This window comes from Leopardus geoffroyi, chromosome C3 (assembly GCF_018350155.1).
Source record: "Leopardus geoffroyi isolate Oge1 chromosome C3, O.geoffroyi_Oge1_pat1.0, whole genome shotgun sequence".
Classification (NCBI taxonomy): Eukaryota; Metazoa; Chordata; class Mammalia; order Carnivora; family Felidae; genus Leopardus; species Leopardus geoffroyi.
In genome coordinates, this window is record NC_059338.1 from 143,671,679 (window position 1) to 143,815,857 (window position 144,179).

The 144,179-nt window shown below is 41.7% G+C and overlaps 3 protein-coding genes and 1 long non-coding RNA gene across 6 annotated transcripts in view; 3 read left to right on the plus strand and 1 right to left on the minus strand.

Moving 5' to 3' along the window:
• Positions 1-3,552: 3,552 nt before the first annotated feature.
• Positions 3,553-66,001, plus strand: NSMAF (neutral sphingomyelinase activation associated factor). The gene is made up of 31 exons (XM_045455166.1): positions 3,553-3,984; positions 22,161-22,250; positions 25,867-25,945; positions 26,043-26,110; positions 26,191-26,227; positions 30,036-30,086; positions 32,787-32,858; positions 33,176-33,223; positions 33,320-33,372; positions 41,814-41,943; positions 44,321-44,392; positions 44,741-44,849; positions 47,501-47,677; positions 49,316-49,395; positions 49,947-50,037; positions 50,133-50,196; positions 51,368-51,419; positions 51,537-51,657; positions 52,057-52,188; positions 52,954-52,996; positions 53,541-53,704; positions 55,195-55,303; positions 56,624-56,682; positions 59,169-59,236; positions 60,045-60,112; positions 60,535-60,658; positions 62,133-62,216; positions 63,379-63,529; positions 63,938-64,040; positions 64,185-64,294; positions 65,287-66,001. The coding sequence occupies exons 1-31, from the start codon at positions 3,926-3,928 to the stop codon at positions 65,379-65,381; spliced, it is 2,763 nt and encodes a 920-aa protein (XP_045311122.1). The 5' UTR covers positions 3,553-3,925; the 3' UTR covers positions 65,382-66,001.
• Positions 66,002-66,579: 578 nt separating this feature from the next.
• On the minus strand, positions 66,580-101,429 carry LOC123586218 (syndecan binding protein). 3 transcript variants are annotated; one of them, XM_045455168.1, is made up of 9 exons: positions 101,303-101,429; positions 87,109-87,174; positions 80,707-80,785; positions 79,159-79,267; positions 73,274-73,433; positions 70,738-70,913; positions 69,839-70,010; positions 69,031-69,122; positions 66,580-66,703 (listed from the first exon to the last, which is right to left on the minus strand). In XM_045455168.1, exons 2-9 carry the CDS (start codon positions 87,157-87,159, stop codon positions 66,595-66,597), a joined length of 948 nt encoding a protein of 315 aa, XP_045311124.1. In that variant the 5' UTR covers positions 87,160-87,174; positions 101,303-101,429; the 3' UTR covers positions 66,580-66,594. The 3 variants fall into 3 exon arrangements, with proteins under 3 accessions (XP_045311124.1, XP_045311123.1, XP_045311126.1); XM_045455167.1 differs by having other exon boundaries at positions 73,274-73,436; XM_045455170.1 differs by lacking the exon at positions 66,580-66,703 and adding an exon at positions 66,841-68,014 and having other exon boundaries at positions 73,274-73,436; positions 101,303-101,428.
• A 15,636-nt stretch (positions 101,430-117,065) lies between these two features.
• Positions 117,066-127,368, plus strand: LOC123586219. The gene is made up of 2 exons (XR_006706685.1): positions 117,066-117,193; positions 126,916-127,368. It is a non-coding gene; the product is annotated as an uncharacterized LOC123586219 (long non-coding RNA).
• A 9,681-nt stretch (positions 127,369-137,049) lies between these two features.
• The window catches only part of LOC123586221 (cytochrome P450 7A1), an 8,094-nt gene continuing 964 nt past the window's right edge, over positions 137,050-144,179 (plus strand). The window contains exons 1-5 of the mRNA XM_045455174.1: positions 137,050-137,304; positions 139,090-139,330; positions 140,226-140,803; positions 142,292-142,422; positions 143,774-143,949. Coding sequence (XP_045311130.1) covers positions 137,225-137,304; positions 139,090-139,330; positions 140,226-140,803; positions 142,292-142,422; positions 143,774-143,949 — 1,206 coding nt within the window. The 5' untranslated portion in view covers positions 137,050-137,224. The remainder of the gene's footprint in view (positions 137,305-139,089; positions 139,331-140,225; positions 140,804-142,291; positions 142,423-143,773; positions 143,950-144,179) is intronic.

Genomic DNA, 144,179 nt, shown 5'->3' on the forward strand with positions numbered 1-144,179 from the left:
TGGGCGAGTTTGACCACAGCAAACTGCCTCGGGGGTAAGTTTCCTCTTAAGAATGTGAGAGATACCACCAACTCCCCCTCAGGTTCCCCTCAGGAATTTGCCAAAAGACCATGAAATGTATGACCCACAAGGAACAGTATGGTCATAGACCACCCCTCATTCAATGGAAGCGAGCCAACCAAGACTCGCTTTTAGAGTTACCTAGCCAATAAGGGTAAACCCTGAGAAGGAACAAGGGGGGATATGGAGGCTGACTAGAACTTATGAAACAAGGACACTTGGGGCTCCTGGGTGGCTCAGTTGGTTAAATGTCTGACTTCGGCTCAGGTCATGCTCTCACGGGTTGGGAGTTCGAGCCCCGCGTAGGGCTCTGGGCTGATGGCTCAGAGCCTGGAGCCTGCTTCGGAATCTGTGTCTCCCTCTCTCTCCGCCCCTCCCCCACTCACACTCTGTCTCTCTCTCTCTCTCAAAAATAAATAAAAACGTTAAAAAAAAAAAAAGGACACTTGCCTGTAGTCCATGGGCATTCACTTTAGAATGCTCCCTCCCTGTAAAGGAAGCTTTCATACTATTCTTACTTTCTAAATTTATACTCTAATAAACTTTCCCCTGCTGCTTATTTTGTGTCCACCGCTTCACTCTTCGAAGCAGCGAGACCACAAATCCCAGGTATTGAGGTAAAACACCCTGCGACACCAAGAGTTCAGGGAAGTTGAAGGTAGAAAGGTGACCAAGGAACATGGTGACTTGACATTTCAGTCGAATGATGGAAACAGAAGTCCTGTTGGAACAGATCGAAGGGAGTCCAAGGAGAGAAAATGCAGGCAGCACATAGGGACAGATGTCTCCAGAAGTTCTGCTAAGAATGGGGAGCTAGAGGAAACAAAAGGACCGTGTTTTGAAAACTGTATTTCTCTTTGGGTGGGCATGATTCAAAAGGGAGGGAGAAATAGCCAAAGCAAGGGAGAGAAAGGGACTAGAGACAAAGCACAATTATGAAAGCGAAATTGCTGAGAAGGAAGAAGTTGGTCTTTCAAAGGAGCAAATATACCTCAAAACAGCAGTAAGGAAAGCGCAGGAGCAGATGCCAGAAGGATCTGGAGGTGGAAGGGGGCTGAGCAAATTGCCACCCCAGTTCTCTCAATTCTCCACCAACATACACTCTGTGACGGCAGAAGCATCCATCTTCTGAGCCGTTGTTCTAGAAAATCCTTTTGAGTGAGTTTCTTCCCCTCCTCTTGTCAAAGATAAAGCTGGGGAAGTGAAGAATTACAAAGGGTTAATCAGTGTAAAGGCAGTAACTGTATCTGCTACCTGGCAATTATCTTCCTAGACTGGGAGACAGAAGCCTGATCCTTCCTGATGATTACATTTCAAAGGAATGGCTTTCAAGTCCTTGAGAAAGGCATTCCTGAGTTGTAGGAGGTACATGTTTGTCCATCTCAGAGGTTCAGAGAGAGAATTCAGAATTGGAACTTCTTTTTAGTAAATGCTCTAAGAAACAGCAGTCAGGGGTTCATGTCAGGTGTTGGCTAGAACAAACATGAAATTCTATCGGCACCCTTCAGCTTTCTCAGACGGGGACGTTAGAGGAGGCTAGGGTCATCCCAGGTGTGAGGTCTTGAGCTGTTAGAAACAATGCTAGTGTTGGTTTAGGTCTTTTAACGTGGGTGAGAGTGTGGAGAAAATCATTTGTGCTGAGAGTCTGTAGTCTTTATGGGGCTCGGTTGAGGCCTAATTGACAAAGAAGTTCAAAGAGGCCTGGCTAAAGTTCAGTCAAGGAGAAATTGCTTGTCACTCTGCCTACCAGAATCACATTATCCTTTAATGTTTAATGCGTATTTATTTTTCTTTATTTATTTATTTACTTAGGAGAGAGAGAGAGAGAGAGAGAGAGCACAGGCTGAGGAGGGGCAGAGAGAGGCAGACACAGAATCTGAAGCAGGCTCTAGGTTCTGAGGTGTCAGCCCAGAGCCCGAGGCAGGGCTTGAACCCACAAATCAGGAGAGCATGACCTGAGCTTAAGTCGGCGCTTAACAGACGGAGCCATCCAGATGCCCCATCCTTTAACGTTTGAAAGAAGAAAACGTGCATGCTGTTTTCTTGCCTTTTTCCAGCCAAAAGTGGTACCTCATAATACCTGTAACTCTTAATATGTATTGTGTACTTCTCATATAGAAAGCTATCACGTTGTGCCTCTTTGCAGTTATATCATCCTGTTTCATCGTGGATCTACTCCTGTATTTGTCTTGGCCACCCGACTAAATCACAGTTTGCTAGAGGTATACTGGGGCTAACGCCTCTGACACGTTTGTACAGTTACAGGTTCTGTGTAGTACTTGGTCACACGGAAGGGACTCAGTGCAAGTTACAGGGTATCCGCACACCCTCACTCCTTCCCAAACGCTTGTAATGAGTGCCCCCTTTATGCATATCATTTTTCCAATGCTGCTGGGATCAAGTTCAGTAAGATCCAGCCCTGGCTTTTATTCCTGGTTCTCCATCTTTCCTTCAGAGATGTCCTGCCACATCCTAGTGAGCTGAAATACTCATTTACCCTGAAGCTTTTAAAAATCTAACTCTGCAGAACCAGATCTGTAAGATAATACATACGTGTTAGCATATATACAGTTTAGAAGTTTGTTATTCTAGAAATCCTTTACAGTCACAGAATCATGCTCAGGATATATGAAGGAGTCATAAACACAGTGAGATACTACTCACTCCCACTAGGATATAGCTATAATCAAGAAGTCAGATAATAACAAGTGCCAGCAAGAATGTGAAGAAATTGGAACCCTTATACCCTGCTGGTGGAAACGTAAAATGGTGCAGCCATTTTAGAAAACAGTTTGGCAGTTTCTCAAGTGTTTAAACGTAGAGTTCCACGACCCAGCAATTCCACTCCTAGGCATGTAGTCAGTAGAAATGAAAACATCCGTCCGTGCAAAAACTTGTACAAGAATGTTCTTAGAAGCATTATTCATAACTGCCAAATGATGAATGGATTAACAAAATGGGGTACGTCCGTACGCTAGGATCTATCTCTCCAGCGATAAAAAGAATAAAGTACAGATACATGAATGAATCTGAAAAACATTCATGCTAAATGAAAGAAGCCAGACATAAAAGGCTACATAACGTACGATTGCATTTATATGAACTGTTGGGGATAGGCAAGTTCATAGACACGGAAAAGTTGATCAGTGCTTGCTTATGCTGGGCTTCGAGGACGTGGGGGTGATAACCGAAGGGTATTGGGGGGGGGGGAGTTCTGCATATCTGCGACCGTGGTAAAAATCACCGAATGGTACACTCTAAATGGGTGAACTGCTTGCTGTGTGAGTTCTAGCTCAACAAAGCCGTTAGAAAAAGAGAGAAAGAGAAGTCATGCGACCAAGCATTTCAACTACCAAGAGATCGAGAGCCCCAAACGGTGTTATTTGGAGTCCCGGTGGCCAGCAACGTGGGGGCAGTCCACGGGCAAGCTTCCGTTTTCACGCGTGCAACATTCAAAACGGGGCTGTGCAGCGGGTGACAGAGCGGGGAACGTTCGGCGCGTAAGCACAGACCGCAGGCTGGCCCGGGTCCTTCCCCCGTACCCGGCGGCCAGGGTGTCGGGCGCCTCGGGTCAGCGCGCGCCCCTCCTCCGGCCTGAGTCACGGCGCCGCGGGAGTCCCCACGCGAACATGCTCCGCTGAGCGCGGCCCGGACGCCGCGGGCCCTGGGGCGCAGCGTCGGGCGGTGGGGCGCCCAGCGGCGCCGCCGCGCGCGAAGCCAGGCCCCCCAGCCGCACTCCCCTCCCGGCCGGGACCTCGCGGGCCGGCTCGCGGGGCCCGCCTCCCAGGCGCGTCCCGGACTCCTCGCGGACTGCAGCGGCGCCCGAGCCGTGCGTCCCCGCGCGCCGGCGCCCTGCCCTCCCTCCATGGCGTTTATCCGGAAGAAGCGGCGGGAGCAGCAGCTGCAGCTCTACTCCAAGGAGAGGTGAGCGCCGGCCCCGGCCTGCGGGCGGAGGCGGGGAGGGCCGGAGCCGGGGTCGGAGGCCGGGAGAGGGGGGCGGGGGGGGGGGCCCGCTCGAGGGGCGGGAGCCGGGTTTCCGGCCGGGCCCCGAGAGGTCGGACCCGGTGTGGGGACCCGGCACAAAGGCCGGGGCCCGGAGCATGCCGGGCGCTCGGGCGGGGGCCGCGGCCGGAGCCCGGGAGCCGGGTCGGGGCCGGGGTCGCGTCCCGGTCCGGTAGCGAGCCGGGCGCAGGTGGGGCCACACGGCTCACCCGGAAGAGGCCGCGAGGGTCCCGCTGCGGACTCCCTCGCGGGCCCCGGCCCGGGACGCGAGCCCTGGCGTTCTCTGGAGGGGTGCGGCTGGCGGTGCGCGGGCCGGCGGCCTCCCCCTGGCCCCCCCGGGTCACCGGCGCCGGGTCCGGGCACTGCGTGGGCGCCGCAGGGGCGTTCCGCCAGGGCTGCCCTCCGCGGTCGGCGACCACCCCGCCTGGGCCGGGACGGACCTGGATACCACGCTTTATTGCGCCTTTTTTTGTCGACTTGTTCAGACGGAAGGCCAAGGCAAGGGCCTGCCCGGCTCCCTGCCCTGCCGGGCCGCGAGGTGGGCCGCAAGAAAGGCCTTATTCTGCGAAAAGCCAAGGGCCACCCCACAAACGTGTTGTACCGAGCAATGGGTCTCATTGTATACAAGACAAGTGCATTGGAAGGCTTTGCATTCAGACGCGAGGTGAGGCACAGCAGTCATTATCCCCAGGTCCCAGTGGGGATTTGGGGTCCCGCGAGCTCAATCAAATGATCTCTGAGCGGCAGCACCCGTTTAGTTTCTGATTCTCCGCCTCCAAGGGAAGTCATTTCTAAAAAGGTCACTTCTGCCCTAAGTAAATTACTGGTGAGCGAAATAGCTTGCTGAATTTCGGGTCTGTGGTCTCAGGTGTCAAAAGGAACTGGGAACGAATTATTTTACGGTTGTCATTTTGATGGTGAGAATAAGTTATCTAGGAGTTCTGCTAGCCTGTCACGTTGTTGTGTGATCGGCGGTGGAAGGAAACAAGAATTTTCCTTTACCTTTGAAGGTCTTTCAGCTGGGCTAAATTCAGTTTGCATACGACAAATGAACAGGAGGAGAAAAGCAAAGTTTTATGACTTGTCCGCAGAGGCCCAATATTAAAATAGAGACCTAAAGAAATGACCAAGGCAGGCAGTTCTTTTACGTTTCAGACAAAGAGACAATACATTTGTGAGGAATTGACAGGATAAAGAAAACAGGTGTTTGGGAGCTTTAATTAGTAGGGAATTCAAGGCAGAATTTAGGCTGAGGTAGTAGATTGGGGGGGCGGGGGGAAATAAGGTTTGTTTCTACAGCTTTCTTGGCTTTAAAGGCCCTATCTGTGGTGATAAAGATGTCTTTTTGTTTCTTAGTAGGGAGGGTATTTCTCATTTGGAAGATTTCTGTTCCTGATTTCAGGCGGGAGGAGGGTCTGAGTGTCCCTGCATTGGCTATTTCTTAAGTAACTTTTATGGAAAATATGCCGCAGGGGCACGTTTTGGGACAGCCTGCCCTTGGCCTCTACAGTGGACACCAACAAAGCAGATTATACATGGAAATACAGGTGGAGACTTTAAGGTTTGCGTGATCTTACAACATCCACACCTGTTTTATAGATGTTGATTTGATCCGTTTTGTCCAAACATTCATATCCTTTTCTAATCTATAATGTTGGCCTGGCCAGGATATCCATAGGTTGAAATTTCATTCCCCACTGTAGAGAAGAAGATGAGATGTATCAAAAAAACATATCTCGGATATGGCTTTCAAGAATGTTTCTGGTTTTGTGATTAGCCTTTTATCCACAGAAACGCCTTTTTTTTTTTTTTTTTTTAATGTTTGTTTCTTTTTGAGAGAGGGAGAGAGAGAGACAGAGTGTGAGCAGGTGAGGGGCAGAGAGAGAGGGAGACAGAATCCGAAGCAGGCTGCGGGCTCTGAGCTGTCAGCACAGAACCCAATGTGGGGCTCGAACTCACAAACCATGAGATTATGACCTGAGCCAAATTCGGATGCTTAACCGATTGAGCCATGCAGGCATCCCCAGAAACGCTTGTTTTTTAAATAATGACTGGACCCTAAATAAAGTAACTCATACTTGTAGAGGCTCTTCTGACTTCATTTATAATGCTTGTTTCATTTGGAAGGAGCTTGAGTAGAGTTTCTTTGTTCTGTACCAACACCGTTAAGAATTGGGGGTATTCTGTATTAAATAGATGGATGTTCGAATTTGCATTGTAAGAACTTAGAAACACTTGAATTGCCATCATGTTCTCTGATCAAAGAGTTATTTGTAACAATTCTGTGGCCTCTTTCATAAGAGGAAAACCTGTTTTCTTTAGATTTGTCAGTTCATTCAATAGCTGTAATTTTTGCTTAATTTGCTTAGTTTATACAGCTCTACAATGTCGCACAAATCTTAAAGTCTGCACTTGCCGTATCAGGAATCTGAAGACGTTGGTGCCATATATCTTAGAGTTATTTGGATCTTACTTACTGACTGCCCACGTTTTTTAATACTCTGCTTTCCGACTTTGCAACCTTGGGCTGATGAGTGGACTTTAACCCTGAAGGTGTCCGTAGAGTACCAGTTGAATGAAAGGAATCTGTCTCACAAGCAGATGTAGGCTAGAACCACGCAGTCTCTATAAATCTTAGAATTCACTCTGAAAGACAAGGCGATTTATTTATTTATTTATTTATTTATTTATTTATTTATTTATTTTTTCAACGTTTATTTATTTTTGGGACAGAGAGAGACAGAGCATGAACGGGGAAGGGCAGAGAGAGAGGGAGACACAGAATCGGAAACAGGCTCCAGGCTCTGAGCCATCAGCCCAGAGCCCAGCGCGGGGCTCGAACTCACGGACCGCGAGATCGTGACCCGGCTGAAGTCGGACGCCCAACCGACTGCACCACCCAGGCGCCCCGACAAGGCGATTTATTTTAAAGCAACTTCATTTCCGGAGTGCCTGGGTGGCTCGGTCGGTTGAGCATCCGATTCTTAGTTTAGGCTCAGGTCATGATCTCAGGGTTCCTGAGATCCAGCCCTGTGTTGGGCTGTGTGCCAACGATGCAGAGCCTGCTTGGGATTCTTTCTCTCCCTCTCTATCTGCCCTACCCCTGCTCGCTCTCTCTCAAAATAAATAAATAAACTTTAAAAAGCAAACTTTATTTCTGCACAGATTTTTCCTAGCTCATCCCTTTGTGGCAATAAACACCAATTAGCACAGTGATTGATACAGGCCATTTGCTCAAGCATACCCAAGAGAACTGTTTCTTTCCTTGGGACTCCTTCGGAGGTGACCCTTAATAAAAGGCCTCGCCTCTCATGCTGCTTTAGAGATTTTAGATTTCTGCCACTACCCAGTAATAACCTCAGAAAAGGAGAAACCTGAAGTTAGCATTTATTTCTTTTAGTATTAAATTGATGCTACTGCATTTAGAGTAAGTGATATTTCTACAAAGATAGAAGCAGAGAGACCGGTTGGGAGATTCTTGGTGGCTGAGACCAAAGCGGAGGCAGAAGAAATGGAGAAAAGTGTATGGATTTTACACTTAGGAGATGTTCTTAGGAGGTGGAATTGACAGGTCTTGGTGTGGTAGATTTCATGTAGGAGGCAACGGAGAAAGAATCCCAGCTAGAGTTGTCAAATAACATACAGGATGCCCAGTTAAATGAATTTCAGGTGAATAATGAAAAATCTTTTAGTGCAAGTATGTCCCATGCAATATTTGCTACATACTTATATTAATTTTTTTGTAATGTGTCTGAAATTCAGATTTAACTAGGTATCCTGTATTTTTGTTTGCTCAGCCTGGCAGTCCTACACTCAGGTTTCTGGCTTGACCAGCTGTACAGTAGTACCATTTATTAGTCATGTTTGTAAAGAATGCTTTGGGAATTTTCGGTAGTGTATCAGAAAATGAAGAGATACTTGGTCATTAAAAGTACATTAGTATCCTGGTTAAGATTTAGATGCCAGGAACTATATTGATTTTACTGGTTTTTAAAAATGTGTTAAATAAACTGAGCCGGGGTGGCTCAGTTGGTTAAGTGTTTGACTATTCGTTTTAGTTCAGGTCATGATCTCGCAAGTTTGTGAGTTCGAGCCCCACATCAGACTCCGTAGTGACAGTGCGGAGCCTGCTTGGGATTCTCTCTCTCCTCTTCTTTCTCTGCCCGTCCCTGCTCACTGTCTCTGTCTCTCTCTCAAAAATAAATAAACTTAAAATAAATAAAATAAACATTAAAAATGTTAATTAAAAAATGTGCTGTTTAGGTCTTAATGAAGATCAGTGGAAAACATTTTTAAAAGGCAACTCGTGTCTTTCTTTGGAGTTGTTGGAAATAACGCATACAGTGGGTTAGCAGATAAGGATATTTTACAAACTGCTGCATTTAAGATTTTTATATTTTAAGATTTAGGAGTAGGCTAACTGTTAAATATTTTTATCTTCACATCTAGAGTGGTATGATGGAAGAATAGCTATTTTTTCTGGGGTGATACGGAAATTTAGATAACCTAAGGCATACTCTATTGGGGAGTCAAATTTTTCTCTAAGGTTGTACAGCAAATTACTTAGCTGTAGCTTACAAGCTGTCATTCTAGGATAAAACGTTAGTGATCGTGAATTCTATATTGGGCACACGTTTCATTAATACTTTTACAGACACTTCTTCGAATTCATCTTTGCCTCAAACATTCCATGGGTGTTTAATTCTCTTGGTTATGCTGATACCAAATTTCTTGGCTGATATTAAATATCTTCAAGTCTTATCAGTTGATCCTGTATTTATTATACTAATGATGCTGGTTGAGAGGGCCAAGTGACTTGCTGTACTCCTGTTTATTCTTTCATTTCTGAGACTGAGCATCCCATTCTTTCAGTATCTCAATTGGGATGTGCCCGGTGTTGAATTTGGAGACTTAACTGCAGAATCAGCAGTTAGAATGCTGAAGGGTTGAAGGAAATCTGCCTGTGACTCAGAAATAGGGTGTGTTTTTCTCACATAAAAGCAAACAAAAAAACAGTGGGAGAAAAAATAAATGCTGTAAATATTTTGAGTAATTTAGAATTTACATTGGCTTTACCCAAACTACATTACTAGCCCTTCACCTTATGCCCTCATTGCTATCTGACATTAATTTCCTCCAAAATGGCTACCATTTAAATTTTTTTTTTTTTTTCAACGTTTATTTATTTTTGGGACAGAGAGAGACAGAGCATGAACGGGGGAGGGGCAGAGAGAGAGGGAGACACAGAATCGGAAACAGGCTCCAGGCTCCGAGCCATCAGCCCAGAGCCTGACGCGGGGCTCGAACTCCCGGACCGCGAGATCGTGACCTGGCTGAAGTCGGATGCTTAACCGACTGCGCCACCCAGGCGCCCCTAAGAAGACACAAGAGAATGCTCATACATTTTGAGTGGATTTGCTCTATGATTTTCATTAAGGAAAAAAAAATTTTTTTAATGTTTATTTATTTTTGAGAGAGAGAGAGAGAGGCAGAGTGGGGGGGGGGGGGGAGACAGAGGATCCAAAGCTGGCTGTGCACTAACAGCAGTGAACCCGATGCAGGGCTTGAACTCATGAACCATGAGATCATTACCTTAGCCAAAGTTGGACGCTCAAACTCACCTAGCTTCCTAGGCGCCCCAAGAAAATCTTTTTTAATTTTGTTTTAATGTTTATTTAATTTTGAGAGAACAGAGTGTGAGCAGAGGAGGGGCAGAGAGAGAGGGAGACACAGAATCCAAAGTAGGCTCCAGGCTCCAAGCTGTCAGCACAGAGCCTGACGCGGGGCTCGAACTCACAGATCGTGAGATCATGACCTGAGCCGAAGTCGGACGCCCAACCCACTGAGCCACCCAGGTGCGCCCCCAAGAATTTTTTTTTCATGTGATATAAAATGGGTATGGCCATTTAATGAATTCATTGCTTGTTTTATTTTCCTATATACCATTGTGATTTCATCTTTTACCCATCAGACATGTAAAATTGTGATTTAACATTTATAACTCAAAAGATTTTGAAAATTATTTTGTTTTTTATTTTTAATTTGTGTTTAGTGAGTAAGGTCTGTATGATACTAATGCTTTGAAATTATTATGACTTAGATTATAGTTGTTCTTCACAAACTGATGTGAGGTTGAAAATAGATGTACATTAATATTGGTATAATATCTGTATATCTGTTATGTTAATCTTGTTAATTGTGTTTAGATCTTCTTTTTCCTTAATGAATTTTTTTTGATTGACTTACCAGTTACCGAGAGATGCTTCATGATGCAAACTTTGACTAATATTTCCATCAGTTTTTGCTTATATTTTCAGGGGTTGTTATTAAGTATGTAAGTTTAAAATTGGTATCTTACAAAATTGAATCTTTAGTCAGTATATGATGACTTCTTCTAGGAATTTTTTTTTTTTTTTTCTGTTTTGTTTGAGATTAATATAACTATCAGTTTTGTTTGGGTTATTTGCATTATATGGAATTTTTCTTTTTTTTTACTTTCAACTTTTCTGTGTCCTTAGGTTTTAGACGTGTTTTTTACAAATAGTTTTATAGTTGGAGTCTTTAATAATTCATTTTTTAATAATTTTTGTCTTGAAAGATTAATTTAGTCCATTTATATTTATTATCATACAGATATATTTGGATTTATTTTTATTTTTTTATTTTGTTCTTTAATTTTTTCTTATTTTTCCTTCATTTGGATTAAGACTCTGTTCTCTTTCATCTTTCCTGAAGAATATGGTAACTTATATATTCTGTTTCTGTTTTACTAGAGCTTACCTTGAAATTTTAACATTTATATTTAGCTTAAGATCTGAAGCTAATCATTCTCTTACCATCCCACCCCCCTCCCCGCCACCTTCCTAACAATATAAGGACCTTGGAATACTTCTGTCCCATCCAAATTATAGTCTCTTATTGTCTAGTATTTTCAGTCTGTATTTTAAGCCTATAAATTAGATTTTACAATTGTCTAGTTTATGTTTATATAGTTTTACATGCATGTTTACGATTGTCTTAGTTCAGCATTCCTTCTTGCCTATCATATCTTCCATGTAGAATTATTTTCTTTTTCCTGAAGAATATCCTTTAGAAGTTCCCCTAATGGTACTAAACTCTTCTTGTCTGTCTGAACATGTGCTTATGTTCTTGTTTTAGAAATCAGTTTTGCTAGATGTATACTTTTGGCCCTTGAACAAAAGGGGGTTTGGGACACCAACCCCCTGCGCAATCAAAAATCTATGACAAAATCTTTGACTCTCCCAAAACTTAACTATTAGATAGCCTACTGTTGACTGGAAGCCTCACCAATAACAAACAGTTGATTAACACGTATTTTGTGTATCATATGTATTATATACTGTATCCTTACAATAATGTAAACTAGAGAAGAAATGTCATCAAGAAAATTATAAGGAAGACAAAATACCTCTACAATACTGTGGTATATGTATTGAAAAAAATCCACATGTAAGTGGGTCAGCACAGTTCAAACCCATGTTGTTTGGGGGTCAACTGTAATTTTCTCAGCATTTTGAAGATTGCGCAAATGAAGGGAGATATCCAGGGAATATGCACCCGACTTGCTGAAGCATTTTTTGGTGGAGGGGATCTCAGCTCCCAAACTAAGAGAAAAGGTGTGCCTTGCCCCAAGGTACAGCTCTTAGCTACCTAGTAAGATCAGGCTTCAGACTCCAGGAGAAACCTGGCCCCCATGGAATGACCAGGAGCCAGGAAACAGTAGAGCTGTGTTGTGATGGAGACTTGACTCACCATCCAGCTCAGCGTTTGTGGCTATGCGTTGGCCTCGCCCCTTCTCTGACCTGACTGGGGCTGTTAAGCCTTGCACTTGAGCCCATATGATATGGCAGGATAGGGACAGGATTTGTTGTATTTGTGCCCATGGTTAAGAAACCACCAGCACTTTCCCTGGGGTCCAAGCCTTGCATTTGTCTGGACTGTTTGCCTTTGACACAGAAGCATAGTGGGTTTGTGTGGAGCTTTGCAGGAGGCTACTTTTTATTCTAGAGGAGACCAGCCTGCCACAAACCTCTATCATTTTTTTGAAAACAATTTTTTTTTTTAATTTTTTTTAACGTTTATTTATTTTTGAGACAGACAGAGACAGAGCATGAACAGGGGAGAGGCAGAGAGAGAGGGAGACACAGAATCTGAAACAGGCTCCAGGCTCTGAGCTGTCAGCACAGAGCCCGACGCGGGGCTCGAACTCATGGACTGTGAGATCATGACCTGAGCCGAAGTCAGACACTCAACCGACCAAGCCACCCAGGCGCCCCTGAAAACAATTTTTAATGTTTGTTTATTTTTGAGAGAGAGAGAGAAAGAGACGACTGTGAGTGAGGGAGGGGTAGAGAGGGGGGAGACACAGAATCTGAAGCAGGCTCCAGGCTCCAGGCTGTCAGCACAGAGCCCAACGCGGGGCTCGAACTCAGGAACTGTGAGATCATGACCTGAGCCGAAGTCGGTCGCTTAACCGACTGGGCCACCCAGGCACCCCACAACCCCCTATCATTTAAGTCTGATTGTTCTTTGTAACATTGATTGTTCTCTGTCTTTTCTCTGGCTGCTTTTAAGATCTCCTCTTTGTAGTGCTTTGCTGTTTGTCTGTGTAAAAATTTCTTTTTATTCACCTGTCCTGATTGGTATTTCAAAAGCTGAAACAGTTTTAGAAAATTTGGAGCCAGGTCTTCAGCTCTTAGGATATTACTTTTATTTCTCGTAAAGTCTCTTTAATATGTATTTTTCTGTGCTGCCTTGTGGACTCTTTAAATCTATCTTACAATTTACATTTTTTTCTCTAGTTGCCTAATTTGCTGTCTATATCATTAGTTTGTTCTAATTTCGATTATTTTTAAATTTCTAGTTTTGGGGGGGGGTCATTTATAACTGCCTGATCAGTTTTGATAAAAGTCCGTTTCTTTGTTATACTTTTGATGTCCTTCTGTTTTTTAAACTTCTCTATTGGAGTGCTTAGATATAGGAAATAAGCTATCTGTAGCTTATACAGGTTTGATTGAATAGTCTGTTGCTTGTTTTGAGCCTCATTCAGTAATTTTGTTCCTTATTTTATGATTTTTTGATTGTGTCTTCTTGTTCCTTGGAAGCTTCTTCTTGGGAGTTCTTGCAGACCTGGATTTAAGGTGGAGTTTTCTAGAAAGTATTTGCGTTCATTTCTGCCTGGGGTGCTGGGAGAGACCACACTGGTTTGTCTGGAGTTTTATTGGGCTAAATAAGTAGTGTGAATTCTATCCCCAGATGTGTATCAAGACAGGCTGGTAAGGTTTCACATTCTCAAGGAAGACTGACTTTGTCCCCAGCCCAGCCAGAGCCTGGGTCCTACCATCTCCCTCTGAGGAAGGGTGGGAGGTGGTTTTTGTTTCCATCCTTCAAGGGTATTAACTTTAGGGATTCTGGCTTTCTCTACCCCTGTCCCCCTTCCCACTGTCCCCTCAGGACGCAGGGCATATAAGTGCAGGCTCTCTAATACTCAGAGTTGGGCAAACACCCAGGGGAAAAGACTGCTCCAATGCCTGCTAACTTCTCTCTTCTGAAGCTTTTCCTCACTTTCCCATCACCTCAGCCAAGCATTTGAAAAGAGATTTCAGTAATTGATCCAGCAATTTTAGAGGCTCTGTACTGAGATTGTTTCTCTGGACGTGTAATCTGCCATAATGTCTGAAATGGGATTCCTGCTGATTTGTGTAAGCCTGGGTTTATTTAGTAAATCTATAAACCCGCTGGTTAAGAAGAGGCTTGAGGTAATCTAATTTGTCTCCCTCCCCTCAATTTTATAGTAAAGTGATTTGACTAAAAGTCTAATGGCCAAGTCACGGCTGAACTAGGGCTAGAAAAGATACTGTCCTATCCAAGCCCATCTCCTGTGCCACCACAGCGTCCTGCTTCTGTTTTAAAATGAGGTCTACTTATTTTTATGGTATCTCAGAAATGTAGAATGACTGAGGAACGATCGAAGCCTGGTGTACGTGGCTGTTGGTTAGCATCTGTTGTCCTCGGGGTAATCCACGGGCTGGTGGCATCAGCACTGCCTCAGAGCTCCTTGGGAAATGCGCAGTCTCAGGCTGTGCCCCAGATCTCTCGCATCTGAACCTGCACTTTAACGTGATCCCCGGATGATCGCACACACATTCACGTTGGAGAAGCACTGTTCTAGAGAACGGTAATTAAGTATTCCTCTTTTTCTTTTCTTTTCTTTTTTTTTTTCTTTTTGGTTTCTTTGAACTATGCTTCTCGACAGTTTAGGGAGTGCTCATGGAGCATCCTCCCTTGATGAGGAAATTGAAAGTCTTCGAGAGCGTAGGTGATAGTTTTGCCATTTGTTCTCGAAGATAGTTGAGACTTGAGAGCAGAAGTGACTGGCTTTACGGATGGTCAATGAAAGGGATTTCGATATCTGAACCATCTTGTCCAGGAAGTAACTGCATCTCACAAAGTCAGAGGAGAATGTAATTTCCTAGAGTCTGGCCAAGGACTAGAGTTTTAAACTTACTCCCAAGGGAAAGGATCACAAGGGCAGATGAAATGGTGATACTGGTTACACTGGAGGACAGCAGGTAGGAGATGAAATGCTACTCCAAGGAAGAAGGGGCAGTAATTTACATGAGAAGACGATGGGTTCAAGACCTAGAAATAACATTTAGTCACACAGATGTCTCTGTGCAATCGTGTGGACCATGAATGATAAAATGAGTTGAATTTTATTACAGAAGATGATTAATGGTGTGTCTTCGATGATGCTGAAGCTTGGCAGGACAGGACTCCAGATTGGAAACTAGTGCTGAAAAGCTGCAGAGCTATACAAAAGGAAAGACCTGTCAGGAAGTGAGGCAGGGCACCCAAATGTCAAGAAGTACAACTGCAGGGGAATCCATGACCAGAGGGGGAAACACCCAGGGAACTTACTGGAAAGAGGAGCAGAGATCATTGCATTCACTTGTTATAAGGCACCTGAGTGAGTGGAAAAAAATGGCGGATGTGTACCTCATGTAGATTGAAAACAGGAAATAGCACCCAGAAAATGACAAGAGACCTTACTTAGTCGATGCTTAGTGAGATAGTTATTGTTTCTTGAGTTTCCTTGTTGAAATGTTGATTTATCTTAAGACAGAGAGCTTGAAAACTGTGAAATTCTGAATATTAAAGAGAAATTACTTAATTAAGTAGCAGTGCTGGAAACCTTCAGGAAAAGCAGTCCATAGCAAGTTATTTGTTGTTGAAGCCCAGGGTCGGGATCAAGAAGGATTCTGTCATACATAGAATCTAGACTTTTAGAAGACAGATACTGAAAGTTTCAATGAAGAAAAAAAAGATAGGCATTTTTACTGGACTGTTCTGGAATGGATATTGATCCAGGAAGTTGTGAAACTGTCAAAAATAAAATTCAGAACATTCATGCCAAATGGTCTTTGGTAAAGAGTTACAGAAAATCAGACAAACAACTAAACGTAGGATGGTTGTACAGGTAGTGTTCCTCTGAGCTTACAATTTTTTTTAAAAAAATGTTTATTTTTGAGAGAGAGACACTGCACAAGCCAGGGCAGGGGAGAGAGAGAGGGAGAAACAGAATCCCAAGCAGGCTCCAGGCTCTGAGCTGTCAGCACAGGGCCTGATGCGGGGCTCGAACTGCAAGCTCATGACCTGAGGTGAAGTCAGATGCTTAATCGACTGAGCCACCCAGGCTCCTCTGAGCTTTTATATATATATATAGATCCATATCTATAGATCTATATATAATATATATATTATATATATATATATATAAAATAGTGTGTGTGTGTGTATGTATGTATATATATATATATGGTGTGAAGCAGGAAGGGCAACAACCAGGGACAGTTTAAGAGGATGTCACAGACCTACACAATTAGCAAAAAGAAAGTTAAAGCCCCAAATGGGAATGAGTGGTGGCTTTAAAAACTGCTATAGATTAAAAAAAATTTTTGTAAGTTTCCTGATGTTGAATTTAAATAAGCAGGCTGCTGCGTAGGGCTCAGGCCGCTACTGTAAAATTGATTTATAACAGAGAAAGTGGTTCTTATTTTATACTCTGTCATGACACGAACCTTCAGACTGAGAGTAACAGAATAAGCCTACGTAAGACGGGTGAAAACGTGTGCCCTCCCCTGCTGTAAGCTGCTGGGAGGGTTGGCGTTTGGGACCACAGGATCGTTTCCGTGATCTAGGAACTTTGGAAGGTGCAGAAAGAGCCTACGTGCATAAGCAGGCTTAGTGCGACTTCTAGATCAGATGGATTGTTTATAAACCACTAGAAGAGGAAGTCGTTGCCACCGGTCTCTAGCATGAATCCACTGTAAAGTCACATCTTGCACGTCTCTTTTGACAGCATTCTGACTGGTCGGTCAGGAACATCCAGTAGATTAGTTCATCCGAACTTCGTCAGAGAATAAGGTTTGCTCTTGTGATGTCTTTTAACAGAATCAAGAAGGGAGAAATTCATGTTAGTATGACAGGTGGGATAATATGTGTGTGAGTGACTGTATTCAGACCGTCAAATGTCTTATTGGGGAAACGTTTCTAATGGTGAGTCAAGGACTGTGTTCTCGCCTCGTTTGTTGAGCGTTTTTCTTAACATCCTCGTTTTCGGAGCCATTTTAGGAAGCTGACCCAAAATGCCCAGTTCAGTTAAACCAACTCTCTAACTGGTAGGGGCACTGGAATCTAGCTTAATCCAAGCATGGCGTCAGGGTATCCAGAGTAGACATGGCAGATACAGGACTCTCGTGCCCCTTCCTGTGCCCGTGCACACATCACTGAGGCCTCGGGACCTTTTCTCCCATTGAGCACGTAACATAATTCTCCTCAACACAGCGAAGCCTGTTGTACAGCTCCAACCGAGAGAACTAATCAACTAGAACAATCTTCTGGATCCATCATGCATACTGTTCATCAGTGGAGTGTTGGGTAGGGGCTGAGTGGGCATGAACACAAGGTTGCCGTCAGGGCTGCCTAGGGTGAGCTTATTTTATGCTATTGGTTAAGTGTTGAATGGTATCCTTTAAAATTTAGGTGACGTGAGGATGGGACAGCATCTTTTTCAAGAAAGTTAAGTTGCCGAGTGAGTGAATTTATCAGGAGAATCTGAAGAGCCCACCACACCTCTGTAAGACAGATTAAACTGAGGAATCCCAGGGGCAGGGCCAAGCGCCTTGTAAAGAAATCATTTAAAGTTATATAAGCGATTTCACAGAACCTTTTCCTCCAGGGGATGTGGTTTAAAAGTCATTGTTCAAAATACCGAGAAACCTTATTGGAACCATTTTTACATACAAAAATTTTAAAGCAGGCATAACTAAACACTTGAGTAGAGAGAAAAATAAACTCAGAAAAACTCCTTCATCCTTTAACTTTAAATAATTTGGTTCTGTCCCTTTACCATGTGTTTTACGTTTCTTACAAAGTATGAATATTGGTAAATTAAGCAGGATACAAGTTACTTAGCAAATGATGACTCCAGTTCTATAATGGTTGATACTATTTTTTTTAATTGTGGTAAAAAATACATAGCATAGTTTTACTGTCATAACCATTTTCAAGTGTATAGTACAGTAGTGTTAAGTGTGTTCACATTGTTGTGCAGCAGATCTCTAGAACTTTTCCGTCTTGCAAACCGGGAGCTCTGTACCCACTGAAAAGCAACTCCCTGAAAAAAGCTGTTCTACTTTTCCCTTTACCGCCAGCTCCTAGCAACGGCCATTCTGTTTTTTCTTGGTGAGAGTTTGTCTACTTCAGATACTTCGGAATTTTGTAGTATTTGCTTTTTTGTGACTGGCTTATTTCACTAGCATAATGGTTCATCCATGTTGTAGCATAAGACAGGACTTCCTTCTTTTTGAAAGCTGAATAATACTCCATTGTATGCATATATCCCATCTTCTTTATCCATTCATCATTGATGGACATTTAGGTTGTAAACAGCGCTGCAGTGAGCCTGGTTATGCTCACTTGATACCTTGAGGTCCCCTTTTCCATTCTTTTGGATAAATACCCGGAAGTGGGACTGTGGATTGCTTGGTAGTTCTTTTTTTAATTTTTGAGAGAACCTCTACACTGTTTTCCATGCAGCTGCCCCATTTTACATTCCTGCCAGCAGTGGGCAAGGGTCCCCATTTCTCCACATCCTTGCCAACGTTTGTTTTCTTCTTCTTCTTCTTCTTCTTCTTCTTCTTCTTCTTCTTCTTCTTCTTCTTCTTCTGAATGGTGTGCAAGGCTATCTCTCATTTGTGGTTTTGGTTTGCATTTTCCTGGTGATTACTGATATTGGGTATCTTTTCATACACTTTTCAGCCATTTGTATATCTTCTTTGGAGAAGTGTCTATTAAAGTCCTTTGCTCATTCTTAAATTGGGTTAAGTTTTGTTGTTGAGCTGTAGGAGTTCTTTATATATTCTGAGTAGTAACTCCTTACCAGATATATGGTTTGTAAATATTCTTTCCAGTTCTTTAGGTTGTCTTCTCATTCTGTTGATTATTTTCTTTGCTGCACAGGAGTTTTTAAGTTTCAGGTGGTCACATTCATTTATTTTTGCTTTTGTTGCCGGTGCTTTTGGTGTCCTGTCCAAGAAATCATTGCCAAATCAATGTCAAATGATCTTTAAAAGTGTTCCAAGGCCACCCAATAAGAAAAGGACAGGGGCGCCTGGGTGGCGCAGTCGGTTAAGCGTCCGACTTCAGCCAGGTCACGATCTCGCGGTCCATGAGTTCGAGCCCCGCGTCGGGCTCTGGGCTGATGGCTCAGAGCCTGGAGCCTGTTTCCGATTCTGTGTCTCCCTCTCTCTCTGCCCCTCCCCCGTTCATGCTCTGTCTCTCTCTGTCCCAAAAATAAATAAACGTTGAAAAAAAATTTAAAAAAAAAAAAAAAAAAAAAAAAAAGAAAAGGACAGTCTTTTCATGGGGCGCCTGGGTGGCTCAGTCAGTTGAGCATCCAACTTTAGCTCAGGTCATGATCTCGGAGTCTGGGAGTTCGAGCCCTGCGTCGGGCTCTGTGCTGACAGCTCAGAGCCTGGAGCCTGCTTTGGGTTCTGTGTCTCCCTCTCACTCTGCCCCTCCCTCGCTCACACTCTGTCTCTCTCTCAAAATAATAAATAAATATTAAAAAAGTTTTTAAAGAAAAGGACAATCTTTTCAACAAATGGTGCTGGGAAAACTGGATTTCCACATGCAAAGGAATGAAGTTGGGCCCTGACTTTAAAATCACATACAAAAATTAACTCAAAATGGATTGAAGGCCTAAAATGCAAGACCTGAAAATACAAAACTCCTAGGAGACTTGGAGGGAAGCTTCATGACACTGGATTTGGCAATGATTTCTGCAGATCACTTTGGGTAGTATGGATGTTTTTAACAATATTAAGGATAGGATTATATATGTATGTATGTTTATTTTTCTTTTTTAAAAAACTTAGTGTATAATATAATTATTCCACAAGCCTGTACATTACTCAGTGCTCATCACAGGTGTATTCTTAAATCCCTTTTCCTATTTCAGCCACTCCCCACCCCCTCCCCTCTGGCAGTCACCAGTTCTCTGTATTTAAGAGTCTATTTTTTTCTTTCTCTCTTTATCCTGTATTCATTTGTTGTGTTTCTTAAATACCACATATGAGTGAAATCATATGGTATTTGTCTTTCTTTGTTTTATTTTGTGTAATTTAATACCCTCTAGATTCATCCATGTTGTGGCAAAGGATAGGGTTATATTTTAATAATTATATGGAAGAGCCGATTGTCTATGAAGGTTCTTTGTGCTTCATAGCAATAAAATTGTGCCATTGTCTTACTAAAGATACTTATCTTATTTTACCTTTTCTCTTAAGAGGAGGAGTGGGGACCAAGAAGGGGAAGGAAGGATTATATAGCTCCAGCCCAAGCAAAGGTTTTTAGGTCATTAAGCCACAAGCTAAAGACAAGGGCCAAGGTAACTAGGAAGTATGTCTCTGATTTAAACCTTCGTGGAAATTATCTGAAGCATCAAAGGACCATTCTAGCAATCCTAACTCTTGTGATTGTATTCAACTTCAGAATAAGAATTAATAGTGAGCATTTTCCTTTGAGCTCTGGCATTTTAGCCAATGATTAATTCTTGTTCATGGACTTAAAGACATAGAATAGGCTAATAAAGAGTTACCTATGAGGATGGTAAAGCTGGTTCCTGCTGTCATTATTTTTAATTTATGAGTTATTTGTCTTTTGGTTCAGGTTTTCTTTGTAATGAGCAATGTCTTGTTGTCTGGATGTAATGGCTTTTTTGTAAGTATATTATAGGTTTTTGAGCTCCTGTTCTCTGTATTATGTCTAGAACTTCACATTGTGTTCTTCCGCTTGCTTTGCTCTAGTTCCTTCATGTTAGAGCCTGGTGATCTTGAGTTATCCGTTCGTATTTAAGCATGAAGCATGTAATTCTGTGTCACTCTGGGCAGGCCCTTTCTGGTGGGCTCCAGTAAAGGATGATATTGTAGAGACCCGGCTCCTTCAAGTACTCCTATCCATAGGTCTTTTCTCTAAAGCCAGTTGGTTTTTTTCTAAAAATAATCTGCCAAACTGTTGCTTGGAGTGGTTATGTGTTCCTACTTTTTCCTTAGTCACTCTCTTTTCACGCCGTACGTAGCCTTGCTCTCCACTGTGCTTGGTGTCTGCTTTGGAGCCTCTTACTCAGTTTTTGTCTAGAAAAACCTGTGCCAGAGCGAAGTAGGATAGGCATCAGGGGAGGAATCTGGGCTACTGACTCATTCAGACTTCGGGCCATGCCCCCCATGCTTCCTCTCTATCTTCTTGGTACCTGATTCCTGCAATTTCAGGACTTTTTGGAAGTCCTGTGACTTGAGTTGGTTTTCTACTGATTGGTATCTTCTACTGGAGGCATCTGCCGTTCTGGTTTCCGATCACTGCCGACTCCTCCCATCTGCTTTCCATTTCTTACATATTTGTTGCTCTTGTCTTTGTGACTCTTCAGTTTTCTTTGGTCTGAGGTCTTACAATTTAAAAAATATTTTCATTCACATTTTAGTGGAGTAGAGATAGCACACATGCTTGATCTGCTATGTGTATCAGAGATACCTTCCTCCAACCACCAGACCTCCAGTCCCACACTGCCCGTGAGAGCTTTTCCTGACCCAGAGAATGCCGCCAGTGTTGCCCGATGTCACCACAGAACAGACAAAACACTTATTTTCAGTTATTTGCCATGTGTTTATTTCTGTGGCCATACAACTGAATTCATACTTTTAAAGCACTTAAAACTTTTAAAAGATCTACATTTCAGTCCTCTTCTGTTCAGTTTACTTACTTACTCAACACCAAAGCATTGGACTGTATCTAAAGATCTGACTCTCAGAATCATATGATCTTGTGGAAGTCGTAAGATAAACCCAACTAACCAGAAGGTGGAACACTAGAATGGGAGGCGGGGTGCAGTCTGAAGGGGAGGTGGGGACGTCTGGTGGTCAGTCAGAGGAAACAAAGGATGAAAAAACTCCATAGATGGGAAAGCCCCAGGTTTTGTTCAGGCAAGAATAAGTTTTATTTCAAAAAATTGGGGGGTTCTCAGGCACCTGGGTGGCTCAGTCGGTTGGGGGTCCGACTTCGGCTCAGGTCATGATCTCATGGTTCGTGGGTTCAAGCCCCGCATCCAGCTCTGTGCTGACAGCTCAGAGCCTGGAGCCTGCTTCGGATTCTGTGTCTCCCTCTCTCTCTGCCCCTCCCCTGCTCTTGCTCTCTCTGTCTCTCTCTCTCTGTCAAAAGTAAATAAACATTTTTAAAAATTTTCATTATAAAATAAAATTTGGGGGTTCTCCTAAAGGAGTTAAAAAATCCACTTGTAAATCATTTTGTGTTATTTTTGGCTTGGCCAGGTAGGTCTGTCTGTCGCTTTCTCCCAGTGACTAGAGAAGGGTTTCTGGTATAGGATCTACACTTAATAAGTATTTGTTGATTTAACGAATGGAAAAACGCTTTGAGAACAGATGCTTTAAATATTCTGCTTTCTTAAAAAAAAAAATAAACATGAGGTTTTGTTTTGTTTGCTCTGGTTTTTCCAAATTTAGATTTTCCTTGCTCCTACTTAACTTGGAGGAATACTACTTTGAACAACATACAGCTTATCATATTCAGAACAAGGGTCGTTACAACGAAAGGTAAGGAAGATTTTTGGATGTTTACAGAGTCACAGACCTTTTCCTTGCCTGATATTTTAAAAATTAAATGTGTGATCTTGCAGATTCTCCCCCCTTTTGTACTGGGAACATAATGAGAAAGGAGGCCTTATAAGTTGCTGTCATACTTCAGATTTTTCTAAAGCTAAGAAGTAGTGTATATGAATTCCTCTAATATGGGTACTTAAATCAGCTGGATAGGACTCGGCTTCATTAGTCCATCTTTTTTCTTTTCATGTATCACTTTTGTACTTATACTCTCAATTATTTGGGTTATGGTGTTATAAGGTAATGATCATAAAACACCAGAGTGGCATAAAAATCAGTACTTTCAAAATGAATAATTTGATCTGAAGTAGAAGTGAAATCAGTTTTCTGTATATTGTAATAGTTACAGCTTATTGCTATAAAAACAGATTCAGTTTCTTTGGCCATACCTTTTGAAAGCTGTGTACAAAAATTTATAATGAAATCTTTTGTTTAAAATACCAACTTGGAATGCATAAAATCAGAGTTGTTGCAGCAAAGTTGTTTTTGCTTATGGTTTCCTTTGAGAGATGTCCCTTAACAAATACAGGCCACAACTTGAACATGCTTTGATACTAGTTAAACTCTTTAATTTTTATTGTTCTTCAGGTTTTATTTTGAAAGGACCATCAAAGCCGTGTGGTATTTGTTTGAATACAACCTAAAGTGAAAATTACTTAGCTTTTTGTTTGGGAGAAGTGGCTAAGTCTAAGTCTGGGGCAGGAAGGGTACAAGTTGACCCTGGAGAGTCTGTCCTATTGGGGAGGAAGGCAGGCATCAGAAACTACTGTGCATTGAATGTCTGTTTCTTTAGCATTCAAATTAGATGATTACTATTCCTTGAAAGTAGGACCTTGTTTTCTTACTTCTGGAATTTTGCTCATATTCTTTTCCTTAATTTCATACCTTTGTTTTTCCTCCCAATACTCCTCTGCCCTATATCATAACAATGTCTTGCTTAAAATTAAGTACGGTAAAACCTTGATTTGTGAGCATAATTCGTTCTGGAAACATACTTGTAGTCCAAAGCATTTGTACATTAAAGCAAATTTCCCCATAAGAAATAACAGAAACTGAGATGATTCATTCCACAACCCAAAAATATTCCTATAAAAATGATTACAATACTGTAATATTATATAAAATAATAAAGAAAATACAAAATCTAAAGAAAAATATATTAACCTGCACTTACCCTTGAAAACCTTTGTGACTGGTGTGAGGGAGACAAGAGAGAGGAGGGTTATTGTGTAGGACAACTTTCACTATCACTAACGGATGTTGACTACAGTACAGTATTAATAAATTCTTGCCATGTACTGTATTTAATGTAACCGGCAATAAGGCTGCAGAGGAGAGGGTCTCTATCTGCGGGCAGCCTGACCTAGAATGAAGCAAAGCGTTCCTAAGCTGACTCTCCTGGAAAAGCAAAGGACTATGCTGTGAAGTGACAAAAAATACCCTAGTGCCCGTTGCGGGCACCTTCCAACATTCTGAAAAATCACTGGTTTCTGCCGAACACCGTGGCCTGAGACCGAGCATCCGTGGGGAGACCATCACCCACGATCCTGTAGAGAGAGAGAAAGAGAGGCAGAGAGAGACAAGAACCATTGGGTCAGTGGTGATCATGTGATGTTCAGCGTCACGTACTATTCATATCGCAAGACGTTGCTCGTTTATCAAGTTAAAATTCATTAGAAATGTTTGCTCGTCTGGCAGAACGCTTGCAGAACAAGTTACAACCCAAGGTTTTACTGTACATTTGTTTCTTATTAAAACACACATGTAAGTGGGGCGCCTGGGTGGCTCAGTCGGTTAAGCGTCCGACTTCAGCTCAGGTCACGATCTCGCGGTCCGTGAGCCTGGGGCTCTGGGCTGACAGCTCAGAGCCTGGAGCCTGCTTCCGATTCTGTGTCTCCCTCTCTCTCTGCCCCTCCCCCATTCATGCTCTGTCTCTCTCCGTCTCAAAAATAAATAAAAAACGTTAAAAATAAAAAAAAATTAAAAAAAAAAAAACACACATGTAAGCTAGCAAACTGAAACCTGTTTTAATACGCTTTAAGTTACCATTAGAGTACATTGGTATAATCCACGGAAATGAATTCGGTGATATCTAGCAACATGGCATGTGCATTAACCTGTTGATCTAGCAAGGCTGCTTCTAGGAAACTGTCTCAGGGGTACCGTGGGAAATATATAAATGGACCCATGAACAGGGTTATTGACCATAACGCTACTTGTAATAGCAAAATACTGGAAAGAGTCCAGTGAGTGAAGAAGTTGTGCGTAGTGCTGTGGAGTTGTCTCCGGCATGCGTTCAGTGCAACAAGTGAGGGCAGAATACTGGGTACTGTATGCTATCTTTCACATTAGAATGGAAGGAAATAATTTTTTGGATATATTTTTTAAAAATTAAAAATTTTTTAAATTACACATTTTAAAAAGCATAAACTAAAAGGTAATGAAAATGATTACACAGAAGAAGGAGCGATGGGGGAATAATATAAAATGACAACTAGACTTCTCTGAGTGTCCCTTATTTTATATCCTTTGCTTTTGGAACTATAGAAATATTTTGCATATATTTAAATTTTTTTTAACATTCATTTTTTGAGAGACAGAGAGACAGAGCGTGGGGGGTGGGGGGCAGAGAGCGAGGGAGACACAGAATCCGAAGCAGGCTCCAGGCTCTGAGCTGTCCTCACAGAGCCTGATGTGGGGCTCGAACTCATGGACTGTGAGATCATGACCTGAGCTGAAGTCGGACACTCGAACCGACTGAGCCACCCAGGCGCCCCCTACACATATTTTAATATAGAATTGAATTTCAGAAGAAACAGCAAATCCTAAAAATGAAAAAGAAAATGAAGCAAATGAACTTAACTATATATAAGTTGAGGGGTAACTACAGTAATTTGTGTCTCTGGTGAGATGCAGCCTGAGTAGAAAAAGAATTGCAAAAAAGGTGGCAAATGTTTTAGTAGTAATATTGTTGTTACTACTTTTGGTATTATTATTTTGAAACTGTTCGTTATTCACACATGCACGTAGACTTATATGAAGCAAATGAGTAGTATGTTGATGCTGTGACAGAAACTGAGTATGAAAGAGATACAAATCCAATAGTAAAGGAGTTAGGTTAAAAGCCTGATCTTACTTTTGAATTGGAAACATTTATGTGGATTCATACACTTGTCTTTTAAAAGAAAGCATTTTCTAGCTCTCCCCTCAGAAAAGTAAGAATCAAGCAGTTTTTCTGCTTTCTCTGTACAACTTATACTTTTAGGGTAACCAGATCACAAATAAATACTGTCAAGTTGTTCTCTATTAATGAACTCTAGATAATAAACACAGAAAGAATGATAAAACTTTCAGTTCCTAATGAGTAATGGGATCAGGATGGCAAACTACGGCCCTGGGTTCAAAATCTGGCCTGCCACTTCTCTTAAATTGCATTGTTGTTCTTTTAGTTAATGGTTTGGCTATGTACTTTCTAGTTAAAATGTATTATAGTTCTTTGGTGACTTCTGTTATGTTCATGAGCAATAATCCTTTGTATTTTGATCCCTAGGAAGATCAGAGGCTCCTTAAAAATATGTTCAAAATCAGTTATTTTTGAACCAGATGCAATATCCCAGCCCATCATTAAGGTAAATGCATTTTAAATGTGAACAGAGACATTCCTACTCTTCGTGTATACCTTACCTTTGCTTATTTTTATAATATTTCTCCCTCAATTTTATCCAGATTCCTTTGAGAGATTGTATAAAAATAGGAAAACATGAAGAAAATGGATCCAGTAGACACTTTACAAAGTATGTCATTGTCAGTAACTATTTAATTTTACTTCTGCCAAAAAATTCTGTATATTTAATGGCTTTTATCTGCATTGTAGGGCAAAATCTGGGGCGATTTCACTCCTTTTCAGTCAGGTAAGAAGCACATAGTGAATATTTTTTTCTTAACCTGAGTAAAAACATGCACACACCATTTTGGGTTTTTTTAGCACAGTGAAATTATTGGTAGAAATCTCAAACAAAGACTGCTGGAATAGATCTTTAAATGCTTTCAATATTGAACCATTGAGAAATATTTTTAAAATTTTTTATTTATTTTTGAGAGAGAGAGAGAGAGAGCGAGCGCACAAGCGGGGGAGGGGCAGAGAGAGAGGGAGACACAGAATCCAGAGTAGGCTCCAGGCTCTGAGCTGTCAGCCCAGAGCCCGATGTGGGGCTCGAACCCATGAACCATGAGATCGTGACCTGAGCCGAAGTCGGACACGTAACTGGCTGAGCCACCAGGGGCCCCGAGAAACACATTTTTTTAAAGCTGTGATCACTAATGAGATCCTTAATGTTTATAAAGTTGTGTGATGCCCGCAGGCTTGTGGTTTCGTCCTGAGGATCATGATGGTGTCCGTGGGTTGAGATGAAACCACCGCAGCCCCCCCTCATCACCCCCTCCCCCCAGGCCTCCTGGCCACTTAGTCGGTGGGGGCCAGCAGCACAGCACTGAGTAGGATCTCGGCTTGGCTCATGGTGACAGCAGGCCACAGCTCAGGATGTGCTGGCTTGTACAGTGATGAGGCTTGGGGTCATGACCTCTTACTCATTCCAGATGCATTCCGTGTACAATGATGTACTCAGTACTGTGCTTACTGCCGGCAACACAGAGAAAATTAAAATACGGTTTTTCTCCCATCATATACTTAGTTCGTTCATAGATTTTTTTTTTTTTTTAACTTATAAATAAGAAAGGAGTCAAGGGCCTCTCCCACTTGCTTTTTGCTCTGGATTTTACCTTTTTTATCTTTAAAATGAGAGGGTTAGAGATCACGTTGCCTCAACTGTCTGCAGAGGCCTAGTTCCATGAAGTGGATTTTCTCAAAGGGAAGTCATTCCGCGGTCAAGTAAGCGTAGGAGGGAGATGATTGGAGCAGAGGCTCCTCCGGTGGGTTTTTTTCGGATCACCTACCCCTTCTGTTCATGGAACACTTTTTTTTTTTTTTTTTTTTAAGTTTATTCATTTATTTTGAGAGAGAGAGCAAGCAAGGGAGGGGCAGAGAGAGAGGGAGAGAGAGAATCCCAGGCAGGCTCTGTGCCCAGCACAGAGCCCGACATGGGGCTCAAACTCACAAACTGTGAGATCATAACCTGAGCCAAGATCAAGACTTAGACGCTTAGCCGACTGAGCCATCTAGGAGGCCCCATGGAACACTTTTTAATGTGTATTGAAAAGTGTTTTGTGAAAGCAGGGAGATAAACAGATGAGGTGATTTTCTAGGTCTACCTTCCATGATTCAGTTAGTTTCCAGAAAGAAAACATTTGAAACGAGCCTATCTTTGACTTCTGTTGTTTTACCTGGTATAAATGAAAACAGTTAAAGCCATCTATTACTTCGGAGGTGGGGTGGGGGGAACACCATAATTCTGGCCTGCACCTGTGCTCTCATTATTTCTGTAGTATCATCCTACATCATAGCTTCGTTCTAGAAAGTCCACTTCTTGAAAGGAAGAGGTACTTTCTCAATTGGAAGCGTGGTTTCCATTATACAAATGATCCATTTTAGGTATTTACAAACTTAGTAGCAGAGGTCTCGTGTCAGACTTACTCAAAATCAACTTAAGTATACAATTAAAAGCAGCTCAACTTTTGTGGCTTTTGATTACTTTAAGAGGTCACACTTGTTTCAGAAATATGTTATGGTTCTTTAGGCTTTAGAGAGTAGGTGTTTGTGTAAATAATAGTTTTTATTCATGCATTTATATATTCAGTATATATATTCACGGCTTTGAAGGCATAGGGAAGAATAAAGTATCCAAAGCCCCTCTCCCCATGGACTTTACTGTTTGATGGGGGCAACAGACAATAAGCAGACATCTTCTGTACGGAAGAAAATGCAAACAGGACGAAAGGATCGAGAATGATGAGGAAAGCAGGAACCGCTTTAGAGAGAATGGTCAGCGGTGCCTGGCCGCAAAGGCACATGGGAAGGCACACCACTCAGAAGGGCTGAGGGAATGAGCCAGGCAGCACCCCGAGTGGTGGGGGCCCGAGAGGCGAAGGTCCTGGCAGGTGGTAGGCTCAGTGGGGGTGAACGTGCCTGGGGCAAGGGACGAAGGGCAGCGGGGAAGGGAGGTGGAGCGGTGGTGGGCTCTGTGTCACGGAGGCCCTGTGGGGTAATGAACAGTCCACATACAGCACAAAAAAGAATAAATAACCCCTGACAGCTGAGTTGTGTGTGTTGGTAAATCTCTTGGAGGCTGGGTAGGGAATGTGCTGTAGGGGGCATGAGCGGAAGCAAGGAGAGCCTTGAGGGGTATCGAGAACCTGGAGGTTTTCGTCCAGGATGGTAGCAATGGAAGGGTGAGAGGTGGTCAGTGTCTGGATACATGCTGAAGAAAAACCTAACAGGTGTACTGATGGGTTCGTTGCAAGGTACAAAGGAGAACAGTCAGGAATGACCCCCAGCAAGGTGGATAGCAAGGCCCTTCATTGCTGTCAAGGAGCCCGGGGAAGAGCAGGCTCTGTTGAGAAGGTGGCCTCCGAGAGGGAAAGTCTGGCGGGCCTCGGGAGCATTGGTCTGGGTTTCAGGGAGAAGGCTGAGGCGACAGACATAAGCTGGGTGAAGCCCGGGGCCTGGATGAGGTTTCTAGGGGCCGGGTGTACACAGAGGGGCCTGAGGACTAGACCCAGCAAGTCTGCTGCGGGAGGTTGGGAAGAGAGAGGGTCTGAAGGAAGACAGAAGGGGCAGCGGGCGAGGCCAGGGAGGGCTGGGAGCCGGTGGCTGGAAGCCAGCTGGACAGCTGCTTCAGGAAGAGTCATCCTGAGCTCCGAGAAACAGAACCCAGGAAATGCTCAGAACAGACCCTTGAGTTTGGTGAGCTGGAGATCTGGTGCACCTTTTATGACCTCAGGAGTGGATTCACCCCTGTAATGTGTGGTGTGGCTAAAAACGCACCCAGGGCCCAAGAGAAAGTACCGTCAGCTCTTGCAGAGAGTTTTGCCACAAAAAGGAACAGAAACGGTAAAATGAGGATATAAGACCCAAGGGAGGGTTCTTGCCTCTTGTTTGTTTCAAATGTGAGAGAGTACAGCAAGCGTTATCGCCAGAGGAGCAGAGTTTCTGAACAGCTGGCTGGTGGAGGGAGGTCTACATTTTGTGGCCGAGTAGAGTGACCGCTTCTGAGGGCCCGGGCACGCCCACCATCATGGCAGGAGGGAAGGCAGGGAGACAGGTAGGGCTCCATGTTGACGGCCCTGGCGGGTGGCATTGCTTCTTGGACATGGTTACTAACACACAGTGTAGGCAGGTGACCAGTGCGTGTAAGACACCCTATGCCCAGATCACCTACAGAGAAGAGAAGTTTCTTTATGTTAATAAGCATGTCTCATACCACAGTGATTTTGTCTTACCCGTTTCTTAGAAAATTGGCACTTCAATTAGCTTCCTTCCTCTGTCTGCTTGGTTGCTGGGTACAGGTCATGACATTCATAAAACATCTTAGGGATCTTACTTACCCAGTAGTGGTTGCTACCTTGCTGCCTTGATGAATCCCTTTTTGAGATTTGTTATCCTAACACTACAACTTTAAAGCCATACTGAGAGCAATGCAGGTCTTTTGGAAATAGAGATTATGTTCACACTGATTTAAATTTGATGCATGATATCTTAATTTATAGTAACTTATTACTGAGAACTTTTAATTATCTCACATGTAATTGATTTGTCCTTCTCAGGTATATTTCATTAAAGAACACAATATTGTTGCGCCGTATAAAATAGAAAGGGTAAGTAAAGCTTTTCATTTATTCCCGGCACTTTATATAGTGATTTTAAGCAGTAAGATCTTGTGATTTTATTAACATTTTTAATTGAATAGAAGAATAATAAAGAGTATTTAAAGCTTGTTACCAGCAGTTATAACAGAATTACCCAAGGGAGCCATAGACTTTAGTCCAAGAGATTTCAATAAACTTTTTGACTTAAAAAAAATAAATGTGTCTAATAGAGGGGAGAAATAAAGCTTAAATTATTAGATTAGCAATTGAAATCAGAATGTGTGTCATTTATAAGGTTATTTGTTAACTGTATTTTTTAAAATGTTTAAGAAACATTTATAGGGTATAAAATGCCCTTGAGAGCTGAATAATAATTTATAAATTGTCTTAATTGAGAGAGATATGAGTATACTCGCATACATCTCTGGTTTTCCAGGCCTTGTCAAGGGAGCATAGGCATCACATTTAACTGTTCTGTACGTCGCTTCATTCTTTGGCTTCAGCTTAATATACAGTAAAGGGGTAACTCCTACCAAAAGAGGGTTTTTACGGGACCTGCATTCAGGCTGGTGCTCTGCACACAGACACCGCCGTGAATGAGGAAAAGCCACCCTCTCGGAGCAAACAGCCCCACAGGCTAAACCTCCGTCTGTCATAGGCCAGCCCGCAGTGTCTCAGCACTTGGGGAACTCGCAGACTACCTGCTGTGGCTTTGAGGTTTATGCACAAGAAACACTGGCATTTACCAGTCAGGAACTGTAGATATGAGATTTGATTGCCCTCCACTGGTGCTGTTGGCATTTGGGGAAGGATGGTTCTTAATGGTGTGGGGGCATCCCTCACACTGCAGGTATAGACACCCTACTCGCTGTTCCCCCTGGTGTTGAGTAGGACCTCAATGCACTGGGGTAGTAGGAACCACCCCCCGCACCATCCCCCCCCCCCCCACCAAGTTGAGACCCACTGCCTGGGGGACTCTCCCTCCCATCGCTCTCCTGATATCCACAAAGCTGTTCTTGGTCCATTGAGAAGTTATGTAAAAGGAGGAGATGAGGGAGGTTTCCAAAGCAGAGAAGCTCTGTTGCTTCAGCGTAAACTGGGTGTGATTTTCAGATTGAAAAAGAGGGATAGTGACATTGGTGGTGACCATGAGAGATGGCAGAATAGGAAGCCCTCGTTCCTCTCATGGAGACCCTGATTCAGTCAACAATACATGGACCACCAGTGCCTTTTGTGACAAACCTGGAAACCAGTTAAGAGGCCCTGCACCCCAGGTTAGCATGGAAACAGCCCCACTGAAGCCAATAGGGATGTTTGTAACATCCTTTCAATATAGTCCCGCCCCCAATACCGTACCGCGTGACGGGAGGGAACTCGCAGCTCCTCTCGGGAGAAGACAGGATCGTGTCCAACCGTGTGTCCGGGACCGTGTTCTGACTGTTGGGGTGGCTGCCCGAGGGACTGGCTTCAGTGTTGCCTGTGTTGGAGCGGTGACAGGACCCAGCATGCTCTAGATGCCTGGGGCCACCGACCACAAGGAAAAGCTGGGCATCAGGCTGCCGCTCCAGGGACCTGTGGTGCAGCAGACGGAGGACAGTGCAGCCCAGCAGACGCTCCCTCAGGGCTAAGAGGAGAGAATGTGACAAATCATATTAACCATCACAGGAGATATTCACCTGCCCTCTGAGCGCCTAAATGTTTGAAGCAAACATTGACAGAATTGAAGGGAGAAATTGATGGCAACACAATAAAAATAGAAGATCTCAATGCCCCACTTCCTTTTTTTTTTTTTTTAATGTCTCTTTATTTTGAGAAAGAGCACGCAGTCAGGGAGGGGCAGAGAGAGAGAGAGAGAGAGAGAGAGAGAGAGAATCCCAAGCAGGCTCTGTGCTGTCAGTGTAGAACCTGGCGCAGGGCTCCATCTCACAAACTGTGAGATCATGACCTGAGCCAAAATCAAGAGTTGGATGCTTAACCGGGTGCCCCTCGATGCCCCACTTTCAATAATGGGTAGAACATCCAGACAGAAGGTCAGTTAGGAAACAGAGGATCTGAACAACAGTATAGACCAGATGAACCTAGGAGACATACAGAGAACACTCCACCCAACAGCAGCAGAATACACATTCTTCTCAGGAGCACAAGGAACATTCCCTAGGACATAGCACATGTCAGGTCACAAAACGAATGTAAGAAGATTGAAGTCATACCAGGCATCTTTTCTGACCGTGGTGGACTAAAACTAGAAATACATAGCAGAAGGCAAGTTCACAGGCGTTACCAGCAACGACCAGTGTGTCAAAGAAGAAATGGGGCAATTAAAAAACACCTCGAGACAAAATCGAAAACGGAACATGCCTAAACTTACAGGGTGAGGCAAAAGCTGTACTGAGGGGGAAGTTTCTAGTGATACGTACCTACGGTAAGGGAAGGAAACATCTCAGATTTAAAAACCTAACTACACACCTCGAGAAATGAGAGAAAACAGCCAACTGAGTACAAAGTTGGCAGAAGGGAAGAAATAATAAATGTAGCAGTAATGTCTGGCAGAGTCTGCTCCTGCCCCCTCCCCCACCCCCCAGCTCTCATTCCAGGGGGAGGAGCCGGCAGACACGGGCACAGCCCAGCAGAGGCATTGCAAATGTTCCTAAAGTAGTATGGTTGGGCTTCTTCTCTTCCCTTGATTTGATTTGTTTCCCTTCTTCTTAGGGCACAATGGAGTATGTTTTTGAATTGGATGTTTCAGGGAAAGTGGAAGATGTCGTGGAAACGTTGCTTCAGGTAAGCCAGCACCTTCCTCGGGCATTCCCTGGGCAGAGAATTCAAAGCACACTTAGGCAGAAACTTAAAAAAAGAAAAAAAATCTTATTTATACATCTCTCTAAAACCATAATTTCTTTTCTAAATATGAAGCAGATTTACTTGAATATGTTGCATTTGAAAACTGTATGTTAGGAAGAAGTCACAGATGTATCAGAAGTGATCTTACCTGTTACCGAGGAACAGAATGATTGCTGGTTTTCGTTGCTTCTAAGGAAATATCTTTGTATCGTTTCGGAGAAAAAAAAAATAAATTCTTGTACATTTGTATATTGTAGCTTCACAGAGCGTCCTGCCTTGACAAACTTGGAGACCAAACTGCTATGGTAAGAGTTTCTGAAGATCGGTGTCTTTTTCGTGAATTAAATTGTATTGAGGTTTCACTCCTAAATCCTTATTTTTTAATGGTTCTGTTTTAATAGATAACCGCTATTTTGCAGTCGCGTTTGGCTAGGACATCATTTGACAAGAACAGGTAAGTTTTTAATGATTTTGTTCCCAGATTCTAAAAGCAGCAGATGTCTTTGATCTGTGTGCCTCCTTCGGCCTGTCCCAGACCGCCGATGTCACCGTCTGGGCCCCCAGACCTGCGTGTTGTTGGGAATGTCCCTGCCTCCGCTTCTCCATCCTGACTTGGGTCAGCCAGACAGGCCTGTGGACTGATGCTCACCAAGATCTTTCTAGGCCATCAACTTCCGTCTTTTCACCCTGCTGTTGCCGGAGTTCAGGCCCCCACTGCCTTCACTCAGAACACTGTAGCGGCTGTGAGCTTGTCCACCTGACTCCAGTCTTCCCTTTTCCTCTTCTCTCTTCCCTACGGAGCATGCCTTGAAAATGTGCTTTTTCTAAGGAACTTGATTATATCGCACGTCTGTTTAGAACTCTTCAGGATTTCCAGCTGCCTTCAGGATAAAGTCTGAACCTTACGTGGCTTAGGTTCTAGCCCTTGTGTGTGCAGTACGTGTGGTCGCTGGTGTCCTGTGGAATTCTGTGCTCCAGCTCTTTGCATCTATGCAGATCCTGAATCAAATGGTCTCTTCCCTCTGAGCCTTCCTGCATGTTCCCTGTACTGAGAGCATTCAGCCTCCTTCCTCTTTTGCATCTGGCTGACTCTTACTTATTCTTCTGATTTCAGCTTGGCTGAAGTCACTTGTTCCAGTTGTTCTGGAAAGTCTTATCCGACCCTTCAAGCTGTGATAGGTACCTTACTAAGGTGTCCTGTGGGGACAGGGAAACCGTATTCCTACTAGTCCAGTGATTTTTTTCATTGATTTTCTCAGCTTTTCTAAGTATACAACATATTTCCTGCAAATAATTATGCTTTTTGTACGGACCTGTGTTCTTACTGGTTTCTTGCCTTCTATTAAGTAGATCTGCATTTCCTCTCTAATACCACTGTATCAATCATTGTAACTGTATAATAACTCTTGATATTTACAGGTTCAGGGCCTCACACTTTATTTTCCTTTTCAGTTTATGTCTTCGCTATTCTTGGCCTTATCCTGCACTTCTATATACATTTAAAAACAGCTTGTCAAGTTCCATAAAAGAAAGCTCGCTGGGATTCTGATTGGGATTGCAATGAATCACTCATTTATTTAGGTCTTCTTTAACGTCTTCCTTATGATTTTCTCTGTAAAGGTCTTTCCCCACTTGTGTTAGATTTATTCCGGGGACTTCGTATTTCTGACAGTGTTGTAAATGCTGTCCTAAAAAGTCCTTTCCTGTTCATTGTTGATACATGGAATGCAGTGGATTTTTGTGTATTCAGTTTGTGGCTAAGCTTCATGATCAGTGCCATTAACTTTATATGTAAATTCTTTAATATGTACAGAATCTTGTCATAAATTATTACAGTCCCTGTTCACTGAATACCATTTTTATTTTAGGTTCTTATTTTAGATTCCTGCATTTGTAATGACTCCAGCTTAAGACAACATAGAAAGGGGGCGCCTGGGTGGCTCAGTCGGTTAAGCGTCCGACTTCAACTCAGGTCACGATCTCGCAGTCCGTGAGTTCGAGCCCCGCGTCAGGCTCTGGGCTGATGGCTCAGAGACTGGAGCCTGCTTCCGATTCTGTGTCTCCCTCTCTCTCTGCCCCTCCCCCGTTCATGCTTTGTCTCTCTCTGTCTCAAAAATAAAAATAAAACGTTAAAAAAAAAATTTTTTTTTTAAATAAAAAAAAAATTAAAAAAAAAGACAACGTAGAAAGTATTGGTTGAATAGACTCATTTATGGATTATCATATGCCAGGCTTTTGCTCCAGGCTTATGTTTATAAATGAGATTAGTTTGTAATATTCTGTTTTATTGCTATCTTTGTGAGATTTGTGACCTTACACTACATTTTAGAGTGTTGAAGCACTTGCCAGGAAAGCCATCTGGCCAATAATGTTTCTCTGTTTATGTTTGTTTGCTTCTCTTTCTGTTTCACCTACAAAGCATTAATTTTTCTTTCTGTTTTAATACTTGCAGGATATTTTAGGTAAATGGATTGCCAGGGGAAGAATAGCTTCCTTTTTAGGAAGGAAAAGGAATAAGAAGAATTAGCTTCTCTTGACCTACTTAGAATGCATAATTCTGAGTAGCGATTTTTTCAGTCCTGGGCTTCAGCATCGCATTAATTTTAAAAATGGCTCACTGTGGAGGTTTTAATTTAATCCAGCCTCCAAAATGTTAGGCTGAAGAATTTAGAGAAGAAACTTTTACTGTATAAAATGCGATATTCCCGTGTGGTATACTTCCTCTCAAAGAAAGGTAAACTTTGGCCATCATAGTTCCAAGGAAATACTTTCTTATTGAAGAAATAAAAGATAACTACATTTATTTTTCTCTACCGTTCATTCTGAAAAGTTTCAAATCCTCACAAGTCCGAAGAATAACATAATGAACAGAGATACCCTATGAGTCACCAAGGGTTAATTTGTTAACATTTTGTCAGATTTGCTTTAGTTCTTGCACGTTCTGTGTTTGTGTGTGTACAAGTATATGTGTGTGTATATATATGTGTGTGTGTATGTGTGTGTGTATGTCTGATATTTATATTTCCTTTATACTTACATATATGTGTATATACATTATAAGTCGTGTGTACTTGTACGTAAATGTGTTACACATAAAATATTCTTTTTCAGAATCACTAGAAATTACACTGCAAGACATGACACTTTACCCATAACTATCTCAACTTGTGTCTTTTACAAGGATCTTCTCTGGCACCCCTCCATTTTGTTACAGTACTCAAGTGGCAATCATTCTATAGCATCATGTAATTTATAGTGTCATATCAAGTTGCCCCCATATGTACCCCAAAAATCCCCTTGAAAGTCTTTTATTTTGGACTAATTTGGGGTATAAAGGAAAGGTGTAAAGATAGCACACAGAGTTCTACAACTCACCTGCTTTCTCCTGTTGTTATATGGTTAGTCTGTCGATGTGGCCATATTTGGTTGGACAGATTCCTAGATTTGTGATATCTTTTGTTGCTACTTAAATGTTTTCTTCCAATTATTTGTTACTGGTATGTAGAAATACAGTGTTTTGTTGTTGTTGTTGTTGTTGCCTGCTTTGATTTTTACATCCACCTTGTATCCTGTGACATTTCCAGGTTTACTCATTAGTCCTGGTGGGTTTCTGTAAATTGCGTAGTTTTCTGTATACATAATCGTTTCATCTGTGAATAATGACAGTTTCACAGAAATCCTCATGGCTTTTATTTCTGCGTTTTGCCTCATTGTGCTGTTTAATTAATGGATGTGATGGGAGCACATACTTGCCCTGTCCTTGATCTTACTGGAAAAGGGTCTGTTTCACCGCTGAAGAATGAGGCTAGCTCTAGGTTTTTTATAGATGCCCTTCATCAGAATGAGGAAGCTCCATTTTATTCCTGGTTTGCAGAGAGCATTTTCAATAATAGGTTTAGAGTTTTGTTAATTTTTTCTTCTGCACTTCTTGAAATGATCATTTTTTTTTCCACTTTATTCTGTTAATGTTGTGAATTACATTGATTGATTCTTTTTTTCAATGTTCAACCAACCTTATTCATGGGATAAATCCAACTTGATCATAATGTATTCTCCTTTTTTTATTACTTGATATTACTAGGTTTGCTTTGCTAGTATTTTGTAAAGGATTTTTGCCTCTATGTTCATGAGAGATGTTGCTCCATAAATCTTTAATGTATCTGTCGGGATTTGCTGTCAGGGTTCTGTTGGCCTCATCAGATGAGTTTAGCAATGTTCCGTCATCCAGTTTTCTGAAAGACTGCTTGTCAGGTTGTATTTCTTTAAGTTTTTAACAGAATTCATTGGTAAAGCCATATAGGCCTGAGGGCTCTTACTCATTTATTTGCTAGACATGAGACTGTGTATGTTGTCTGTTTCTTCCTGTGCCTGTTTTGGTTACGCTGTGTTTTTCAAAAAATTTGTCCACTTCATGGCACATTTATTGGTGTGAAATTGTTATTGTCCTTTTAATGTCAGTAAGATCTGTCGTGATGGTCGTCCCTCTTTCATTCCTTACATTGAAGCTGTGTGTTTTCTCTTTTCTTTCTTTGCCAGCTTTTCCAGGGCTTTGTCAATTTTATTAACCTTTCGAAGAACCAACTTTTGACTTTATTGATTTTTCTCTACTTTTCTATTTTATATAAAATGGATTTCCCCTCTTCTGATTTCTTTCCTTCAGCTTCCTTTGGGTTTAACTGTTCTTTTTCTAGCTTCTTACAAAAATCAGATCAGCAATTTTAGACCTTCTTTTTGTACTTACATGTAAATTGACCTCTAAGCACTGCTTCACCTGCAGCCCACACATTTTATGTTTTCACCGTCATTACTGCAAAAATATTTTGTAATTTCCTGTGCCATCTCTTCTGCGACCCATGGATTATTTAGAAGTGTGTTATTTAACTTCAGCCTATTTGGGGATTTTGTTATTATTGTTACTGACGTTTAGTTAAATACCATCTTGGTTCAGAGAATACGTTCCATATGACTCCAGTCTTTTGGTACTGTTGAGATTTGCTTTCAGCCCAGCATATGGGCTGTCTTGGTGAAAGTTACGTAGTCCCTGAAAGGAAGGTGTGCTGGGCAGTTGTTGAATATAGTGTTGAGTAAATGCCATTTGGTTCTACCTGGCTGATGGTTGTTTTGATCATCTGTGCTCTATCAAGTTTTTGTTGATTTGTTTTATCAGTTACCGCGAGAAGGGTGTTAAAATTGCCAGTAATGATTGTGGGATTATTCCCCTCCCATTTCTGTCAGTTCATGGCTGGTATATCAGGAAGCTATATTGTTAGGTTCATGTACATTTTGATGTGTAATGTCTTCTTTTTTCCAAATGTTTATTTTGACAGAGAAAGAATGTGATGAGTGGGAGAGGGTGAAAGGGGGTGGGGGGAAGGGAGAGAGGGAGGGAGGATCCCAAGCAGGCTCTGCACTATCAGCCCAGAGCCCGACACAGGGCTCAGTCTCACGAACCACGAGATCATGACCTGAGCCAAACTCAAGAGTCAGATGCTCAACCGACTGAGCCAGCCAGGCGCCCTAGATGTGTGATGTCTTCTTGATGCCCTGAACCCTTCATCATTATGAAGTATCCCTCTTTATCCATTTGTCTTGAAGTCTGCTTCGTCCTCTCCTAATCTGGCCATACCAGTTCCTCATATGGTATGATGGCATGGTATTTCCTTTTCTGTCCCTCCACTTGTAACCTGTCTGTGTCTTCATTCTGTTACCAAACAACACACACTTTATGTAGTTGAGTCTTGCTTTTCATGCAGTCTGACACCCTCCCTTTTTAATTGGGATGCTTAATTCATTTGTAATTATGTGTTATTAATATAGTTGCTTTTAAATCCACTATCTCAGTATTTGTTAGCATTCCATTTGTTCTTGGCTTTTCTGACTCTCCATTCTTGCCTTCTTTGGGGTAAATCTAATATTTCTAAGTAGTCCATTTTGTCTACTGTCTTGACTTTTTAAGCTGTGCCACTTTGTATCATTTTTAGTGGTTGCTCTAGAGATTACAGTAGGCACCTGGGACTATAGTGTGTCTTCAATAATATTACACTACTCTACAACAATGTAAGAGCTTTACAGCAGTGTATTTCCATATGGCCTCTCCTGCCCATAAGACCTGATCTTATGGTCTTATATTAAATTTCTACATCTAGCATGAAGCCCATAACCACGGTGTTCTTATTTTTGCTTCAAAAAAAAAAAAAAATCATTTGATTTTTAAAAGAATTTAGCTACGTACATGTGTGTATGTAAACTAAATATACAGAAAAATACATCTTGTTCCATATACTCAGATATTTAAACATGTACTCATTCTGCAACTCCAGTGTGTTTAATCTAGTCTCCTTTCTCCTCAGGTTGAAGAACTTTCTGTCACATTTCTTGTAGTGCAGGCCTGTTCAGTGATTTCTTTCGGAGTAGGTCTCTCTGAATATATCTTTATTTCCCCTTCATTTCTGAAGGGCATTTTTGTTGGATATGGAATTCTGGGTTGGTTTTCTTTTCACTATTTTAAAGATTTGTGTTCTTTTGTATGTTGGTGTCCCCTGTTTGCTGTGAAGTCACGTCATGTGTCGTCCTGTTGCCTGCATGTAAGGTGTAGTTTTCTCTGTGTTCATCCTGCCTGGGGACCTCAAGGTTTTGGGGTAACATGAGTCTAGAACCCGTGTCTCTTGTCGGTTCTTCCGCATTCTCTCCCTCAGTATTTCTTCTGCCCCATATTCAGTCTCTTCCCCTGGAACTGGAGTTATGCCTATGTCAGTGTGTTTTGTATATTCCCTCAGCTGTCAGATCCTCTGTTCTGTTCTTTTTTTTTGTATCATTTTGTTTCAGGCCACTTTTTATTCACCCATTTTCAGCCTGACCTGACTTCTTCCCTGCTATGTCCGGTCTGTTCAGCTTGTTTAATTAATTCTTCATTTCTCCTATCCAGATTTTTCATTCCTAGCGTTTCCTCTTGGTTCTTTCTCCTAGTTTTGATTCCTCCGGTGAAATTCCCTTTCTCTTCACATATGTTCTTCATCTTCTAGATATTTAGCGTGTTTATGATCTTGAAGTCTCCCTGTGGTGGATCCAACCTTGAGTCATCTTCCATTGAATCTTTTCTCTCAGGAGCATGGGTCATATTTTCTGGATTCTTTGTGTTTCTTGTAACTTGTTATCGTGTGCTGAGTGTTGGGTTTTAAAAAGAACCGTGGAGACTGAACTAAATACTATTTACCTCCAAAAGTAGTTGTGCGCCCCCTTCTTCTGTCCGGCCACCTGTGCTGAGGCTCTGACAGGGTGCTGACCATGTGACCCCTGATCGAGGCGGGTCAGGGCTTCATTGCAGCCCTCGTTCCATTCCCCATCTCTGCTGCAGGCGATTGAGACTTCCTTCCAGCAGGGCTTGGGATCCGAGCCCTCAGAGGATCCCTAGAGCCATCTTTATGCCGTGGAGCTGAACCACCTGCTTTCGGAGCCGGGGGCACCTCCCTCTGCTTTCCCCCCGGTTGGCAGCATCTTTGCACCTCCACTCTCAGTCCTGACTCTGCCTTCTGCTTCCCTGCAGACCTCTCTCCATCCCGCAGCCCTTCCCCTTCTAACACAGGTCATTCCTCTTCCCACCACCCAGCTGTTTCTCTCTTCTTTTAGGTTTCTTTGCATCTAAGCTTTCTGATGGCTTTGTAAAAGGCTTGTGTAGCCCTCCAGCTGGTTTTTGTGGTGAGGGTGAGAGCTCTGAGGTCCCCTTGACTTCTCAAGGAACCTCAAGTCTGTCCCGCGGGCTTTTGTCCCGTTGTTACTTGCAGGGGAGATTTTTTTTTAGTATTTATGTATTTTTGAGAGAGAGACAGAGAGCCCATGTGTGCACATGTGCAGGGGAGGGGCAGAGAGAGAGGGAGACGGGGGATCCGAAGCAGGCTCCCCGCCATCAGCACGGAGCCCTGCACGGGGCTCAAACCCACGAATCAGGAGATGATGACCTGAAGCTGAAGTCAGATGCTTAACCGTCTGAGCCACCAAGATGCCCCAGGGAAGATTTATTTTTATCCCAGTTACTTTTACAAAGGAATTGCTTTAAAATATCGATGACATGGTTGTTTCCCCTCTATTTTGTTTTAATTAGTAAAAAAAAAAAAAAAAAAAAAAGGAAAATGGGCTTTTTTGACTAAACGATTTAGGAGGAGGTAGTGGAAAAATCATGTGTGACTGGTTTTTCTGCAGTAAATCCACAAAAGAACTACCGTGGAACTGACATGCAAGTGATTGTAATTATATACTCATAGCCTCCTAAAGTAGAATGTGAAGTAAATGCCATTTATGCCAGGAGACTTATGGGACTATAAAAATAGGGCTTAGTGGCCCCCAAACAGCAAAATACGTTAATCTAAGAATAGTTTCAGGGCACCTGGGTGGTTTAGTCAGTTGAGCGCCCGACTGTTTTGGTTCTAGTTATGATCTCATGGTTGTGGGATCGAGCCCTGCATCAGGCTCTTTGCTGAGAGCACTGAGTCTGCTTGGGATTCTCTGTCCCTCTCTCACTGTCCCTCTGCCGTGCACACTCTCTCTCACAAAACAAATAAAAATAACGGTTTCAAGGCCAGTTTATGTTGGGAGGAAGAAGAGTTGAGGTATAAGGGATTATTTAGTATAATTTACTTGTCTGTTTTCTGTGATACATAAGTTCATCTGTTGTTTTTTTTTAAGTTTTCATTATGCCATTTAAAAGAATGTCAGGGTTTTGTGTAAAGAATGCCAGTTTTATTTAAGCGACCAATTTAGATTACCGTTGTTCTTGTATTAAATGTCGTGTTTAGACACCTCATGCATAGTCAGGCTATATAGCTCCCTCAGAGAAAGTTAAACCTAGAAATTCGATTGATTTCTGATTCTTCTTGCTTTTGCTGCAAACTGCATTGTCAGATTCCAGAGCGTTTCTGAAAAGCTGCACATGGAATGCCAGGCAGAAATGGTGACCCCGCTGGTGACGAACCCTGGACACGTGTGCATCACGGACACAAACCTGTATTTCCAGCCTCTCAACGGCCACCCGGTGAGGAAGGACACAGGGTCAGCGGGACAGCTGTGTTAGCACCAGACTACTCATCCTCCCTGTGAGCCTGACCTCGCGGTTACAGTGTCCCCCTGTCCGGGCGAGGATCAGAATCCGCCCCCTCCCCTCCAGCAGCTGCGTGTTTAGCAGGCCTCCCTGTGTCATCTCGAGGCCTGCTCATCCAGATCTGAGCTTTTCTGATGTCTTTTCCGTAATTTGGGGATCACTTGTTCTCAGTGCAGTGAAAAGAAACCCTGCCCCTCCCACTTTTAGTGAAGAGTCAGTGGAGGTTTGTTACAGCTTTCTACTCGGAAGCACTTCGAGAAACGGATGTTTTCTGTACATCTGTTTATGCGTTTGTATATGCGGTATATTTTGTTTTTCTTTAATTAGGAACAAACTCAGTGGGTCTCCATACGCAAAGGAGCGAATGAAGTGGCCCTCTGCCAGCTAGTGCGGGGTGTGTGTGCGGATGCTGGAATGGGGCAGCTGTAGTGCTTCTGCTCTGGAAACAGGCTCCTCTTTCACAATGGCTTTAGGCTTACTGGGCCAGAAAGTGAACTTGAACTCAGATTTTCACACTAAAAGTTTGTAAAGATTTGTAGCTTTCTCTGGATCTCACCCCTTTTTGGCCTGGTTCATTAGAAGAACAGAAATCCTAATACACCATGATAAGGCAGTCGGACCATTTGGTGCGACTTTCAGCTTAAAGAACGTGTTCCCTGTCGTAGGATGCTGCATCCTGGAAATTCTCCAGGCTGGTCACTCAGTCACTATGTCACTAAAACATCTAATACTTTTGTGTGAAAAGTGGTGCTATGACAATTTTGTCCACCAGGTGGCGGGGCACCCTCACCGAGCCCTGCAGTAGACCCTACGCATTGCTGATGGGCGTTCTCTCCTGGTGTAATACTTGGCTTGGCCGCTACTGTTACTGTGGCTTGGGTCCAAAACTTGTAGGAAAATATCTGAATATGTGCCATAGCTTGAGAATCCACAGTATGAGCATACATCCCCTCCCAAATCTCTGGGCTAGGATCCTTGACCAGTCTTCAGGCAGTTTCCACAGTTGCGCATCCTGGCCTCTGCAGGCTCCTCTTCCCTCTCATTCGGGAAAAGCACGGATGTGTCACCTTTTAGCCAATCTCCGTGGCTTTTTTTTTTTTTTAAGTTTATTTATTGATTTTGAGAGGGAGGGGGAGGGAGAGGGAGAGAGAGTGGGGGAGGGGCACAGAGACAAGGAGGGAGAGAATCCCAAGCAGGCTCTGCCCTGTCAGCATGGAGCCGGATGTGGGACTCAGTCCCATGACCTGTGAGACCATGACCTGAGCTGAAACCCAGAACGGAACCCAGGGTTGGAGGCTTAACTGACTGAGCCACCCAGGGACCCCTCAGTGCCTTTTCTAACCTTGCTCTCCCCTTATAGTGTTTTAAGCCTTTAGAGAAGCAAGAAAATATTCTTCCTCATAAAGAACAAAAGTTTTAGAGGACCTGCTTAATAGTGTAGTTGTTTATGAGCCTTAACACAATGTAGTTTTTACAGAAATAAAGATGATTACAGAAATAAAAAAAGATGTACTGTGTCAGTTGTAAGCAAACCATTGACCTATAAAAAGCAAAATTCCTGAGAAGTTACCTGTACCAGGACGTTAATATTCCTTGTCACTCAGCAGCAGCCTGGCAGTATCCTGAGCGATAGATTAGCACATTTATCATATTTTGGGTACTGAGTGAAGGTAACAGAACTTGTCCAAGGTCACAAAGTTCGTGAAAAAGGGCAGACCAGGGGCACCTGGGTGGCTCAGTTGGTTGGACATCGGACTTCGGCTCAGGTCACGATCTCACAGCTCGTGAGTTCGAGCCCCACATCCAGCTCTGTGCTGACAGCTCAGAGCCTGGAGCCTGCTTCGGATTCTGTGCCTCCCACTCTCTCTGTCTCTGCCCTGCTCGTGCTCTGTCTCTCCTTCAAAATTAAATCAACATTTTAAAAACAAATAAAAACAAAAAAAAAAAGGAAAAGAAAAAGGGCAGAGCAGCATGTAAAACCAGAAGTGGAGAGAGTGCGTCTGTGTGCCCGTGGGGGAGATGGGCAGAGAGAGAAGGTGAGAGAGCACCCCAAGCCGGCTCCACACTGTCGGCAACAGAGCCCGAAGTGGGGCTCCATCCCACGAACTGTGAGACAATGACCTGAGCTGAAACCAGGATGCTCAACTGACTGAGCCCCCCAGGCGCCCCATAAAATCTCCCTTTCCAGTTGTTCACATGTAACGCTTTGGAAAAGCAAGATTTGGCCCTTTTTTCACCTTTCTGATACTAAAGGACAGCTTCTAATTGTGTCAGAGTGTTGATGTCTGAAGCTGCCTTTCTACTTTTAAAGAAACCCGTGGTGCAGATAACACTCCAGGATGTCCGCCGCATTTACAAGAGGAGACATGGCCTCATGCCTTTGGTGAGTTCGTGTGGAGTGTCCCTTCTGGGTGGAGGACTGTCATGTCTTCAGGTTAGCCACTGGTTTCTCCACTTGTACACACCCAGGGCGTGATTGAAAAGTGCAGGTATATTGTCATAAGCACATCGACTCTGAGCCTTTCTTTCAGATGAGCTGTGTGCGTGCGCGCGCACACACACACACACGTCACTAAATCAAATTTATATGTGGAGATTATAAATAAATGAGACCTACAGATAAAAAACAGAAATGTTTCATTGAAAGGCTTTTGTACTTACGTAGCTTGTTTTGAGATTGCAGGGTAAATACAACGCTATTTACTTTACTGTTTTCTTTCTGAATTTATAGGGCTTGGAAGTGTTTTGCACCGAAGATGACCTCTGTTCTGACATCTACCTGAAGTTCTATGAACCTCAAGACAGAGATGACCTCTATTTTTATATTGCCACGTATCTAGGTTTGGTGCTCACCCTTCATTGTATCTATTCCTTCTATTCTGTTCATCTTCTAGTCGAACTCCTAAGTGCCTGGGGTAGGAAGTAAGAAGCTTGCTATTTGTAGAATCCCCTTTCCGGGTCTTCTTGGTTCTCCTCCTCAGGGACTGTGGCTGGCACAATGGCCTTCTGAAAACCAAGGGAGATACAAGTGAAACTTGGTAATAGCTCATGCCAATTGCGTATTTTAAAAACTCTTGATAAATACAATTAAATGTTTTTTACGTTTTAACAACTCCCACGTTGAATGAATTACAAAGAATCCATCTAATTGTTTCTATGTTCATTCATGTCTTATATTGGTTTATGAAAACCAAGACTCGGTTTCTTAATATGAGGCCGTGAGTTACCCAGTCATGTGTCTGTGAGCGTTAGCTGTGGTCTTAATCGCAGAGCTGAAGAACAGCACCAAAGGTGCACATGAGCCTTTTGTACTCAGTACAATACTATGGGACTTGATTTGCTTTTTTAATTTTATTTAAAAAAAAAATTTTTTTAACGTTTATTTATTATTGAGAGACAGACACAGAGCGTGCGTGGGAAGGGGTAGAGAGAGAGAGAAGGAGACACAGAATCTGAAGCAGGCTCCAGGCTCCGAGCTGTCCCCACAGAGCCTGATGTAGGACTCAAACCCACAAACCATGAAATCATGACCTGAGCCGAAGTCGGATGCTTAGCCGACTTGATTTGCTTTTAATTAATATTTCCTCAGTCTTCCATAAAAATGTGAATTTTCCTACCTTTGTTAGAAAGAACACCTATATTTTTCTTTTTAGGCATAAACGATATGAAGTTGTATATGGTTCAGTTGAGTTATTCTTGTTTACAGAGTTGTCTTAAACCATAAAAACTACAATGGGTTGATTTTCAAAAATAGATGTTGGGCTTTTATGAATGCCATCTTAATTTTGTTTGCTGCTTTTACTCCCTTGGAAATGGAATTTTCCCTCAAAGAAGAATCGTTTATTTTCAATAAGAAATATATTTTATTTTCTAGTAGGTTTAGAGTTCATTTTTTTTCTTCTCACATTAAGCTCTTACGTTTAATTTAATGCCTAAGTATAGCTCTGATATGAGTTGACTGTTATTTCTTGCCTCCTGATTAATTTTTTTTTTCATTTTATTTCTCTAACTGTATAACAAGATTACAACAAAAAACTCAACTTTCATGGTGAGTCCTCAAATCTCAAGTCAAGGAACTTGCCATGACCTAAAAACCTGTCTTCTGTAAATCTTCCTTATTCTCTCTGGTATTATTCCTCAGGTTGGTCAGACTTTCTCTGAGGTGTTCTGAGTGTGGGAAATGAGAAGAAGAAGCATTATGATTTTTTTAACGCCCTTCCTCTTAGCTGGTCGGAGAAGCAACGTGGTAAAAGTAAATAATAAATATTGAACCAGCAGATGAGTTAGATAAGTGGCTTGGTGCGGCCAGGAACAGGTCGACAGCAGAATTTTCTCAACAAGAGAGCAGTCAGTCACTTTATGCTCTCTGAGAGGAAAGCTATCCTTGGTGCCACATACTGATTCCTTGTTTCCTGAGGTGTTCTGGGCGGCGGAGGGGGTGGCCCTTCTGGCTCTTCTCATTTGAGAAGTTGGGTTTTCCTGCCAGAGACCTTTTTCTCCTTCAGCCTTGCTCCTCACCCGCATACATAACGCACAGGCATTAGCAAACCAGCTGTCGTACACCTCTTCCTAATCTAAAAGAAGACTGAAAGATTATTTTTGTTTTGATTGCATAAAAAAATGGAGGAAATAAGCTTTTACAAACGGCCATGGCTTCTTTAGGGCGTTAAAACTCAAGCACTTTGTATATGTGGCAGACTATGTATAATATAGTAAGTATTATGCATTACCATGTAATTTACATATTTGCTCCATACCTTCATATTTGTTTTCTTTCATATATCTAATACATAAGTAGGTTTTATACCATATATGTGGTATATTCCCTCCTGGATCTTGGAGATATTCACACTTAACACAACGGCTGTTTGGTGAAAACCAGCCATAGCCTCCTTTTCGTTTTCTTTCTTTTTTTTTAATTTTTTTTTTTAATGTTTTTTTTTTTTTTTTTTTTTTTAACGTTTATTTATTTTTGAGACAGAGAGAGACAGAGCATGAACGGGGGAGGGTCAGAGAGAGAGGGAGACACAGAATCCGAAACAGGCTCCAGGCTCTGAGCTGTCCGCACAGAGCCTGACGCAGGGCTCGAACTCACAGACTGCAAGATCGTGACCTGAGCCGAAGCCGGCCGCTTAACCGACTGAACCACCCAGGCGCCCCTATGTTCATTTATTTTTGAGAGACAGGGAGCGTGAGCGGGGGAGGGGCTTAGAGAGAGGGAGGCACAGAATCCGAAGCAGTCCCCAGGCTCCGAGCCGTCAGCACAGAGCCCGACGCGGGGCTCGAACCCGCGAACCGTGAGATCATGACCTGAGCCGAGGTCCCACGCCCAACCGACGGAGCCCCCCGGGCGCCCCTCGTTTTCTTAAAATGTATTTTTCAAAAACGCGTTGAAGGGCCTCCGTTGAAAGCACCTAGCTTTTACACGCTCAGTAGCACGGAGCCAGCGCTCGCCCAGCTCGGTGGTGACCGCGGGCCCCGTCCTCCTCAGAGCACCACGTCGCGGAGCGCACGGCCGAAAGCTACACCCTGCAGTGGCAGCGCGGGCACCTGTCCAACTACCAGTACCTCCTGCACCTCAACAACCTGGCCGACCGCAGCTGCAACGACCTCTCTCAGTACCCGGTGTTTCCGTGGATAATAAACGATTACTGCAGCGCAGAACTGGGTAATTGCCGCCGCGCTGAGTTTGTAGAGGGAAGAATGAATTCTCACTGAGAATCGTGTTGTGATATGTAAGCACGTTAGAACTCATCTTGATTTTTTGTTTTTTGTTTTTTGTTTTTTTTTAGTGAAGGTTGCTAATGTCCATTCTGAGACACTGGATAAGTGTTCCATAAATTATATATGGGTTTCATAGGTGTTTTCTCCACTATCTCAGTTTTTTTTAGTCCTCACAAAAGCCCCGCCCTCCCCCCACCCCCCCCCCACCCCCGCCATACTTCCGGAAAGACCTGCCCAGAAAGTAGACAGACGATTTGAAGCCAGTTACCAGCATTACCTCTGATTACCACGTTAGAAATACTTACGTTTTTCACTTTGAAAATTTGTTCCAGGTTGTCATAGACTTTTAAAATTCACGCTCAAAAATGAGATTGCCAAAAGTAATAATTATTCATTCCAGAACATGTAGATAATACTGAGATATTTAAAGAAGGAAATAAAAACCATCAATAATTACATAAATGAGTGGCAACCATTTTAACTTTGTGTATTTATCTCTCAAATTACTTCTAACAAAAATGTGATTCTATTATAATTTTATTTTCTAGTATTTCTAAATAACGTACTGTGGGCAGTAAATTCTTTCTGACAGTTGACTGATTGAACCCTCACACTTGAAGGAAATAACAGATTTTCTAAGAATGAGAATTTATTTCTCTGCTAATATTCAGTCCCCAATTCTCAAATTGTGCTATAATAGAAAAATAAGAAAAATAAGGTTGACTATAATTCAAACTTAAACCATAAATCTTGTAGAATACTAGCTTTTAAAATGTGTTTATTTTTGTTGTTTTCCTTGGAATATAGGTGTTTTGTTGTTTTTTTTTTAGTTTGTAGTTCTTTTTTTTTTTTAAAAATCAATATTCAGGGCATTTTCAATTAGAGATGCTACTTTTTTTTTTTTTTTTTTAATGTTTATTGAGAAAGAGAGTCACATTCGTTGGCGCACATGGGGGAGGGGGAGGGGGAGAGGCAGGGGAATCCTAAGCAGGCTCCAGGCTCCAGCTGTCAGCACAGAGTCCAATATGGGACTCAAACTCATGAACCAGGAGAGAATGACCTGAGCTGAAGTCGGACGCTTAACCGACTGAGCCACCCAGGCGCCTCTAGAGATGCTACTCTTGAGTGACTGTTGCTAACTTAAAGCTCAGGCTGCAACAGTTACAGCTGCATAAGTAACTATCAGAAACATTAGAATTCTAATGGGTCTGTCTCAAGTTTTTCAAAAACTATTTGTGGAAATAAATGTGTGCATGTGTATCTGTTGTGTGGGAAGTGAGGTTCTTAAGTATAAGCTTGTTTGCTTTATTTTAAATAATTCATTTTTTTTTTAATTTTTTTAACATTTATTTATTTTTGAGACAGAGAGAGACAGAGCATGAATGGGGGAGGGTCAGAGAGAGAGGGAGACACAGAATCTGAAACACGCTCCAGGCTCTGAGCTGTCAGCACAGAGCTTGATGCGGGGCTCGAACTCACAGACTGTGAGATCATGACCTGAGCTGAAGTCAGACGCTTAACCGACTGAGCCACCCAGGTGCCCCAAAATAATTCATTTTTAAAAATGTATTTATTTTTACAGATTTGTCCAATCCGGGAACATTCCGGGATCTCAGCAGGCCAGTAGGGGCTCTAAACAAGGAACGGCTGGAAAGACTTCTGGTATGTGGGTTCCGGGATACCCGGCTTCTAAACAACTCCACGAGCCATGGCCTCTGTGTCTATAGTAACGGAAACTCATTTCTCCAAGACTTAGATGAGGACTATGCCGAGTGACCAGAGGATCTACGTCATATTTCTTCTTACTATCCTCTCTGCCCGCTGCCTTCCCCCATGGGTTTTGCTGCTCACCCGCCATTTGCATCTTTGGCCTACAATTCAGGAAGTAGGAGTTTACTGATCACTAGTTGACTGATTTATTTTCATGAAGGTGCTCTGGTAAATTGCTCAAGAGATGCATAAAATCCATTCTATTCAATCCAGCCCAGCATTGTTCCCACTGAGCCAAGAAAAGCAAAATACTTATCACAGGAATACTGTGTGTGTGTGCAGTTTTATTTTCTATTCCTTTTTTTTTCCTTCCTTCTCTTCCTATTTAAGAGAGAAATTAGGGGATATAATGTATCCATGCCATGAGCTGAGGCTTTGACTACTTGGGTCAGTTGTTACTTTCGTGGCCAGCACTTAGCAGGATCTTCTTCCGTGTGTTGTAGAGCCGCTACCAGGAAATGCCAGAGCCAAAGTTCATGTACGGCAGTCACTACTCTTCTCCGGGCTACGTGCTGTTTTACCTTGTTAGGATCGGTAAGGTTCTTTACCCTCGCTCCCAAATGCGGTGCTATTTCACGTGGTGTCTTCGGTGACTCGGTGGTCTCACTTTACTCTGATCTCCCCTCTAGCACCAGAGTACATGCTGTGCCTGCAGAACGGAAGGTTTGATAATGCAGACAGAATGTTCAACAGGTTTGGCCTAATGCTTCCCTTACCGTGTTTTAAACCCTCTAGTTACAAACATGCAATGTGTTTGCTTCCAAAAACTGGATACCAAAATGTCAAGAGATGTAAAGAATCACTGATTGGTATATCTTTTCCATTCAGGCTTTTTCTAGTCGTGGGTGTGTGTGTGTGTGTGTGTGTAACTGTAAGAATTTCTTTTATTTCTTTTTTTTTTTTTTTTTTTTTAACGTTTATTTATTTTTGAGACAGAGAGAGAGCATGAATGGGGGAGGGTCAGAGAGAGAGAGACACAGAATCTGAGACAGTCTCCAGGCTCTGAGCTGTCAGCACAGAGCCCGACGCGGGGCTTGAACTCACGGACCGCGAGATCGTGACCTAAGCCGAGGTCGGCCGCTTAACCGACTGAGCCACCCAGGCGCCCCAAGAACTTCTTTTAAATACAGATTTTGTCCTGCCTGTTGCAGCCTCGTATTAGATATTTAAGTTTTCCATATTTCCATATTATTACATGTTCTTCAAAACAGTGATTTTTTTAAATTCCCATATCATATCCTGATGTGTGCCATAATTTAAGTATTTTAGCAGTTTTTCTATTGTTGGACATCTAGACAATTTCTGACATTTTGTTATTCTAAATAATACTATTGAATATAATTCCCTTTGAGCATTTAACTTTTTTATTGTAAAGGTAATATTTCCTTGCAAAAAAATCAGAAAATATGAAGAAGAAAATTAAGTTCACTTGGCCTCCCACCATGCTGAGATAATATTCATTGTTAATCTTTTCATCTGTGCCTCTCCGATCATTTTTTAAACTGTATGCTTGTTTATTTATAATTCCTTTTTGAAACGAGCTATTACAACGGCTGTGCTAGGTTTTCCGTGTCTAAGCACCGGCCGCTGTGTGTGCGGAGGCTCCCGGCAAGGACTTGGAGACACCCCATCTGGGTCTGTGTCCTTCCCCCGTGTCCCTCTCTGCATGAGCTCAGGGAGGTGTCTCTTCTGTAAAAGGGGATCCTCATACAAATGTTGAGAATTGTGAGTTAGAGAAGTGAGTCACTGCAGGTAAAGTGTAGACCAACACCTAGCTGCATAGACCCCGATGCGGTTGCTGTTTCACTCACCTGAGCGTTCAGATCAGTTGATTTTTTTTTTTTTTTTTTTTTTTTGTATTTAGTATTGCAGAAACTTGGAAAAACTGTTTGGATGGTGCCACAGACTTTAAAGAGGTAAGCGGTTATTAAAGCTAATGATTCACTGGGCTTGTGGTTTCCAACTGCTTGAAAAAATATTCGTTGCTCTTCCTTTCCTTTTTTTTTTTCTTTTTCTTCCCCTGACACTTTCAGTTGATTCCAGAATTCTATGGCGATGATGTCAGCTTTTTAGTTAATAGTCTGAAGTTGGATCTGGGCAAGAGACAAGGAGGGCAGATGGTGGATGACGTTGAACTTCCGCCCTGGGCACGGAGTGAGTACCACCATGCAAGTACTGAATTACAACAGTTCCTCACCCGGCAGTGCCATTTTAGTATTATTATGTATAGTTGCCTGGGTGGTTTTAAATGACGGTGTGATTTTCTATGTAAATGAGGCAATAGCAGTCCTATTCCAAATCAGAAATGGTCTGTGAGTCTAAGATGCAATAACATTGATAGGTATTTGAAAGACCTAAATGTTGTGAACATGACTTTTGCCACCCCCCGCTTCCCACCAAAATTTATATTTTATGTGATGGGGGCGAGGGGGGAAACCTCATTAAGAAATATGTACCTCTTGCCTCTCCTAGAAGCTTTATCCGCATACGGGCAGACAAGAAATGGGAGAAAACAAATGAAGACTGATGTTTTGATCAAGTCTAATCTAATAGGTCCCGAGGACTTTCTCCAGAAGAGCAAAGAGGCGTTGGAAAGCGGCTACGTGTCAGAACACCTTCATGAGTGGATCGATCTAATATTTGGCTACAAGCAAAAAGGCACCGATGCTGTCGGGGCCCATAATGGTACGTGATAGTCTCGGAAAGTTCCTATAGCCTTTGATAAAAGCGAAAGCAAACCCAAAATAAAAAATAAAATAAAAAAAGAAGAGGAAGAAAGAAAAACTGAGGCATTGGTGCGGCAGAAGCATCTGACACCCGCCTCTGGGATCAGAGACTGAGCCACAGAGGGGGAAGGACTTTTGCCTTAAGAACATCAACTTTACCATGATCCCGAGAAGTGTTTTCTATAGCCTTCCAGTTTTAGCATGTACTCTCCATCCCACCCAATAATCTCAAGTAAAACTCAGTCAGGATAGACTAGGAGAGCACCCTCCGTTCCTATGAAGGGCCCCAGAGTGTCTTATTAATTGAGCAGAAAGACAGACGCGGGCAGAATTCCACCTCCTCCTCAGCCTGGTTCTTACCGCCTCCAGGTTTCCGGGTCGCTCATGAGGGTGGCTGAGCTGAAAGTTTGGGGCAGTGCGGGGTGATTTGTGCTGCCCCGGGGCGGGGGGTGGGGGTGGGGGCCTGAAGTGCTGGTGGGGAAACACCCGGAGATAATAGACTGTCTGAGCTGCCGATGAGATTTCTGCTCTGTGAGAGATAATAGCCCAAGTTGATATTTATTGCCGTTGGATATTATTAGTCATTTTTGCAAAGTGACCGTCAATTTCTTTGAATAAAAATTTAAAGCTGTTGAGTTTAAAAAAAAAAAAACAGAACTCTGTACAGCGTGTATATTATCTAAACAGGACCTCTTTCAATACTGTTTTTCATCTCCTTTTTCAGTATTTCATCCGCTGACCTACGAAGGAGGTGTAGACTTGAACAGGTATTTGTATGTCTGTAAGGAGTTTCTACTTAAGTTACAAAATACCTCTTTATCGGGGCACCCGGGTGGCTGAGTCGGTTGAGCGCCTGACTTGATTTCGGCTCAGGTCATGATCCCAGGATCGTGGAAGGAAGCCCCGTGTTGGGTTCTGTGCTCAGCATGGAGCCTGCTTAAGGTTCTCAATCTCTCTCTCTTTCTCTCTTACCCCCCTTCCCTTTCTCCCCCACTTGTACTCTGTGTCTCTCTAAAATAAAAAAACAAGTACTTCTTTAAATGATTACTGCAGCTCTGTGAATAATACTAAGGTACGGAAATTTCACAATGAATAGTATCTTGCATTCACCACTAGGTACATTCCGGAGCCTCAGAAAATGATCGAACAACCTGTAATGAGGCTTCAGCAGTCCCGGCACATAGCTGTTGCTCAACAGCAGCTATGTGAGGGTTAACCTCTCGTGTTGACCCGCATCTTTTGACGTTTGTGCTTTCAAGAAACTAACTGGAACCTCGAGGTTCACTGCATTATTTGTGTTCTGTCCTAAAGCATCGAGGACCCTGACGAGAAAGTGGCCATGCTAACCCAAATCTTGGAATTTGGGCAGACGCCAAAACAGCTCTTTGTGACGCCCCATCCTCGACGGATCACCCCAAAGTGTAAAAGTTTCTCCCAGACCTGCGGTCATAATGCTCCTCTAGCGGATTCTCCAGGTACGTTTTGTAAAGGGAATAAACGCGAGCACCTTGTGTTGCTCTTTTCTGACGAAGATGTTCCGGAAGATTCTGAAGCGTAGCTGAAGTGGGAGCCGTCGCGTTCCCTGGAGGTGGGTGTGTTTGGCCATCTTACTGCAGTTCAGCTGAGAAACGACTCCGACAAGCCTGGTTTTGTCGCTGTTTTGTGTTTGACTACTGACTTCAGAGAAAGCCAAGTTACTTTTATTTTCTGGTAGTGTTATGTCACGTGAGACTTGGGAGTACTCTGTTAGCATTCTGCTTCTCCTTCTCCTCTGTGGTTTTCCACGCTGCCGTTCGGTCCTTAGCCGCTCACACGTCCGCGTGGACGCGTCCTGGCCCTGCCACTTCACCCGGCTCCTCCCGGCTCTGTCCCAGAAATGACTTCCTCCGTCCCGAGTTCTCCTCCTCCTTCCCCACACACAGGTCTTGAGTTCCAGGTGCTTTATTTTCTTTACTGAATTCTTTTTCCTTATTCAGTCATTTGACAGACATTTCCGGAGTCTCTCTTGTGTGCCAGGCATGTGCTACGGGCTCAAACTGAACGCGACCCTGCCTGTTCTCACATCTAGTGTTTGGAAAAGGAGGAAAGAATAATCCCCTTTATCCCGTTACCCATGTTGTACATGGCACGTAGGACAGCCTCAAACCCACCGGCTCCCAGAAGGAGTCTGACAGGACGTGGAACATGGGGAGCACAGTCACGTGATTTCTCCTCCTCCACGCTTGTGCGTCTGTTCCGGGCACACGCACAGCTTCGGGCTTGTGCACACACAGCTGAGTGCTCCCTCCGGCATGGAGGCGTGGCTCGCAGGGGCCCTTGAGCCAGGGCTGGCTGGGAGTTCTCTGAGAGGTCACGTCCCGCGGGGTTAAGTCATAGAGACCATAGGACTGTCTTGTGATGCCTCTTAAACCTGTGCCCTGTTTAGTCAGCAGGCTCATACCACTGTCTTGTGATGATTTGAAAGGGTAATTGTGCCAGCCGCTCATAAAACAGGAGGGATGGCCTCGCTGGTCCCGTCCAGGGGCACTTGTAGCTCTGATCGTATCTCTGCTCTTTCTCCCCCTCAAAACCAAAAGGACACCGCAGCGTTTTTCGGAAACAGGTTTTTGCAAGATTACTGACAAGGAAGTAGTTACTCAGTCTGTGTTTCCTGAGGTTCCTAAGCTAGGGGCGAGTGAAAACTTTGCAGACGCTGATAAGAGTCTAAAATGACTTCAGTACCGCGTAGGTACTTTTTAGTCTTTCCCCACAGGATTTTTATCTTACTTAGATTATACATTTTATCATTTTCCCTTGACCAACATGGAGCTGCCTAGCAGGTACATTTCAAAGCAGTTCTATTTCAGTGGGGCATTTTGTTTCCTTGGTCGTTTGATTTTAATAGAAAATATGGTGATGCTGGTATTTGTTGCCTGGGTTGCACGTTAGTAATTGAGTTGACTCACTTAGCAACAATTCAATGTAGTCTCTCCAGGTGAAGAGTCTTTTGAGGACCTGACCGAAGAAAGCAAAACACTGGCCTGGAATAACATCACCAAACTGCAGTTACACGAGCGATATAAAATCCACAAAGAGTAAGAGTGTCTCTGTGCCATCATGGCAGAGGTCGGGGTCTTGGCTTGGGGCCCCCGGTTTTACGTGGAGTCAAGGGGGTGAAAATTCTCTTTCAGTGCTGTCTTGATCGGTTTTTATCCCCCGAAATGTCTGTAGTGATCAGCCATCTGAGGTCAGTGTGGCAAGGGAAACAGTTTGGCACAAAATGAATTTATGTCAGCATCCCATGCCCTGGTCTTTCTAGAGCACAGGATGGGGTCTGCAGTCAGCAGGTAGATATGTGCCTCTCACGCTGGGGTGCACGGCCCCTCTCGGCTTTGATGGTGCGGAGCCATGGCAGAAGCACAGTGTATCCTCCCCGGGTGTTGAATTTTACTGATATCGTAGGGGAGAATGTGTCTTTGTAAAAAAATTACAACAAATGTGTGTATTGAGAGAGAGAAAGAGATTAAAGTGCTAAGTTCGACAGGAGTTTTCAAAATAACACCTATTCTTTAAAAAAATATGGGCCTGCTGTCACACCCAGAGGGGTTTCGGGCGTTCAGACTTCTGCCGTCAGGTCATTCACGCACTGTGCTGGAAAGGCTTCAGAAGCACTGACGTCCCCTCAACCATCCTGTCACAGATAAGAAAACGCCAGCTCAGGGGTGAGGCCCGTTGTCCTGTCCCATGGACACAGACGTCCCCTCCCACGTGCTGATGCCACATACACCACTGGTCATGGGTGGAACTGAATGTGCCACCTACTTGAGACCAGTGGCTTCCTATCAGAGCACAGCCTCCTGAAAAGAAAGCGTCCTGCCTTCCTCATTACAACAGAGGCTTTCCCTTGTCTCAACTTCTCCACGTGATGCACAGAAAGGGGCCTTATCATCCAAGGCAGTGAATACGCAAAGGGTCCTTTAGGAGGAAATGGCGGAACCAGACAAGGGTGTCATCGGTGAACAGATGCTAGGTAAATTCGACTCCGCCACGAAGCGAGCGAGCGAGCGAGTGTGAAGAAGAGAGGGGTTCGGTAATGTTGGGAGATGGTCCAGGAGAGTGGAACGGAAGGAGAAGCATCCCACTTTTCCAGCTGTCAGGACGGTGTGCGACTTGGAATGTGGCAGCCAGGGAAGCCGGGAGTGGGGATGATTTCTAGCCACGGGCATCGCCCAGACGAAACGAGAGGCTCCCCGGCGATGATCTGGCAGTGGCGGGTGTCAAGGGTGGGACGGATCCAGCAGACAGATGTGACGAGGGGAATCCCAGGAGCTTGGTGAGATGAAATCGGAGACTCGGAAGAGACTCGCGTCTGGCACACGGTCGATGGTGATTTATCAAAGTCTGTTTTTACACAGGGCGGTTACTGGAATCGCAGTGTCTGGCAACGGCTCATCCGTCTTCACCACGTCGCAAGGTATGTCTCCTGCCCGAAAGGTGGTTCGCCCGGAAGCGCGAGCGTCCAAGCTGCGGAAGTCTGTTAACTCTCGGTCAGGGGCTTGTACTTGAGTGTGCTGCCTCCCCAAAACGTGAATTTTGAGCAGCTGTGGCGTTTAGCACGCAGCTTCCTCGTAGTTTGCCAGAAACAATCACGGAAGTGCCTTTCTGTTGCTGACAAGGTTTCCCGAAACTTAAAGGGACAAGAAAGCGCTAGTTTCCCATCTGCTTGCTCGGTGGGGCCCTTTCTGCCTCGGGGCTGGCTGAGGTCCTGAGCCCCGGGGCCGGGCGGGGTGCCGCAGTGTCCAGCAGAGGGCGTCCCAGGGCGCGGAGCGTGAAGGGGCGCATTTGCCGCTAAGGTTTTCGTTCTTGTCCCCTGGTATATATTTCAGGGTGTTTGATGTCGATTTCAGCTGGAAACCCAGTTCATACACTGTTAATGTTCTTATGCGTTATCAAATTATGTCTTCGCTGTCCTGCTTGTGTTTTACAACTTGCTCTGACAGAGTGAGTAGCTGGCTGTTTTTTGAGGGTACTTCTTCTTTAGCGTTTTTCAGAGGAAATCCTATTTTTTGTCACTGGAGGTCAGCAATGGTGCTAACCAGACACCTCCAGATAAACGAGAGTTGCTACGCTCCGGTTCTGCAGTTGTGGTTTACTGTCTGTAGCACGTCGTTCCTTTCCCTTCCCAGTACAGTCTCAGGTTTCATGAAACAGAATTTTCCACAAAGTATAGAAAACGATTCTACTGTAGGGGCGCCCTGGTGGCCCAGTCGGTTGAGTGTCCGCCTCTTGATTTTGGCTCAGGTCATGACCCCGGGGTCGTGGGCTGGAGCCCCAAGTTGGCCTCCACACTGAGCATGGAGCCTACTTAATAGTCTGTCTGTCTCTCTCTCTCTCTCTCTTCCTCTGTCCCTCTCCCCCACTCACGCGCTCGCTCTAAAATAGAATAAAAATAAATTTAAAAACATAAAGTGATCGTACTGTAGACCAAAGGGAGTTAACATGCAGGACACGCACCAGGCCCTGTTGGGGTCACGGAGGTGTTGCTCCGGTAGAAGGAAGCCATCCGTGTTTTGCCAGGATCCTGCCCGCTGAATGTGCCAGCATTATAACACAAGACAAAATGCTTCAATCAGAGCCTGTGTTCTTAGCCGGATTTGTCTGACATGGTGTGTTAAATCCTTTAGTCCATTGTACTTGTATGACCTTGTAAAACCCTGAGTCTTAGGAGTGTCAAGGCTTTGCAACTCTGAGGCTTTTATTAAGCATTGTGTCGCTTCTTTGCGAATTTGACAAATAAAGGAGAAAGAGGTTTCTTTTAAGTCAGAAGCATTGGTTTTTTTCTGGTTTCTTTCTTCTGTTGATAAAACTTGTATTACTGATTTATACATATCGAGATCACCACCCCAAAGTGACCTTTCTTCCTCCCGTACGTGGTAGATGCGTTTCTTGACGTGAGCATTCGGCGGGGACCCATCACCTGTGAGCCTGGCTCTTACAGCCGCCTTTGACAGGATCACCCCCAGCACACGCAGGGAACCTTTGGTTTTGAGAACAGCATCCTTATCCCCCAGGCTGGCTTATGGCTTTCTATAGGATGCCCCAAATTAGTGAGCTTTCGTAGACCCTGGGGTGAATACTCAAAAATGCCCAATAGGAGGGGCATTCTTTAGAATCAGAAGCACTGTTGGAAAGTCTCAGAAGTAATTATGCCCCACAGGGTGAAGTTCAGGTAATGTGCTCACTCTTCTGGCTTTGTTTCCAAGCTAATCCTGGAGAATTTTCAGTTTTACGAAGTCTCGGGGCTCGTGTGTGTTGATGTTGCAAAAATTAGGTTGAGAGGTTACCTTTTACTGTACAGAAGAAATTGCCTAAAACTCATTCGGGCCTTTATATGTTTACAGATTAGGAAATGAGTTGTTACATGTTTCAAATATGGGGCGTTTGGAGCTCATTGTAAGTTTTGTGAATCTTGGTTTTTAAAGAAATTGTTTTGCTACACCTTTGTTAGGCAAGGACATTATAATCCCTACTTTATTATCCTTTAGAAAGTCGAGTGGTTCTTCCATAAACGCTAATTCAAGGGTATCACACTCTAACTGGGCTGTTTAAAAAGAAAAAAAAAAAAAAACAGATATTGGCAAGATTTTTGTTTTCATTAATTCAAAATTGCTGTTTTACTTCTCTTTAACTTTTAACTCCTGTCAGTGACTGGGCCAGCTCTGTGTTCAGTCATGCTGAAATGTCAGCAGTGTGCTGGGCCCCTACTGGTATGTTAATTTCCTCGTCCAGGGGTTACAGGTCGCCAGTGCTGTTGCCCAGATGGGCCGCAGATCAGCCCCCCACCTGCCACCCAGCTCTCCGTAAGAGTGTGCCACTGCCTGCTGGCCTCTGGCTGTTCTTTGTCCTCTGTAAGGGTCAGGAAATCTTTCTCACATGTCTGCCTTCTCGTTATTAAATTAGATTCCACCCTGAAGATGTTTTCTAAGGAATCCAAAATGCTACAAAGAAGTATATCATTTTCAAATATGGTGAGTTCATTTTACTTTTAAGTCAGCGTCACCATGGAAATTCACGTAGCACTTTGTTTTCAACACACGTATAATGGCATTTCATTTCTCCCCCAGACAATTGGGTTTATTCCTGTGTAGGTGTGCACAGAATGCCTGAGTTAGATTAGTTCTAAGTTCAATTTCAACTTTTTTCAGGGTACCTCTTTCTCATAATACCGTGTTTTCATTTGTAGCCTAGAAAACTTGAAGTACTACTCAGTAGAATTCTCTACTTAATAAATCTGTGCTTTTCTGGAACTGTTACTGTAGTTTATAAATAACTTGTGTTTCTGAGTTGATAGGACACCTAATACTAGAAAACCAGTTCTTCCAAAAAAGACACACTTTATTATTCATGTAAACCATCCGAAAGGTTTTGAAATTCCCTAAAGAATTTTTGAAGTCCTCCCTACGCATGGGAAGTGTATGATCCAGAGAGGATTCTTGAGGGTAAATAAAGCCCCCACCTCTGCCCACCCCACGATTCACCTGTGTTAGGAGTTTCTTTAGCCCAGGGCCACGAGAGCCATCCAGAGCCCCTAAAAACCCTCAGGCTAGACCCGTGCGCACTGCACACACTTTGACCTCCTTTCTTACATTTGGGAGGAAACTAAGCCTCTGGAATTGGCCGGTTGAAAAAAAAAAAAAACTCCCTGAATATGAGGAAGGCCAAAATAAGCAGAATGTGAGCATTAATTTGGCAGGGGAGGGCTCCCAAGATAGTTTCACCATGTTCGGGATCTGCTGATTATCGTAAACCATTAATGTCAAACCATTTGTATTTCAGGCTTTATCATCTTGTTTGCTTTTGCCAGGAGACGCCACGGTCATCAGTTCTTCGTGGGACAACAATGTGTATGTATCTGCGCGGGCCGCTCGTGTAATCCCTCTCGTGGCCCCGCTGTCTTTGCGGACGAAAGGCAGGAAGGGCCAGGTCTTCCGCTGGGGAGACACTGTGCTATTGTCACATGCTACATTAGGGTAGCGCTGATGGCTTTGACTCCGCATTTGAATCTAATAAGTTCTCCAACTGGACTCTGTTTTCCTCTGTGTGTTAAATGGAGGTGAAAACACAGATGAGCCAGACCTGGAGATTTCTAGCTTTAAATTCAGATTTTGAGTATTTTGGCCTGATAACAGGAGAACAAGTAAATTTGTAATTCTAGTGGGTCTGAGTAAGTAGGGAACTAAAACGATATATTCCTTGAATATGTGTTTAAGGGTCTTAAAATTAAGCTGGAATGCTTTTTAATAGTTCTCATTATCTTGTCTGTTAGCTATTTTTATTCTATAGCATTTGGAAGACGCCAGGACACGTTAATGGGACACGACGATGCCGTTAGTAAGATCTGTTGGCATGACAACCGGCTGTATTCCGCATCGTGGGACTCCACAGTGAAGGTCTGCATAGAATTTCTAGCTTAAAATGTTAGGATAATACAAGTATTATAAACCATTCTGCTGTCTGTTCATGTGTTCAGTCACTTCACTATTTTTCACAAAGTGTATAAGTGATACATAAAGATCCTGAATGTTAATGCCTGTGTTTTTTTTTTTTAAGATTTATGTTTGAGGGAGAGAGAGAGCAAGCATGAGCAGGGGATGGGTAGAGACAGGGGAGACTGAGGATCCAAAGAGGGCTTTGCACTGCTAGCAGAGAGCCCAACGCGGGGCTCGAACTCAGCGAACTGTGAGATCATGACCTGCGCCAAAGTCGGAAGCTGGATTGATTGAGCCACCCAGGCGCCCCTGCCTGTGTTTGTTTAATGTGTGCACCTCTTAATAGGAAGTCTTCATGACTTCTGTACTGTGCGCTCAACCAGGGGGTTAAATGAGGTGGAACAGTTGGACCCCTGAATCACACAGGTTTGAACTGCTCAGGTCCACTTATACGTGGATTTTTGTTGGTAAATTCATACATTACTGTAAATCTATTTTATGATTTTCTTACCATTTTATGTTCTGTAGCTGATTGTAAGATTACAGTCTATAATACATATAAGATGCAGACTAGGTTAGTCAGCTGTTTATGTTGCCAGTAAGACTTCCGGTCAACAGTAGGCAATCAGTACAGTAGTTAAGTTTGGGGAGAGTCAAAGTTAGAAGTAGATTTTCAAGTGCGTGGGGGGGGGGGGGGGTGGTCAGAGCCCTAACCCCTGCATTGTTCAAGGGCCAACTGTATGCAGTAGGAGTCCTCTTATCTCACAGTTTGAACTAGCAGTTAATCAAAAAACATCAAGCTGAAGTGGGGAATCATGAAAAGAGAATGCATTCGACTTAAAGTTAGAACATACAAACGCACACGCCTTCACCATTCTGTCGATGTGGGGCATCCTTGGCCTTCGCTTTGGAATCCTGCCCAACTGTCTTGCAGAGACCACACCAGCGTTCACCATCCTCAGTTTCCAATTTGCATTTATGTAAAAAGCAAGCAGGAACCTAAAACTATTAGAATTCCTTCCGGAGTTTTTCAGGATTTCCCCCCATTCTTATAGACAAATTTTCTTGCCCGCGCCGCATTTTGGCAATTTTTTCCGGTGACTTGCCTTTTTGGGTCTTCTCGAAACATCACCGGATGCCATAGCGCTTCTGCAGTCAGGTTTCTGTAGTTCACACGAAGACCACGACGACGACGACAGCAGGTGCAAAGGACAGAAACAGACACAGGTGCAGTCGACACCGGGCAAGCGCCTGTGGCAGGAACAGAAGCGTGGGCAGTGCAGGGAGGGAGCCAGAAGCACTTAGTCACAGCTGTGTCTTGTTGGCAAATAGGTTAAATGGGAGTTGGTTGGTCAAGGGCACTTTTCTTGGATGTGTTAGAAATGCTTTCGCTCTGAATGTTTGCAAATCCCTCCCGTGATACGTTCTACCCTAGGTGTGGTCCGGGGTTCCTGCAGAAACGACATGCCCCAAAAGACACCGGTTTGACATGCTGGCCGAGCTGGAACACGACGTCAGTGTGAGTACCAGCAACGACACGCCTGAGTCCGAGGGAGGGTGGGCTGTTCTTGGTCTTACCTGTGTTTTCATTTTTTTTTGCTTCATTTTATTTCGCTTGTGGGAGGAGAGCACGGGCTCTCCGTTCTTTTCTTTGACTCGACTCTGGGTTTCCAAGTCTGCTTTGCCTTTTTTTCTCCGATTTGCTGTTTCTCTGGGAATCAGCTACTGTCCAATCCAATTTCTGAACATGACAATGACTATTTAGATCCCCTCGAACTATTTGGGGCAAGAAAGTATGCCCCATCGTCTCTCATGTTTTCCAGCACATTAGTAGAAGGGACTATCTAGCGTGACACCCTCCAACAGCCAAGAACGTAAACCTGGTGTTGGGTGGCCCGGGTTCACATGACCTGGGGCAGAACCAGAGCTCGCGCTTGGTTCCCCTCGCTCGTTCCACAACCAGTGGGTCACACAGCTGCTCCTCCCACTGGAGCTCACGGTACTGTCTTTTCTCCGAGATGGTGACCTGAAACCTGATTTGCGTGGTCGACAGACGAGCTGAGGTTCAGAAATATTTACGGAGTATGTAATTCCAGGCGGGCACGTAAATATAACCCGAAATCCCCATTTTTCCGAAATCCCTCAAATAACATGGATCACCTGTGCCTCAGTTTGGTACCTCGTTACAATTTTTAATTCACAGAGTTATTCAGAAACTGTCGACTTTAGGCTATAAAAAAGAATTTCTTTTAACACTTTTTGAGACAGAGAGTGAGTGGAAAAAGGACAGAGAGAGAGCGAGTTACAGATTCCAAAGCAGGCTCCAGGCCCTGAGCTGTTAGCACAGAGCCCGACAAGGGGCTCGAACTCTCGAACCACGAGATCATGACCTGAGCCGAAGTCGGCCGCTGGACCGACTGAGCCACCCGGGCACCCCAATTTTAGGCTCTTTTAAAACTGCATTCCATTTACGTTGGCAATATTTCATTTTGTTCACTAGCATATGAAGAATTTCATTTTCAGTAACTGCGTAGGTGATGTTGCAACACGTCTGCATTAGCCACATCAGTACACTGTCCGTTAGAGCTTAACCTTCATCACGTGCACATAGTCGAGTCAGCCTAGGGAAACCGCGATGACCGTAATTCTAAATGGATTACGTTATGTGTTTCCTTCCTCAGGTAGATACAATTAGCCTCAATGCCGCAGGTACGATGTTGGTCTCAGGCACCAGAGAAGGCACAGTGAGTATCTGGGACCTCACCACGGCCACCATACTGCACCAGATCCCGTGCCATTCGGGGACCATACGTGATGCTGCTTTTAGCCCAGGTAGTTTTATCCTTTTTAATACAGAGGATACTGGGGGAATCAGAATTATTATCTTCAAATCATAAGAATGTAAAAAGAAAAACAGGCTGCCGATAGAAGTAGTTTCGCCTGTATCCAAGGCTGCTTCGTGGCAGAATACTGGCTACTTGGGCCATTTGTACCTCCAGGAGAGCTACGGCGGACGCTGCTCTCAATTCGCCAGCTCACCAGAGGAACTGATTTATAGTGCGCGGGTGGACTCACCCCAAAGGGTCATCGGCCCAGTGTCTTAGAAACAACCATTTCCAGGAGAGGAGAGTCCTTGGTTAAGTAGCTCAGGGAAAATGCAAGCGAACACTATGCCAGAGATGAAACGTCAGAACGATCTAGAACACACTTCTGAAGCTGTAATGGTCTCTCGCGTTACAGACAGTCGCCACGTCCTCAGCACAGGTGCAGATGGCTGTCTAAACGTCATAGATGTGCAGACGGGAATGCTCATCTCCTCTATGACTTCAGACGAGCCCCAGAGGTACGTTCTCTTGCGTTACTAGCGGGCGAAGACGTTTACGGACAAGCTCGTGATCGTGACATTTGGGCTTGCTTTGGCCGGCATGGATAGGGCCCTTCCTTCATGATAAATGACCAAATGACTATTTCTAAATCATTGTTGCAGGTGCTTCATCTGGGATGGAAATTCTGTTTTGTCTGGAAGTCAGTCTGGTGAACTGCTTGTTTGGGACCTCCTCGGAGGAAAGCTCAGTGAGAGAATACAGGGCCACGCAGGTAAGCGGTTATGCAGTTGACTTGACCTTTCTTCCTAAAATGCTGAACTCCAACCTGCTTTTCCCATCAGGAAACCTACCTTTCCCAGGCAGAAAACACCCCACTGCCCTCCACGTTGTAAACGTTCCCCACGAGCATCTTCGTTGGCCAAGTGACCCTTCGGGACTGAGATTTATGTTGACTGACTCCAAAAAGGAAGTTTTTGCATTAACTCCCACTTGGAGAATTAAAAACCATAGTAAAAGCTGCAACTTTTTTAAGTACACGCACAAAGTTTTTTAAAAACCCAAAACAGCACAAAAGTCATTAATTTCAGTAAAAATGATCTTCCTCCCACCACTGACCCCCTTCCTCCCTGTTCTCCTTTGAGGACTTTCTTCCAGTTTGCGTCCTGGGTGTGGGTGCACTCACTGTTGAGACGATGGATGTGTTGTACGTGTATGAAATATTCTGCCCTTTTATTCCCACCCAGTATCCTCTGGAGACTCACTGTATGTGCTTCTATTTGCACGGTTGCCTCCTCATCTCGAAGATTTATGGTCTTTAATTCTTCTAGTTTCTAAGGTTATAAGTATCTACTTTTCCACTGTGACCAGGAACTTCCCCCTGACATCCTCTTCCCTCTGTCCTTTGGTGACATGGTTATTTCTTCACGTTCTAAAGTGACCTGTGTAGGTCATTCTCAGTTTACCAGCTTTAAATAACCTTTGACTCTGTCCAGTAAATGGACTTCGCAGCCTTACACCAATTCCTTACCTCTTCCTCTCGTCTGTCTCCTGTTATCGTAGGTGTATATACTTGCATTCTGGTGTTCCCCCTAATCCTCCGTTATTTCAGCTTTACACGTGAGCGGTTTCTCATTCCTCACACGTTCCTTGTGCCAAGCAGTTATTTTTCATTGACACACCGATCATAGGATGAGAGTGCTTAACAGCGGATCTCGGGGCCCCCTGGTCAACTTGCCACCTAACCACACGGTGTCTTTCCCTTAGGTGCTGTGACGTGTATATGGATGAATGAACAGTGTAGCAGTATCATCACAGGAGGGGAAGACAGACAAATAATGTTCTGGAAATTGCAGTATTAAGTGCCTTTTCCCCTCTTGAATGTTAAGTTGAACTCTATTTAATGTATTTTTAAACCAAACTTTGAAATCAACTGGTGAATGTGCAATGATGGTATTCGAAGTTTTACCACACGAGGTATTTGTGGTTTTCAACTTCCAAAATCATGGTGACTTCATTGAAAGCCATTGGTCGCCACCCTCTAAGGCGGACAAAACGTGGTGGTGGTAGGGAGAAAACATTACATCTGTGAGGCAGGTGTTCGTCCCGGGGTGCTGATGGTCAGATGGCAGGTTTGAGTGGCAAAGAAAAGTAGCTAAGAGATACAAAACGGAGTTGGGAAAACTTTCAAAAACGCTGAGCAGCTCAGAATTTTCCAAGAAAACGTGCAGTATTCTCTGCTACTTCTGAGTCACGCTGTTTTGTCTTCCTTACCTACGAAATTGCTGCCCATTGGGTCCTTGGGTATGTGTTTTCATGGAGTGGTTTACTTTGTATAACCTACTGTTCTCAGATTCTAAGAACCTGGGGAAGGATCAGCAATTCTTGTAACAGTAAGTTTACTGTGTATAGGACGGTTTATTTCATTATAGCTATTAAATGCTCATCTTTTCTACATTAAAAATATTTTTCTGTAATGAAAGCTGTTTTCATTTTCTTAAGTGATTACCAAGGCTAGTGCCCTTTACGAACTTCAAGTATTGGTCCTTCTAGAAAACCATACTTAGTGATGAGAATGTCCTTCTTATGTTTTTGGAACTGTCTTCAGATAGTCCAAATCCAGAGAACAAAACAAGGTAAAGTAAACGGGGAAATGTTTGGTTTGCTTTTCTAAATCTCAAGGTAAGATGTTAAACAGTACTGATTTGCCTTTATGTTAAAACTCTTCTATGATCTTTAAAAACATTGTTAGGTCTTGGGGCGCCTGGGTGGCGCAGTCGGTTAAGCGTCCGACTTCAGCCAGGTCACGATCTCGCGGTCCGTGAGTTCGAGCCCCGCGTCGGGCTCTGGGCTGATGGCTCAGAGCCTGGAGCCTGTTTCCGATTCTGTGTCTCCCTCTCTCTCTGCCCCTCCCCTGTTCATGCTCTGTCTCTCTCTGTCCCAAAAATAAATAAACGTTGAAAAAAAAAAAAAATTAAAAAAAAAAAAAAAAAAACATTGTTAGGTCTTATAGGCCGTATCACATGGGGGGAGAACTTGACCAGGGTAACAAGTGTCATTAAACATGACTCAGTCTCAGGTTTGCAAGGAGCCACAGTGGCTTCCTGTTGCTCTGCCTGGATGTGCACGCCGGCCCTCTGGGGTTCGGAGGCGGAAGCACTTCTCCCGACAGACGCTCCTCCTCCTCCTCTCTCAGCACAGAGGGCTCTTCTCAGGGCCCGTGGACGTCAGCTGCTCCGGGAGACAACCCCACGGGGCTGTTTTCTAAGTCATGCGCAAGTTTGGTGAAATCCACGGACAGTTTCCAAATGATGCAATAAATAGGCTAAAAGTTAACTTTATTTATACATATTTAATTAAAATGGAATAGGCATAAACCAAAACAAGAAACAAAAAAATGAGGGTAATGTGTCATATGCCACTTGGTTTGTAGGGAGGGGTCAGGAAATGGAACAAATTACCTGGAAGACATCCTAAGGCCATCCCGAAGTAGCTAGGTTACATAATGTTAGAGTAAATGACAAAATTAGATACTATTCCACTTAATCTACAAATGAAAACAGAGAGTCAAAGTTTATCCTATTTGGTATAAGAATTTTTACAGTTAATACATACTGATTCATTTCTAGGAAGTAAGGTCAGTAACTTTTGGAAGAAAGAAATTTCCATTACACAACGACTAGAAAATCTCAAATGCAACTAAGCAGCTATGCGGTAGCTCAGTATGTACCATTAACCGTTCTGGGCTAGCGTACATTTCAGTTTAATACAGAACTGCATTCTGGGTTTTAGAAAGGCAGCAATAGTTCTATTTTGGCTTTTATTCTAGATGCTTAACACAGTTAAGGCGACAGTTCAAGCATATAGAGTAAAGGTAGTTACAATTTAATGATGATCAACACAGTCTCTTGCAACCTACACTGTATAATGCTTACACGGAATGAAACCAGTGTTCTTAATTGGTGTTTGACGCACGCACGCAGAACTAAAAAACCATCAAAAGCAATCATTCTACACGTACTATGGTAACACATTAAAAAGGCAATTATACCACAGAACTAAAGTAACGTGAGCAGCACTACTTGATATACAGGATAAAGGTGATTCGTTCTAACACAGAGCTAAGCCTGTATCAGTCATTCTAATCATAATGGCTTGTAAAAGCATCGGGTTTCCAGTAGAGAAACTACTCTATGAAAATCAGTAAATCTGTCCAAAGTTTCACATCTGTAAAACCAGGATAAGGCTACAACGATCTTGAAGTGGGAGGAGATATCCGATCAAAACAGTTAAGATTCCCAGCCATAATGTAAGATAGAAAGGTCTTCATGCAGCATATGCTCTCTGGCTCCTAGAAAGCTTCATGTGCATAATATAAAGTTAAGTTGCCCAAGAAGTAAACTGGAGAAGTTCAGTGAAGTTTCCATTGTGCCATGACGTTTAAACTTCAGGAATGGTGTGATCCATCAGGCTTTTCATAATGCTTGGGGCCATCCTACGAGAGAGTTTATTAAATACTGAGGTTTGGGTTTCTTGGTTCAAAAAAGCTATTATGCTGATCCAAGAAAACTCGCACTCAAGCTTAGCACTTGGGATCAAGTGGAATTGTGGGGAGAGGGAAGGTCTTTTTCATGAGTTCTAAGAGTCTCAGGTAATCTAGTTCACAAAATACCCATTGTGAAAGGCTGGGAAAAGTTAGATCAGATAGAAGTAAGTGCTTGAATATTAATACCGGTGACTACAACAAGGAAAATGACAACACTGCTATGAACTGGGAGGGAAAGGGGAAGGGAGACCCTATCGCTGGTTTGAGAGAACTCTGACTAGTCTCGACTCCAGCTTCCTTTTCCTTCTATCCATAAGCACAAACTTTACTAAGGTATTATGTTTTTACTCTTTTAAATCCTATCTCCACAGGCAAGACAGAATCTGAAAAAAGGATCCAAGTTGGCTTGGTAAAAACAGCTGACAGAAGCCAGGATTTCAAAGGTTCTAGGGAAGGTAACACTGGCTGTCCCTCTTCTCTTCCCCCAAGTCAGTTTTCCAGCCTCCCTTCCTGAGGACCATGGTGGCACCACAAGCCTGACCTGCCTCCTGAGATGCTTTCAGAATAGGCACTGTTACTCCTAACATCCCACAGGCAGGAATTCTCCATCGTGAACCCCCACGAGTAGATTTCTACTGAGCAGAGGAACTGCGGGCGGAGTGCAACTCTAGTCCGTTTTACTGAAGCTGAAGTGAAAGCCTGCCCACTTCTGCTCACGTCCCTCTTTCTCTACCAGAAAAGGTCAAAATTTCGGAAGCAGATGGTGAATTTTATTCAATACTTGGGAAGTTGTGAGTGGTCATCCTTACCAATTCCCCTGATTTAAATAATTAACTTCAAATTTCGAGATCAACACCACGTCATCCCTTAGGTAAAAGAACCATAGATGGAGGAATTCATAGGCACAAGGACTTTCTTTTACCTCACAGGACCATAAGCACCAAGTTGAGGTACGGTCTACTTACCGTTTGATAATATGTTCAAAGATAAAAGCAGGCATGATCGTAATAGTAACTACAGACTCAGATGTTGACAGTATGTCTGCAATTTGAGAGTCCTGTTAAAAACACGCAATGAAAATTAATTCTAAGGCTTTATTTAAGAAGTATGAAATTGTTATTCTTGATAAATATGTATGTCCACATACGTTTTGCTAATAATTCTACAATCTGACCCTTGATATTTGGTATTTTTTCTAGTTTCACCAAGTTTAATTCTATAGAATGGCAATTTTATAGATGGTAACAAAATTGCTAAGTAAACTAAGTATTGTAGCCAAAGAATCATCTTTTTCATTACTTAAGATGAAATAATTTTCTTCATGTACAAGACTTCCCGTGTCCTCTCAGTTAACAGTGCGTTCTTAACCAAGTTCATGTAATGAAAACCTTTCGACCCTAACATAGCCTTATTTAGGAATCTGTGGAGGGGGAAAATGTGGTACTAATCTAAACAGAAACCATTACTCACTTCCTACCATTCCTGGGTTGGAAAAAGCTGAGCAATCACTCATTCAGAATGTCCTCAAAATCCTCAATGCCCACATCTCCACAGAATTCTAGTTCAAGGGACTGCAGAGATCATAGTAGTCAAGCCCTCTGCTATAGGAACGACAATTCCAGAGAATAGTCCAGGTAACTCCTTTGGCCTGAGAGCACAGCCAGAGTCCTAGGTCCCACATCTCCCCAAGTTCCTATTTATTTTGCAAGTCTACATGCAAACGCCACTGAAACAAATGGGAAAGGTAGCACGAGACCCAAGTTCTGTTCTCACCTTCAGCCCAATGACATTCTGCCCGTTGACTTCACAGATGTTGTGCTCTGTGAGAAGACCATTTCTGGCTGCAGAACTGTCTTTCACTATGGATGTTATCTTTCCATTTTTAAAGATAAACCCAACATGTCCAGTACTATCCTTATGCATGGTAATCGTCCGTTCAAAGGGCCTGCAGACATAATGGGTTAAGTGAAAAATTTAATTCTTTCTATTGGCCCAAGTTACTCTTCAAAATTCTCCTTCAAGTAGAGAAGATGTTCCATCTGCAGAATGTTTACTAAACACCTACCGTGTGAGAAATTAGGAACAAAATTAGATAAAACCGAAGTTTAACTGAGAAGAATAAAAACCCAAAAGCTAACTGTACCAATGTGACATAGGTCGACCCTTAACACTTGCTAAGGGGCAGGAAAATAGAGGCCTTATTTCTGTGCCAAATGTCTGGTTTATAAACTGCTAAGTATAAAAATGCCACCTTTCTACCTTGGCAACTAGAGCTTCATAACGCCCCTGAAGGCCAGATTTGGTTTTTAGAACTCCCACCCCAACTTGGGAGTTCTGCAGGGACCCTGGCACTGTGTCCCTCCTACGCTGGATGTCTAAACAGGAAACTGGAAAGTGAGGCCAGAGATGCCATACTGCTTGCCCTTCCAATGTTCATTTACTACGATCTAGAGAAAGAGACAGGAAGGTAACTTCTAGAGGATGCATACGAAACCAGAATGCTCTAAAAATTTTTAAGAAAAATCAGCACCAAACAACTGCAAGACTGTAAGGCTAATCAATAACATCTAATATTCTTCTGCAACACAGTCAATCATATTCACAGAATCTCAAAGCCCAAGAGAATGGAAAACTAGTCTTGAATTTCCATTTCAACGGTCTAGTCAACTTACCGGTCACGAACAGTCATAGTAATCTTCTCTCCAAAAGCCTGTTTCAGCACCTTATGTGCCTTATCAGAGCTCCAACCTGCACAGTTTTCCCCGTTGATCTGGAGTACCTGGTCCCCAAATCTCAGACCAACCAAAGAGGCTGGAGAATTTGCCTGGACCAGCTGAACAAATATACCCTAGAGAATAAGGAAATAACTTTAGTCATTTGCCACTGTTACGATATGGTTTAAAAACACTGGAAAATTAAGAACCAACTGTTCAGGTTATGAATCTACCCTAGTTAAAAAAGAAAAAGAAAAACTACAAGAATATGTATGCGTCATTACTCCCAAAAAAGAAACTGAAAATTTTATGGAGGCAATGACCCCAGGAATTAGGGCAAAAATGTAAAATCACACTAGTAATTTCTACCTCAAATCATGACCCACCTGACCAACCTCAATCATCCCCTTCATCTTGGAATAAAAAGTCTAAGGAAAACAAAGTAGGGTTTCTACAAGCGCCTGGGTGGGTGGCTCAGTCAGTTGAGCATGACTTCAGTTCAGCTCATGATCTCTCGGTTCGTGGGTTCGAGCCCACACCAGGCTCTGTGCTGACAGCTCAGAGCCTGGAGTCTGCTTCGGATTCTGTGTCTCCCTCTCTCTCTGCCCCTCTCAAAAATAAACATTAAAAAAAAAATTTGTTTTAAATGACAGTGTAAGGTCATAACTCTTCTTTAGAGTTGAAGGACTCCTCAACCCATTTGCTAAATTACAGAGAAGTAAATAAGGTTAATTAAATAAGATTAAGGTTTATGTAATAGCCTAAAAGGTACATTCAATACCACTCCAGTTTTTATAAAGAATCCACTATGAAATAAATACAGAAAACTCAAGTTTAGTCAACAGAGAATTAAACCCACATGGATACTTATACTCCTATAAACTCTCAATCTCAGATGTTGAATATAAAAAAAAATACAAGTTTGGGGCGTCTGGGTGGCTCAGCCAGTTAAGCATCCAACTTTGGCTCAGGTCATGATCTTATGGTTTACGAGTTCAAGCGCCGCGTCGGGCTCTGTGCTGATAAAGCTCAGAGCCTGGAGCCTGCTTCAGATTCTGTGTCTCCCTCTCTCTCTCTGCCCCTCCCTCACTCACGCTCTCGCTCTGTCTCAGAAATGAAGAAGAGTAAACTTGGCAAAATATGAAAGCATCTACAAAGCTAGACCCTCTCTATACTCTTAGGCTGGGTCGGACAGAATTCCTGTCCCGTATCTTACAGCTTACTTTAGGACAGTACCGAAAACTGGGTGGCCCCCTATGAAATGGTCAGAGAGGCCAAGGAGTTTTGGCCAAACGGCGAAATCCACTGCAGGGATAAGTGCAATGGAGATAGGGGCCTATGAAGAGTATCTTGTCTTTTAGGGCAGAGGAAGGAGCAGAGAGCAAATCCCGGCAGAAGGGGCTGCATACACTACTGAAAAGGAAGGAAAGGCAGCGAAGTCAGGGCTTCCGAGGAAGCGTGGTGACGTGTCCTGCGTAAATTACAGCTGTGCGAGCTGCTGATGCCCTGAGCCCTCCGGCTAGGCAGGCAGGGTTGGGGCTTCCTGCCAGGATCAGCCTCAGCCATTTACCACAGTGTGCAACACTCATTACCTTTAGCATTTTCTATGTGGAAAGGTGGGACACACTAAGCTAATAAGACTTCAGACTGATAAGGAATCCGAGGTAATGCCTGAAACCACAAATCGGGGTAAAGACTCAGCACGTCTTTAACAATCCTAAACGCCTCCTCAGAGAGTAACCACCCCATTTAATTTCTTCAGTATGGTTCGGTAAGAAGTAATTACAAAGTAAAATAATGACTGCCCTAATTAGAAAATCACTTTTGCTCAAAAAATGACCTATTAAATTCACACTGAAGGATGGAAATAACAAGCCTGCAAACTCACTTCACAAGTTAAATGATCATTATTGGAAAATACACACAAGACCACCAACTCTCACTGGTCAGTCTTAACATGTACATACGATGCCCTATTTGAAGGTCATAATTTTATCTGTATAAACTATGTTATACATAGACCGATGAACTTTATTCCAGAAAGGAGACTCAAAAAATAATTCACTTAAGGTAATGAAGTATCAGCTCTGCCTCTGCAGAACAGAGCATCTCCAAGTGGAAAAATTTAAGTTAGTGGACTTAAAATCATCTTGATTATAGATGCAATACAATTAATTAAAACATCTGCACTGTAGGGGCGCCTGGGTGGCTCAGCCAGTTAAGTGTCCGACTTTGGCTCAGGTCATGATCTCGCAATTCATCAGTTCGAGCCCCGCATCGTGCTCTGTGCTGACGGCTCGGAGACTGGAGCCTGTTTCAGATTCTGTGTCTCCCTCTCTCTCTGCTCCTCCCCTGCTCATGCTCGCTCTCTCACAAAAATAAACATTAAAAAAAATTTTTTTTAAACATTTGCACTGTAAATTATGCTAATAGTGAATCACTTAATATCCCATAAGCTATTTTGACAAACTGAAATATAATTAAAAATACTTACATTATCTATTGATTTAAGCCTGAGCCCAATCTTTCCATCTTGATCCTTACACAAAATGACTTCACGAATCCCTTGCTTAATTTCTGCTCTACGAATTCCAACGTCATTACCAGTTACAGGAGCCACCATATAGTTCATACTGGAAGGTCGTGCTACCAGCTGCTGACAAAAACATATACGACGTGTCAATACTTAGAAACATTCTTCATGAAAAAACCTAAAATGACAATTAACGTGAATATACTCAGTTGTGGTTTCCCACGAAGTAATTTGCATACTGTTTCCTTCAAATAAATGGATTTACACAAAAATGTCCCCAGCTTTTATTTACTAATCCTAAAGGAAATTTATTACCACATGTATCACCTCCAAAAGATTCAATGGCTTTCTCTGTCGCCTTCTGAATTCACGGATATCTGCTTCATGTATACTCTGGCTTGTCTTCACTCAAACATATTATCCTTGAGCTTAAAGGCCACATCATACTCTTGAAAACACACATTTTCCAGAGGGTTCTTCTGTATATGGTCTGATGTGTAGCCATCTACTGACCCTTTCAGAGTTTCTATAAAAGGGAGAACCTTCTTACCTCACAGTGCCATTGTAAGGATTAAAACTGCATGTTCCAGAAGTGCTGGCACACGAGACAGGATCATTCTCCTCCTCCACAGTGAACATTTATGGACTAACCAACTGTATGCACAAAGCAGACTGACCGAGAAGAGCTAGACTTGGCATTCATGGCAGGTACCATGTTTCCAGTTTCTCAGTTTTCTCAAGTTTTCTTGACCAAAACTGGTTTTCTAGTTTAAGCGGACCCTTTCTTCAACCAAAAAGATAATGTGGGAAGAGCTTACCAAGCCTTCTTAATTGGAATCTGTCAAAAGAACCTCTGACCTACCTAAGAACTATGAGCTCAGAGCAACAATAACAGGGAAAAAGGAACCTCAACTACGTATTCACAGATTGCAAATTTTTGGTTCAGAACGTGTGGTAATTATGACCACATATTCCTAAAGCTGGAAGTCTTAACGGGAGTAATGCACACATAAAATTATGCTAGAAATCAGAACACAATGCCAGAAAATACTACTTATGAGATTATACAGGTTCAAAACAAGAGATGATTACAGCTATAAGAGACACAGGAAAGTCAGGTAATGGGATAGAAACGGAAAAATTGAAGCCAATGAATTATTTAGTTTGGCTGGAATACAGAACAAAGGGGCAAGGGGGCTTTGGAGGGGGTTTTACTTTTGAAATATCTTTATTTTTTCCAGCAAGTATTTTTAAGTACTTGACCTACTAGGTGTTCTTACTTACCATGACCAACACCACATCATCTCTGCGCCCTACCCCCATAATCAAGCAACCGTTTCCGGAGAGGGCTACTACAATAACCTAGACCGTCTTCCTGACTGTCCACAGAGCAAAAACATAAATTTAGAAAAAAAAAAAAAAAAAAAAAAAGGAAACAAGGAAATCAGATTACACCACTCCCACAACTCAGATCCCAATCCCTTACCACGGTCTACAAGGCCACAGACCACCCGGCCCTCACTACCCCTCCAATGCCATCTGCTACCACCATGTCCTACCCTTGCTTCCTCTGGCCATCACACAAGTCTTGTCAAGTCCACCAAGTTCGTTTCTGCCCGAAAGCCTTCAAGTTCTCGGTGTTCTCTTACCAGATACTCACATGCCTTACTCCCTCATTTCCTTCAGTTCTTTACTCATCGTATGTCAACCCCTGAGAGAGAACACATATGCTCACGATATTGACATATAGCCCTGGCACTTTATTCATTTGGTTCATGTCATAAGTGCTGGCTTATCTGCCTACAATGCAAGTTTCACTGGCGTGTGTGGCGGGCGGGACACTGCTGTGGTTCACTATTAGATCTATCACACCTAGCACAGTGCATGGAACATGTGGGTTCTTAAGCTACTGGCTCTCATCTCCCCTCATTTAAGGTGCCAGTGGAAGACAGCACCCTGAAAAGGGTTCTAGCTTCTAGAATATATGCTTGGAATGTGCAACCAAATACATGATGCAGTTTTTTCCAAGGCCAGAATAAAAGATCTGGAAACCAAAGTGTGGCTGTGGGAATAGTTCCTCTCACTGTTATATCTAAACACACACAAAAGTTTTGCATCCCGCCCCCCGTACCCCCATACCAAGCTCTACCGTGTGAAGGTCTTATTTACGAAGGAGGCATGCGTCCACCTGGGAACACAACACTGTCTCCTCTGAATCAGAAGAACGTCACCTAACCATTGTTTTGGACTTCATATGCCTAAACTAAACAAAGGCAAGAGGAGGTTACTAAATTGGCTAGTGTGATTAATTCTGGTTACCAAGTGAAATTGGGTTGCTGCTTGATAATGGGTTCTAGACTATGTTTGGAATCCAGAAAGTTCTTTGAGATGCCTCTTAGGTCTTCCATGTCCAACAGTAAAATTAATAGAAAAATACACTTCAGCTTGCAGTCACGATGGAGCCAGAATTACCCTCCTGCGATAAATAACCAGAAAACTGGAAAGATAGGAGGCAACAATTTTTGGACAGTGGACACTAGGTAGTGTAGGACAGTAATCCCTGAAAGATGGGAAACACATGAGGTGAGCCCTGTCATCGCCTGGCTTTCCGCCCAGACCACTATCTGGACTGGAACACAGAAGTACAAGTCCCAAGCAGAGCACTGTGCTCTTGTTAGTTGAAAAGACAAAAATCAGGAAGGCAGAAGCAGCTAGAAAGACTGCTAGAATTTATAGGGCTGAGTTCCAAAAAGGAGGGAGCTACACAGAGAAAAAGCTCCAGGAAGCTGTACAGGGGTCTCCTTGAACCCTCTGCTGAATGCTAATCCCAGTATCTATGAAATAAAGCTCCAAAGGCCAGGCAAAGAACATGCAGGGAGCTGTAAGCTGAGGCTTCCCGCAGGTCCCACACGACTGGGAGACATCCAGGGTCCTACCAGCCAAGTGTGGTGTGCTCATTAAATACCCAGGACCTTCAGCAGAGAACCTGAGGGGACACACATGTTGAGTAATGGGGCTACAACAACCCTACAATAAAATAAAGGCTGCCCCTGGGGAGCCCGGGTGGCTCAGTTGGTTGAGCGTCCGGCTTCGGCTCAGGTCGTGATCCCACAGCTCATGAGCCCCACGTCGGGCTCTGTGCTGACAGCTCGCTGCTTTGTACTCTGTGCCTCCCTCTCTCTCTGCTCCAACCCACTCGCATTCTCTCTCTTAAAAATAAACATTAAAAAATAAAAATAAATAAATAAAGGCTGCCTCAGACCTACCCTAACAATGTGTGAAATCAAGCCTCTGAATGACCAAGCTGATGCACATGTAACTAACTTAACTGCTTGCCAGAGTAAGTGCCGACACTCTTTTTAGAAGTACAACATGATTCAGCACCTAAAAACGTAAATTTCACAATATTCAGTTCTGATTTTAAAAAAACAGGTGGCATGTGAACAAGGAGGAAAATGTAACCCACGATTAGGGGAAAGGGCAGTTAATAGAAACTCAGAAATAATAAGTCATAAAATTAGCACACTGGGATTTAAAAATAGCTACTATGATTATGCTCAGTACACTCAAGGACTCAAAACCAGCTGGACCATCTAGAGAAGAAAAATACAGTATGTGAAATGAAAAATTCACTACATGGAAAAGGTTAGTAGAAATCTCCAGCAACAAAATAAAACAAAAGAGAAAGCAAGATGCTTAAGAATCCCAGGGATTCAGGGCACTTGGGTGGCTCAGTTGGTTAAGCATCTGACTCTTGGTTTCGGCTCAGGTCATGATCTCACAGTTCGTGGGATCGAGTCCAGTGTCCAGTCTGTGCTGACAGCACGGACCCTGCTTGGGATTCTCGCTCTCCCTCTCTCTCTCTCTCTTCCCCTCCCCTGCTTGCACTCTCTCAAAATAAACATTAAAAAAAAAAAAAAAAAAAGGAACCCCAGAGAATCAGACACTTCAAAAGTGGTTTAGGTCACCCCAGTAGGTATTAAGGAAAGACCAGCTCAAGGGCAGAGAGGGTAATGAGTGTGTAGCAGTCAAAGGGAGTCATAATACCAACTACAGCATCATGATCAGTCACCAAAATAATCACAGTAGCCATGACTACCTTCTGTGATTGTACCTGTACGTACACCTTCTGTAAATACAGCAATTAATCTTTTTGTTTCCCCCTACTTCCTTTACCCAAAATACCTGAATTTTTTATAGCAGTGAACTTGATACCTTTGTCTTTAGGTGACAAATATTCAGCTGGGAACATGAGTAGTAAGGAGTAATTGATATTGCACAGTCACTGGTACCACAGGCCGCTGCCCAGACATGGCTATGATAACTGGCATTGTCCCATTCTGGGGAAAGGGTAAGAGTAACGCCGTTACATCAGTGGTAACTGACTTGGTTTATACACCCCTGGATTAAGAATGACTTTTCTGTTTCTAAAGGTTGTAAGCAAAGAAAACCACAAGAACATGCGACAGGAACCCTATGTGCCCAGCAAAGCCTAAAACGCTTACCATGAGGGCCTCCCTTAACAGAGAGTGGACGGAACCTCAGTTTTACCAAGAATTACATCTTTTAAAAGGCACCTGTGAAGTAACTGCTGTCCTAGGAAATTAAAATCCTTGGAGAAGTGTGTGCATATACTGAGTAGTCAAAGGAGGAGGCAGTGCCAGCTCTTAAGCCACCCTTCTAGACTCTATTTGGCGACACTGGGGCTTACACGTGCAGATTACGTGCGTATTCCTGGGTCAGGGGCTTCTCGTCAGCATCCACCACAGGAGGCTGGAAGGCCAGAGGAGGACAAGTGCCTTGTTCCCTCCTCTTTGTTTCCTGTTCCTGTCAGCACGGCCTGGGCCTCACCCTTCATCTTGGGGGCAGGAGCTGATTCCGTTCTCCAGCTTTTACTGCCACTCCCAGAACCGGCCTCGCCACACCCTCTCCGAGGTCCCGGTGCTAACAGCAGCGTCCTCTCCTGCAAGGCCTGAGGCCCAGCGCCAAGGGGCCCTTCCCCCCAAGCTTGCAGGCTCTGCAGACTCCGAACCCTTCCCTGTGCCACCCCAGTGCTAGGAGCAGCAGCTACTTCCTGCAATTACATCTCTGTTCCACGTCCGCGTTTTCAAGTCTTCAACTTTTCTAATTTCTTCTGCTGTCTACCAAATGGGCTCTGACCGATCCAAGCAAGTTTTCAATAAATATTTGGTAAACAGATAAATGCCAAGTACCGTATTAAGTACTGGACTTACGGCAGCAAGATAGACATGGACCCTGTCTTTGTGATTTAATTATAATAAGTGCTATAAAGCGCTAGGGCCTTACAGCAAAGACCTTAATAAGAGGCTGTGAGATGCATCAGATTTAAGCCTAGAATCTGGGGTCTTATTACAGGGAGCTTTAGACTTCGGAGTGCTAGAGGATTGTGACCAAAGAGATATGACAGACCTGTCCTTCAGAAAGATGAATCCAGCAGCAGCTTAGTACTGTTTGATATAAGAAGTCACTCGAGGAAATTGAAGAGGTTAGAAGGAGCCTGAGTAGGGTTATAGCATCACTGGAGTGACTAAAGGGAATACCAAAATCACAGTGACGACAAAAATCACCAGGTCTTCGTAACTGACTAAATGCAGAAGACTAAGGAGAACGGGCTAGTCAGCGGCGTCTGAATCTTTCACTCTTAAGAAACTAGAAAAGTGGTAAAAGGATGAAAGTAGATCATTTACGAAGTGAGATCCAGAAGGCAATCTAAAATTAGAGAAGTTATAAATCTGTGAGTTGGCCATAAGAGTTGGCCATAAGACATTTTATCTATGTCTAAAATATGATTTTATACAATTCAAAATTAATTACACTATACGTACCCCTGAACTGATGCTCCAGGGACCAAGGCCATATTTGCACGGACTTCTTCCTCATTTAAACTCAGCCCCATGTACTGAGAGAGCTCCGGATACAGTTTAGGATAGAGATCTAACATAAATGAATGCATAAAGAAAAAAAGCATAGGAATGTTTACAATGAAAATTGTTATTATGGGCTTCTAGTTGTGTTTAAAAACTACATTTAATTTAGAAAATCTAGAATGAATTTAAATTAGCAATTTGGAAAATCGTCTCCTTGTCTCTGTAATGACAATTAGAAATGGGAAATACAGAAAAAGTTTAAGGTGAAAGTCATAAAGTATAAACACATTTGAACTGAAATAACCTCAGATTTCTAAATAGTGAAGAGTACAAATAATTTTTCCAAATAAATTATCTCACCTTTTCTTGAAATAAACCTATTTCTCAATTTCGTAAGCATAGCACTGATCTCCACCTCAGAACTGACTAAAATGTTTATTGTCAAGCCAGCTACTTTACAACTCATTTAATAAACACAGCTTTGAAATGATTCTTCTGAACTAAAATAAAAAAAATAAAGCTTAAAAACGTATTTAGTGTCAGAGCATTTAAAAAAACATTAACCACGGGGCGCCTGGGTGGCGCAGTCGGTTAAGTGTCCGACTTCAGCCAGGTCACGATCTCGCGGTCCGTGAGTTCGAGCCCCGCGTCAGGCTCTGGGCTGACGGCTCAGAGCCTGGAGCCTGTTTCTGATTCTGTGTCTCCCTCTCTCTCTGCCCCTCCCCCGTTCATGCTCTCTGTCCCAAAAATAAATAAACGTTGAAAAAAAAAATAAAAAAATAAAAATAAAAAACAGTAACCACATTCCAAGGAAATCTTAGAAACAATATATTTAAATATCAGCAGTATTTAACTTAGTAGCAAAGTTAGGTGCTATTTCCCTAAGTTCCTTTTTACATGACTTGTGACTTAAAATGAATTTTCTAGAAGAAACAATGTTATAAGTAGTTATAAGATGACTGGCTACAAAAATCTATTTAATACTCCTTTTTTATTTTAAGTCATACTAATTAGGGGCTCTGGTCTAAACCTCTCTAAACAAAGAAGGAAAAGGAATCAAAGAGAAGTATATACGGAGACCTAGTAGAGGTTCCGGAATTTGGGACGCTCCCCCAAACGGAGGTGGTTGGAAATTTCAAACCCCACCCTCACCTCGCAAAGGTGGAGGACAGTTCACAAAGTTCAAGAGCAGTAGCATGGGACACACAGTGCACATGTACTGTTTTTTCATAGTGAAGCAGTCATAAATTAGGGGTTTATGGGGCTGAGATTTAACTTAATCCACTTAAGTTTGATTAAATTACAAGACCTATCTTCATAGTCATAGTTCATTCTTTTGATTAAAGGATTCTATTTTGAAGTAAACATTTTTTTCCTACTATTACTGGAACTTGAACCACATATTATGCTATAGGTTAAAAAAATGTTTTTGGATTCCCTATTTCAGTAAAAGAAAGCTTAAACATATTTCTGTTCAAGAAGAATGAACCCAAAATATAAACCTACTTCCATCTTGAGAAATGGGAGCTGAAGCCTCAGACAAAATTGCTGGGTTGGCAGGGTTGGCAGAAAAGGCAGTTTGAGCCTGAAAAAGAAAAGAAGATTCTTACAACGCTACATATACACTTACTTAAAATTCTTCCATAATTTATAAGTTAAATTTAGTACTTCCAAAAAAACTAAAACATTTTAAGTCTTATTCAATAAAGTTTAATTTCAAATCCTTCAGCAATGTATTTTTCAAAGAAAATCTGCAGATCTAAAATACACTTTATATTCTGAATATTTTAACATTTACCATATACCATATGTGGGGCTCGAACGCTCGAGCCATGAGATTATAACTTGAGCTGAAGCTGGACGCTTAACCCAGGTGCCCCTAAACTGCATTATTTAATCCACATATTTATTTAATACACATATTTCCAATTTAATCCACATATTTATTTAATCCAGCCAAAAAGAATGAAATCTTGCCATTTGCAACAATGTGGATGGAACCAGAGTTAAGGTGTATTATGCTAAGTGAAATTAGAGAAAGACAAATACGACTTCACTCATACTTGGAATTTAGGATGCAAAACAGATGAACATAAGGGAAGGGAAGCAAAAATAATATAAACACAGGGAGGGTGACAAAACATAAGAGACTCTTAAAATACAGAGAACAAACAAGGTTGCTGGGAGGGGTTGTGGGTGGGGGATGGGCTAAATGAGCAAGGGGCATGGAGGAGGGCACTTGTTGGGATGAGCCCTGGGTGTTACATGTACAGACGAATCACTGGATTCCACTTCTGAAATCATCATTGCACTATATGTTAACTAACTTGGATGTACGTTAATACATAAATTTAAAAAAAAGAGAGGTGGGCCGTACAACTGTACAATAGTGTCTCTAAATGATACATGGTGATTTCAGAAAATCAGATCCATATCAGAAAAAGGATTTCATCTTGGAATACTTAATGTGACATGTGCTGTGAGGCAGCCTGAGAGGAGTTCCTGGCGTATTTCAGTAAGAGTAGCATGTTGACAAATACATGCATTGCGAAATGACTTTGACAAACTTGTTTAAAAGTTATACGTTATTTTAATCATTATTCTTTTACACCCATGATAAAGTATGCACTTTGCTTACTCTGTAATAATTTTGTATTTAGTATAGTGTATCCCTCTGCTTACAGCTGATAAAACGAAGATGATTTCAGTGGGATATGCTAAAACGGCAAAATATTAGCAACTTAAAAGTATTTAAATTTTTAGGTGTTTTTCTGATACGTGACTTTTTATATGAATCTGGTTGAGCTTTTTTTTTTCTACAAGTATTTGTAGAGTAGTGAGTAAAAAAGTAATGAAAAGTGTAAGTGTCTGTGCTGACAGCTCAGAGCCTGGAGCCTGCTTCCGATTCTGTGTCTCGCTCTCTCTGATCCTCTCCCGCTCATGCTCTCTAAAATAAACGTTAAAAAAATAATGAAGTGTTATACCTATTCCTGAAATTAGTGCCAAGAGTAGTCCCAAAGAGGCTTGGAGTGATGGAAGCTTAATTTAAATAAGCACAGCCTATAAAAGCATAGGGAGGGTACTTCATTCATTTGGGTTGTAAATATTCTGATATGCTTGTTATTGCATTCTTTAGTATTGATTGTTTTACAATTTGTCACATTCTAAACTGAAATAAAATGCAATGAAAATCTCTATAATTTTATATAATAGTCCACAAACTCAGTGTATGTTGAATTTTCAAAGTTCTTTCAGCAGCTATCAGCTAAAATGAGCTAGGAGCCAGTGGATTACTTCTTGGATAACCTCTAAGGAAAAAAAAAAATACTGTTCGGCACTCGAAGGAAATGAACTATCAAGCCATGGAAAGGCATAGAGGAATCTTAAATGCATACTACTAAGTGAAAGAAACCAACCTGAAAAGTCTGAAAACAGTATGATTTCAACTATATGACATTTTGGAGAAGGCAAACTATGGAGGCAGTAAAAAGATCAGCAGCTGCCAGGGTAAGTGGGGAGGACGAGAGGAATAGGTAAGAATTTTTAGGGCCATATTTTGCAATACAGAATTCTGTGTAACACTAGATTCTGTACAATACCATGGTGGCTATGTCATTGCACATTTGTCAAAACAACACCAAGTACGTAACACCAAGAGTGAACCCTAATGTAAACAAACTATGGACTTTGAGTGGTAATGTGTCCATGTACGCTAATCACTTACGACAAACATACCAATCAAATGAGGATACTGATAGTGGGGGAGGATGTGCTCTATGTATGTGTTGAAGGGAGGGGTGGTTAATTACAGGTTAACCCTCTGTAACCTTCCATTCTATTTTGCTGTGAACCTAAAACTGTTCTAAAAATAGAACGTAACTGGGGCGCCTGGGTGGCGCAGTCGGTTAAGCGTCCGACTTCAGCCAGGTCACGATCTCGCGATCCGTGAGTTCGAGCCCCGCGTCAGGCTCTGGGCTGATGGCTCAGAGCCTGGAGCCTGTTTCCGATTCTGTGTCTCCCTCTCTCTCTGCCCCTCCCCCGTTCATGCTCTGTCTCTCTCTGTCCCAAAAATAAATAAACGTTGAAAAAAAAATTAATAATAAAAAAAAATAAAAATAGAACGTAACAATCTAAAAAAAAAAAATTAATGTTTATTTATTTTTGAAGGAGAGAGAGAGACAGAGCATGCATGGGGGAAGGGCAGAGAGAGAGAGGGAGACACAGAATCTGAAGCCAGCTCCGGGCTCTTGAGCTGTCAGCACAGAGCCTGACATGGGGCTCGAACTCACTAGCCAGGAGATCATGACCTGATCCCAAAGTCAGACACATAACTGACCGAGCCACCCAAGCACCCCTATTTTTTAAAAATTATTCTTTCTCATGATCTCATGAGCCTGTTTCAGGCTCCGTGCTGAGTGTGGAGCTTGCCTGGGATCCTCTCTCCCTCTCTCTGCCCCTCCCCGACTCTCAAATAAACTTTTAAAAATTGTTTTCTTGGGGCACCTGGGTGGCGCAGTCGGTTAAGCGTCCGACTTCAGCCAGGTCACGATCTCGCGGTCCGTGAGTTCGAGCCCCGCGTCAGGCTCTGGGCTGACGGCTCAGAGCCTGGAGCCTGTTTCCGATTCTGTGTCTCCCTCTCTCTCTCTGCCCCTCCCCCGTTCATGCTCTGTCTCTCTCTGTCCCCCAAAAAATAAATAAACGTTGAAAAATAAATAAATAAATAAATAAATAAATAAATAAAAATTATTTTTTTAATGTTTAAAAAATTGTTCCTTTTTACGTTGGGTATATTTTTCTATTCTTGTACTCATTGCTTCTGTTCTTATCCAAGAAATACTGAAGTGAGACTATATAGAGAAAGCTCTCTGCTAATAGGTATTTAATTATCATATAATCTGTAGTAAAGATAAAACACAAGAAAGAAGGTACATCAAGGGCTTAAAGACTATATACCATTAAAATGTAGCAAACTATTTCACACTTACTGGAAATCTCAAACTACTAAAAAAAAAAAAAAAAAAAAAGGAATGGTATCCCCAAGGAGTCCCTTCCAGGGCATGCACGTGGAGACACTCGCGTCAACCTCATAATGGATAGAGATTCAGGGATTGTATGATGCTAAGAGCAACAGCCTAATGGCTTTTGTAAAATAGTTTACACAATATGAACTGCCAGTTCGCTGCTGCAATTTAGCTTTGCCGTGGTGTACAAGGTCAGAAGATTAGAAAATAAACGCTGCTTCTGCAGGGGCATCTCAAGCACAAAAATAAACCTATCTCTATCTTAGAAAATGAAACAAGAAAGACCAGCCCAGGACTACAGTGACTAAGGCAGGACTATTTTTAAATACAGAAAGAATAAAAAGCCAAGTTTCCCCCTCCTTAACTCATGGTTGTATTTCTAAGCAGCTAGCTTCCTGCTCAGAACATTAAAAGGTCTTCTAATGGAAATACCCATATAATTTGCTTCTCCTTAAAGAGGTCAGTGTGATGTGTTCGTAGCCCTCTTTATTTTCCAATCAAACATTTATAAATATCAACTTTCCTTTTTCTGTTTTTCAAAAATCAAAAACTTCTGTTCAAAGGCAACTCTGGTTAGAGTTCAATTCTATAAAAACTAACAGAAAATGATGAAAACAGATTAGTCATTCCTTCAGATCCATCTGCAAATCCTTATTGATGTCTTATTAATGGCTTGTTATTCGTGAAGGCTAAATATTTCAGACACAAGCTTTTTAAAAACAACGTATGCTTGTTCAGATGAATTTTGCAGAAATAAAACTATGTAAGAAAAATGCTGACAAAATACTGAAGAGAGAAGGGATAGAGCATTACATGACCGAACAAACCTCTTAAAATTGAAGCATCAAAGCCTTTAGCAGCTGAACAGATTTCAGACACTTTTACCAACCGTATTTTAATATCCTCAGTGGATTTATAATGGAAAATAAATACTCATGATGTCCACCCATACTTACCCAATCATTGCTATAAGGTAATAATTTCAGCCATACAACTGCTACTGTTATTGCTGGGGGGTTTTCACCCTAGAAAGGCCAACATTTTGCCCAAAAAAACTTATATACTTGAGGTTGCTTAAGACTTCTTGCAGGCTTAGAATAAGCTTTTTAATTTTTTTTAATGTTTATTTATTTTTGAGACTGAGAGAGACAGAGCACGAATGGGGGAGGGGCAGAGAGAGAGGGAGACACAGAATCGGAAGCAGGCTCCAGGCTCTGAGCCACCCAGGCGCCCCAATTTTTGAGAGAGAGACAGAGCATGAGCAGGGGTGGGGCAGAGAGAGAGAGAGAGAGAGAGAGAGAAAGGGAGACACAGAATCCAAAGCAGGCTCCACGCTCTGAGCTGAGAGCACACAGCCCAATGTGGGGCTTGAACTCACGAACTGCAAGATCACAACCTGAGGAAGTCGGACACTCAAGGGACTGAGACCCAGGTGCCCCTATAATAAACTTTTTATGTCTGTTAAATAATTACTAAGAAGTAAATCTTACTTGGAGTAAACAAGGATCTTCAGGATAAGAAGCTTTGAAGTAATTAACAACTCAGAAAGAATCTCATCACATTTATCATTTTAAAAAGGTTTTAGGACTAATGAAGGAAATCACTGAGTTTCATTTACCTTATCAAATTCAAAGAATAAACAAGAGCTTAAAAAAATGAGCTTATTTATAAGATCAAGTTTAATGTAAACTGGAAAAAAGGATAGGTTCATTAAATACTACAAATTATCCCAGTTAAAAAGAATAAAAACTCACAAAAACAGCAAGAATTGACCCCTATTTCCAACTTTCTTAAGCAGAAGACTCAGTCTTCATTCAAAAACTAAATTTTCTTTTAAGTTTATTTGTGTATCTAGAGAGAGAGGAAGAGCATACACAGGGAGGGGTAAAAAGAAAGAGAGGGAGAGAAAATCCCAAGCAGGCTCTGCACTGTCAGCCCGGAGTAGGGCTGGACCTCATGTCCAGACACCACATGTCCATGTGAGATCATGACCTGAGCCAAAATCCAGAGTTGGATGCTTGCTTAACTGACTGGGCCACCCAGGTGCCTGCCCCAGAAGCATCTGTCTTCAAAACTAATACTAACATGAAGTACTACAAAAAACATTTGACTTAATGAAATACATTTAGAGGACAAACACGTGAAATGTCTGCCACTTATACCTAAAAGGAAATAAAACCCTTCACTTTCATTGTGCTTTTACGCTACTTCTAAAAGCATTCAGGGAAACCTGGGTGGCGCAGTCGGTTAAGCTTCCGACTTCAGCCACGTCACGATCTCGCGGTCCGTGAGTTCGAGCCCCGCGTCGGGCTCTGGGCTGATGGCTCAGAGCCTGGAGCCTGTTTCTGATTCTGTGTCTCCCTCTTTCTCTGCCCCTCCCCCGTTCATGCTCTGTCTCTCTCTGTCCCAAAAATAAATAAATGTTGAAAAAAAATAAATAAATAAATAAAAAGCATTCACCATTTCTGTAATTTTTAACTTCAAAGAAAAGGCAAAGACTCATTTTAAAAATCAGTCATACCTGAAGATCCAAGAGAACAATGTACTAATTTTAAACAAAACTATGAACCGCCTAAGGAGTTGAAGTGTATTTTACCAACTTAAATATATAGTATTTAAATTTTGGTCTTAAAATCAACCTATCTTTAAAGAGCTTTAAGTCCAGTTTTAAAGAAATAATACCCCATGCCCATTAACTCACAGTGAAATAAAAAAGAATTGGTAGCTTTTCTGTAACTTTTTAGTCTGCAATTAATAAACTGAAAAAAGTTGAACTGTAAAAATGAATGCATCTGCTATTTAAGTTTCTTCCTTCACTTCACCTATAACTAGAACATTATGACATTACATATATATTTTTTAAAGTACACAAACAACTTAAACATACCTGAATAACTTTGTCTACCTTCAGGTCTTCAAGAGATGGGTACAGAGACATTTTTGCAGGATTTTTCTAAAGAAAAAACAAAAATAAATTTCTGTAATTCAAATTTCATTGAAATTTAAATAATATGCATAGCCAGCAACATATAAACCAACAATACATGTGAGCGTGTGCAAATTTTTAACACAGTAAGAAACATCTGAACTGTAAGACACATGGAAAAATATGAACATGTAGCCTACACTAAAAACTGATTACTGGTTAGCAAACTATTTCTCCTTCCCTTACTACTACTACCAAACTGTATCCACTGCAGATTTTAAATTTCCCTTCAAGGAAAAGTCCACTTCAAAAGTTTAGAAAATCAAAGAGTACAGTTATGTGACTTACCTAGTGTGCACACGCACTTGGCAGATGTGCAATGATCATATATCCTAACAAAACCCTAAAAGAGTTCCTATGCAGTATCTATAGAATCTCTATCACTAGGAAACACACACACACACACACACACACACACACACACACACACACGTAGTTAGAAGAAACAATAGACAGCAATTATTAACAACAGTTTTATCTTCAGGACACACGAATGATGCAGATATTAAGGGACTAAGGAATAAGAGAAATTTTTACATTAAAAAAAATTTTTTTACTGTTTATTTGCAAGACAGAACACGACCAGGGGAGGGTCAGAGAGAAAGGGAGACACAGAATCCGAAGCAGGCTCCAGGCTCTGAGCTGTCAGCACAGAACCCGATACAGGGCTCGAACTCATGAATCATGAGATCATGACCTGAGCTTAACTCGGATGCTTAACCGACTGAGCCACTAAGGAGCCCAAAGAAATTTTTACATTTTAGACATTTCTATACTGTTCAATGTTTTTTTAGTGACCATGAGTTGTTTTTTCTAGTAATTTAAAACAAAGTTCTTTAGAAGTATTACAAGGATAGGTACTTTAAAATTTTGTTTGGCTATTTTGAAATAAATATCTGGTACCTTCTTTAAAGCCAACCAAACAGAACATATCCCAAACTGGCATAGGGTAGGCATGACAGAGATTCTGGAACTAGCTATCAATTTATCACCTAACTCCCCTCTCCAAATCCGGGCATTCCTCTAGGCTCTGCGATATGGAGATGGGCCCCTTGAACACTGCTCTGTGACCAGCAGCACCAGGTTAAGCTCCCTCAGTGCCGGGAGCTGGAGATGCGCTGGAGGAGAGAGGGTTTTCGCCTCCAGGGTCCAGGACACCACTCTGGCCGGCTTCTTTAGCACCCGAGGCCCACAGCGCACAGAAGCGCCTCGGACCCCGGCACCGCGCCGAGCAGCTTCCCGCTTGCTGCCACCCGCGAGGCACCTCCCCATGAGTAGCTCTCCCTAACACCGCCTCGTGTGCAGCAAGTCCCCAGAGACAGCACCATCCTGGCCTCCACCAGCACCCCAGAGGGAGAACGGCCAGTAGGGTTGCTTTTGAGACGCCAACTTCACCCTCCACTGAGCAAGGCCCGCACTCCCCAAGGCCCGGGTCTCAGCCGCAGGAAGAGGGCAGCCTCTGGGGGCGCTCCAGCTCAGCCCTGGGGGTAGTAGGTACTTACTAAATCTGCTCTTCCTGTATTCATTAAAGTTGTCTTTACTTTTGGCTAACCAATTCTTGTCTCTTTAATCATGTTATAGTTAATAATTCCGTCCATTCAACTTTCACCGTTTAAATTGCTGTATCGCTTCCATTTCTTGACTGGATGCCGAACCACCATACTTTTTAAAAAATTTATATCCCTCACATACCATAAAATTCACTTTTAAAAGATGCAATTCTACAGTTTTAATATGTCTACAGTTGTGCAACCCTCCCTACCATCTAATATTAGAATATTTCCAGCACCTCAAAAAGAAATGACACGCCTATCTATTCTCCCCTCCCTCCAGCTCTAGACAATTAAGAATCTACTTTTTGCTTCTTGATTTGCCTATTCTGGATATTTAATTTAGAATCACAAAACATGTTGACTCTTGTGTTTCTTTCTTTTGCACTTAGTATAATGCTTTCCAAGTTTCTCATGCTGTAGCATGGACCAACACTTCACTCCTTTTTATGACTACATAATATTCCATTGTAGAGACACTGCATTTGGGGTATCCATTCATCACTCGATGACATTTTGGGTTTTTACACTTTTTGACTATTGTGAATAACGCTGATGATGCTAATGAACATTCACATCCAAATTTTTGCGTAAACATGTATGTTTAATTCTCTTGTCACACAGGTAAGAGTAGAACTGCTGAGTCACGTGGTAACTTGATGTTTAACTTTTTGAGGAACTGTCGAACTGGTTTCCAAAGTGACTGCATCATCATACTCTGGCTTTTCAGACTGCATAAATCTTTTGCTTTTTACCAAAGTGCATCACTTGACATTCCCACCAGTAACAAATAGCAGAGGGTCCCAATTTCCCTGTATCTTCGCCAATACTTACTATTGTCTTTTTGACTACAGACACCCTAGCATACATGAAGCTGCACCCCACTGTGGTTTTGACTTGTATTTCCCTATGACTGATGATGTTCCGCATCTTTTCATTTGGTTATTGGCCATTTGTATATCTTAGGCAAAATGCCAATTCAAATCCTTTGACTACTTTATTACTTTCTTTCCTTTTTTTTTTTTTTGCCTAATTCTCCTGGGATAGGGCCTCCAATAAAATGCCAAATAAAAATGGCCTGATAGTTTTTAAGGGGAAAATAGGGCTTAGGTTTATGAATAAAATACAAATTTATGTGAAAGCACAATTTTAAAAAATGACTTAATTCTATTAATCCGGGGGGGGGGGGTGGGAATGGGAGTACCTTTCCTGTGTGTCAAAAAAATCATTTCTCTAACAGCTTCCCCCTTAAACACATTTTATTTACCTTTCCAACCATTTTATCAACCTCATAAAATCATTTGAAATTCACTGGAACAAATGTTGACTTTGAATCTAGTACTATTTCTATTTTTGGTTTCTACTTCTAGTTTTGCCACCCACAAGATCCCCTCTTCCTCAGAAAAAATGAATTGGATGAGTGGTAAGTTTCAAAACTCAGTGAATTTTCTCAGAGATTTTCCTCATAGAAGCTTTCCCTCAAATAAATATTAACTGAAGTTGTCTGAACAACTCTAAGGCTGCTCATTCCCCAGAAGTGACTTCACACTCATACAAATACTCAAATTCAATCCCTGAAAAAAATAAATGGCTTTTCAGACATTTTTAAAATATCAAATATCACCCCAACCTATGCTTTTTTAAAAATTTAGTTTCAGGTTTGCTCTAAGTATGTTGACCTTAATTAACTCTCACCACTCTTCTAAAATACAAAGGATTCCTTAATGATTTTCCTTCACAAACTATTGTTGTGGCCTCATTTCACATCATTTCCTTTAAGCATTACAACATTCTAGCCACAAACTACTTGCTATTTCCCAGCCAGGTCTAGCGCTTCTGTGTCTCCGTATCTTTGCAAAAGCTGCTGCCTCTTCCCAGAATGTCCTTCCAGGACTTCTCTATCAAAATCCCAGTCAAGAGCCACTTTTGTGAGGACACCACTGATGACCTCAGTCTGACACCGTTTCTCTCAAGTCACCAGCGTCATTCTGCCTTACGTTATATAGCTAGTTTACGTTTATCTCTGTTCTTGAGGTCAAGGCCTTCAATTTCTTATTTATCTAGCATGATGTCTTGTCCTAAACCAAGTCAAATGTTTATTACATTTTTACTGATACTGTCAATAGCAGTAAATATCTTTCGAACATTTATTGAAAAGTTCAATTTTCTTCGCCTCCAAGTCTACATATTTGAACACAACCCTGTTTAAAGCTCTTCCAGGATAATAATAAATTCTTGTATTATTTTTCTGAAAGGCTCTATCAACTTGTATGAGTTAATCTTTGGTCTAATCTTAAGTGTCAACAATAAGTAGTTCTTTCTGAAGAACTACAAAGCTATCTTTGAAAAATCCTTTCAAGTATGGCTGGAATTTCAGAATGACTAATGATGAGATTTAAGGGGATTGTGAAAATAATTCTATTACATCAGTATGTGAATTCTCATTTCACTTTCTCTTAAAATGCCCCTCACAGACTATCATCGGACTGACTATACAATTTTGTTTCCAGGCCTCCCCTACAGCTGAGAATCAACTGGTGTATATCCTACTCACCCTGAGATTAGTAGGCAAAACATCCTGCCATCCACTCTACTCCACTAGTTCAGTACAACATTCCTGACTGTAACAGCTTTCTTTCACTGGTCTAATGCCTGGAAAGAACTGGTGTTCTCCATTTACCCCTACACCAGGTTTGGCCCACTCTATGCAACCTCATGGACTCTCAACTTTCTCCATGCATAATGAAAGGCCTCTGCATCCCAGACCTTAGAAAATAACCCCCAAATTCGTTTCTACTAAGAGGTTTCTCAGGGCTTGAAATAGTGCCAGGGTTTCTTTAGAATATCTAAAAATAAAAATTACCCAACTACTCTGCCTCAGTATCCAGTTTCCCATTTGACTCTCCATTTCCTCAGGGCAGTGTCAGGGTAACTTCCCTGGAGTCTTTCTATCTGGGTGGCCTAAGGCCTCCATAACTCAAATGCCATATGTGATATTTCAGAACATCTAGAAAACCTCTAGAAAAAAAATATAGATGTTAAGCTCCTTGACATTCATCTTGATGATGATTTTTTGAATGTAACACCAAAAGCAAAGGCAACAATAGAAAACTAAATAAGTGGGACTAAAACTAAAAACTTCTGCAGAGCAAAGGTAACAATCAACAATCGAAAAGGCAACCCACAAAATGGGAGAAAACACTTTCATGTCATATATTTGAAAAGGAGTTAATATCCAAAATAAAGAATTCATACAACTTAAGCATGCGAACGCACAAACACACACACAAATCTCATTTAAAAAAACGGGCAGAGGATCTGAACAAACATTTTCTCAAAGATGACATACAAATGGCCAACAAGTATATGAAAAGGTGCTCAACATCATTAACCATCAGGGAAATGCAAATCGAAACTACAATGAGGTATCACCTCTACCTGTCAGAACGACTGTAATCAAAATGACAAGAAATAAGTGTTGGTGAAGATCCGGAGAAGGAACCCTTGTGCATCAATGGTGCAAACATAAATTGGTGCAACCACTGTGGGAAACAGCACGGAGGTTTCTCAAAAAATTAAAAACTGAATTACCAAGCAATTCCACCTTTGAGTATATATCTGAACACAAACACCAACGTAAAAAGATATCTGCACCTCCACGTTCAAAGCAACACTATTTAAAATAATCAAGACACAGAAGCTACATAAGAGTCCATAAATGGATGAATGGGTAAAGAAAATGTGGTTTATATACACAATGGAATATTTTCAGCCATAACAAAGAAGGAAATCTTGTTATTCATGAATAAAGGAATGGACAAAGAAAATATAAGACACACAAACACACACAATGGAATATGTCGCAGCCATAAAAAAAATAGGATATCTTGCTATTTGCAACAACATGGACACACCTTACGGGCATTATGCTACATGAAAAAAAGTCAAAGACAATAACCATCTGGTCTTCATTGTATGTGGAATCTAAACAACAACAAAAACAAAAACAAACTTTCATCAATCTAGGAACAGAGAACAGACTGGTAGTTGCCAGTGGTGGGGGAAGGTAAGGGATGAGCAAAGTGAATGAAGAGAGTCAAAAGGCACAAACTTTCACTTATAAAATAAATCCTGGTGATATAATGTACAGGATGATGACTACAGTTAATAATGCTGTACTGTATATCTGAAAGTGCTAAGAGAATGAATCTTAAAAGTTCTCACCACAAGGGAAAAAAACTATGTGTGGTGATGATGTTAACCAGACCTACTGTGATCATTTCACATTATATACAAATATAAAATCATTCTGTTGCACACCTGAAACTAACAATGATATAGGTCTCCTCTGAACTTTAATAAAAGTTTTTAAAAATTAAAAAATATAGTGGGGGGCGGGGGAGCCAAGTCTTAGTCTCAGCTCTGCCACCAACTTAATTTGCTTTCCAGGGTCTCAATTTAACGTATGACATCAACAAAGTATCTTTCCTGTAAGGCAAAAATTTTTAGAACCCATTTGTTTCTTAAATATCTGCCACCACAAGCTATATTCCTGGAACTCTTCAACAGCAAAGGGCTTGAATGTTCTAGTCCCATAAGTTATTTTCACAGGAAGTCAGCATATCAAACTATTCTCTTATTTAAACATAGAAGTAGCATAATTAGCTTACAATTACTGTAAAATAAAATATGGTACAAAACATTTTTAATTAGCACAAGAAACAACAAGTGCACATCAGTAAAGGAACCTAAAGAATACTCATAACCCCCTTATCTGCAAGGGATACATTCCAAGACCCCTACTGGATATATGGACTAGTTGTAACACTGAACCTAAATACACTATGCTTTTTCCTACACATATGTATCTACGACAAAGTTTTAAGCATACTAAGAAATTAACAATAATAAACAATTATAAACAATTTATCCCCAACTATGCTAAAAAACCAAATTAACAAAAAATAAGATCACCTAGAATGATGCAATAGTAAATTAATCACATTCTTTCATCCTTTAGTTTGTACTGGTCAGAGTATTGCATCCTCTTTCAAGAATATATATACTCTTTAGACACCACATTTGTAGCTTATTTTCTTTTTTTTTTTTAATTTTTTTTTTTCCAACGTTTATTTATTTTTGGGACAGAGAGAGACAGAGCATGAACGGGGGAGGGGCAGAGAGAGAGGGAGACACAGAATCGGAAACAGGCTCCAGGCTCTGAGCCATCAGCCCAGAGCCCGACGCGGGGCTCGAACTCACGGACCGCGAGATCGTGACCTGGCTGAAGTCGGACGCTTAACCGACTGCGCCACCCAGGCGCCCCATTGTAGCTTATTTTCTAAACAAGCATTCCTTGAACACTTGGAATTTTTCATTTTTCACCCATGATGGAAGAAAGAAGGAAACTGAAGGAGGAAGTTATTTATTAGACAAATCAGAAGATAATGCAAAGTGACAAGTAGCTGTACTCTAGGCTCTTATGATAATGAGGAAATTGATTATATAAGCAAATCACAGACTGGGTTTTCAGATGACAATACCCTAACAGAAATTCTTCAAATTTAAGAATCAGTAGGTAAATATATATCTCTAATAAAGAAATATAACTTTTCACTCAGTTTTACTAAAATATTATCATCTTTTTACTCTTATATCTGTGAATCAAAATTTACTTGATATGGCTTTTAAATGGCCAAATGAAGGCTGGTGTTTAAACAAAGATGACTGGAATGAAACTGATGTAGAGAAATTTTTTTAAAACTCAGCACATTAATTACCCTAATTGGAGTTTATAATATAAAGTATAAAGTGAAAATTCTCTGCAAATATAGAACAAAGATAGTGTTCCCCTCAAAAAGACATTAATATTTGCAAAAGTACTGCATTTTGACAATGCAAATACAAAAATTACCAGATGGTAAAGACAGAATCTATTAGAGATATATTTGAGATCTAGAATCAGTATTGTTTTGACAACAAATATCATGAAGTAATGACAAGCTAGAACATATTAGAGACATATTCAAATGGAAACAATATTTATAAGATAGACACATGCTAATTTCCTTTATTACAATTGATGAGCAATTAGTTGTACTCAAAAAGATGTTGCCCATTTCAGCCACATACGCTTTCAAATCCAGGAAATGTTACTTCTTTTTTTTAATTTTTTTTTTTTCCTGCTCTCTGTGTTATTTATTGTCTGCTACACATATTCTCAGGTTTGTTTTTTTTTTTAATGTTTGTTTGTTTTGGGGGGAGGGAGAGACAGTGTCAGTGGGGGAGGGGCAGAGAGAGAGGGAGACACACAATCCCAAGCAGGCTCCAGGCTCTGTGCTGTCTGCACAGAGCCTGACATGGGGCTTGAACTCATGAATCGCGAAATCATGACCTGAGTTGAAGTCGGACACTTAACTGACTGAGCCACCCAGGCACCCCAAATCCAGGAAAATTTAGAATAAAATGTGGGTTTCTTGTGTCCAGTCATTATTAAAATTGTGTTTTCAGTAAAACTGTGCTTCGCTGTCCCTTTACTTTTTACTTCTACAAATTTTTCATAAGGTGAATTAAAATATAAAAAATAAAAGAAGTGTCCATTGGGCTTTGATGGTAAATGGTGATAACCATGTATTACAGTACACTAAGGATTAATAAGCATTCTATATGGCTCATAAATGGCGTCAATGCACTCACTTTGATAAAGTCCAAAACAGGTCTAGGGTGATGGTTCTCAAACTTGGTTAATCATCAGATCAGAATTACCTGGGCACTAGTTAAAAAGAGCTTCCTAGGCTGACACAGACCATGGAAGGACTTAGGAACTCTTTAATAATTATCCAAGGAGATTCTCATAAACCACTGTGAAACGTGGCCATATAAAGTCTACTGTTATGTAGGATACTGTCTTCTTACCCATAAGGTTACATTTCTGACTTGCTGGATTGGCAAAAATCCAAAGTTTGGCAACACTCTGATAGTAAGGTTGTGAGAAATACTCATACATTATTAGTGGAAGTGTAAACTAGTACAATTTCCATACAGAAGTTTGCAGTATCTACCAGAATTATAAACATAGTGCAATGCCACTTTAGATCTTCAGCCTACAAAAATATTCGCCATGTAAAGAGTGACATATGTAAAAGCTTATTCATCGAAGCACCAACTGCAACAGCAAAAGACTTCAAAGGAGGAAGTTCTATATATACGAACATTGAAAGAGGTCTAAAATATCATTAACTGGGAAAACAAATTATGCTTTAGAGCACTGTACAAAATATGCTAACATATGTGTTACAAGGAGAGGGAACTTAAAGAACTAAAAAAAGAAGTATAAACTAAACCCAAAACTAGCAAAAATAAAGAAATCATAAAGGTTAGAAATAAGTGAACCAGAGAACTGAAAAAATGAGAGAGAAAAAAAAAAAAATCAATGAAACCAAAAGTTGGTTCTTTGAAGAAAATCAACAAAACTGACAAACCTTTTGCTAGATGGACTAAAAAATAGAGAAAACTCAAAATACTAAAATCAGAAAATGGGAATATTAACAATTATTCTGCAGAAATAAATTATAAGAGAGTAGTCTGAATGACTATATATCAAAGTATCAGATAACCTAAATAAAATGGACAAATTCCGAGAAACATAAAGCCTACCAAAATTAAATCACAAATAAATTCAAAATTTGAATATACCTATACCAGGTGAGAAGACTAAATCAGTAATCTAAAATCTCCCAACAGGGGCGCCTGGGTGGCGCAGTCGGTTAAGCGTCCGACTTCAGCCAGGTCACGATCTCGCGGTCCGTGAGTTCGAGCCCCGCGTCAGGCTCTGGGCTGATGGCTCAGAGCCTGGAGCCTGTTTCCGATTCTGTGTCTCCCTCTCTCTCTGCCCCTCCCCCGTTCATGCTCTGTCTCTCTCTGTCCCAAAAAAATAAATAAACGTTGAAAAAAAAAATTTTTTTTTTTTTAAATAAAATCTCCCAACAAATAAAAGCCCTAACCGTGAAACTTCATTGGTGAGTTCTGAACATTTAAAAAAGAATACCAGTCCTTCTCAAAATTGGTGAAAAAGCTGAAGAGAAGGAAATACGTCCTAACTCATTCTCTGAGGACAGCATTAACCTGATACCAAAGCCAGACAGTCACTCCAAAAAAGAAAATTACAGACCAACATCCTTTATGAACACTGATGCAAAAATTCTCAAAATACAAGCAAATGGAATTCAACAGAACATTAAAGGATTATACACCTTTTAACAATTGGGATTCATTCCTGGACTACAAGGATGGTTCAACATACAAAAACTAATCAATGTAATAGGTCACACCAATAAAATAAAGGAGACAAAAACCACACGATCATCTCAACTGATGCAGAAAAAACATTTGATAAAATCCGGCATGCTTTCATGATAAAAACACTCACCAAATAGAAAAAAACTACATCCATTATTAAAAGCCATACATGAAAATCCCACACTGAACATCATACTCAAGTGGTGAAAGACTAAATATTTTTCCTCTAAGATCAGGAACAAGGCAAGGAAAACTGCTTTTTCCATTTCTATTCAACATAGTACTGGAAGTTCTAGTGAGAGCAATTAGGCAAAAATAAGAAAAGGCATCCAAATTGAAAAAGAAGTAAAATGATCTGTGCATATTATATGATGTATATGTTTAGGGTTTAAAAACCTCTAAAGACTCCACACAAAAAAAGCTGTTAAATTCAGCACAAGATACAGTCAATGCACAAAAATTAGCTATATCTCTATACATGAAAAATGGACAATCTTAAAATTGCTACTGTCTTACAATAACATCAAGAAGAATAAAATACTTAGGTACCATATGTTCATGGATTGGTAGACTTAATATGGTTAAAATGTCAATATCGTCCAAAGTGATCTCAAGATTCAATGCAATCCCTATCAAAATCACAATGAATATTTTTCAAGAATAGAAAAACTCATCCTAAAATTCATATGGAATTTCAAGGGACTCAAATATCCAAAACAATCTTGAAAAAGAACAAAAGTGGAAGACTCACACTTGCTGATTTCAAAACTTATTATAAGGCTACAATAATCAAAACAGTAGGGTATCAGCATAATAGCACAGAGATCATTGGAAAAGAACAGAAAGCCTAGAAATAAACCTTCACACGTATATATGGTCAAATGATTTTTGACAAGAGTGCCAAGATCATTCAATGAATAAAAGTCTTTTCAACAAATGGTGCTCAGAAAATTAGGTACCCATGTGCTACAGCATAAATGTGAATCCTTACCTAACAACCCCATTTCAAAAATTAACAAAATGGATAAAGGACCTAAATTCAAGATCTACAACAACAAAAAACTCTTGGAAGAAAACACAGGACAAAAGACTCATGAATTTGGACTTGGCAGTGATTTTTTGGACATCATACCAAGGCACATCACATCAATGTGTATATTTACGAAAGAAAATATACACATTAGACTTCATTAACTTTTAAAATTTTGTACTCAAAAGATGCCATCAACAGAGCAAAAAGGCAACACACAAAATGGTAGAAAATATTTGTAAATCATATGTCCAGTAAGGGATTAATACTGAGAATATTTAGAGAACTACTAAAACTCCACAAGAAAACAAAACCAACAAAACTGGTAAAGGACTTGAATAGACATTTCTCTAAATAAGATAGAAGAATGGCCATAGACACGTAAAAAGATGCTCAACATCATTAATCATTACAAAAATGCAAATCTAAACTATGAGATATCACCTCACACCCATTAGGATGGCTACTATAAAAACAAAAACAAAAAAAAACACAAAAAACAAGTACTGAAGAAAAACTGATCAGACACAAAAGAATGAAACTGGATCATTTTCTTACACCATACTCACAAAAATAAACTCAAAATGGATTAAAGACCTGAATGTGAGACCTGAAACCATAAAAATCCTAGAAGAGAGCCCAAGCAGCAATGGTTTCTCACGTGGGCTGTAGCAACATTTTTCTAGATATATCTCCTGAGGCAAGGGAACTGAAAGCAAAAATTAACTATTGGGACGACATCAAAATAAAGAGTTTTTTGCAAAGCATAAGAAACAACACAACTCAAAGGCAACCTACTGAATGAAAAAAAGATATTTGCAAATGACCGATCTGATAAAAAACTGGTATCCAAAATACATAAAGAACTTACACAACTCAAAGCCCAAAGAATAATCAGATTTAAAAAAATGGACAGAAGACATGAATAGACATTTCTCCAACCAAGACTTCCAGATGGCCAACAGTCACATGAAAAGATACTCAACATCACTCTAAACAGGGAAATGCAATCAAAACTACAATAAGATATCACCTAGCACCTACCAGAATGGCTATAATCAAAAACTCAAGAAAAGGGGCACCTGCCTGGCTCAGCTGGTTAAGGTTCATGACTCTTGGTTTCAGCTCAGGTCATGATTTTTTTTTTTTTTTTTAACGTTTATTTATTTTTAAGAGAGAGAGAGACAGAGCATGAACGGAGGACGGGCAGAGAGAGAGGGAGACACAGAATCCAAAACAGGCTCCAGGCTCCGAGCCATCAGCACAGAGACCGACGCGGGGCTCGAACTCACGGACCGCGAGATCATGACCTAAGCCGAAGTCGGACGCTTAGCGGACTGAGCCACCCCGGGGTCCCAATGACTTCATGGCTTTGTGGTTTCAAGCCCCGAAGTGGGCTCTGCGCTGGCAGTGTGGGGTCTGCGTGGGATTCTCCCCTGCCACTCGCCATGACTCTCTCTCAAAATAAGTAAACTTGAAAAATAAATAAAGGGGTTCAGGGGAATCTTTTTTTTTTTTTTTTTTAAAGAAAATCTTGGTATTTACTGCCTAAAACAAGTATCTAAATCTGGCAAAAAGAGGGAAAAAAAAACTTGTTGAGTCACGTTTAATTAAAGGAATGGCTTTATTAAAGAGTGCGCTCAACTGCCAACTATTCGTAAACTCATCCTCTTCTGGTCATGACTTTTATATCCTTTTAATGCTCAAAATAACTAAAAACTAATGCTGTCAAAGTTAAATTTGGATTTTAATGGACTATTTCCTGAACATTTTAAAACATGTTCCACATCCTTAGTTTCATTCTGTGGCACAACCCACTTGATCCATAATATTTACACACTAATTAACGGACAAAAACGTATACAACTAAACTGGGACCAGAACACATGAAAAAATATTTCTTTACCTTTTGCCCTCAAAAGTAAAGCTAAAGACTGGAAAATCTGAATTTAAACTAATCCCTTACATACACTGGAGATACAGCGAACAGCCTGCAGCTGTTTTCAATGCAATTTTCCTTTTTAATCAATTGTTTTCTCTCTCAAACAAGCAGAGTTTTAAAACAGAAATTTTTTACGCTTAATTAATTTAGAAAGAGACAAACAGCAAAGGAGTGCACAAGCGGGGGAGGGGCAGAGAGAGGGAGAGAGAGAATCCCAAGCAGGCTCCCCGCGGTCAGCACAGAGCCGGATGAGGGGCTCGATCCCACCAACTAAGCTCAAGACCTGAGCGGAAATCAAGCGTCCCAGGATTAACCGATTAACCCACCCAGGTGCCCGGCAAACAAGTAGACGCTGAGACTTTGGTAAACCAACGTAGTGTACTTAAAGAAAGAAAAAAAAATCACAGCAAACGCGTATGCAGATAGTACACACAGCCTAGATAACCTAGAAATTCCTTTCGAAAACTGGCACACCGGAAGACCCCACGATTAACTCCACTGCAGCGCAAAGGAAAACTTTCCACCTCCATACATGCCTTCACTTTCCCATTATTACAAGGAAATCCTGAAATGAAAACTATGAGTCATTTACATCTCGGGGGGATATTTCCCTCTGAACACACCCTGCTGGAACGGTTCTCCCTTTCCTCCAACTTCTCCAGAAATACGCGCAGCGAATAACCTCTCCCCACCCCCTTCCAGAAAGTCAAGGCTTGGCCCACTCAACAAACACCTCCTTCCTCCTTCTAAATCCAGGGCGTTCCGATGAAGCCACCCAGGAAGGTAAGCTAAGTGCAGTCCAAGGAAAGCGGCGCACCGTGACGAGCGGCAGCCAGGCTCTTCCCACTCCGGTCCCGAGGGATCTCAGCCAAGACGAACAAAAACGACCGAGAGGGACCAGAACCAGGAGTCCGAGCTGAGGCGGCAGCTGACGGCGTCGCCGCGGGCCGGGCCTCGGGGCTTGTCCCTACGCCCGCCGCCGCCAGCCCCCCACCGACCCCGATCCCTTCGCCCCGGTCCCAGGCGGAACCACGAAACCGACAGGGTCGCGGGCAGGCAGAGCGCGCCGCCCGCGCAAACTTTCGCCCCGGGCCCCGCCGGGCCGAAGGAGGGGCGCGGCGACCACTGAGGAGAGGGCGTCGCCGCCGACTCCCGAAAACCGCTGTGACCCAGACGCTCTCCGCTAGGTGACCCGGGGCCCCCTCGCCTCCGCCCCCAGTCTGCGCGCCCGGGACGCGGCTCGAGCTCCCCTCCCTCCCCACCGAGGCTGCTCACCTAGGCCACAAGGACTCGCTCGCCGCCGCCGCCGCCGCCGCCTCGGTAACTGGCACCGACTTCCGAGACCCGAAGAGAGAAGAGCGGCGCGCGCCCGAGGACCGCCCGCGAGGCGCGTCACGGTGCCGCCCCCGCCTTCCGCCCGCGCAAGCGCGCGGCTCCGGGTCAGGTGATCCAGTCCCTATGGTAACGGGGCTGCGGCGGGGGCGGGGTGTCGGGGGCGCGACGGGGGCTGCTCCGGCTCCCGCTCCAGCCAGGGATGGGGAGCTCTTAGTGCCCACCCGCTGCCCCGGGTTACGCTTCCCACCTTCTCCACCAACCCCCTCGACGGGTAGTGCGGCAGGGCTGGGTGCCACCTGCCCTCCGCTGCGTTCGTCCGTGCTTAGGGTCACTTGGTTCCCATTGCCTCCAATACAGAGGGAGTCCTGAAGAGCCCATCGTCTGGAGATTTCCTCGCCAGCCTTGGACTTCTACCGCTTTACTCCTACTAATCTCTTCCCTCTCGCTTTACCTCGCCACTCACAGGCTTAGAAACATTGCTTCCATGAACCCTTCCCAGCGCCTGCCCTCTTTGTGACAGCTGCTTTCTTCGGCTGTAATAAACTCTTCGGCCATCCGAGCGAAAGTTCGTTGGCCGTTCAAGGTTGTGTATGGTATTGCGTAAAAGTAATAACCAGTATCTGGATGCAAAAACTAAAACAACAACAACAACAACAACCATATTTCTTGAGGGCTATGTTCCAGGCACTGTCCTAAGATCTTGATGTATATAGTCTTTGGTCCTTACATCAGTCTATAAGGTACAACATCCCTGTTAGCATACAAAGAAACTGAGGCACTAAATCACCTAAGTTTACCGTATTACCGTAGAGTAACATCGAGTACTTGGCCACATAGCATTAACTTAGAAGCATTTTATCTCTAGCTAAGTTATTTAGTGCCACAATAATCTGTGGTAAAACTAATAAAAAATCTGAGCATAAAAGGGATGACGAGTAAATGGGATGAAACTTGCCCTCGGAGAGTTTATGGCCTAGTGAATGAAACAGACGTTTAAAAATAATGAGACAATAGATTGGTAAGGAAAAAAATATACCTGCTTTTTAATCATAAACGTGACATGATTATGTAGAAAATTTTTAAAAAATTAACCAAGAAAACCCCCTAAAATTTAAACAATTATAACAAAATTGCAGGATAAAAGGTTAATATATACAAAAGCCTATTGTTGTTATATTTTCCAGCAAGGAACAACTGAAATTTGAAATTAGACACAGTATCACTTATATTAGCACCAAAAAATGAAATACTTAGGTATAATCTAACATAATGTCTACAAAATCTATATGAGGAGAAGTATGAAATTCTGATGAAAGAAATCAAAGAAGATCCAAATAGATGGAAAAATATTCCATGTTTATGAATGGGAAGATTGAATATTGTCAAGATTTCAGTGTTTCCTAACTCGATAAATTTGATATGATCTCAAAATCCCAGCAAGTTATTTTATGGACGTCAACAAGCTAATCCTAAAGTTTTTATGGAAAGGCAAAAGTCCCAGAAGGACCAGTAATATCAAAGAAGAGGAACAAAGTCACAGGCCTGACAGTGCCTGATATCAAAATGTACTGTAAAGCTACAGTAATCAAGACAGTGTGGCATTACCAAAAGACTAGAAAAATAGATCAGTGGAACAGAATACAGAGCCCAGAAATAGACTCACACAAATACATTCAATGGATCTTTGCCAAAGGTGTTAACTGGATAGTCTTTTCAGCAACGGGGCTGGAAGGGGCGCCTGGGTGCCTCAGTCGGTTAAGCAACCTACTTCTGCTCACGTCATGATCTTGCAGTTAGTGGGTTCAAGCCCTGTGTAGGGCTCTGGGACAACAGCTCAGACCCTGGAGCCTGCTTCAAATTCTATGTCTCCCTCTCTTTCTGCCCCTCCCACACCTGTGCTCTGTTTCTGTCTTCTCTCTCTCAAAAGTAAATAAACATTTAAAAAAAATTGTTTTCAATGGTGCTGGAACAACTGAATTTCCACCTGCACCCCCCAAAAGAAAGTCTAGACATAGACCTTACACCTTTTGCAGAACTTAATTTGAAATGGATCATAGACCTAAATTTAAAACATGCAACTTTAAACTTCTGAAAAATAACATAGGAGAAAAACTAGGTGACCTTAGGTTTGGTCGTAAGTTTTTAGACACAACACCAAAACACAATCCATGAAATAGAAAATTGACAAGTTAGACTTCATTAAAATTTAAGACTTCTGTGAAAGACACTGTTTACAAAATGAAAAGACAAGCTACAAACTACAAGAAAATATTTGCAAAATACATATCTGATGAAGGGATTGTATCGAAAACAGTCAAAGAACACCGAAACCTCAACAATAGGAAAACAACCCAATTTAAAACTGGGCAAAAAATCTGGGGTGCCTGGGTGGCTCAGTTGGTTGGGCAACCGGCTTTGGCTCAGGTCATGATCTCACGGGTTTCTGGGTTCAAGCCCCGAGTTGGGCTCTGTGCTGACAGCTCAGAGCCTGGAGCCTGCTTCGGATTCTATGTCTCCCCCTCTCTCTGCCCCTCCCGTGCTCACGCTCTGTGTCTCTCTCTCAATAATAAATGTTAAAAAAAATTTTTTTTTTTAAACTGGGCAAAAGATCTGAAACAGACACTTCATCAGATAAGATATGTAAATGGCAAGGAAGTATATGATGAGACTCAACAGCATATGACCTTAGGGAAATGCAAATTAAAGCAACAATGAGATAGCACTATACGCCTATTAGAAAGGCTAAAATCCAACTTACAAAACACCAAATGCCAGTGAGGACGGGGAGCAAAAAGAATGCCTATTCATTGCAAGAGGAGAGCCAAATGGTTGATCTACTTTGGAAGATCATTTGGATATTCTTACACAGATCAACATAGTCTTGCCGCACGAACCAGTTACCACACTTATGGATGTTTGCTCAAATGAGTGGAAAATTTATGCCCATGCAAAACCCTGCACGTGAATATTTAGAGCTGCTTTATTCATAATTGCCCCAAACCAGACGCAAACGTGGTATCAGTCAATAAGTTAAATGGATAAATGAACTGTGATACACCCATACAATGGGAGATTATTCAGCGATAAAAAGAAGTGAGCTATTAAGTCATGCAAACCCATGGGGGGGAACATTAACTGCATATTGCTGTGTGAAAGCAGCCAGTCTCAAAAGGCTACATACTGTATGATTCTAACCATACGACATTATGGGAAAAGTAAAATCATAGAGGCAGTAAAAAATAGCTGTCCGAAGTCTGAGGAATAACAGGAAGGATGGGTGGGTGAAACATAGGTGGTGACGCTCTTTTGCATGATACCATAATGGTAGACAATGACATTATGCATTGGTCAAAGGCCATAGGACCGTATGTGGTGTTTATATGTTTAGTCTTTGTCTCCAGTTCCTGGACCAGAGCTTCAGAAACCCTTCAAGTTTCACGAGTGATAACGTGCGTCTTTGTTATGCTAATGAGGTAGCTAATGGCCGGATGTGAAAGGAGCCCTAGATAACTTCGTGATGGAGGCTGGTTGCCAGAAAGACCAAGCTTGTGATTAGAGAGTTGGTACTTTCAGCCTTGAAACCCAGAGTTTAAGGAGGAGACAACATTGGAGACTGAGTTCGTGCATAGGTTCCCAGGTAGAAGAAACACGTCCTAAGCTCCCGACTGAGAATCTGAATGGATTGGACTTCCCACCAGAAAGTCTTGAAGCTACGGAACAATGGAGCCATGCCTTCGAAATTCTAAGGGAAAGTGATTTCTAAGCGACAACTGTATACTGAACCGAACAAGATCATTCAAGTGTGATAGAACGAAAGACTTTTTCTACATACTACAAAGAATCAATCATAGAGTTTCTCTCTCATGCTCTCTTTGACAGGAAGTAAGTGGCAAATTAAATGTGAACTTGCCGCACAAAAATAAGAAGACCGCAAGTCAAAGGAGGTGAGAAGTTTCCCACAACACAGAGGCTTCAGCATCAGTAAGAGGCAAACATTGGTGAAGGATGTTGCTGAAAGGAGACCCTGGGATGACAGGTATGTAAGAGGCCAAGAAAGGAGCGATCCCATTTGAAACTGGATGATAGAGGGCTCTAGGCGGCATGTCTCCAAGAAAAGTAATGTATGTGAACATAGCAAGAGGTTCCTGCTTCTGGGAGACGGGAGATGAATTAATAAGAAATTCGAGTGCAAACCAGTGGGAAAAAATGAGGCAAACTGACCAAGAAAAGAAATGTAATCATATCGCTTTACGTGACTCATCTTTGAATAATATTTATGTAGGCATAGTAAGATCAACATATTATTTATTAGTGTAGGCCCAAACCATGATCATGGGGTAGCCACAGACGCTAATGTTATTTTCCAGAACATGTTACTTTCTTTGGTCTGATACAAAAACAGATCCACAAATATGAATATGCTCTAACAATCACCATGGTAGGGTATGCCTAACCAAAGATATTACTATATATTGGGGCGCCTGGGTGGCTCAGTCGGTTGAGTGTCTGACTTCAGCTCAGGTCGTGATCTCACAGCACGTGAGTTCGAGCCCCGCATCCAGCTCTGTGCTGACAGCTCAGAGCCTGGAGCCTGCCTCTGATTCTGTGTCTCCTTCTCTGCCCCTAACCCACTTGCATTCTGTCTCTGTCTCTCTCAAAAATAAATAAACATTAAAAAGATGTTTTTAAAGATATTACTATATATTAAAATCTCTTTATATTCCACGCAATGCCTAAAGTATAGTACTATTATTTAAAAATTGCACTTTGGATCTCTTCCTGGTTTATAATGTTGCTTATGGGTAACAGTAAAGATAAGAATGACTATGATACATTTTTATTCAATCTCCAGAACTGAGAACTTTGTCTTTTTCAGGTCCTTGAAATACTAATAATGAATAGTACTATCCTAATTAGCATTATTGCTATTTCTAAAGATTTCATTTTACCATAAAGACAAAAAACAGTCGATCACTTATAGGTCACTTGCTCTGTTGAATTATGTAACTTTCTCTTCCTTTTTAAAATCTCAGCCACATGACTAACCAGACTGCCCTAAACTCTTTTTATAATGTTAACCTTCATTCCGGAACACATTTCCTTCCTCAGGGTTTTGCATCAATAAGGTTATGAACAATGTTTTATTGAACAGTGAAACCACCACTTAAAACACTCCTCAGCTGACTTTTCTGGAACAAATTTACGTACATTCTAGAGAATCTCACTTAAAAGAGAATATCTTCCTGGAAAACAAATATGTGAATAATATTTTGTCAACTCAGTCACTTCTTAAATATGCAAGGGGTGCTCCCTATTTCAAAAGAACATTGAAGTAAGTGTAAAGACACTTGTGAAGAGTGAATAATTATTCCTTAGTAAATATTACTTCTTAAGTTTGGATGTAGTGTGACTGGTTATTTTACAATAGAACACTGATGTGTAAATCATAATCGTCTCTGTTGTTAAATTACCATTTTTCCCAGCTATTTACAATTTTTACAAAGCTACTTTTAAGTTTTAATTGTAATTCCAGTTAGTTAACATACAGTGATGTTCCCCCCCCCCCTTTGCTTATTCGTCTTGTTTTGTTTCTTAAACTCCACGGATGAGTGAAATCATATAGTATTTGTCTTTCTCTGACCGACTTATGTCACTAAGCATCACACCCTCTAGCTCCATCTGTGTCATTGCAAATGGCAAGATTTCATTCTCTTTAAGGCTGAATAATATTCCATTGTGAATATATGCCACATCTGCTTTATCCATCCATCAATTGATGGACACTGGGTTTGCTTCCCTATCTTAGCAATGGTAAATAATGCTGCTATAAACATAGGGGCACATGTATTCCTTTGGATTGGTGTTCTTGCCTTCTTTTACAAAGCTGTGTTTAAAATTCCTTCATCATAGGTGATTTCGTCATGTTGAACTGGTCGTCTGCACTGAAAATTCCATCACAGGGGTGCCTAGGTGGCTCAGTTGATTAAGCCACCAACTCTTGATTTCAGCTCAGATCAGGATCTCACAGTTGTGAGATCTAGTCCTGCTTGGGGCTCTGCACCGGGCGTGGAACCTGCTTAAGAGTCTCTCCCCGCCCCCCCCCCCCCAATAAATAAACAAATAAATATTCCATCACAGTCATGAGCCACACCTTTCACAGGTAATAAAAGTATGGTTGGATGACATACCAATAAGTTAAACATAACTCGTAAATATAGTTGAATTAACTTACATCATGGCACTTGACTCTCATTTCAAAGGTGTGTGTTGAATTCCGCTTCCCTAAGAAATTAAAATACATTTCATCTCATTTAGAAAGCCCTCTCCTCCACAAAATAGAAATATTCTAGGGGGCTACTGAAAAATTTTAAAGCAAAGCTAACGTGAAGTGGGTCTTAAAAAAAAGAGTTTCAACTGTCAGTTGGGTCATTTGCTTTGTTTCAAGGTTCTATTTTCTATATTCTTTCACTGACCCTGATAAATAACACTTCAGGCAAGAAACATAAATACACTGTAGTGCACTGGATACAGAATTCTTATAGCAGAAAATATGAAGAGATGGTCAGCAATATACAAGAATTTACTGTAGCTCATGCGAAATAGCCATGTTGATAAAAGGACACAGCTGTTTCTACACCAGTGTCCGAAACGATTATTGAAAGAACACCATAATATGTTGTGTCCACTCAAATTCAATTTAATGTTTAATAATACCTGGAATAGTTAGGAGCGTCTGGGTTCTATTAAACAAGTAAAATCATTAAAGTCTCTGAATGCATCCGCATTTCGCAGGAGATGTGCCACATTGACATTTAGGTTACCCTGGGCTCCATCATTTATCAGCTGGGTATTCCTCTATCTCACAGGCCAGTACTCTTTCGGTATATTACAAATTGTATTTGCTTTTAACTGTGGCATTCTCTCTGGGATTCCTCCCTAAACGGTGAAAGCACACACCCTTCACAAGGATGCCAAATGCTCTGTTCCAAGTTTCGCATGGCCAAAAGTGTTCCAGATGTTCAGAATGAGCCGTAGCAATTGCATTTACACAGCCAGGAAAATGCATCATTTCTGAACTGTACTCATATGGAAAATGACTACAGTTTCAATCATTCAATCTCTCGCGTTGTGGATAATGAGGCAGTCGTAGTAACTTGACCTTTCGATGGCTCCCTCATCCTTCAGCTCTTTCGATAGCCCTTCCTAGGTAATTTTGCGCGTCATCAGAAATGGCCTTGTCTTTGCTTTTCTTCCCTATCGTTTCTTCTATGTCATTATTACTTCATCTTATAGAAACTTCCTGAGGGCTGGGTCTATGCTGGAAATGGTCTTTGAGGCCTGGCGCTGCGCCCGGGGAATGGCAATTTTTCTACACGTCTAGAGTTACCGTATTTTTTGGTTCCTCGGACCCACGCTGTTCCCATTGTTCCCATTTTAACAAGTCAGAATTTAAGAGTTCTGTAATCATCACTGTCAATAGGATGTTTCAGCTGCTGGACCAAAATGTAAGTTGAGACAGGTTTTTAAAAAATGTTTTGCCTGCTCATGTCGCCAGGCTCAGAAGACATCCCTTGAACACTTTGTCACCTGGCTGTATTATTTGCATCCGTAACCACTCCAACCGTTAGATTTTTTTTTTTATTTTTATTTTTTAACGTTTTATATGTTTTTGAGACAGGGAGAGACAGAGCATGAATGGGGGAGGGTCAGAGAGAGGGAGACACAGAATCTGAAACAGGCTCCAGGCTCTGAGCTGTCAGCACAGAGCCCGACACGGGGCTCGAACTCACGGACCGCGAGATCACTACCTGAGCTGAAGTCGGCCGCTTAACCGACTGAGCCGCCCAGGCGCCCCCAACCGTTAGATTTTTAACATAAGTTTGGATTCCTTGTTGTCACGGAAAATGCATTCCAAAAGATTGCACAGGGAAGTAACTCAAAACCGCAAGTTAAGCGGCAGATTGTGCAATGAAAAGAAACAAAACAAGGCCAGAAGGAGGAATTCATGATCTCACTTGCATGTGTATTTTTAATTGTTTTTTCATCATGATAAGCGTATTCTTTAATCCTCATCAATTACTTCATCCATCTCCTCACCCGTCTCCCCTCTGGTGCCCATCAGTTTGTTCTCTCTAGTAAAGAGTCTGCTTCTTGGTTTCTCTCTCTCTCTCTCTCTCTCTCTCGTTTACCTCAGTTCTTCTGTCTTGTTTCTTAAATCCCAAATATGAGTGAAATTACAGGCTATTTGTCTTTCTCAGTCTGACTTATTTTACTTAGCATTACACTCTCTAGCTCTATCCATGGTGTTGCAAATGGCAAGATTTCATCTTTTTTTTTTTTTTTTTTTTTTTTTATTATTTATTTTTGGGACAGAGAGAGACAGAGTATGAACGGGGGAGGGGCAGAGAGAGAGGGAGACACAGAATCGGAAACAGGCTCCAGGCTCTGAGCCATCAGCCCAGAGCCCGACGCGGGGCTCGAACTCACGGACTGCGAGATCGTGACCTGGCTGAAGTCGGACGCTTAACCGACTGCGCCACCCAGGCGCCCCAAGATTTCATCTTTTAATAATATTTATAGTATAGGTATATACACCACATCTTAATCAATTCCTCAGTCAATGGGTACTTGAGCTGCTTCCCGATTTGGGCTATTGTCAATAATGCTGCTATAAACGTAGAGGTGCATGGATCCCTTTGAATTAGTGTTTTTGTATTTTTGGGGGGTAAATACCCAGTAGTGTAGCTACTGGATCATACGGGAGTTCAATTTTTAACTTTTTGAGGAACCTCCACAGTGTTTTCTGCAGTGGCTGCACTAGTTTGCCTTCCCACCAACAGCGCAAGAGGGTTCCTTTTTCTCCATATCTTCACCAACACTTGTGATTTCTTATGATTTTGATTTTAGCCTGACAGGTGTGAGGTGGTATCTCATTCTAGCTTTGATTCGCATTTCCCTGATGATGAGTGATGTTGAGCATCTTTTCACATGTCTGTGGGGCATCTGGATGTCTCCTGGAGAAATGTCTGTTCATGTCTTCTGCCCATTTTTTAATTGGATTGTCTGTTTTTTGGGTTTGAGCTGTATAAGTTCTTCATGTATTTTGGATATTAACCCTTTATTGGAGAAGCCATGTACAAATATCTTCTCCTATTCAATAGGTTGCCTTTTTTTTTGTTTGTTTTTTGTTTTTTTTTTGTTTTTGTTTTTTCTGCTGTCAGAAACTTTTTATTTTGAGGTAGTCCCAATAGTTTATTTTTGCTTTCATTTCCCTTGCCTAAGAAAAATGTCCCATAGGGCCACCTTGATGGCTCAGTTGGTTAAGCATCCGACTTTGGCTCAGGTCATGATCTCATGGTCTGTGAGTTCCCAGTCCTGTGTCAGGCTCTGTGCTGACAGCTCAGAGCCCGGAGCCTGCTTCCGATTCTGTGTCTCCCTCTCTCTCTGCCCCTCCCCTGCTCATGCTGTGTCTCTGTCTCAAAAATAAATAAAAACATTAAAAAAATTTTTTTAAGTAAATAAATAAACATTTTTAAAATTTTTTTTTAAAAAAAGAAAAGAAAAATGTTCTGTGGCCAATGTCAGAGCCATTACTTCCTGTGCTTTCTTCTAGGATTTTTATGGTTTCAGGCCTCATTTAGATCTTTCATCCATTTTCAATTTATTTTTGTGTATGGTGAAAAAAAGTGGTCCCCTTTCATTCTTTTGTGTGTAGCTGTCCAGTTTTCCCAACACCATTTGTCGAAGAGACTTTTCCCCTTTGTATATTCATTCCTCCTTTGTCAAAGATTAAGTGAGCATATAATTGTGGGCTTATTTCTGGGCTTTCTCTTCCAGTCTGTTGATCTCTGTGTCTATTTTTATGCTTGCTATCATACTATTTTAATTATTACCAATTTGTAACGTAACTTGAAGTCTGGAACTGTGATATCTCCAGTTTGGTTTTTCATTTTCAAGACTGCTTTGGCTATTCAAGGTCTTCTGTGGTTCCAGACAAATTTTAGGATTGTTTGTTCCAGCTCTGTGGAAAATGCTGTTGGTATTTTGATAGGGATTGCATTAAATCTGTAGATTGCTTTGGGTAGTATGGCCATTTTAGCAGCGTTTGTTTTTCTAATCCATGAGCATAGAATGTCTTTCTGTTCTTTGTGTCATCTTAAATTTCTTTCATCAGAATTTTGTAGTTTTTAGAGTACAGGTGTCTTTCACGTCTTTGGTTAAGTTTATTACTAGATATTTTATTGTTTTCGGTGTAATTGTAAATGGGATTATTTTCTTGCTTTCACCTTCTGCTGCTTTATTATTAGCATATAGGAATGCAACATATTTCTGTACGATAATTTTGTATCCTGCAACTTTACTGAGTTCATTTATGTGTTCTAGTCATTTTGTGGTGGAGTCTTTAGGGTTTTAATTTTTTTTTTTTTTCAACGTTTATTTATTTTTAGGACAGAGAGAGACAGAGCATGAACGGGGGAGGGGCAGAGAGAGAGGGAGACACAGAATCGGAAACAGGCTCCAGGCTCTGAGCCATCAGCCCAGAGCCCGACGCGGGGCTCGAACTCACGGACCGCGAGATCGTGACCTGGCTGAAGTCGGACGCTTAACCGACTGCGCCACCCAGGCGCCCCTAGGGTTTTATATATAAACTATCACGTTATCTGTAAACAGAATTTTACTTCTTCCTTACCAGTTTGGATGCCTGTTGTTTCTTAATGTTGTCTAATTGCTGTGGCTAGGACTTCTAGTACTATGTTGAAAAAAAGTGGTGAGAGTGGGCATCCTTGTCTTGTTCCTGACCTTAGGGGAAAAGCTCTCAGTTTTTCACCATTGAGCATGATGTTGGCTGTGGGTTTCTAATATAAGGCCTTTATTATATTGAAGTATATTCCCTCTGGACCTACTTTGCAGAGGGTTTTTATCGTGAATGGATATTGTACTTTGTCAGATGCTTTTTCTGCATCTATTGAAATGATCACACGGTATTTTTCCTTTTTCTTGATGTGATAGATCACGTTGATTGCTTTGCAAATATGCAACCACCCTTGCATCCGGGGTATAAATCCCACCGGATCATGGTGTATGATTTATTTATTTATTTATTTATTTTTTTAACGTTTATTTATTTTTGAGACAGAGAGAGACAGAGCATGAACAGGGGAGGGGCAGAGAGAGAGGGAGACACAGAATCGGAAACAGGCTCCAGGCTCTGAGCTGTCAGCACAGAGCCCGACGCGGGGCTTGAACTCATGGACCGTGAGATCATGACCTGAGCCGAAGTCGGACGCCCAACCGACCAAGCCACCCAGGCGCCCCGCATGGTGTATGATTTAATGTCTTCTTGGATTCAGTTTGCTGTTTTGTTGAGAATTTTTGCATCTATATTCATGAGAGATACTGGCCTGTATTTCTCCTTTTTTGTGGTGTCTTTATCTGTTTTCGGTATCAGGGTACTACTAGCCTCAGAGAATACATTTGGAAGTTTTCCTTCCTCTTCTATTTTTTTTTTTTGGAATAGTTTGAAAAGAATAGGTATTCACCTGTCTATATTTTAAGAGGTTGTTTCCTCTCCAAGGATCAGCCTCTTCTTCAGTGATTGACCTTATGAAGGCCCACCTTTTGCAAGGGAGGCCTGTATCACAATAAACCTAGTATCCGTCAAAGAGGCGTATAAGATTCGCAGGGAATCTTTCAGGAGCAAGATCGGGGCTGGGCTTAGGAAATTGAGAGAAACAGGTGTACTGTTGTTATTTGAAGCCAAAGGTCTAGATAAGCACACTCAAAAAGAGTACCTAGACGATCAGAATTTTATACCTCTGGAAAATGAGCAGAGACGATGCTTCCTGACCAGGGTTTTAGGACGGAGGGAAACCCTCTGAGCTAGGCCACAGGCACAAAAGCACACAATATCCCATGGGCTCAGGGCAAGTAAATCTCCTATTAAAAGCACAGGGCTGTTACTGGAACTCTTGAAATGTAACAGGATATTACCATGTTGTTATTCTTCCGTCCTAATGGCCAGCGTAGGATGCGTGACCCACACTGTACAGTGGGAGGTGCGAGTGCTGTCCTGTCTCGTGTTTCTTGAGTCAAGTCAGAACTGGCTGTCGATGGTCTTACCGCTGATTCTTCCTGGTGTTCCCCAGTAGAGCTGCAAAATACCTTTAGATGTTACTTTTCCATAGGCACAAGCGGATGCCCTCCTTTGCATTTCCCAGGAAGCCCATCTGAGCCATTTGTCTTGTGTTAGCCCCAGAGGTTTTCCGGGACCTTCCGTCACCATCGCCTTAGACCTTACCCCACTGCTTTCCTGCCCTGAGCCCCTCACTCTTGCATGCCTCCATTCATGCTCGAATCTGCAACAGTATTTCCTCTAGTAGCCTCCTGAGAAAAGGAGCATGGAGGGTAAAATGTTTAAGGCTCGGCGTTTTTCAAGATTTTATTCTAGATGATAAGAGAAATGAAATTATAGAAGGAAGTGGCTTGGAAAGCCAAGCTGGGCTATAGGATTGGTGCTAAGATGTGGAAGAGGAATACTTTATCAGTTATAGTTTGCTCTAGAGCTATTCTCATTGTTTTCTTAACATCTAATTTTTTTATATGTATAAAATCATGTATGCATTCATTTCAAGCTTTGCATTCTACAAAAACATATGCTAAAAATAACAGGCATATGGGATAAATAGGGTTAGGGGCAGACCATGCCATGCAACTTTATAACAGGAGCGCTAACAAAACAACAAACATCTTTTTTTTTTTTTTTTTTTTTTTAAGGCTCAGTCAGTCTCCACTAGCAGCTTGCCCTGGGTAGCGTTTGAACGTGGTGGCTTGCACTTTCTTCCTGGAAACATAAGGTCATTTGCTTGCAAGAGACCGGATTATCAAAATGAAACATCTGATTCAGGAGGCTTCATCTTTTTTTTTTTTTTTTTTTAATATAGAAGGAAATATTGTTGCAACTTCCTTATCTGTCTTCACAACTTCATCAAAAAGTTTAATGTTGGAAAATGTGTAGCAGTTCTTGGAATCACCACCCCAGCCCTTGCTTTCATGAAAGGAAGAAACCTTGTGGGATTTCTTTCTTATGGCGTTCATGTATTGCTAAGGCTTGCTTTCATTGTGGAGAAAGTTTGCTCCTGATTTCTTGGAAATCACATGCAGGAAAAATGGTTTATGAACCAAAGTGACCTCACCATTGTTTCACTGATACCATTTCCCTGCTTACCAGTTGCGTATGAGCTAATTCGTGTCGCCAACACACGTGTGACAGCAGCACACATATGTACCTTTTGTTCTTTGAAAGACTTCAGGGAATACACCACCCCTAGAATCTTCACACTGTTTTGTTTTGCTTTCCGCCCACCGCCCCCACCCCCTGCCATTTCCTCTGTCCTCTCCATGTTTCTTTTCTTCTGTTCTCTACAGGCAAGGAAAAATATGCTTGATTTGGTCAGGATTATATTTAGCTGCACACAGAAATCCAAAATAAAGTGGCTTAAACAATAGAGCCGTTAATTTTTCTCACATAAAAATAATCTAGAAGTAAATGACGCAAGAGTCCTGCTCTGCTCCAGTCACCATGTTCATACTGCAAACACAGGAAAAAGGAAGAGCAGACCTGCCAAAAGGCACAGGTCCCCTCCTTTTATGGAGCTGAGCCTCAGAGAATACTTAGTTACATCTCACTGGCCATATCTAATTGCTAAGGGTCTAAGAGATACCCTCTTATAGCCAAACACACTTCCTAGGGTTTCATTATTAAAGAAGGGAGAATGGATATTGTGAAGCAATCAGTATTCTCTGCCACAGTATAACTTCGAAGTAATTCATGTGCACTGGGCATTTTTAATATGCCAGGAACTGTGTCACTTGATTTCTACCATTAAAGATACACGACAGCATGAGGGGCAAAGTTCGTCAGAAGAATTCATGGAAAGTCAGAGTAAGGATTCATGCCCAACCATGGAAGGGTACACAGTCAAAAATTACGTTTGGTTAACTTGCTCTCTTTATAATTGCTACTTGCTTCACAGCTGACCCCAGGGACAGGAAAATCACCGGGAAGCACATTTTTCTTGTGTGGGGAGGGGCAAGAAGCAGTTAAAGAGTTCAGAGACTTTTTCAAGGAAAGGAAGCTGTGTTCTAATTCTTGTTCTGTAAGATTTGAAGTTATGGGGATCTCCCGGATCAACCGGACTAGATATGGGGAATGAGGCCCCTGAAATAGAGTTACTGTAAAGGTAGAGGGTGAGCCAGCTCTGCCGATGAGTCTCCGTCTCGCTGTCCCTCTCTCTGTCTCTTAGAGAGAGAAGTGAAGGGATGGCATGTCTGGGTCTGGGAGGTCGGGTCCGGGGACTGGCCTTGACCCAGTATCCAGAGGTCAACTTGTGCTTATGAAGCACTGACACATATCTGCAAGAGCAGGTTGCTTCTAGATGTAATAGCTGGGGGGTGAAGAACTTTCAGGAAATAATCTGGAGATTTCTTTACCCTGTGGTCTCACAGCTGGGGTAGAGAATCTAGCCAGTGAGACTATGCCTTCTACCCAGCTCTCCGGCGTGGTTCATCAGGGCAGGGGCCCTTTCTTTTACTTGCTTCTTCCTTCCACATCCCTGATTTCATCTTTCACCAGTCCCAATGACTTTCCTGGGTTGTTTTGCCTTTATAGTAGCCAACACAACCCGATAGCATTGTTCCACTGAAGCACAAACCTCCACGGATTCCCATTTGTAAGGTAACTGGCACCTGTCCGTTCTCCTGACTCTGGGGCAAGGAATAGGAAACAGGTTTCTCTGAAGAGCTTTGGCTTGGACCACCCTACCTTGAAGGGAGCATGGGGAATAGAGAACCCACACCCAAAGAGTCATTATTGCTGGAGAAAGATGCCACTGCGTTAGTTTCCTATTGCTGCTATAACAAAGCATACCAAACTTAGTGCCTTAAGACAGCACCAATATATTACCTTACAGTTCTGGAGGTCAGAAGGTGGACATGGGGTTTTAGGGGCTAAACTCAAGGCGTTGGCAGAGTTGTGTTCCTTCTGGAGGCTGTAGTGGAGAATTCATTTCCCTGCTTTTCTAGAAGCTGCCTGCATTCTTTGGCTCGAGTCCCTTCCTCCATCTTCAAGGTTCATCTCTCTGAACTTAGCTTCTGTGGCCACATCTGCCTTTCTGACTGCAACCCCTTCCCCAGTCTCATGATTACATTGGGCCCACCTTGTTAATACTGTACAGGACGTTCTTTCCAACTTAATGTGATCCTTCGTCACAACCGCAAAGTTCCTTTTACCACGTACGTTAACACTTTGGCCAATTCTGGGCATTACTCCGTGGACATCCTTGGAAAGTCATCACGGAGTCTACTGTACCGCCCTGTACATATGGCCACTATGAAAACATGACACCGTTTAGCTTCCGGGCTTTGGACACAGCTCACCAGAGCCGCATCTGACTCAACCGGCAGCCCGCTCTGCTGTTGTGAGTGCAGCGAGGGAGGTCCTAGTTAAACAGAAACAGACTCTTCCCCTGGGACACTCAGAAGCAGCCAAGTGATGGACAGAAGTGCTAACGTGCCATGTTCCTTTACCCAAGAAAACTGTAGCCCGGAAGATATGCAGAAAAGCTTCAGTTTGAGGGTGTGGACATTTTACAGCAACTCCAAGGCCAAATAAGTAAGTACAAGAAGCAAGAGAGAGTTCTTGGAATATTTAGAATTATCCATGGGCATCTGGGTACAGAGCAGGCACACTTCTTCTTCTCCTTCTTCCCGGATGGACAAAGGGCGATTGCGGCCTCCTCACAGATAGAATCCTCAGTGTGGAAACTGGAGCAGGTAAGCCAGACATTGCTTCAGCTAAGTGGTTCCTGGAAAAACTGAGGAGCCCTCGTGGATAAGCAGGCTAAGGGGCATAGCCACTCATTCTTCCTAGAAGAATTGTTTGGGGATATATTCTAGGAAATTAAACGGCGACTGGAAAAGTGAGGGATATGTACGTGGGATGTGAAAAATAGTGGTAATCCTAGCAAAATATAGAAAGTCTAATTGTTGGTGTAAAACGTGAAACGAGCCAAAACTTTAACACAACAAACTGGAACTTACCTTGCACATGATCTGCACGTAGAAGATTCTGGAATGGAAGGAGGGAAGTCAAACCATGCTCAAATCACGTTTGAGAACATAAAAAGACCCCGAATATCTCTAGATGTTACTAGAAGACTACAAATTAAGTAAGTGCATTAAACATGTGAGTATAAGCACTATTCTATTAATACATCATGTATATGTTAGGTGCTAGGAAGATAGATACCTGTATCTATCCATCTATATAGATACAGATATCTGTCTATATATATGCCATAAAAGAGAATGAAAATTAAATATGCAGAGAAAAAAATCCTCAGTCCAACAAAGGTAGGAAGGGGATGAGGAATAGGAAAGAGTGATAATTGGCAAACAAAAACTAGGATGGGAAGATATGAGAAACAAAGTAGACATACAATAATTTCATCCAATTAAAAGGCAGAAGCTCTCAGAGATGCCTGGCTGGCTCAGTGGGTAGAGCATGTGACCCTTGACCTCAGGTTGTAAGTTTGAGCCCTACGTTGGGTGTAGATCCTACTTTAAAAAGAAAGAAAAGGCAGAAGCTCTCATAGTGGGGTAAAAACAAATTCTAACTCTTTGATATTCAAAAATCATACATTAAAAATAAAAAGGGACCAAAAAGGGGTGCCTAGATGGCTCAGTCGGTTGAGTGTCCGACCCTTGAATTTGGCTCGGGTCATGATCCCAGGGTCATGGGATCAAGCCGCACATTGGGCTCCATACTGAGCATGCAGCCTGCTTGAGATTCTCTCTCTCCCTTGGCCCCTCTGTCCCTCTACCCAGTCATGCTCTCTCTCCCTCTGAAATTAAAAAAAAAAAAAAAAAAAAAGCGAACAAAAAGAATGGGAAAGATATACAAGGCAAACACTAATATAAAGAAAAGTATAACTACAAAAATGAAAAAAACTGGACTATATGGCAAAAATCTTTATTAGTGAGAAGGCATCCCTTATTGATGAACCACTAATGTACCTATCAATATACCTTCAAGTGTATAGCAAACAAAACTTGACAGAATGACAAGGAGAAAATGAGAAATCCTCAACCAGAGTAGGAAAGTTAATTATAACGGAGAAATAAAAATATCAAACTGAGAACAGTAAAAATTTAAAAATTTTCATGTAATTAACAATTTACATTAACATGTAAACATTTTCATGTAATTTTCATGTAATTAACCCATTTGACATGGGTGGCTCAGTCGGTTTTGTTTTGTTTGTTCAGACCCTTAGTTTTGTTTGCCCATTCACTATAGAGAGCCCTATACTGAAATCCACATGGAATACTTACCAAAACTGATGATACATTAGGCCACACTGAAGAATTTAGAGTCCCCAGATCAGAATCCACATAAGACCACATTCTTGGACCATAATGCAGAAAATGTGGAAATTCACAACAAAATAATAAAAAATCAAAACAAAATACATTCTTTCCATTTGGAAATTTATAATCAGTCTTTTAAATTACTCAGGAGCAAAGAAAAAAATAGAAACACGAGTTCTAAATTAATGATCTGAGGGTATTATTTTTCCTATATCAATTAAATTTAACAAACAAAACACGTACCAAATATTGATGGTTACTAACCATTTTTAACAGAATTAATAGACTTTATTTTAATCATTTATTATTCAGATTAGAATCAAACTTTACTTGGGGCGCCCGGATGACTCAGTCGGTTAAGCATGCGACTTTGGGTCAGGTCATGGACCTCGCGGTTCGTGAGTTCAAGCCCCGCGTGGGGAGGGCTCTGTGCTGACAGCCCAGAGCCTGGAGCCTGCCTCGGATTCTGGGTCTCCCTCTCTCTCTGCCCCTCCCCCACTCGTGCTCGCTCGCGCTCTCTGTCTCAAAAAAAAAAATAAACATTAAAATTTTTTTTTTAAATAGAATCAAAGTTTACTTGTTTGCTTAGTCTTTATAAATCCTTGTTTACATAAACTGGGGAAACAATGTGATAGCAATTTACTGAACAAACCAGAAGAAGAATTTGCAACCTTATTTATTTATTTATTTATTTATTTTTAAGTTTATTTTAAAGTTTATTTATTTATTTTGAGAGAGAGAGAGAAAGAGACAGAGAGAGAAAGACTCGTAAACAGGCTCCAGGCTGACAGCACAGAGCCTGATGTGGGGCTTGAACCCACAAACGGTGAGACTGTGGCCTGAACCAAAGTCGGACACTTAACCGACTGAGTCACCCAGGTGCCCCCACAGCTTTATTAATGCTACAAAAGATTTAGGTAAAAAAGGAAAATCAACTGTGTCCAAATGAACTGTCTAAGAACTAAGCCACCAAGCTTAGTGAGTTGAGTAGGACTGACAGAAGGGTATGTGGCAAATACAACATAACTTAAGATCCACCAAGTTTTTAAGTTGACCCTTTATTTATTTTCTTTATTTAAAAAAAATTTTTTTTTAAATATTTTATTTATTTTTGAGACAGAGAGAGACAGAGCATGAGCGGGGAAGGGGCAGAGAGAGAGGGAGACACAGAATCGGAAACAGGCTCCAGGCTCTGAGCTGTCAGCACAGAGCCCGTCGCAGGGCTTGAACTCATGAACCTGGAGATCATGACCTGAGCTGAAGTCGGACGCTTAACCGACTGAGCCACCCAGGCGCCCCTTAAGTTGACTCTTTAATTTCATTCTCCTTTTCCAGTACATTTTCCCCAATCCTGTCGCTCTTGACACAGCTACTCTTCAGAGCTGGAGTTCTGTGCACCTATAGTATCCAGAAAAAGAGCCGTTTCCCTGTACCGATAAGTGGCACGAGTCACAACATGTGACAAACCCTTACACGTAGGGAAGACCGAATGTGCACCGGTGGCCCCTTGCAGAGTGGGCCCCATTCAGAGACCTAGCCAAGGACCTCAATGATGAAAAATGCCCCGTAATATGTCTGGGAGGGATCTGTGGGAAGAGACTGAGCTATATAGGAGCAAACCAAACTATGGAGAAGTGATCAAGCTCTCTTCTAAAGGAACCGATGAGTGTAATCAAGGTATTGAAATAAATAATAATGATAATCGGTGTCTACACGTTTGACTTTAAAACGATGTCTAGGGGCGCCTGGGTGGCTCAGTCAGTTGAGCCTCTGACTCTTGATTTCAGCTCAGGTCATGATCCCAGGGCTGTGGGATCGAGCCCCCGTGTTGGGCTCTGCACTGAGTGTGGAGCCTGCTTAAGATTCTCTCGCGCGCCCGCGGGGCGCCTGGGTGGCTCAGTCGGTTGAGTGTCTGACTTTGGCTCAGGTCATGATCTCACGGGTCGTGAGTTTGAGCCCCGTGTCGGGCTCTGTGCTGACAGCTCGGAGCCTGGAGTCTGCTTCAGATTCTGTGCCTCCCTCTCTCTCTGCCCCTCTCCCACTCATGCTCTGTCTCTCTGTCTCTCTCTCTGTCAAAAATAAATGAACGTCAAAAAAAAAAAAAAAAAAAGATTCTCTTTCTCTTCCCTTCTCCCCTGCTCATGCTGTCTCTCTCTCAAAAAAAATTTTTTTTCATTAAAAAAAAATAAAACAATATCTAGATGACTGCCCTGTGGACAGAGCGAGAAAGCATACCAGAATACAGCCAACAATATTTGAGTATAGATTAAATATTTCCATCCACAAGGCAAAATATTCACTAAGCACTCACTGACACTACTCCCAGTGATAGAACTTGTAAAGAAATTCTTTTTTAACTTCATATTTGTGTGGTGTGATAGGAATACCACGTGGAAAGGTTTCACTGCCTCCAGTCATTAAAAGCTCCGTGACCAAGAGAAGCATGCAACTTGGACTTAGAAAGCGTAGGAAACCATAAACTCTGATCTGGCTGTAGGACTGGATGCGGGGCAGGACGGGGCCTGGGATCCAGGTAGAAAGGAGGGAAGGGATAGGGGTGGGGCAGTGGGGTGGGGTAGGGACTGGGGGATTTGGGGTCAGGTTTGCAGCTTGGACAACTCACGGTGCATGTGTCGGAACCGTCACTATTTAGCTAATACGGCTTATCTGCCGTGACACTTGTGCCCAACCAAAAGACATTGTGGACCAGATACAGACAACCAGCAACATGAGGCAACATGTTCAGATAAATTGGGAAGTCATGTTTTATAATGAGTCACGGTATGCTAAATGTGTATGTCACAGAGGAGGCAGAATTGATAAAAGTAAGATAATAAGAGACGAAAACTATGCCTCAGTTCTTGGGCATGATATCAGAGTCCCGTGGTACATCAAGATGTAAGTTTTGCCCAGAAGTTTCACATCCACAGACGTTCTCTATGTTTCTTCTGACCAGATGTCAACGTCTAACTTATCCAGTGATTCACATCCTCCCTCTCTATGGTGCTAATCCTACAGGAGATTTTACTGGTTCAGTTTGGGAACCAAGGTTTCTGTCATTGCAGCTTCTGAAAGATATCTGCCTCGGTTCTTAGCCTAAGGATGATGGGACCACATCGTACCACTAGTAGCAGGAAAATACTAGGCAGTTCTTACATTGATTGATTCAAAGAACAATGAACGTTGATCTAACGAAAGTAATTAATGTCATTGCCAGTGCTGCTTTGAAGGCCATAGCTGTCAGGGCTATGGAAAGTGTCTCCTCAGGAGCTGAAGGAAAATAGAATACCTGAAGAGGAGAGTTCATGTTTGGATTAAAATTTATGAGAGCCAGAAATAAAATCACCGGGCCCACCAGCTTAAAACTTAGATTATCTTCACCATTTTAAAACCAAAGTAAAACTTGTCTCATGCTACATGAAAAGCAAACACAATAGAAAGATGCCATAAAATTATTCGTTAAACAAACCTCCCAACAGGGTAGACACATTGTCAACTTAGTAACCAGTTTGGAACTCATAAATGGTGATCTCTAAGCAGCTGGGTGAAGCCACCGTGCGTGACAGTGCCGCCTTTGTGTGTCATTATTTCCTGATTTGACGTCGTGGCTGAGTCAGACAGTAGCTATCTTCTTTCACTTTGTGTTGGATAATGGCCAAACACAAGGATTTATCGTGCCCGACATGGGCACCCATTGATTTCTAATCAATCAGAAGTGCTGAAAAGTATGCCTCGTGGCCCTGCTCTATGTCTCACAAATCAAAGACGTCGCAGTTCCCCCTCACGATTCTGCTTTTCCATTTTTACTTTGTTTTCCCCTGAACATTTCCTCTCCTTCCGCTCTTTTTGTTATATACATAGAAATGTTAATTCATTTTGGAGAGTAAGCACGAGCCAAGAAGGGGCAGAGAGAGAGGGGGACAGAGGATCTGAAGTGGATTCTATACTGTCAGCAGAGAGCCCGATGCGGGGCTCGAACTCCCAAACCGTAAGATCATGACCTGAGCTAAAGTCAGTTGCTCGACCGACTGAGCCACCCAGGTACCCCTCTCATTCCACTCTTTTAACAAATAGTGCCCGCCTTTTTTTTGTGCCAACACTGTTCCAGGCGTTTGAATATAGTAGTAACTAAAGCAGACAAAAATTATTGCCCCAAATATTAAAACTTTTAAAAGAAAATATAAAGGATATATTATCTATATCTGTAGATACACCTTTATGATGTTGGGATAGGATAGATTCATTTGACCAACATGCAAATAGCACAAAAATATTTTTTGAAAGGCTGACAAGTTGACTACATTAAAGTAAAAGTTACGTATATGTAACTTTCTATTAGTTCTGTTTCTCTGTACCGCAGTTTATTTATTCATTCACTTATTGAAGGACATCTTGGTTGTTTCCAATTTGGGGCAATTATGAACAAAGCTGCTATAGACATTTGCATACAAGTTTCTGTGTGGACATAAGTTTTCAGCTCATTTAGGAGAACACCTGGGAGCACCATTATGGGATGGCGGATGATGTTTTGTAATAAATTGCCAAATGCTTCCAAAGTGTCCACCCCGTTTTGCATTCCCACCAGCAATGAATGGGTCAAGCTGGGGTAGAAGGTAACATGTTATAAAGCCCTGGCAAATACTTGGAAGGATATTTTATCTAATCTACTTAAAGTCTTCTCCTTAAAGCATCTAACTAAGGGGCACATGGGTGGCTCACTTGGTTGAACATCCGACTCTTGGTTTCGGCTCAGGTTGTGATCTGACAGTTCATGGGTTCGAGCCCTGCATTGGTCTCTGTGCTGACAAATTCTCTCTCTCTCCTTGGGATTCTCTCTTTCTGCCCTCCCCCCCCCCTCCAAAGTAAATAAATAAATAAACTTTAAAAAAAAGAATCTAACTAAAACCTGAAGGTTTAGTCAGCTGACTGCTTTTGCCTGTGTGTCTTTTGCCTTCTGGCCCTCCACTTCCACACCTTACCACTGGGAAAGAAAAGAAGTATAAATGTTTTATATAACTCCAATTCTCAGCCACTTATGACTTTATAAATATAGATTCACCCTAGACTTTTGGCTTTTTAGCTTAAAGTTGCATGAGAACTTTAAACTGGGATTGAAAACTCCCTTTACCATTTATTAAAAAAACACACACACAGGAGGAGAAAATACCTTAGCAATGTTCAGTACTTTCCGATAAATAACATGTCCGACAAATTGAGTAAATTAATGATGGCAGGTAAATTTCGAGCTAAGAATGGTCAGGTTTGGGTGGTGTGATAATGGGTCTGAAATGTTTCTTCATGGTTCTCGACATTTCTACGTATAATCTGTGTTTCTGCAGGCTACACTTGCCTGGGAATTCAGTAGGCAAATGATAACAAGAGTGAAACAGGGTTCGCGTTCCACCCTGTTTCATTCTGCAACACCACCCACCCCATCTCCACATACATCTCAAATTTCTCCGGGTCTACCAATTGTGTATTCTAGGCACTAAGGCAGACCGTTGGAAGAAACCTTGATTATGTATCTGGAAATAAAAGTAGAACATGTCCCTGGTGTAGAGTTTTACAAGTCCCAAATGATGGGGGGGGGGGGGGGGCGCTTCTTGTCATTTGCCCAGCTTTCGCCTGGCCTTGTAAATATTTGGTTTCTAGGTTGTTCCATATGGAGGAGTGTAAGTTAGTCTGGCTCTCTCTCTGGGCTGTCTTGTTCCTCTCTTAAATATATATTTGGGACAAAAAGTCCACAGATCTGCAGTCCAAAAGCCTAAGAATGAGGAGAGTTGATGATGTAAGTTCCAGTCTGGGTCCTAAGGCAAGAGAAGACTGATGTCCCAGCCTGAAGACCTTCAGGCAAAGAGAGCGAATTCTCTCTTGCTCAGCTTTTTGTTCTATTCTGGCATTCAGTGGGTTGGATGGAGCCTGCCCACATTGGGGAAGGCCATCTGCCTTATTCAGTCTGTTGATTCAAATGTTAATCTCATCCAGGAACACCCTCACAGACATACCCAGAATAATATTTAACCTAATATCTGCCTGCCTCCTCCAGCCCCCCTCCACGGCCCCGTCAAATTGACATGTAAACACTAACCATCACAACATCCATACAATGGAATATCTTCCAACAGTAAGGAGAAATGAGCTGTCAGGCCATGCAAAGACACAGAGGAATCTTAAACATGTGTTGTAAGTGAAAGAAGCCAATTTTAAAAGGCTACACACTATATACTTCCAACTCTATGACATTCTGGAAAGGGCAAACCGTAGAGGTACTAAAAAGATCCATGGTTGCCAGGGGTTTGTCAGGAAAGAAGTCATGAACAGGTGGAGCCATGAAACTAAGAATATGATGTCCTACTGGCAGATATATGACACTAGGCATTCATCAAACCTCATAGAACTATGAAACACATGGGGTGAATCCCAATGTAAACCAAGGGCTTTAGTTAATAATAATGTATCAACATTGGTTCATCAGTTACAACAAATATACATCGATGCAAGATAATAATAGGGGAAACTGGGAGGGGGTATATGTGAACTCTTCGCTTTCTGCTCATTTCTTTGGTAACCCTAAACTTGTCTTAAACATTGAAACCCACTAGTTAAAAAACAAACAAACGAGCACACTTTGTTCCACACAGCCAAGGTATCCCTGCTGTGTGTGATGTTGTTACTCGTCTGAATCCCTGTACAGGCTGCAGGGTGTGTCTTAGACTTGATATTTTATTCTGTGGCTTTTAAAATGTTTATATTCACACACTTAGCTATTTTTGCCAAAGCCTGGCTGCCTTATGCGGAGGCCTGGTTTCAGAGGCCCCTTCTCCCTCAGTCACGTATTCTACCAGACTGAGCTCTTGCCCAGAAACCTCCAGTTAGACGAGGGTCCCCAGTACAGATTCTCCGTTCTCTCACAGTGAGTTTTTATTTCCTGTTAGCTAACACGGATGAATTTAAATCTAATCACAGATAGCTTCTACAAAAAGTAAGAAAAGTCAATCCATCTCCAAGGAATAAGGCATTCAATGGATCCAGACTCAGAGATGATCAAGATGTTAGAATTGACAGGGAATTTGAAAGAACCACGATTAAAATGTTAAAAGATCGAATGGAACAAATGGACAATGGGCATTAACTGATGGGGTACTGATTGCATTAGAAAGACAAAAACTATCAAACAGTCCAAAGGAAATGCTAGAAATAAAATTTAAAAAATGGGATCAGACATGAAGAATTTCTTCAATAAGCTTACTAACAGCCTGGAAACTTCAGAGGAAAGAATCAGCGTAGTTGGAAATAAGTCGACTGGAATCATACAAACTGAAACACAAAGAGGGAGTAGAAGAAGGAGGAGGAGGAGGGTGAGGAGTAAGAGAAAGGTGAAGGGGAGGAGGAGGGAGGGAAGGGAACAACTGTGGGATAAGGAGCTAACACACTTGTAATTGGAGTCGCAGAAGAAGAGAGTGAGAGGAAGTGTAAAGGATATTTGAAGAGATAATAGCCAAGAATTTTCCAAAGTCAATGAAAGAATATAAGCCAAAGATATATTAAAGAAAAAAAAATGTGAGGGGCACCTGGGTGGCTCAGTCGGCTAAGCGTCCGACTTTGGTTCAGGTCATGATCTCACAGTTCGTGGGTTCGAGCCCCACATCAGGCTCCATTGCCGACAGCTCGGAGCCTGGAGCCTGCTTCGGATTCTGTGTCTCCCTCTCTCTCTGCCCCTCCCCCACTCGCACTCTGTCTCTCTCTCTCAAAAATGAATAAACGTTAAAAACATTTTTTTAAAGAAAAAAAAGCATTGTCAAACTCCTAAGTACCAGATTTAGGAGATCTTGAAGGCAATCAGAGGAGGAAAAACATTACATACAGACCTGCAACCACACCCTGCCAAAACAACATTTGCTCAGTATAAGTCAAGCAGAAGCTGTGACCAGCTATCTGACCCGCTGCTGGGTTTCTCTTCTTTGTTTGCTATGAAAACAGGAAAACTTAAATGGACTTATCCTAGTATCTCTGGGTTTGGAACCTCCCCAGGGTCCTCCTATCACCAGCTAGACCCCAAGACCTGACCTTTCCTGCCCACCTGCTTGTACTCACTGACCTTTGTCATACATTTTTTTTTTCTTAAGCTCTTCTCTCCAGCTAATCTCTTAACTCAGGCTAATGGACAGCAAAACCACCCTGCAGGCAATAGTGAATGACGTGACAAGACCTCCAGTTGGACCAGATGACCCAGACCAGTTTGAACTAAACCCCTGACTTGCACCTGCACAGAGGGGCCATGGAGTAACCTCTGGAATGACCAACAATCACCTTTACCTCATTATAATACTAAGATCTCCACTCAAGGAGGGAACACCGGCCTCATTTACATAACATGTATGTGTAGGCATGTTCCTTTCAGGCCCATGCATGACCTTATGCCCACCTCTGCATATGATGACAAGACTTCCTCATCTAAACATTCATCTTAACCCTAAACAAAAGAAACCCAATCACCCTTGCTTGAAGAGTCAGGGCTTTGGAAGTTATTCCTTGCGATCTCCTGATTTGCTGCAAGTAAAGTTTCCTTTGTGTGACAACTCACCTGGTATAGCTTCTGTGATTCACCAAAGGGGAGCAAATTCATGTTATTTTGGTTACACTGCCCCTAGTGGTCTTACTGCTTTTGTATATCCCAGGGTGTTGGCTTATAATAAAAAATGGAGGCTTCCCCACGTCCAGGTTTTGCTGGCTCCAAAATGTGAGGTGGGAGACTGGGCTCTGTTTCTATGGGCTGGATTTACACAGCTTTCTAGGACTGTAGTCCACGGTTCCATCAGTGAGAGTTACGAGTGCTTCTTCTGGTTTCCTTCACTACAGAGGAAGTGTCAGTGTATATGGTTGTCCACTAGAGAGCGATATTGAGCATTAACTTCTTTAAACATGGCACTGAGCCAGATTTCTAGCACAAATGTATTTGTACACTAAGGAAAAAACAATGAACTCTAAAACAACCAAAATTTAAATGATTTTCGCACTACCTTGTGGTTGGAACATATTTAATATTTTCTAAAATTGCACACTAACGGGAGAAAAATCAAGCAAATGTAAGAGCAAATTATTGTTAGAGACATTCTAGAATAAGAAAGGGGTCAATTTGTCAAGAAATTATAACAATTATAAACACATATGCACCTAACAATAGAGTTGTAAAATACATGAAGCAACACTGACAGAATTTAAGGGAGTAATAGGTAATTCAATAGTAACAGAGGCTTCAATACTTAACTTCCACTAATAAACAGAACAATAAGAGACCAAAAGGGATCTAAAATACTTGAACAACATTATAAACAAACTAGAGTCAATAGATGTATACAGAACATCCCACACAACAACAGCAGAATACAAAACCTTCAGCAGAATACAAAAAGTACACATGGTATATTGGACAGATATGATTTGTCCATAGAATAAGTCTTAACAAACATAAAAGATTGAACTCATGCATCTAATCATGATGGAATGAAATTAGAATTCAATAACAGAAAGAAATTTGGGGACTTTGCAAATGCGTGGAAATTAAGTAACACACTTCTAAATAACCGATGGATCAAAGAAGAAAACACAAAGAAAAGTAGAAAATACTTTGAGACAAATGAAATTAAATACATAACATGCCAAAAATTAATGCGCCGAAAGCAGTTTCTTAGAAACGTATAACTGCCTATATTTTTAAAAAAGAAAGACCTCAAATGAATAACCTAAACTTCCACCTTATGAAGTTAGAAAAGTAAGAGCAAGATAAGCATAAAGCAATCAACAGGAAGGAGATAATAAAAATCAGAGCAGAAATAAATGAAATAGGGTGGAAAAACAATAGGTATAATTAATAAAACCAAAAGTTGGTTCTTTGAAAAGACAAAGGAAATTGACAAACTTTTAGTTAGCCTAACCAAAAAAAGAGGGAAACAAGACTCAAATTACTAAAATGAAGATTAAATGAGGGGACATTTCTACTAACATTATAGAAATAAAACGAGGGGAAAAATAAGGGAATGCTAAGAACAACTATGTACAAACAAATTAGATAACCCTGGTAAAATGGAGGTATTCCAGAGAGACACAGATTATCAAAGCTAACTCAAGAAGGAATACAAAATCTGAATAGACCTATAATAAGAAAAGACACTAATTTTTTTTTTTAATTCCTACAAGGAAAATACCAGAATCAGACAGCTTCACTGGTGAGTTTTACCAAACATTTAAAAAAGAAATAATACCAACTCTTCACAAATTCTCCAAAAATTAAATGAGGAGGTATCACTTCCCAATTCATCCTATGAATCCAGTGTTATCTGGTACTGACATCAGATAAAGATATCACAGGTAAAATAATCTACACACCAGTATTTTTTAAAAATATGGATGCAAAAATCCTTAACAAAGTACTAGCAAACTGAATACAGCAACATATAAAAAGCATATACGCCATTAACAGATGTGATTTATCCTAGGAATGCAAGGATGGTTCAACATACAAAAATTAATCAATGAAATACTCCATATTAATGCAATAAAGACAAAAATAACACGGTCATCTCAATAGATGCAGAAAAAAGTACTTAACAAAAATCCAACACCCTTTCATGATAAAATCACTAAAAAACCCCTGAGAAATATGACACTGCCTCAACACAATGAAAAGTATCTACACAAAACCACAGCTAACATCATACTTAATGATGAAAGGCTAAAAACTTTTCCCCAAAGGTAAGGAACAAGACAAGGACATCTGCTCTTGTCACTTCCATTCAAACTGTATTGGAAGTTATATCCAGGGCAGTTGGGCAAGAAAAAGAAATAAAAGACATACATATATGAAAGGAAAACTACCTCTATTTTCAGAAGACATGATATTCTATATTGAAAATCCTAAAGAAGCCATAAAAAATTTCTTAGGGCTAATGAACAAGTTTAGCAAAGCTGTAGAAGGCAAAATCAACATCTGAAAATTAGTTTATTTCTACACATTAGCAATATACAATCTGCAAATTAAATTAAGAGAACAACCTCCTATACAATAGCACCAGTAAGAATAAAATAACAAGAATAAATTTAACAACAACAAGAAAGTGCAAGATTTGTATAATGAAAACTGTAACACATCATTGAAAGAAATTAAAGACCTAAATAAATGGGAAGTCATCCTGTGTTCATGGATCAAAAGATTTAATATTGTTAAGATGACAATACTCTCCAAATTGAGCTACAGAGTGAATGCAACCCTTATCAAAATTGTAGCTCCTTTTTTTTTTGCAGAAATTTTACAACCTGATTCTAAAACCTATATGGACATATAAGAGATCCAGAATATCCAAAACAATCTTGAAAAAGAACAAAGTGGGAGAATTCATTCTTCCCAATTTCAAAACTTATTACAAGCCTAAAACAATAAAAACTCTGAGGTTCTGGCACCAGGATAGACATATAGATCAATGGAATATAGAGTTGAGAGTCCAGAAATAAACCCTTACATGTATGGTCAAAGGGTTTTCAACAAGGGTGCCGAGAGATGTCCATGGGAATGAACATTCTTTTCCACAAACTGTGCTGGGACAATTGGATATCGCTGTGCAAAAGAGTAAAGTTGGACTCCCTACCTCATATCATATACAAAAATTAACACAAAATGGATCAAAACTCCAAATAGAAGAGTTAGGACTATAAAACCCTTAGGAGAAAACATAGGTGTTATGTTTTCATGACCTTAAATTAGGCCATGTTTCTTAGATACAACACCAAAAGTATAAGTAACCAATACATAAATAGATAAATTGGACTTCATCAAAATTAAAAACGTTTGTGCATCCAAAGACCTTACCAAGAAAATGAAAAGACAACCCACAGGATGGGAAGAAATATTTAAAAATCATATCTGCTAAAGGTAAAGTATCCAGGATATGGGAGGAATTCTAACAACTGAACGATAAAAAGACAAATAACCTACTTAAAAAACGAGCAAAGATTTGCAAGGGCAAATAATCACATAAAAAGATGCACAACATCATTAGTTACTAGAGAAATGCAAATCAAAACCATGAGATATTCATACCTAATGGGATGGCTATAATAAAAAAAAAAGACAATAATAAGTGTTGACAAGGACATGGAAAAATTGGAATTCTCATACATTCCTGGTGGGAATGTAAAATAATATAGCCATTTGGAAGCCAGTCATAAAGTTAAATATGAAGTTACCATCTGACTCAGAAAATCCACTGTTCGTTATATACCTAGGAAATTTCAAACATATGGTCACACAAAAACTCGAATGTGAGCATTCACAGTAGCACTGTTCGAAACAAGTGAAAAATGGAAAAAAAATGGAAGAGGGCTCAGCTGACTCCCTCTCCTCTGGTTGCCCTCCCCTTTCTCCCTCTTCCTGAGCTCTCTTAACCTCCTGGCAAGGTTGGTTGGGCCCAATGGGTCCAGTGAACCATTGCTTCTCTTCTCGCACTGTCCAGTTGAGCTTCCTGGACTGAATTCCAGAAAGTTCTGATTAAGGTGAGACCCATCAAAAAAGGCTTGGGGCCAGAGCTCACAGAGTCGAGTCATCTACAAATGGAGACGGCAGCGTCCATCTCATGGTGCTACCGTGCGGACCAAATCAGGCAAGCCCGTGAAGATCTTGGCACAAAACGCCAATGAGCTGCCTGACCTTTTCTGGTAACGGATGCAATGTTTCTTTATCAGAAATCAAACAGTGGATTTGTGCTCCTCTGATTGGCAGCGTCCCCTCGAAGCCAGAGACTTTGCCTGTCTTAGCTCCTTCCGTCCCCTCAGCACCTAAAAAGTGCCTTGCACAAAGTGGGTGCTAAATTAATATGAATGCATGCACGAAACAAGTGTTTGCTAAGGAATCTGTTCATCTCTCCCTCGTTACTTAACAGCGCCTTCTACGTACTCAGTGTTCAAAACATGTCTGATGAATCATCTTTATGTCTGAGTATGTAGGTGGCATGGGAACTCTTTCCTAAACGCATGGTCAGGTGCCCTTCGGTTGCACTGAACTTCTTGTGAGGTTCTGAGCTGTAAGGGAGGAATGCTGAGCTTCAACACAGAAAAATCGAGGGTTGTGGCCTGGATTTGCCAGGACAACAAACATTTGGAGCACAGGTTGTGCCAAACCCCAGGCCAAACATTTTACACACGTTGCCTTACTTCACCTTGACATCTATATTAGGAGTCATGCAGTATAATCATTCCCATTTTACAGAAGAAAGCAAAGCCTTGGAGAGGATAGCGCCGTGTTCACAGGTATAGATTTAAGACCCAGATTTAAGGCCGGCTTTGAGCTATTTGACCTGTTTCAAGCCATGTGACATTCAGCCACTGAACCTTCACGCCTCTATTTCCTCATCTTTAAAATAGCTAAAATACCTACCCTGCCCACCTGAGTTAATTATTCCATTCAAGGAGAAAAGATACGGCGGAAGCTTTCAAAAAGTGAAAACTTCAAAACAAGTGTAAAAATGATTGTGATTCTCTGAAACAGAACTTACCAACCCCTTCTTATTCTCTAGTCTTGTGAAATTGTATTTGTCCAATGGACACATTTGGATATACCAGGCATTTATAACCCCAGAACCATGTGTTTAAGATTCAAAACTATGTTTGAGAATCAGATACGCTCTATCTGCCTTAACAGAATGGGGTTTTTTATTTTCTGGAAAAAAAAAACAAAAAACAAAACGGATGATGTGGCTCAAATGTGAATCGACATATTTCCTAAATGCTTCTTTAAGAGACCTAATTACTCATCATGGAATTTCAGCAGCTCATTCCACTTTCCTCTCCCACTGACTTGCCCTGAATTAGGAACCTGATGTGCAGTCTTGATCTGGGGGAAATGAGATGCTTTTGAAAAAATGCAAAGCATTGCATTAATTCAGGCAATCTATGTTCCACCATAGAGAGCTAGTCTGACTTGTAAATTCTGGAAAACGACTTGTTCAACTCAATTGTCTGGCCACATTCACAGTTCATTTTATTTAAAGCAATCATACTGATGTGCAAGTTCTTCGTAAACCATGTTTCCTGCATTTCTTTTTTTTTTTAATATGAAATTTATTGTCAAATTGGTTTCCATACGACACCCAGTGCCCATCCCAACAGGTGTCCTCCTCAACACCCATCACCCACCGCACCCCCACCCTCCCACCCCCCCCATCAACCCTCAGTTTGTTCTCAGTTTTTAAAAAAAATTTTTTTAACGTTTATTTATTTTTGAGACAGACAGAGACAGAGCATGAACGGGGGAGGGGCAGAGAGAGAGAGGGAGACACAGAATCGGAAGCAGGCTCCAGGCTCTGAGCCATCAGCCCAGAGACCGACGCGGGGCTCGAACTCACGGACCGTGAGATAGTGACCTGAGCTGAAGTCGGAGGCTTAACCGACTGAGCCACCCAGGCGCCCCTGTTCTCAGTTTTTAAGAGTCTCTTATGTTTTGGCTCCCTCCCTCTCTAACCTCTTTTTTCCCCCCCCTTCCCCCATGGTCTTCTGATAAGTTTCTCAGGATCCACCTAAGAGTGAAAACATATGGTATCTTTCTTTCCTGTATGACTTATTTCACTTAGCATAACACTCTCCAATTCCATCCACGTTGCTACAAAAGGCCAGATTTCATTCTTTCTCATTGCCACGTAGTATTCCATTGTGTATATAAACCACAATTTCCTTATCCACTCAACAGTTGATGGGCATTTAGGCTCTGCATTTCTTTTTTTTTTTTTTTTTTTTTTTTTAAATTTTTTTTTTTCAACGTTTATTTATTTTTGGGACAGAGAGAGACAGAGCATGAACGGGGGAGGGGCAGAGAGGGAGGGAGACACAGAATCGGAAACAGGCTCCAGGCTCTGAGCCATCAGCCCAGAGCCTGACGCGGGGCTCGAACTCACGGACCGCGAGATCGTGACCTGGCTGAAGTCGGACGCTTAACCGACTGCGCCACCCAGGCGCCCCAGGCTCTGCATTTCTTAATAGAAACTACTGACATGTGTCATTAGCTGACATAAGTTGATAGCTGTAGTTGTCCTTTTTACTTTCTGTTCCTCTCGTCTGAGTTTCCTTGTTTTGTATACGTCTGTTCGTGGCCATGGGGTATCGACTCAGGCCTTATATTCTTTGAGGCTCAGAACAAGGTTTTTCCTCTGCACAGCAGCATATGCTCTCTGCTACTATCTACAAAGAAAGAGGAAATTGACAGGCAATGGAGGGATTAGAGAGTTTAGATAAACTTGGTTTATCACGCCTGGCCTTCTGGCAACTAGAGTATCCTTCTTTGGGCATCAGGGCACTTAGTCGTCCCCCCACTGCAGCAGAAGCCCCACAGGGTCAGGGCTCACAGCTGCCTAACAAAGCACTGTGTCCCCAGTGTTGATGTAGTGCCTGACACGAGTAGTAGGGGCTCAGTGTGGTGTGTATGAGTGTGTGTGTATGTGTGTGTGTGTGTGTGTGTGTGTGTGCGTGTGTATGTGTGAACGAGCATGAGTGTGTGAGTGTGGAACCAGAGAGAGCAGGGAGGCAAAGACGACAAAGAGAAGTTTCACATTTTGAAACATAGCAGAGAATAAAAAAGCAAGCAAAGGGCTTTCCAACTCAGCTAGCATTTACTTAATGCCTGATGCTCTGAGCACCATGCTGAACACACTGAGAGGTCCTAAAATTCATGCATGAAATTTTTACACCCTTAGGCATCAGGAGAGATTGTAGGGATTTCCATGAAGTTTACTGATTGTTTTGACAACTGTAACAAGCATCTAATTCCCACTCATTGGATTAGAAGCAGGATGTTAGGGGTGTAATGGAGGTTATTTGTGGACATATGACAGCAGCAGGAAGTGATATCCTCAGAAGGAACACATAAGCCATATGTAACATGAAAAAATATGAATATTTGTATTCAAGCCATTGTTTTCCCTCAGCCAACTGAAGGAAACTGTGTGTGTGTGTGTGTGTATGTGTGTGTGTGTGTGTGTATGTGTTTCCGGGGCTGTTGTTGTAGAGAAGAGGGATAGAAAGTAAAGGAGTAAAGAATAGATCAGGGTAAGGAAAACGGAGATAAATACTAACCAGGCTGTATTTGAAAGGAGTTGGTAGGATTATAAGAGGTGGTAGGGAGGACAAAACTTCGGAAAGTTTTCCTGGGGTTGTGAATGTATTTCCCCTTCACCATTTGAAAATCTTTAATTTTGACATAATTATAGATCGACAAGAAGTTGCAAGATGATAGTAAGAGGTCCCATGCCCCCTCTCCATTAGGTATTTTGCTTGTTTTCATTTGTTTGAGGGGCAATTCTAAAGGGCTTAATTGTTCAGATATTAGGTTGGTGTTTTCTCTGTGATATCCTGCCGTGACATTCCATACAACCCATCCCTGTGTGTTTATATGTGATTCACCAACCATTTCCATGTTGTCAAATCCAGTGTTGGTCATTTTTTTCAACCTCCAGGTAGTATGTGATAGTTAAGCACTGATCTCTCTTCAAATGCATTCTCCTTTTGCTTCCTGTGACACCACATTCTCTTGATTTTCTTCCTGGTTCTTCCTTACCCTTCTCTTCGCCTGCTCTTTGACCTCAGTAAGTGGAGTGTTTTGTGGCCTGGTGTTGGGCTCTGTTCTTTTCCTGGCCTTTATGGTCTCCCTTGGTGATCTTGTAAGGTCTTTTGGCTTTAAGTACCACCCAAACGCTGAAGGCTTGAGGTTTCTATTCCCAACTTGGTTTTTCTTCCTAGCTTCAGACTCTTTCAAGTTCGGTTGTCAACTTGGCAACACATAGCAATCTACGGAACTAAAGATTGTATCTTGACCTGTTGCCCTCCAAAATCCGTCTCTCTCTACTCTAAAGCATCGCTGTATATGAACTAGCTCGTGTCTACATCAAGCTGTTTGTATCTTAACCACGTTTCCTCTTATTGCCTCTGTTTGTTTCTGGTTCTTAGACATACCAAGTTCATCCTTGACTCAGGACCTTTCATCTGGTGTTCCCTCTTCCTGAAATTCTCTTCCTTGTGGTGAGCCTGGGTGGCTCAGTTGGTTAAGCATCAACTTTGGCTCAGGTCATGATCTTATAGTTCGTGGGTTTGAGCCCCGCATCGGGCTCTGTGCTGACAGCTCGAAGCCTGGAGCCTGCTTGGAATTCTGTGTCTTCCTCTCACTCTGCCCCTCCCCCACTCGCACTCTGTCTCTCTCTGTCTCTCAAAAATAAACATTAAAAAAATTTAAAAAAATTAAAAGTCTCTTCCTTCTGATTCTCACTTGACTAATCACTTCTTGTCATTCAGATCTTAAATGTCACCTCCTCGGACAGCCCTTCCCTGAACACCATGTCTAAAGTTGCTCTCATCCCCGATACTCTCTACACCATGTTTTATTTTATTCATAACACTTATATTTTAATAGCTGTCTCTCTACTGAAAGAGAGTCTCCATTAGATTAGGCAATCTGTCCATCTTGTTAACACCTATAACCAGAATACTTTTGAAGAATTCTTGGCACAGAGTAGGTGCTCAAGTAATATATATGTGTGTTGAAATAAAATTTAGAAGGATACATACCATACAAGTTAACGGTTGTTGGCTCTGAGTGGGGAGTAGTAGGGAAGGTTAGTTATAAATTGACTTTCACTTTCTACCAAGATAGGTTTCAGTTAGTCTTAAATTATTTGAAATGAAATTGCATTACTTTAACAACTAGAAAAAGTAACAATGTATTTTCAATGAGCAAAAATGGTTGATAAAATTTTGGTGCTTAAAATAAACTGTTTAATTGGCAGGTGGACTTATGTGGGATACCTGCTTGAGAATGTTAGGTAAGTAATGTGTTACTATATATAGCAAAATATTTATGATTTTGTGAAAGCGCTGAAACGTGAAGCAGCAGAAACATTTCACCCAGTTCTCTTTCCTTTGAACTTGACCACGATTATCTCTTGCAAATGATTTAAATTGATTTCTTCTTCAAAAGGTAACAAGATCTACTCATTAGCTTGATGATAGTTTATTTTTCTTTAAATTATTACATTTCACATTGCTATTTGATATCCTGAACACGTTTATGTTTTGTTCTCTTTATAAGCATACTAAACTTGCAATATTAGCTGTTGTTGCCAGGTCTGAATGTTAAGTCAGTGTATGTTTGAGAGACCTTCAACTTATCAAGTATTCCAGGTCTCTGATTGTTTTGGAACCTCTTCTGATACCTGTGGACTTAGTTCAAGGCCAGTTTTTTTTTTTTTTTTTTTCTAATAAGATGACCAAATGGTTAATTGTTTGCTTTGGTCACTCAAGTGTAGGATCCTACCTTATATAAAAGTCTAGCTAGAGTCTCTGTTCGGTGACATCCTTACCTTTCTAATCAGAGAGTCGGATTAGAGTTTGCACTAGATTTGTAAAATGATGACCGTATCTTTGATCTGGGGGATTGTGGTAGCAGTGTGCTGTTGTTTGTGGCTTATTCTTGGAATGAGGAGAAGGTAAGGAAAGTTTTATCTTTAAACTGCATTTTAGTTCATTCATTTAATAGTCTTTTACCCTCATTGTTATATAATACATTTGGTGCTCTGCACTTATACTCATTAGCATTTTCTTCTTTAATTAAAAAACTTAAAAATTTTAAATTAATTAAAATTTTTAAAGTGAGATCTTATATCTAACAAAAGATAGAATGACAGTGTTTCCCTTTTAGTTTTGACATATCCATGGTCATGCAAAAATGTACAAACTTGTTAAACATACCCGACAAATTTTATAAGGTCTCTTTGCATGTTTACGTGTGTCTGTAAAGATGAAGTCTGGATTAGTAAGGATACCAATGGTAAGTGGGGTCTGCAGTGGGAAGGGTTTCTTTCTAACATGAGGATTAAAAAGATGCTCTGTTAGTTCTTGTGCATTATATAGACTCAGCCTAGGTTTGGACAAGAGCACAGAGCCTGCATTGAGTATTCTGTCACTTTCTTCTCATTAATGGTAATCAACCATGCGACATTGGGAAACTGCTACGTATATATACTATCACTTTTATTTGTGTGTCGTTTATAATTGGCTCAAGCACATAAGAAGTACAAATAGAGTCACATACATAGCCATATTTCTTTACCTTCTGATTGGCTCAAAGAGTATTTGGGGGAGGGGTATGTAAGTATTCTGTTGTATCAATCTCCAAAAGACGGAATTACCCAAAACGTGTCTTCGGCTATGTAGATTGCTATGTGTTGTCCGTCTTTTACAAGTTTTTTGGTGTGTGTGCTTTAAGGTATTTTAATTGAGGCCTGATAATTTCTAGTTTTAGTGAACCTTACTTATCTTTGAACTACAATGAAAATAATTATTTTATGCTAAGTAATTCTGTCAAGAGGGATAGGAGTTTATGTTGGAAAATTAATGTTGATATTATTTAATAAAAACATTTAAAATAGCATGAAAGACTGTGTTGGGCCACCTGGGTGGCTCAGCTGGTGAAGCATCTGACTCTTGGTTTCAGCTCAGGTCGTGATTTTATGGTTGTGAGATTGAGCCCTGCATTGGGCTCTGTGCTGGGCACGGGGCCTGCTTGGGATTCTTTCTCTCTCTCTCTCCCTCTGCCCCTCCCTCACTTACACTCTCTATTAAAAAAAAAAAAAAGACTATGTGTCAACTATATTAGAAAAAAGATGCAAAAAAATAGCATGAGTGTTGAATCACAATTGATGATCCTGTCAACACTTACATAATTTCATCTTAGAATAACCTAATTTTTTAAATGAGATTCTTATTGTCAAATATCACTATCGAATGATATCTTTAAGTTATGAAGATTCTGAACACTTCAATTTTGCCATCTTCTCTGCAATTCAGTATTCTATATCTTTAAGGGTAACAATAAAAGAAAACATTCTGAGATACTCAGGCCAATGATGCTTAGAAAAAATATAAACACTAGAATGTAGGTAGTTTCATCCGTACTGAGAGCAAGAATCTTGTTGGTCTTGTTGATTCTTTTATCCTCATCACTGGGAAAAATGACTATCATTTAGTAGACAATAAGTTTTGTGGAATGCATGGATGGATGGATGGATGGATGGATATAGCAATAATTTTCATGTTACTAAGTTAATACAACCCATTATTTTAGTAAAAGATGAGGGCCCCAGGGGCAAAAAAACTATCTAGAACCGTAGAGAGCTTTGACGCTGACAGTCAGTAGTCAAAGTTTAAAAACCAGGTGTAAATAAAAAACAATGTGTAATTTCTCATATCTATCACGTATTTGTGTCTTACAGACAGATGGGTGAACCACCTCTGGAGAATGGGTTGATTCCGTACCTGGGATGTGCTCTGCAATTTGGGGCGAATCCTCTTGAGTTCCTGAGAGCAATTCAAAAGAAACATGGTCCTGTTTTCACCTGCAGATTGATGGGAAACTATGTCCACTTTCTCACGAATCCCTTGTCATACCAGAAAGTGTTGTGCCATGGGAAATACTTGGATTGGAAAAAGTTCCACTTCACTACTTCTGCAAAGGTAACCCGTTTCCCGTGTGTCTAGCATTCTGCTTCTTTGTCTTCTACTTCTGAACATGTCAGTTTACTGAGCATTTTGATGTCCTTAGACTCAAAAAATAGAGATGGCGAAGAGGGTTACCCTTACACGGAGATTCTTAGAAGTATAATAGATCCAATTAGATATAACCTCTTGGTACTAATCATTTCAAAAGTCAAAATAGGTATAGATTTGTCATTGCTTAACTACCTAGACTGAGAGAAAAATGGAATATTTTGCTGAGCCACATGGCACTGTATCAGTAAGACAGGTAAAAACTCACTCTTGTCAACGATGTCTACATGACTCCCAGAGCACATGTGGTGGGAACTTACTCCTGAACAACTGTTTTGCCACACTCTATGCCACACCGGTTGTTCAATTTTGTTAAGCAACTGATCAGATATTTTGGTATCGCTTAGCTATAATCTAAGAGGCTCCTTAATAGAGAAAGGAGTTAGCCAATATTTAGTGAGTCTCTGCAAGGAAGTATTAGACACAGTCTCTGCTCTAAGCAGATTAAAGTCTGGTAAAATACATCTACAAAAAATATAGAAGAGAACTGATGACTAAGACAAATATAGATTAGTACCAAACTAACCTTCCAATAGATGCAGTAGCATAAGAAAAGTAAGAAATAGGCAACTTGTGTGGGTTGAGGGATATTCCACCAAAGAACTGGAATTTCAACTCGGCTTTTCAGGAAGCCATGTATTTGAAAATTTCTCTGTATGTGGAAAGGCCAATTTCCCTCCTTCCCTTTTTTTTTTTTTTTTAACAAGTAGAAGGTTATGAAAGCATCTCATCTGTTTTTCAGCCACTTTCTAGCACTGCATCAGGTTTAATCTCTTTTCTCACACATTTCATCTATCGTCAGGTATTTGGGCACAGAAGCATTGACCCAAGTGACGGAAATACCACTGAAAACATAAACAAAACTTTCATCAAAACCCTGCAGGGCGATGCCTTGAATTCCCTCACAGAAGCCATGATGGAGAACCTCCAACTTGTCATGAGACGTCCACTGGTAGCTAAATCAAACACGCCTGCCTGGGTGACAGAAGGGATGTATTCCTTCTGCTACCGAGTGATGTTTGAAGCTGGGTATTTAACCCTCTTTGGCAAAGATCTTACAGGGCAAGATGCACAAAAAGCACTTATTCTAAATAACCTTGACCACTTCAAGCAGTTTGACAAAATCTTTCCGGCTCTGGTAGCAGGCCTCCCCATTCACGTGTTCAAGACCGCGCACCATGCTCGAGAAAAACTGGCAGAGGGCTTGCGACACGAGAACCTCGGAAAGAGAGACCACATCTCAGAACTGGTCAGGTTTCTGAATGATATGCTTTACACCTTAGATGACATGGAGAAGGCCAAGACACACCTCGCTGTCCTCTGGGCATCACAAGCAAACACCATTCCGGCGACTTTCTGGAGCTTATTTCAAATGATTAGGTAACGAGCCACGTATCCGTTGGTTTCTTTATTTGAATAGAGCGAAGAAAATCTACTATTTTCACTTAAAAAAAAAAAAAAGAGTCATCGTACTTTGTCATGCTGTCAATCAAGAGTGTGACATTTACGTTATAAGGGCTTAACAGGTATCAGCTCATCCCATCCGCATAAAAACATAAGCAAATGTGACTGGTAAATGCATCTTGTAGAAGCGGAGACCTTCCTAGGGGAAAAGAACACACTATGTAGGGTCAGTTCAGGCTGCCTGGGCCCAGAGCCCTGGCTTTCAACCTCAAGCTGTTCCTCATGATGCCTCCTTAAGTTGATGAATTCTGTCTTCATAATCACAAAAATATATTTAAGCACTTCTGACTTCTGGACAGTAAGAGGGCAGTACCTATGCCTTATTCATTTGTGCATCAATAGTTTGTTTTTTTCGCTCCCTTATGACTTCTTAGAGTTTATCTCACCAACTATGATAGCTGTGGATCAGTCATATTGTTATTAATCGTTATTGATGGGATTTAGCTAGATTTTGCCTTTTAAATGTATGTACCGAAAACACTGTATGTAACATACACTTTGCATAACATGATTTTCTTCCCAAGCGTTTTTAGAAATTTGCCATTCAAATTGTTTACTGAATTATCCCAGTTAAGTTGAGTGTTTCGTGTCACGTGGATACAAAACTACTATTCTGTACCATTGGGAAAGCCAAATTTCCACTGGTGGTTGACTATGCTATGCCTTTAATATAAAAAATATCTAGAAACAATTTCAGATATAAAACCCCATTACAAATCTGCCTCAGATGTTAAATGGCTTCCAAAGTTTTTACTTGAGAAAGCTCTATCCAGAATAAATTTATATATTTACCGTAAGGTTACAACATCAACGTAATATCATCAAGGTAATAGTAGCCATTTTATGATAGCCACACATACACTTATGAGACTCAATTTACTGCAGTCGTGTTCTATAGATCCCTTCCCATGGCATCTACTAAATGTCCATGCACTGAAATGAAGTGCCATTCATTTTACAAGTCAACACGCTAGAACAATAACTTATAATATGCATGGAAGAGCTATTGTTCTACCTGAAATCGCGGTATGGATTTTAAGAGTAAATTCAGATTTCCATTTGCACTCTATAATTGTTACCTTAGAGGCAATTTTCCTCCTCCATTGCTATGTGTGTGACTGATTTGGCCAGGTACTCCTTATTAGAATCATTTATTTATAGAAGTATGCCCCAAGTTTTACTTCTATGTCGCAAGGCCTTGTAAGGCAACGATTCTTGCGAATATCCAAGGACTTAAACACAAGTGCAAAACGGAGTAAAAAGTAACTGCGAATGCCCCTTCCCCACCTTCTCTGGTGTCTTGGCCGCCTCCTTAAAAGAAGGGGAAAACTCCTATTTGTTGGCAGCTCCTTTGGTATAGACACCATTTATTTTCTGCACTTTTCTTTTCTCAACATTTGATAGGAGCCCTGAAGCACTGAAAGCAGCCACTGAAGAAGTGAAAAAGACCCTAGAGAATGCTGGCCAAAAAATCAGCTTTGAAGGCAGTCCTATTTGTCTGAATCAAAGGCAACTGAATGAGACACCAGTGCTAGGTACGTTTACTATGTTACATTTCATTGACTGTGCACCACAAACAGTAATCGTCAACGTGCATTACGTACGTACTTTGTAAGCATGAAGCTAAGTATTTCATGTGTGTTGTTGAGCCTCACAGCAATCCTATGACTGGGGACTAGTTTCTATATAACCAGAGAGGAAATTGATATTTAAAGGTTAAGTTCTGAGCTGGGATAGAATGGTGGACCCAGAGACAGTGTTTATGTGGGACTCCTGACCCTACATTTCTCAACTGTGTCTCTGCCCTGCCCGACTCTTACCACTCATGTTACGATTACTGGGAGCATATGACTCATTTTCATGGAACAAAGAGGAAAAAGTACCATCAAGAAACCACAATTAGCTGCATGGGTCGACTGATGGGATTGAAGGTTGTTTTACTCTTCTTATCTTTGCTTCTCCGTGTTTTACAGAAATACGAAAGTATTCTATGTGTGTAGTGATAAAGAGTTTTCTTCTTGTTTTTGTTCCTTTTCTCTTGAGGAAAGAAACCAGTGTATGCAATTAGGGGCAGCAGGCCTTGGTGGAGGTGACCATGAGGCAAGAAGCATAGATCCTATGTTGGGTTGTACCCACCATGGATGACCCCAGACATGTCACTTCATTTTGGGGGGCCTTGCTTTTCTCATTTGTAAAATAAAGCTGCTAACACGCTATGATTTTATATACAATCATGTGATGAGCACCTAAAACACGAGAGTTAAAAAGGACAGAGGCTAGAGGATCAGGCTAGACCTTCGCATGAGATCTTCATATTTTAGCTACTTTCAGGGTGGTTCTTTCTGCCCCTTTACATCATACAACATCAGAGTGTAGTGATGAAAATGGGTTCTTGGAAACACTCAACGGAAGCTGCATTAAACATCCGGGAAAATGTTTCCATATAAAAAGGTTAGCGGTATATTCAATCTCAAAAGTAATTAACTTCGACTGATTCACATGAAAGTGATTCACTGATTTTTCAGTTGTATTGGATGTCTAGTGTCAGATAGAAATAAGATGATTTTAGCTATAAAATTATGGAAGTCTAGTTCCCATTGGTGTCCAAGAAGATTATATCTTGATCAAATGATTATTTCAAACTCAGATGATCAGATTAAAAAGCACATTCAGACACAAGTGAATCACTGGTTACAGCACAGGGGCAACAGAATAAAGTTTGGGAAGGTTTCATCTGGCCGGCTGTCCCGAGTTTGTTCAACTTTGTGTAAGAGGTTGCTATCAGTATTTCAGACTCCATATTATGAGGCCTTTGAATACATGACTTGTTCTTCCATTCATCCTTCTTTCCCTCCTTCTCCTCTTGCTTCCTTTAACAATATTTAGATAGTATCATCAAGGAGTCTCTGAGGCTTTCCAGTGCCTCCCTGAACATCCGGACGGCTAAAGAGGATTTCACTTTGCACCTCCAGGACGGTTCCTATAACATCCGCAAAGATGACATCATAGCTCTTTATCCGCAGTTGATGCATTTAGATCCAGAAATCTACCCAGACCCTTTGGTAAGTGACTGTTAATCCCAGTTCGATACCCAGGGGATGCCTACCCAGATGGAAATAAAGAGGAAATTTATCACTGCAGAATTGATTTAACCATTGAAACCATAGATGGGCATTGCCTCCTGAATTATGTCCAATATTCATATATGTTGGAAAACCTGGAGGCTGGCCTGAATTTTAAAATTCCTGGTATTTGTCATCACATCATCTTTGCCTGATTTTGTTTGCAGTCA

What these genes read in the sequence shown, in the direction of transcription:
- NSMAF (XM_045455166.1), top strand. Translation starts at nt 3,926, where the DNA reads ATGGCGTTTATCCGGAAGAAGCGGCGGGAGCAGCAGCTGCAGCTCTAC. An exon ending in TGCTGTCGGGGCCCATAATG is followed by an intron (nt 52,189 to 52,953) that starts GTACGTGATAGT and finishes CTCCTTTTTCAG; the next exon opens with TATTTCATCCGCTGACCTAC. An exon ending in AGCTGGAACACGACGTCAGT is followed by an intron (nt 62,217 to 63,378) that starts GTGAGTACCAGC and finishes TTCCTTCCTCAG; the next exon opens with GTAGATACAATTAGCCTCAA.
- LOC123586218 (XM_045455167.1), bottom strand. Translation starts at nt 87,159, where the DNA reads ATGTCTCTGTACCCATCTCTTGAAGACCTGAAGGTAGACAAAGTTATT. An exon ending in AGGTAGACAAAGTTATTCAG is followed by an intron (nt 80,786 to 87,108) that starts GTATGTTTAAGT and finishes TTTCTTTTTCAG; the next exon opens with GCTCAAACTGCCTTTTCTGC. An exon ending in ACTATGACTGTTCGTGACCG is followed by an intron (nt 70,011 to 70,737) that starts GTAAGTTGACTA and finishes TTATGTCTGCAG; the next exon opens with GCCCTTTGAACGGACGATTA.